The following is a 122,490-nucleotide window of genomic DNA, read 5'->3' as shown; positions in this document are numbered from 1 at the left end:
CATACTACTATCACACTACTATCATACTACTATCACTCTACTGGTATACTACTATCATACTACTATCATACTACTATCACTCTACTGGTATACTACTATCACACTACTATCATACTACTATCACACTACTATCATACTACTATCATACTACTATCATACTACTATCACTCTACTGGTATACTACTATCATACTACTATCATACTACTATCATACTACTTTCACACTACTATCATACTACTATCATACTACTATCATACTACTATCACACTACTATCATACTACTATCACACTACTATCATACTACTATCACTCTACTGGTATACTACTATCATACTACTATCATACTACTATCACTCTACTGGTATACTACTATCACACTACTATCATACTACTATCACTCTACTGGTATACTACTATCATACTACTATCATACTACTATATTCATTATGTAATTTAATGGCTTTGTACTAGTTTTGTACCACACAACTTAGTTGGTTACAGTCTTCTTGTACAGATCATTACTGCATACCAAGTAATACTAATGCAAGTGTAAACTTAAGTTTCTAACAATAGGCCTGAATGATTAAAAAATGTTACATACCCCCAGATACTTATGTTATAAAAGCTCCAATACCCAGACAATTGGATCTGTGCCTCAGTGCAACTTCAATCAGAGGATTGGTGGCTTGATCCCCAGCTCCGGCAAGACACTTAACCACAAATTGCTCCCACAGGCTGTGTCTTTGTTGTATGAATATTAGTTAGTCCTGATGGGCAGGTGGCACCTTGCATGGTAGCCCTGTCTATTGGTGGAGATAATATCACATAGTCTACAAATGTAAGTTTTAACAATTTTGCTCTTCATGCTCTGTTTTATTTGATATTGGACATACTGAAGAACCTTGGAAAGACTTACTTGGGTACATCTGAAGTCACTATACTCTACTGATGTCAGAGCATCAGCTAAGGGATGTGATCTATACAAACAGCGATCACTTCTTTGCAGGACTGTGTTTGCAGTTTAATAGTCAAATACTCTGCAGTTTTTCATCACTTTTCCTTTTTTTCCTTATAGATTTCCTACATATGATCGTAGTCAAAACCTTCTAATGAGGCTGGTTTTCCGTCTCTGCACACTGATCATGTACATGTATAATTATTGGGGGTGTGCCTATCCTTGTGGAGCTGCCATAAATTGAGCTCATGCACTGTATGTATGCATGTAGGCTATAGCTATGATAGCATGTCAAGTATTAACAGCCACGGCAAGGAGAGGTATCTTAGCTTGTAAAGCCCCATCAACTTACAGAAATTGATGAACTAAACGTGGCATGCGGAAGAGTACATGTATTCATCTTGAACAGGGCCATGCTCAGTACATCATATAAAGGGTGACGAGGTCTAGGTGTTTTTTATTGCAGCTACTGTGCCTAGTGCAGGAATATTTGTAGGCCTACTGTTTTCGACATAAAAAAGACATTTATTTCGACATTTATTTGTAACATTTTAAGCGTGTATTTAATACATATTTTGAACATTTAATTTAAAAGAATGGTTTAATTCATTTGTGTTTGGCATTTGGGCTGGTCAAGAGAATGTAGCGTGTCCTCAGTGTGTTTTTGTTTCTTTGTAAAACATAACTCTGGTACACACGCCAACATGGTAGGTGGTGGTAATGCACCTTAACGCTGGTTGCCACCCGCCATCGAACTGAAAAAGAAGAAGAAGAAGAAGAAGAAGAAGAAGAAGAAGATGCTGTCCCTGGGACGTCATCAGGCCGCGCCGTATCGTGGAAACGTGGGACGAAGAGGGCGCGAGTAAAGAGGATACGAGTGAAGAGTCCCCACGTGAATCGGTGTGAACATGGCGTCGATTCAAGAGCCAGAGGTCCAGCTCGCTCAGAGACTAGCTTCCAACGAGAAGCCCATCCGGACCAAGGCTGTGAAGAAGCTGAGGAAATACATTAATGTCAGGTCTCACATCGCGACAGGTAACGTAGACTGTCCGCGCTACGCAGCTAGTTAGCTCTGTCACAGCTGGCTAGCATCAGCTCAAACGCTAGTAATAACTTGAATTGGGTAGCACGTTAACGAAACATGTATTGTTAACAGCGACTGGTTGGTTCAAACCATAACTGGTTGAAAGGGAATTGGTCCCAGTCTGATGCACGTGTGGTGTTGATAGCGACACTTGGTGAACACGTGTAGCTGTGAGGTGAAAGGCAGTTTGTGTGTAACTAGTTAAGTTAACTAGCTAATGTAACAGTTGAACGTAATTTGCATTGTCGCCACAATCACCAGAACAGTAACCTTGTTACAGTATTTGTTGCAAAATATTATTTTATGGTTACATAAAAAGTTCTGCAGATCTGAAACGGAAGATTTTGTCCACTGTCAAAATACGTTGTAGTTGTCTAGTCCATAAAATGTCTTTAAAAAATGGCCGCTGCTGTATTTGATTGCAGTGTAGTCCTGGACTCAGGACATGTCTCACACAGTCTTGTGTCCTCTTGTGTAGGTGGATTCACAGGTGATGAGCTGCTCAAGCTGTGGAAGGGTCTGTTCTACTGTCTGTGGATGCAGGACAAACCACTGCTCCAGGTATGCTGTGCTACTGTCTGTGTGCATGGCTTGCACACTCGTATCATGGGAATGGGAGCTGCTGTGAATACACACGGTGCATTTCATCCCTTTTCAGGCACACAATTAGTCCACTGTGGCTCAGCGGTAGAGCACGGTCGTCCAATCGGAGGAACGCTGCTTCGATCCCCGGCGCCGCTTGTCCATGTCAAAGTGGGCAATACACTTAAGTTAGTTCGTCAGAGTCCTGGTGTGCAGGTGGCACCGTGCCATCAGTGTATGAAAGTAGTGTTAAAGCTCGTGGTGCAACGGATCATACAACTCACGGCTCGGATCAAAGATCGGATCAGCACAAAAGAAAAAAAGGGAGCAAATATAACTTTTACTAATTGAGGATCATGATGATCCATGTTATTGTTTGATTATTGCAGCTGGTCTACAAGGTCTCCAGACTCCCAAAAATCATTCAAAATGTTATCCTCTTACTTTGTAATAGTCATTTATTATATGTTTTTTTTCTTTAAATAAAAAAACTAAATTCAAATGATAAGGAAATAAAAGATCGTATTTTTATGGATTGAAACAAATCTTGTCATTGGTAGTTTTAATGATGTATTATAATCTGTCATACATCCCTCTCTGATATCTATTTATGTTCTATAAACAACTGAGATTACATTGACAGTGGTGCCCTCCCTCCCGGGCGGGTTAAGTCCCCGGGAACGAAAGGTTGGGCCGCTGGTTGCTGTAGAGCTCACGGACTGAGCCGCCAGCCTCTTTAAACGTGTAGAGAATGTGCCCGTGAGGTCCAGCCAGCCTCAGAAGGGTCAAATATCTTTGGTTCATTATGAAGCTGTCGAGCTGCTGCAGTCGAGGTAATTAATGGGAAACACTGACCTCAGAGTTGTAGTGACGGCATCTTGATGAAGAATGAAAACCTACTCTTGAGTCCAAATCAGAGATATTTAAAATTGTCTGTCATAAATCCAAAACTGATTATAACCGTGTTCAGTCAGTCGCCCCTCTGCTGCCTGATTCAATGTCTCTGTTCATGCAGTCTTCACGTTTCTTCTTTAGGAGGAGCTGTCCAACCAGATCTCTACCCTCATCCACAGCTTCCATGATATTGATGGACGTAAGTTGCCCACGTCTGATTTCATAATGTGGTAGGATTCGATATGAGGCACATAAGAAAAGCTCTGCAGCCTGTTGCACCAGCTGTACACGAGCTCTCTCTTCAGTCAGGGTGTAGGTTCCACGCTCAACGAGTTGAGTTGGTACTAGAGCTATGTCGATGTTTGGTTGCACCAAGGAGAGGAAGATCTTTCTTTGTGACTCTGGCATTAAGTCCACTCTTACCAAAATATTGTTGCCAAAGTAACGTTTTTACTTTCTGTGGCCAATCAATGAAAAGCACTCTTTATGCTGCAGTTTAGAGAAGAGGTTCTAGTCTAAAATAGTTATTGTTAATCACCAAACATCAACCAAAGGGAAGATGAAGTAGAGCAAAGCGTTATGATCAACAGGTTGTGCAAACACAGGGTATTATAACGGTAACGTTACACTATTAATGGCCAGATGACATTATTATGTTATAACAGAAATCATGATAATTTACACCGGCAAAATGATTAAAGTAGTATTTGTTAATAAGGAAGTTATCTAACCAGATGTTTGCTTGTGACTGTGGCACAGAGGATATACAGTACGTGTTATTTTACATGTTGTGCACTTTATTGTGCATGTTGACAGAGCGCTGAAATGATCCAGTAGCAAAGTCATAGTGCCAGATGCACGTTGTCTTACGCCTAGCCTGTATGTTGTTACACATATTCAAATGTTAGGAGCACTTAAACTCCCACTTTAGTTAGTAATTACGTTTAAACAAGGCTACTTCTGAGCTTCAACATAGCTGATGCAACCCGGTGCTGTACTTTCATGATGATGATGATGATGATGATGATGTGCCGTTTCCTGCAGAGCTGTTGTACCTGGAGAGCTTCCTGCAGACCTTCAGGAGAGAGTGGACTGGTATCGACAGGCTGCGCATGGATAAGTTCTTCCAGGTTAGTGTGGAGAGAATGCTGAATGAGTTTTAGCTGTTTAAAGTAACTGATGCAGTGAGATGCTTCGCTCTGGCATGAAGTCTTTTGGTTTCGAACTCGTCGATCAGTGAGCCATAAAGCTGATTATTAATCACTGTTATCAGTACTCGGTAGAGTTGCACCGATGACACTATTTTATTTCAAAACAAGTACTTACAATTGAGTACTTGCTAGGACCGATATGAGTACTTAAAAGAAGCATTACAATTCTAACAATAAGTATGAATTCCTCACGATACTGTTCCTTAGTCAGAATCATATTAAGTTCTATAGTTTGCTTTGCGTTGGTTATTGCTACAGGCCTTCTACACAGCACACGTATTGATGTTTCAGGTGTAAGAATGATTAATGGCTGAATTCCATTTAGCTGTTTCATTTTTCTTGGTGTTGTGCATGCAGGCTCACTGTCGCCCTCACGGGACACTAGAACAGTCATACTTTGTGTAGCATCAGAACTTGATCCGGTATCCACCGCTTTGCAGATAACAAGCCGGACCTGTCAAATCAATTCCTCCTCATAGGTCAGTGTGGATTTCACGTCCTGCCAAGGGCTGTTCACATCTGGTCTCTATCTGAGACTCCATATTGGAAAACCCAGAACCCAGATAAAAACTAATTTCAAAAAGATGAGAATAGTTATCTGGGGAAAAGGTAGCTGTGACTCTCACAGAGGGGGCGTGTCTGTGTGACTCACAGAGGGGGCGTGTCTGTGTGACTCACAGACACGCCAACATGGTAGGTGGTGGTGGTAATGCACCTTAACGCTGGTTGCCACCCGCCATCGAACTAAAAAAGAAGAAGAAGAAGAAGAAGATGCTGTCCCTGGGACGTCATCAGGCCGCGCCGTATCGTGGAAACGTGGGACGAAGAGGGCGCGAGTAAAGAGGATACGAGTGAAGAGTCCCCACGTGAATCGGTGTGAACATGGCGTCGATTCAAGAGCCAGAGGTCCAGCTCGCTCAGAGACTAGCTTCCAACGAGAAGCCCATCCGGACCAAGGCTGTGAAGAAGCTGAGGAAATACATTAATGTCAGGTCGAGGGGGCGAGTCTGTGTGACTCACAGAGGGGGCGTGTCTGTGTGACTCACAGAGGGGGCGTGTCTGTGTGACTCACAGAGGGGGCGAGTCTGTGTGACTCACAGAGGGGGCGTGTCTACAGCACCAGACTCTCAATCTCCACCTCCTCCGTGATGAAGTGAGCGGTCAGTCTTTTCCTCTTCATAGAGGAACGATCTTCATACTGAAGTGGTGCGTGAGGGGATTTCATAGCGTGGCTCAAGCACTTTAACCTTTTCAACCAGATTTTGAAATCCTTTGTTTTCCACACCGGAGTGTGGCCTCATGTCTGCAGCAATAAAGACCCCAATAGATGTTGTAATAGCTTTAGCCCGGTCTGATTCTGACGCTTTCTAAATGCCCCGATGATACCTTGTTGTTGATGTGGCGTGGCCCCCGTCGCTGACAGACCATTCACCATTCAGACATTCACCATCAAATGCTTTTAACCTGCTCCACGACTGCTTTACATCTGTTCACTGACGCTCTGCAAAGATATTTAAAGACGTATTACCTGAAAACATACGAGCGGCAGTAAAACTGTATTTTACACTATGATTAAGCTGGAAAGAAAAGGTGCAGTTAATCCGCGGCTCACGTGTGTTGAGTGATCGACCACCAGCAGCCAGGCTCATATCCTGCTGGTATCAACACCTGATAATAAGTAACCAGTAACGATCAACACATGCATTACAAGAGGAGGAGCAGAGTACACGTCCTCAGAACTAACCGGGCACGGCTGCACTTCAACACAGTTCCATAAAGACGCCAGCTGTGTAATCTTTAAGTTATGATAATTGAGAGATTTTGGATGTTTTACGTCTCAATAATCCAAATGATGACTATTTTCTCTTCTCTTTTGTTAACAGCTGGTTCGCTTCATGTTCGGACAAACCTTTGAGATGCTGAAGAGGAGAAACTGGGAGAGCAGGTAATGTACTCAAACTTAGTCTCCAAAACCTTCTAGTCTCCTTCACGTCGTCTCCTTTAGGAGTCAATAACTCTGTACCACGCCTCCTCAGTGCGATTACCAGGTTTCTGGAGCTGCTGACGGCACACGTCCTGCAGAGCGGCAGCGGGGCGCCCAGCGGGCTGCAGTTCCACATCCTGGACCTTTACATGACCGAGCTGGCAGCTGTGGGTTCAGCAGAGGTACAGCACCGCCGCTGTCTGTTGGGGTTTAAGTGTGTCATTGAGAGCTGATGTTCTACAAACACAAAGTACTATTTACAAATACGTACAACCATGTATGTGTCATTTTGGGTTCTCACAAATGCATGTTCCAATCTACACACTGATACCGAGCAGCATGTACACACGCAACACAGTCAAACCAAAGCACGCATTACAGTCTGACATTCTACACCGCTACGGCCTTCCCCTACTCACAGCGCTTCTGACAGAACAAGCTGAGCTGCCAAATCACAACACGGGCACACATTTGAGTTCCTGGAAGTAAAAAGCTCTCTCCGCCCGTTCTACTAATGCCTCACATGATCTACAGAAGTAAACATCACAAGAAGACGGGCTATTTCTACATGTTTGTTCTTAATATCTGTCATCGGAGCCACCGGATCGGATTCTGGTGGAATCCGATGAAATCATGCAGGTTCACCAGAAACTCCTTCAGCTCAGAATCCAGCTACAGCAGAGACCGGTCCACCGTGACAGACCCAGATCTGGCTACACTGCAGCCTTGGACCTGCAGTCGGAGCTCCGGAGGGAGGAGGAGAGCTCAGCTCCCAGCAGCAGCGCCTCCTCCTCCTCCTCCAGGAGCAGAGCTTCTCCTCTCTGGGAGCCGACACCGACACCACGCTGCTGGAGACCCAGGCCGTATTGCTGTGCCCGCTGGAGGGAAGGGAGGCACGGGAGAACCAGAACCAGGACTGAGCGGGGCCGACTGTCAGACCTGCTGCAGTAGAATGAGAGGTTTTCTAAAGGGACTCTGGTGCTCACAGACACTACCACTTTAGTCCACAGGGACCAATTCAACTTCAAATGAAAGTTCCTTGTAGTAACTTTAATGTTTTGAAAAAATCATGTGCTTAGCAACTCCTAGTAGATCTCTATACACGAGTAATTAGATCCATTGAAAGAGCACTGCAATGGCAAATGGACAACTTTAGGCCTCCAAGTGAATGTTTGAAATAACGTGAAGAACAGTGTAGAGAAGTAAATATAACATCCTATCAGATGAGTTCATGAAATAACAATATGCGTGGTTGCTTCTTAAATCTTCTGGAACACTTATCCATGTCCTCCACACCTCGAGACTTAACTACTGCAATATACGTACGGCACATCCCCCAGAACCATCAACGGACTACAAAGCATCCAGAACTCTGCCCGTCTGCTCTCCCACTCCACCAGAGACACTGAACCTCTCGCTGCTCCTCGGGGGCAGCCCACTGCTCCCTGAAGACTAGGGACGGGTCAAATGCACAGAACAAACTTCCCCACTGCGGGACTAATGAGGGATCGATTCATCTTTAAACTTAATCACCCCAGTCCTTCAGAACCTCCACTGGCTCCCATACAGCAAAGAATCCAGTTCAGGATTCTCCTGATCACATACAAAGCCCTCCACTACCCTAAACCCCTTCATACCTTTCTGACCTCCTGCATCGACACGCTCGCAACCTCAGATCCGCCGATGCCAACCTCCTTACCCCCCCTACTCTGTCCAAGCATCGGACCTGGGGGGGGCAGGGCCTTCTCCATCGCTGCCCCTCCCTCTGGAGCTCCCTCCCCCAACACCTCAGACATTCTCCTCACTCACCACTTTCAAAAGATCATCCAGTTAAGTTATGTAGTGTCTTTTTACTGTTCATTCGTTTATCTAATGCTTTGACTCTGTTTTTACCATGTGCCTTTTGAGAACCTTGGAGCGCGATACCAGATCCATGTTATGAATACAGCTGTTTGCTGTGTTGTTACCCTGGAGGGTTTCCAGGTCTGAGTGGTCTGATGAACGCTGTTTACATCCTTGTTAACAAGATGAGAATGGTTGCATTGTGATGCTGACATCCTTTATTGCATCATGACCTCTGCTGTATATGTACAGTAGATTCACGCTGCCTGCGTCCAGCCTCAGAGCCTCCAGCATGGCTGTGGATGCTGTTCTTAGCCACTGATGCTGCCTCTCTAGTTGTTGTGAGACTTCCACTCTTACAGTACGTTTAGTTTGATTCCAGCTCCTTGTTATGAGGAAATACAATAATGCCACAATGATCCTTGTTTCTTTTCTTTTCACAGCTCACTGCTGATCAGAACTTGATATTCATCGAGCCATTCTGCAAAACGGCAGCCAAAACCAAGGAGTAAGTCCACACCGGCTCACCTCTTCTGCTGCAGTTATTCTCATGCTCTCTTACACTTGAGCAATGTAATAACAGAAGTTAAGAATAGACGATGCCCTGCAGAACAGGATGTTAGGAGTCTGTATCCCAAGTCTTTATTTCATTGGAGATGGTCTTTCATGTTGTTTTCTGTATGTGATGATGGTGCAGCTGGAGTTCTCGTGGATATTGTGCGGCGCCTGTCAAATTTCAAAGTGGCTTTGCAGTTTCTGATCAGCCGTAGTAGAAAAGAACCATAGACACACGTACACTACGTCTATTAATGCACAGCAGGGCGCATGTTCTATTCTCTTAACATCTTAGTTCTGATGGTAAGTTATTTACCTCCGCCTTAATAAAGGTGTTGGACGACTGTGGAGGGCAGGGCCGTCCTTCAGTCGGAGGATCGGAGGTTCGATCCCCGGCTCCGCTAGTCGCACGTCGATGTGTCCTTGAGCAAGACACTTAACCCCAACGTTGCTCCTGTAGCTGAGCCTACGGTGTGATTTCTGAATTGTAATGTAAAACCAGTTGCCCATATACGATCCTATCACCAGTAAGCACAAGCTGAATACAGAGTCTCTGACATCTGACTGGAACATCAAAGCTTCAGTGGCAGGAGATTCCAAACTATTGAACGGTTGTTTATGTTGTTCATGTAATATAAATCTATCATTTCTTCTGTACTTCAAAGGTCCAAGTTGACTAACGCAGCTTGTTTTTATGTTAGGTCCGGTGCTAACCACTTCCATCCTCTTCTTTTCCTGTCTGTGTCGCCAGTCTGTCTCTTTTCAGTGCCATCTGCAACAGCATCCTCAGCACCATCATTGACCAGGCCCCTTTCGCTGTCGAAGATTTGATGAAGGAGCTGAAAGCAGCTGAGCACTCAGACTCCGACTCGGGACAAGCTTCTGAGGAGGACGACGACAACGAGGAACTAAATGAGAAGATCAGCAAACCGGTCGCCAAGAAACGGACATGGAAGCAGATCAACGGTACCTTCCCAAAAGAAACGCATAAAATACAGACTGCATGTTTTTTGCCCCAAAGTGCACAGGATTAGCTTAAAGTGGACATGTTTGTAAAGGGGGTGCTGGTGGTGGGCCGGAGCTGCTGCTAACTTGGGGGCTAATCACATCACTTTAATCATCAGCTGGCTGACAACAGCAGCAACAGGAACTTAGCCTGGGTGTCTTCAAGGGTCTTTGAGTTGTAGCATTTATTCACTGACTAATAGACTGTACACACGCTCTCTCGACTGGACACGTGCTAACATTACACTGAGTTTGTAATACACTGGTTTAAACCCAGACAGCTGACAACCTCTCAGCTAATCTAAATGATGTGGTGCAGACTTACTGGGGTCTGTTCTGCACAGACACTGCACTGTGATAAACTGTGGATTTAACCTGTCTGTGGATCAGGTTATCAGTGCAGCTGGGCGACTCATTAGGCTCAACAAACGAGAGGTTAATGCCATGCCGGCGTAGTGGTATCAAATGTAGTCCACAGATTTGTGGACTTTGTCAGAGGGGCATAAATGTGCTTCAATGGCTGCCGGCCCCGCTGTCTATCTTGTTCCTGCATCCTGTGCAGACCATACAAACAAGCCACAGCACGTTTCCCCCACAGCAGAGCGGTGATGAGGGAGCCTCAGTGCTGACACGGCGCGGTGGAGAGTCTGACTGTAGACGAATACACTGATACAATGTGTCATATGTAGTTATTCATCCATGCAATGTTCTCATTGCTATTGACAGAGACGGTAAACAGTGTGTGTCACTGGATATAGTAGCAGGTGCTGTTTTTAATGAGGTAAATTGTGCTGTTTTTATTTTTATTTCAGGCAATATACCAAGTGAAGATGAAGATGATAGTGATGATGCTGAGCTTCTTCAGGGGGTAGACTCAGACACAGAGGGGTCATGTGATGAAGACGTTGGACAAGTCCTACAGGTGAGGACTTTCTCTCTATTTCTATTCAATGTTGTTCTTTTGGGATTTATGTGTTGGTCACACATTTCACTACCTCACTGATGAGTCCTGAAGCCAGCAATGACTCAGCGTTTTAGTTCCACTCAAAGTCGATGGGTTTCAAGTTAGATGCCTGAATTAAGATCTGTGTTAAAACAAGCTTGAGAGATTTTAGCATTTTGTTCCACAGCATAAAATACTTTGGTAAATACCTAACTTGTGAATTCTAAAGATTGTATTGTACGTGTCTTAAACAGGCGGTGGCTAAAGGAGACTACGTGCTCACTTCTGTCTGTGTGTCATCCCTGCATCACTCGATGGTGCTGCATGTTATAGCCAGGCGGCAACCTCCGGCTCTGCCGAGTGAAGCCAATGCAAGTGTCTTAAAGCTGCATTCTCTCTAGTGACCACCAGGGGGCGACTCCTCTGGTTGTATAGAAGTCTATGAGAAAATGACTCTACTTCTCTCTTGATTTATTACCTCAGTAAACATTGTAAACATGAGTTTATGGTCTCAATCTCTAGTTTCAAGTCTTCTTCAATACAGCATGATGTTCATTTAGTACATTATGGTCCATTTAGAGTCAAACAGACCATAAAGCAGGGAAGGCACGGTAGCTTTATTTAAGTTTAGTTTCAGAACAATGGTCGTTGAGAAGTTGTGAGGATGGCACGCACCTTCCAGACTTGGTTTATGGACCCCATTTCAAAAACAGTGCTCTGCTTTTATTCTTCAACATGAATCCTAAGGCGAGCAGTCTGCAGCTCCTCCTGGGTCAGCTGTCTGTTAGACCGTAGGAACGGTGGTATTACAAGACTGACGTATTGCTGTATATGATAAGAAGTTTGTGTTACCAAAAACTCCTGACGTAACCGTCCCCATCCTGATTTAAAACAACAACAACAACGTTTAACTCGGTGGAGAAAGTCCGTTTTGTTGTAACCCAGTGGTCCATCGTTCATTCAGAATCTCGTGGCATTTGAACCTGCAGACATCGGTGCACTGTCCCATCAACAACAGTCGTAACTTCCCACCTTCTCTCGCTGTTTCTCCTTTATGATCTTGGTCCTCAAAGGGCATTAAATTCATCCCATATCTATCAGTGGACGGCAAGTTGGATTTGTTTACACAACTCTGAGTTTTTTCGATTGACTATAGTCAGTGTTTTCGATGTATCCAGAATAGACATTTTGTCCAGAAAAGCATTACTGCCTTTCCAGTTCCTCTTGATATATACTGCAAAGGTGTAATTTCCGTTCTCTTTAACAATGTGTGTGACATCATCCTTCACTGCAAGACGTGAGGAGACTTTGGGAGAGCCACATTGGTGAGGAATTGCTCGAGGATCCATGGAGAGCTGTGCTTGACTTGATGCATACCTCTTCCCCTGCTGCTAGGCACAGCTTGACACAACTCCAGATTGTTTTGGCCGAGGCAAGAGTGGTACAACGTAGACCTTCCATGCCCTCGCAGTGAGCGTCAACCAGCAGATCACTTGCATAAGATCTGGTCATGTCCCAAACTTGGCACATTTTAGTATCAATACTAAATGTTTCAAAGAGACATTCCCCCCCCCCCCAGTCCCATATGTGCCTAATTTAAATCTTGCCCCTGAAACTCGCTCCTGTAAAGATGAAGCTTCTGCAGTCGTAGCTTCCTCTTCTGGGAGGAACAGGGAGGAACAGGGCATCCTAACTTTACTAGAGGTTGGGTGCAGGGAGTTTGGGAAGGTACCTTAACAGCTGTAATCATTTGGATGATGCTGCTGTGCCGTGCTTGTATACATTTCTAATATATGCTGCAAAGAAATGTATGGCGGGTTTAATGGAAAATCAATTTTTTAAAAAGTCTAAACTTGAACGGCAGAACCCCCGTGTGAAGGATGCAAACAGCAGTTTTCAGCTTGTTCACATTAGCTGAGGGAAGAAAACCAATGTGAAAACTGGTATGTTTTTGAAAATGTCTTGTAGAAATGCAAAGTCTTCTATTTATTAAATGTGTAAAGAGATTAAAGGGAATTGCCTGAAAGGGTTGATTATTGGAAGTCATTCATTCTCCGGCTCTGACTTTCTGTTTTGTGGATCAGTCAAAGTTTATCATGCAAGCTTTCTTTCTGTTCAAGAAGAAATAATTTGAACAAATATTCATGAGTGTGACTTAGATGGTGGATGTTTAAAATGGTGATGAATTGGTTTTGATTTCTGAGTATTTGTGTGTTTTTCAGTTCAACTATGCCGCCCTGGCAGACAAGCTGTTTGAGTTAGCCAGTCGGAGCAGCACACCCAGCAGGAACAGACAGAGACTCTACAAGATCACCAGAGTGTGAGTAGATGCTGTGACACTACACTTCACCACATAAGGAACTGCAAACTCCGATTGCAGTTCTAAACCAGAGAGGTGAAGGAGAGCCAGCACAGAGGCTCCAGATTGAAAACTTTGTTCCACAACATTCTTGTCAAAGTGAGCGTTCATTCTAGGCCGACAGCTCATCAGTACCACAGACTCGAGGGATTGGTGGAAGTGCTTTAGCACCCCTGGCTCTGGCTATAAGCACCAGAGATCTGATGCTTTACAGCAAACACTTGGGACATAACGTTAGCACCATGGTCTGGTTGAATGAAATGGCGAACCGAAGGTGGTACAGAGTTTCACCAATCCCTTCACTACCATGTTAGCTTTGAGAGAAGGTGGTAGAATTACCTCAGGGTATCCAGTGGCTGCACACATAACGTCAGGAGATACTGGTAACCAGATTCTAACTTGGGCAACGGACCTACACAGTTGATGAGTCTCTCAAATGGCTCCCCCATTCCAGGTATGGCATGAAGCGGAGCTTGAGGCATCGCTTGGTTTGGTTTCCAACCAACTGTTGTGCATGGCAAGAGTGGCCATGTTTAGAAATATCACTTCTCCAACCAGGCCAGATGGAATGATTCAGTGTGCTGTAATAAGTTCTGGTTATCAGCTGAAGGAGCCCACATGAGCATCCCATCCTCCCAGTAGTACCGATCTCATCTTTAGGCAACACTGCTGCAATGCACTCAGCCAAGGAAGGGCTGACCATCTGAGCGGCTGTGAGTGGCTCCCTGCCACCCTTTAGCTGGCTACCAGAGTCAACCCGTTAGGTGACCAGACTGAACAATGTCACCTAAATGGACTCGGTTACAGGAGAGTTAGTGGACAGGTTACTCAGAAGACACAGATTATAATGTCCACGAGGTAGAGCCATAGACATGTCTGTTAGCTCTACGAAATGGCGAAAGTGTTTCCTGCTGATGTTGTTACTCGTGCCAGACAGCGCTGTGTAACCAGGATGATCCACTGATCAACCATGAATGATCTCTGCCTCAATCTGAACTCATCAATGTTTCCTTCTTCTTCTTCTCTCACCCTGGTGTGTTGAATGGCAGACTGCGTGATCTGAATGAAGGTAAGAGTTGATGATCACACTCGCTTTAATATTTATGAAAACTGAATTGTTCTTGATCGTTGACCTCGTCCTGTCTCCTCTCAGGCATCTTCCCTCAGGATGAGTATCCGGAGGAGGTCTCCACAGATGAGGATGACGACATGTTTGGCAGCAGGAAGAGGATCAAGAGAGGTCGCATGGAGGGGAACGATGAGAGGGTGCCAGGAGCCAAGAAAATGAAAGGTATCCCATGTTAGCACATTCACCTCCTGCCTCTGCAACATTTTAAATCTGCTGTTGAATTTATGGATCTATGGATTTATGGATTTATGGACGAGGGCAGTGAATCAAACGAGCAGTGGAACATGTTCTCTGTAGGGCTGTGCCACATCCAATCAATGTCAGCAAACATCCCAGAATGATTTAATGCAGAAACATTAAGACATCAAACACGTATTACTACTTTACAGTTAAATAGTTAACATTTATTCCAACATGAAAAAAAGCAGCAAATAACACTTTGACAAACTTTCTTATTGTTGTCACCCTCACAGGTAATTCAGTATAATATAATAATATATATATATCATATAATAATATTCAGTATAATAATATATATCATATAATAATAATAATATTATTATTCAGTATAAATATAACGTGTATGTGTTGAGATGCCCCTGTGGACCTTGTTATAGGAGGTAAAGATCAGGAGAAGTAAACATGAAGTGTAATTATGAATACTGATGTTAAATTAAGCTATGATGAGTTTTCACTGTTCATTTAACATCTCGTTCTTTCAAAGCAGTTTTCTGTCTGCAGTATGCAGCTGTTGTTTTGTGGTGTTTTGTGTTGTATTTGAATGTGAACAGTGTTGACGTTGCATAAATCTTGAGGATCCACTGAGCTCAATGATATTCATTTGTGATGCTGTTAGTTCACACAGTGAGACCATTTAAAGAAGAGATGAAACCTGTTGTGGCCTCGAGGATAAACACAGCCTGATGAAACCCAACGAGCACAAACTAGAGACCCTCGGAGCATTCGGGACATTCAGAACGATCAGGTGGTTTGCTTCAGTTGCAGCATTGAATAAGATGGGCCTGCATGTGTCTTATGTCTCAGCGGTCATTTTATGCCATTTAATGTCGGGCTCTTGATTCAGAGGAGACACCACCGGGTAGTGATGGCGAGATGAAGCTTCATGAAGCTTTCCATCTAACTGGTTCACTCATGGGCCGAAGCTTCACCTGCTCTACTGCGCCATCAAGTGGACAATACATGTAAAACAGGCAGAGTGATTATAATGACACCATGGCTTTGGTGTGTGACGCTTTGAATTGAATGAATGAATGATGTTTGATGCTCGAATAGTTTGCAAACAAACGCGCAATAAAGTCCCAAGTCCACAAGATGTGAGGAGGGATCCGTTGCGTTTCGCTGCCTCTTATATTTCCAATTGCACGCCAAACCCGTGAACCATTCCCTGAATCAGTCACGTGGTACGGACGAACGTCACCACATACGTCATCAACACAAGCCTCCATACGCGATTCACTAAAATCTCCCTGCATTACTCGACACGCGCTTCGAAGCCTCGACACGGAAGCACACATCACTACTACCGGGTCACTCATCACTTCAGGAGGGATGCTTGCCTCATTAAACTGACCAAATCTAATTATCACCACAGGTTAAATGACAACCATACCTGAACATAGCGCTGCCTGTGACTGTTGAATGTCCTACATCTTGTCCCGAGTCTGTTTATCATAACTGGAGAACTACATTTAGTCTCCTTGCAAAGCTCTTCATGTAATGACACATATTTGATCTGTGTCTCTGCTCCTTCAGGGGGAAAGGAGGCTTCCACACCCGACAAGCAAAGCAAGGACTCAGTGAAAGATGGCGGTGAACCAGCTGACCTAACTGCAAATGAAAACAACAAGAAGAAGAGGAAGAAGAAGAAGAAGAAGAAGAAAGCCCTGCAGGATGGAGGTGCAGACGGATCTGGACAGGAACAGACTGTGGCTCAAAGTACGACTAAAGAGACTGGAGGAGGTCTGGAGTGTTCACAGAAAGGAGATTTGGAAAAGGAAGCACAGACGCACAGCTCCCTCACATGTGTAAAAGTGACGGCGGCAAAGACTCCAGAGAGCCAGTCAGAAGCTCTGCTCCTCTCTGAAGTAAAGGAACGGCCTCCAATTCCTGTCACTGAAGAAAGCAGCCAAGCCACTGACTGCACCAGTGACAACATGCACCAATCTGTAGAGACCAGAACGAGGCAGACTTCTGAGGTGACGGAGGCAGCAGAGGAGCAGCAGGCTCCTGTTGGAACAGAGCCACATGCTGCAGTCTCAGGGAAGAAGAGGAAGAAGGGCCTGAAGGTGAAGGTACAGACGGAGGAGATTGTGGCCAAACTGCAGGTCAATGCAGAAGCAGAGATCATTCCAGTAAGTTTTGAGGAGTCGGCAGAAAAAAACACTGCAACCACATCTGAAAGTGATTGTCCAACACCTGCCAAGCAGCAGAAGAAGAAGAAGAAGAAGGGTCCAACAGCTGAGAAGAACCTCAAGGAGGTGCAGGTGAGTGGTGTGAGCACACCTTATGAGGAGTCAGAGGGAGGTGACCCAACCGCTGGACTTGAGAAGCCAACTGATTCCATCACCCCATGTGATAAGAAGAGGAAGAAAAAGAAGCTCAAGGCTGATGAAGGACCAAAGGTTGAGGAAGAGGGAAAACACACAAACGCTGAAGTCAGATCAGTTGTCGAGGAAGCGTCACAAGATGCCACCACAGCGCCACTTACGAAGAAGAAGAAGAAAGGCAAGCAAGAGGCTGCATCACTTGATGGAAACACTGAAATCCAACTGAAGAAGAGGAAAAAGAACCTGAAAGAGTGTCAGACTTCAGAGGAAGCAGCGGCCGTGGATGCTGAGAAGCTGCCGTTTAAGATCACCAAGACAGCACCAGCTAAGAGAAAGAAGCTGGCAGCAGCCCAAGTGGACGTAACGGATAAAAGCCAGCTGCAGGTGGTTTGCAACGTTGACGCAGAGCTCACATCGGGTGAAACTGAAGTGGTCTCTTCCGCCGGGAAACCGAGGAAGAAGAAGAGGAAGATCCCCGTGGTCTTTGAGTACGAGGCCGATGAGCTGGAGGCTGCAGAGATCAACGGGGCTCCAGAAGAAGATACCGTGACCCAGAAGTCCAAACCAGACAGTGTGAGTGTTTAATAAGGTTAAAGGGTTCAGGCTATCTGATAACACTGAGACATAACTCACCTGTAAATTAATTTTCCCTTTCAGGACGTTGGAGAGTCCTCCACTCCTCTTCGCACTAAAAAGTCCCAAAAGAAGGCAAAGACTTCCTCCGGCTCGGCGTCTGACTTCGTCACCTTTCAGAGCAACGCCACAGTCCCAACACCGCTCTTCTGCAGAACCAAGAGGAGCCCCAGCACCCCGCTGTCCAGCAAGAAGGTGAACGTAAAGAACAGTGAGAACTGAGCACCAAAGAAATGCTTTAACAAACCTGTCGGTCGTGTGAAAGTTAATCATCTGCAGGATTTATGGTGTTTGCTCATTAAAGATGGCAGATGCAGACCTCATGCCCTCAATGTTGTGTCAAAGTTTCCTTGTGGCATCAAATATTGATATTTTTCAAGGTACTCAAACTGAAAGTCAGAAGTTCCAGTATTGTGTCATCGATACTGAGGTCACAGATGGAGCTAAGCAACGGTAATGTCCGTAGACCGGACGACACGTCTCCACTTCCTCCCACACTACAGAAGGGACGCCAACGTAACCCTAGTGGCCCTCTGGTCATCTGGGACAGACGCTGCCCGTGGATCGTGGTATTTAGGTCAACCGCCCGAGCCCGGCCACAGCGCGTTAGCGTGAGCCACCTAGCTGCTGCACTAGCATGCTGCTACTTCTCTCAGAGCAGCTGTCAATCATGACATCACAACTCCTCTGTCAGCCTTGACCAACTAGTTAAACACACTCACTTGAACCAGACATGGCAAAGATACCATTTTGGAAAATTGTATTTGACGTGTACTTTCTAACATGGAGGGGGCGGGGCTTATGACCTATACAGCAGCTGGCCACCAGGGGGCCAATGAGGTGTCCTGTAGCTTTGTGTTAGTTTATACTAATGAAGTCTGATGTTTAAAAATAGCCCAACAGTAAAGCTTATTTTAAATTAGGATAAACTAAGTCATTCAAAAACACTGTAAAGGCAATAGTGCTGCTGAGCCACACACACACACACACACACACACAGTGTTGTGTTTCCATTGCTTTGGAGCAGTGGTTGTTAAAATTAGATTTATTATAATTATAATTGCACTACGTGTTGTAACACGTGATATTGGTGTTCAGGCGTGTTTTAATGGACAGAATTCATGTAGAAAGCGGTGCTGAAGCTGTGTGTGGTGATCGTGATCGTTTTAGTTCTAAACTGGCTTTAAACAGAAACGTGTTGGTGTGGATGGAACAAGAGACTGTTTGCCCAGCTGTGTGAGGATGGACACACACACACACACACACAGCTCTCACCCACTATAAAGGTTTCTGTGACGTCGATAGTGTGTTGGTAGATACATGTGTTGAGCATGATGGCAGACGGAGGAAGACCGTGTCAACATCCGCTCTGGGTGTTATTCCTTCATGTGTTTTGTGCGGTGAGTTAGTGTCTGGCTCAGAGGCTCAGTGGTAGAGGACTCGTCAGATCAGTCCATGTGTCCTTGGGGAGACAGAATACTGGGCCTTAGGTGTATGTATGGTTGGATAGTTCTGATGGGATGGGTGAATGATGACCTGTAGTGTTAAAGAGCTTTGAGTGGTCAGAAGACTAGAGAAGTATAAGTACAGTCCATGTACCATGTGATGGGACCATATCAGATGATGCTGTCAGCAGGTTTTCCTCGGCACATTTTCGAGGTATTGGAATGTAAATCTGCTCCTCGGTCCAGAGCTTTATCCAAACCTGAGTATGTTATCAGCTGAGTCTTTAGTTCAGCGGCCTGTTCATTGGAGCAAGTGTGGAATCTACAGAGAACTAAGAAGGTACGATGGTGTGATTAAAGGAAAGTCCACAGCAGATGTTCTACCCATAAGCTGATCAGATTTACTCTCCTTTCATCTCTATCTAGAATAAATGAAAACCATTATTATGTAACCGTGTGTGACTTCTTCTCTCTGTTTGTATTTCACAGAAGAGTCAAAGTCCCAAATCACTGTCCAAGAAGGTGACCTTCGGCCTCAAGAACAACAAGACGGCTGGTAAGAGATGGGACACTGATATTTATAACTGTTAACAAAGTTGTTTTCTATGTTAAAATGGGATCACTAGTCAGAACCTAACGGACGTATTTAGAGCAGAATCTCCAGTTCATTCTGCAAAATGTAGCAAATGTAAGAAATGGCTCTTTGGACAAAACAATGTTGCTAAATACAAATGTACAGAGTCCAAACTCACAAGACCAGAGCATAAAGAGTCAGAATCAAATAAGAAAAGGCTGTTTAGTTAGTTAGTTGAATTGAAAGCAGTGGTTTGTATAGAAATAATATACTTTTACTCCACTAGTTATCTGCCAGCTTTAGTTACTTTGCAGATTCAGATTTATAAGATAATGAACTTCTAGATGAATGTTATTATAGATGAACCTCCCAGCCGTATATAAAGTCACTACAGTGAGCTGCTGAACACCTTTGAAGTCCTTTGAAGTTCAGTTAATCTCTTCTTCTTGTTTTGGTGTAACAGCTTTTGTAACGACGTAACATTTACTTTCCCGTGTCCTGGTGCAGAGTTTCGGAAGACTGATCGCAGCCTACTTGTGAATCCAGACAGCGCGTTGCGAGTGCCCTTTGACCCCAAACAGAAACCCAAGTTTGGGGTCTTGAAGTCTCCGCCCACACCGCTCACCGCCAGAAAGACCCCCAAGACCCTCAAGGCCAACAGGACCAGCACCACTACTCCAAAGAGTACTCCTAAACGCCGACCGTCAGCAGCAGACTTCTTCTAGCGCTGACGGGCTGCAGAGAGACGCACACGGCCTTCTGGAGAGAGAGGCTGTGTGTTTGTACTTGCATCTGATATCAGTGTTACTTTCTGCCTCATTGAGCGGTTCAATGTTTTAAGTTACTATTACAGTTTGTCCAATGTAATCAACTTTTCAGTTAGTGTGTGATTGAGTTTGATACCGAACAAAATAAATTATATTTTAGGGGGAAAAAAATAAACAAAATGGTGAAACATCAATAGCTGTACTACATCGTCTCATTACTTCAGTCAAACTCAAGACCTTCTGATGCAAACAGGACGAATGTCAGAGTCAAAGTAAAGAGTGGTAAAGTGTACCTCTGTTTAGCTTGGATCATGTTCTCATTAAAGAAGTGTGGTCCAACACGACCAACGCATTTCAGACCTTCAGCCTTTCATGTGAATGAGGTCAGTCCGTCAACGCAGCGGGGTCCAACACATCCCTGTAGCCCTGTTTCTGCCACAGCTACAGGCTGCTGCAGAGGCATCTCAAGCAACGCATGCAAGACTCCAATCAATGTGGTGAACGTATCGTCCTGTGTGCAGTGAATCCAGAAGGTGCGTGCGTGCGCGCGTGCACACACACACACACACACACACACACACTTGTGTTCACGTCAGTCTGAAGACGCTGAACACATTCTTGCATTTCATGAAGCTGTGACAGCCTGCTGTCCTGCCTGTGGGATGCTGCTGAAGTCATCTTGTGGTAGAAGTATTGCAGGTACAATGCATGTCAGCTAAACAATGTGTGATTAAGTTAAAGGCATAGTTCTGGTCTTTGAAGTGGGGTAGTCACTGATCCATAGTCGGTGTATTACCGAGAATAGACGGCGGTCAGCCCCAGAGTCCCAGCACCCTAAACAAAGGTCCACATAACACGTCAATACCAGTTCAAGTATATTGTGGATATATCAATGTGTACCTTGCAGTGAGACCGCTGTTCACTCCGTTTCCGATGGCGAACTGAAGCAGTTATCTCTGCTCTCGCCAAAGCTACAGACACCATTGAAGAGTAACATCTGACCTCTCGGAACATCGCTTTGTTTGTGTTTGTGTGACTTTGGTGAATCTCAACCAACAAAATGTAGTAAAAGCATGACAAAATGATTCATAATTTAGTGATCCAATATTAAATACACCAAGTTTTACAGGAATATGGTAAAGAGCGGGGTTGTGATTAGCAGCAGTGGGGTTCTGTTGAGCGTGTTGCAGAGGGTCTGTGAGAGGAGATGATGGTCAAAGGAATGGCTATACTGGTCCTGGTAGGAGAGCTGAGGGGTGAGGAACTAGAGGACGGAGGTTGAGACTTAACAGTCTTTCGGCCCCACATGAACTAGAATTCTCTAAGGAGAGAGTGCAGTACATTCTGGAGTTTATCCAGGATGATGGGGACAGTGGCTCCTGGGATACAGTGAATGGGAACGTTTATGAACTATATGTTACGGCTATGGAATCTCCAATGATCGGCGTAATTGGGGGGAAGACGGGAAGAGGAGATGGTGCATGCAGACTGCTTGGACAGGATGGTGGATTTTGAGTAATCTACGTCTGCGCAGGCGAACAGGGGTAAGGAGACGAGGACGCCCCGGGAAGGCCTCCTGAGGATCTTATTATGACCACCTTCAGCATCGTATGGAGGACCTTCCTGGGATGGAGCCTTATCCAACAGGATTGTGTAGCCGTTGGAGAGAATTAAAGGAGATTCCGGAGAATCCCCAGCTGAAGCTCTCTTTTGGGCACAGCGCACCACCTCTGTCCAGGACGGCTAGGTCCATGGATTGCGTCTTTTGGTGTGCTGACTAGAGAAGTTTAACAGTTAGTTAGCACCTCTTTACTAGATGATCAACCTGTCTTCACTAACAGGCCAAGTACCACAGTCCTTCAGAGTAGCTGTAATTAAACCTCTTCTTAAGAAGCCCACTCTTGATCCAGAGGTGTTGGCCAACTATAGACCGATCTCTAACCTTCCCTTTCTCTCTAAGATCCTTGGCAAAGCAGTCGCAAATCAGTTGTGTGACTTTCTACATAACACTAGTTTATTTGAAGACTTTCAGTCGGGATTTATAAAGCATCACAGAGACAGCTCTGGTAAAAATAACTAATGACCTTCTAATTGCATCAGACAAAGGACTCGTCTCTGTTCTTGTCTTGTTAGACCTTAGTGCTGCGTTCAACTCCATTGACCATTACATCCTGTTACAGAGACTAGAACATTTGATTGGTATTAAAGGAACCGCTCCGAACTGGTTTAAATCCTATTTATCAGATCGATCTCAGTTTGTAAACGAAGCCTCGATGAAGACCAACATTAGTCATGGAGTTCCACAAGGTTCTGTGCTTGGACCAATCTTGTTCACCTTATATATGCTTCCTTTAGGCAATATTATCAGAAAACACTCTATAAACTTTCATGCAGATGATACTCAATTATATATATTGATCAAACCAGATGAAACCAACCAGCTCGCTAAACTGCAAGCATGTCTTAAGGACATAAAAACCTGGATGACCTACAACTTCCTGATGTGAAACTGAAGTTATAAAAATAACTGAAGTTATTCTACTCGGCCTAGAACACCTCCGACATGTTACTCCGTACCATGTACTCAGGAACTAAGTTGTACTTGTGAAGGTAGTTCTAATTCCTCATACTTTTTACCTCCTACTTGTGGAGATTGTTCGAGAAAAATCATTACTTTCATGTTGTTAAATTTGGATATGTACACACTACTTCTTGTTTATTTATTATTTCATGCGTTCCTAATCAGTTAAGAGGCTGGTGGTCAGCTGGTCCCCTCCAGCGCTGTGGTGGTCGCTCATCAAGACTGTTCAAAGCAGCACAACGCTTTAGCAGGAGAGGATGATGACAGCACGGTTGGTGTTATCCCCACACGTGAAAGGCCACTAACGTCAATGTGATGGCTTTGAAATAGTGTTAGCAGAAGCTAATATCTAATATATATATGTATATATATATATATATATGTATATATATATATATACATATATATGTATATATATATGTATATATATATATACATATATATATATATATACATATATATATATATATATACATATACATATATATATATATACATATATATACGTATATATATATACATATATATATATATATGTATATATATATATATACGTATATATATATATGTATATATACTGATACAAAACACTTGTAGAGCCAGGAGGAACACACAGAGAACACAACAGTATTCCTATATTTTTGTAGAATAGGTTTATTTATCTGAGCAATTTTATATATGCAATTATTTATATTTTATTTATTAACTATGCTCTTTGTTTTACATGAATACATGACTTGGCACAACTTGATCAACAGAGTCTTTTTATCCAGGCTGATCCGCTCCTCGGGGGGGAATTGGTGATCAGGCTTTCATTCTCTCTGCCAACGAGCTCTCCACTGGCTGCAGGACGAGTGGGAAGAAAACCGAGAGCTGGAAGCAGGTGGAGTTCAATGCAGATCAGATTTTATTTGTCTGGCTTCTTATGAATGGAAGTGTTTGTGTGTTTGTGGTGAGATATTGGAACGAACACAGACAGACACATATGCATGTCAGTGCAATGAATGAACCTTTAAATCTATTGGCCAAGAAGAATTTCAAACAAATCAGCAACGTGGAATTGCTGATATTTGAAGAAGGAGAGCACCAGGATGTGTGTTTGTTTCTCCGTGTGTGTGTGTTGTGTTTGTATCCTCATTATAGACCTTCCACACTACCCTCAGCTCTCAGTTTACTTTCAGGATCCACAATCGTCCTTCGGCAGGACATCGACTGTCTGTGTTGGTTGGGGAATCAAGGCTGACCCATCAGCGCTTCTCCTGCCGTCCATTTCTCCTGCAGAGAGAGAAAGACAGAGGTGACTCTCCACTTACCATCGGATGTGTTTTACACGACAACCTAAAAGGATCTGCATTTTATAGTAACGGGCCCCAGTGTACGCTACTATAACGGGCCCCAGTGTACGCTACTATAACGGGCCCCAGTGTACGCTACTATGACGGGCCCCAGTGTACGCTACTATGACGGGCCCCAGCGTACGCTACTATAACGGGCCCCAGTGTACGCTACTATGACGGGCCCCAGTGTACGCTACTATGACGGGCCCCAGTGTACGCTACTATGACAGGCCCCAGCGTACGCTACTATGACGGGCCCCAGTGTACGCTATTATGACGGGCCCCAGTGTACGCTACTATGACGGGCCCCAGTGTACGCTACTATGACGGGCCCCAGTGTACGCTACTATGACTGGCCCCAGCGTACGCTACTATGACGGGCCCCAGCGTACGCTACTATGACGGGCCCCAGTGTACGCTACTATGACGGGCCCCAGTGTACGCTACTATGACGGGCCCCAGTGTACGCTACTATGACGGGCCCCAGCGTACGCTACTATGACGGGCCCCAGCGTACGCTACTATGACGGGCCCCAGCGTACGCTACTATGACGGGCCCCAGCGTACGCTACTATGACGGGCCCCAGCGTACGCTACTATGACGGGCCCCAGCGTACGCTACTATGACGGGCCCCAGTGTACGCTATTATGACGGGCCCCAGTGTACGCTACTATGACGGGCCCCAGCGTACGCTACTATGACGGGCCCCAGTGTACGCTACTATGACGGGCCCCAGCGTACGCTACTATGACGGGCCCCAGCGTACGCTACTATGACGGGCCCCAGTGTACGCTACTATGACGGGCCCCAGCGTACGCTACTATGACGGGCCCCAGCGTACGCTACTATGACGGGCCCCAGTGTACGCTATTATGACGGGCCCCAGTGTACGCTACTATGACGGGCCCCAGCGTACGCTACTATGACGGGCCCCAGCGTACGCTACTATGACGGGCCCCAGCGTACGCTACTATGACGGGCCCCAGCGTACGCTACTATGACGGGCCCCAGTGTACGCTACTATGACGGGCCCCAGCGTACGCTACTATGACGGGCCCCAGCGTACGCTACTATGACGGGCCCCAGTGTACGCTATTATGACGGGCCCCAGTGTACGCTACTATGACGGGCCCCAGCGTACGCTACTATGACAGGGCCCAGCGTACGCTATTATGACGGGCCCCAGTGTACGCTACTATGACAGGGCCCAGCGTACGCTATTATGACGGGCCCCAGTGTACGCTACTATGACAGGGCCCAGCGTACGCTATTATGACGGGCCCCAGTGTACGCTACTATGACAGGGCCCAGCGTACGCTATTATGACGGGCCCCAGTGTACGCTACTATGACAGGGCCCAGTGTACGCTATTATGACGGGCCCCAGTGTACGCTACTATGACAGGGCCCAGCGTACGCTATTATGACGGGCCCCAGCGTACGCTATTATGACAGGGCCCAGCGTACGCTATTATGACGGGCCCCAGCGTACGCTATTATGACAGGGCCCAGCGTACGCTACTATGACGGGCCCCAGTGTACTCCGCTGCAAACTTGTGACAAAGTTATCAAGTGCACCCCCCGCTTTTTGTCAACATCGCTCTGGTGACACAGCGCCAACCTCGTAAAATGAAACCAGCAACATCTGCAGCAGACTCAGAGGGGCTCATTGATTTGGGCTCTTGAGTCATTTGTACCAAACCCACCTTTTGCCTGGTTACAGGCCGAGGTGCTTGTTTTCCCTGGCTGCACCTCCCCTCTTACTGCAGCCCGGATCTTCAGCACCACATACCTGCAGGCTAGAAAAAGAGCAATATCAGGTCAGGTCAGGTCAGCACTGACCTTCCTGTAGGGAAAAATATATATTTTTACGTTTCAGATTTTGTACATTATAGCTGTTGTCAGAAAAATAGCCCTGATCCCAAAATAACGATGTGTATGAGCTTTTTCAGGCTGAATTTATCGGTCATGAAGTAAAAGCTTTTGTAAATGAAATGCAAAACAAATAGCCGCGGTATAAATCAGCTCCATCTAATAATTAAAAAATGATCTTATTTCATTATGTTCCATCACGATGCATCTCTGCGAAATAATAACTAAGGTTCCCTTGAGAAAGGATCATCTCACTGACTCAACACTATTGTCAATGTATATATATATATATGTATATATATATATATATATTTTGTTTTGCACTTTATGTATTTATAAGCTCAGTGCTTCTTGATCTTATGTGCTCTCAGTATGGGGTTGTAAACAACCACATATTAAATTGTCCACACTGCAAAGAAGTAAAAGCGATGGTAGCTTGGCTGTCCCAAATTTTAAATTGTATTTGTGGTCGTGTGTGATGGCTTGAATCCAATGCTCAGGTCTCATGGAGAGCAATAACAGTGAACCTTGCCCACCCTCGTAGTTTACAGGACTTTATTATGTCCTTTTTACTGTTAACATGGCGGTTAGTAGAAAAGCACACTTAGCCTTCCTTGAAGTGGCTTTTCTGGTTAAACCCCTTCACACCTGAATGAACTGAATTTAAAGCTGCAGGACAATTCAGTTCAATACATGTTTCTAAAATGAATTACTTTATTTTAAGAGTCACATTGTTCAAAAGCTTTCTGTTGTGTATTTTTTTAATTCATCCCTTATTTTACTTGAAATGAGAGAACATGTATTTATTATTATATTATGTATTATTTATAATTCATCCAGTTCAATTTGAAATCTGAAAATACATATTGTTGAGATATTATTCAATTGAACTTTCTTGCGTTTGAATCAGTCACTCCACCTTACAAAGCGTTTAGTAAGTGTTGTGTGTGACCTCATCTAAAGTGAGGACTATCTATGCCTTATAAAGCGTTTATAAATGAAATTTTATATAAATATATATATAAAATCTAACATGTTATCATATAACAGCTAGTTAGTTTGTTCGTTTTGGAACTAAAAACTCCAAAACATGTTTAAAGTTGCATTGAAATACTGAGTTTTCTCAACTTTTATGTTTGCATTCACAAACACCAGCGGAGAGCAACAACAGCTTCACTGTATTTAAAATTGAAATTGTCTGAGCCTAAAGGCCTTCTGCAGCTTCTCTCATTGGTCGGTAACCCTGAGGCCTGCAGCTACCAGGAGAAGAGAGCCGCGTATGTACTTCTTGAAGAAAAACGCTGAGTCACTCTGACAGCCAACGAAAGCAAAGCTCTCTTTGCGTCTACTCTGTTTCTGCAAAGCTGGTTTCAATATCTCACAATGCAAAAGAACCCCCGAATTTAAAACAAAATAAAATGACTTTTTGGTTTTAAGGCTTGATCCGGGATAATAACTGTTGTGGCTCAGAGGCAGCCGGATACAACTCAACCGTGCAGTGAATTTTAACACGATTGATTCAAACATGCAACTTAGGATAAAACTTTCTATTTGAAAGAAGTAAGGACTCACCATTGATGATCAGTCACACCATTCCTCTCAGGGTGGTAGGCCTGTGGCAGAATCAAAGTGCTTCCTCAGTGCTGTATCAGGAGCAGAGCTCTTTGTGTCCGTCTGTGTTAGCGCTCAGCTGTCCTCTGCAACTGGATCTCTTCCTCAATAACAAGCTGAGCCCTCCTCTTACAGACCTGACACCCCCCTTGTGCTCTGAGGCGAAGAATTATCCTGCATAGAAGGAATTCACCAGGAGCCGTCCTCTCTGTTCCTATCTATTGGAATTTCTGCTATTCCTACACTCGAAAGTGAATATTTGTTGACTTATTCGTATCTAATTTCAGCCTTCCCTTGTGAGATTTATTACATAACAAAGTCTAATACAGGCAAGGTGGCTTTCATGTGCTCCATTATAAAAAGGGCCAACATGTTTGTCTTGAGAAGCACAATACATGTAATTCTTATCAGAGATTACTGAGTGAACATGTTCTGTTCCAAACAGGGCTTCATCCATAGTACAGCTACAGCATCTATACAGGGACTGGTTGTTTTAGCATTTTAAATCCAGTTAAGTAAATGTGTTGTAAAGTCTGCCTATACTGTAGTCTAATGTACATTCTATTAAATTACATTCATTATTTAGGCTATTTATTTTTTTATTTAATTTGGCTTTCTTACTTTGATCGCAGCCAATGTGTTTGAAAACGCACAACTTTTAGTTTGAAGGTGAGTTTACAGCTCTCAACTTTCTTGAATCAATTTTCATTGTTCAGCTAAGATAATGGAACAACTAACGTTTTGATGCACTGAATGGCATCGCACGTGTTCATTCAATGTGACAATAACAGGCAAAGCGCTAACCGTGTTTAGGCAGCTATCGAACCTGGATTAAAGCAGGACATTCTCTCCTCTTCTTGGATACCAGGACGGCAGTGAGGCCACGGTCTGTGTGTATTCTGTTGCACAGTGTAGTTGTTGTGTAATTGTGTGAGTGGTCTTATTAATGGTATCAGCCATAGTGATGTGTGGGCAAAGTGTGTGCCGCCTAGTTGACATGAAATCTTGTGTATTATATATCGAGTCTGTGTAAGATGGCGCCGTGCTAGCAGCTCCCTGTGTGTGTTTACATTTGTTGTCAGGCAATGGACTAACTGTTTTTACACCTCTTCCAGTGGCTTTTCTGTTACTTTTCTCCCTCTTTGTAACGGAGAGCCACGCACAATGGACTGGGGCCATTGCTACTCCCGTGATCAGCTGATCACGCTCAGTGAACCGCTGCTGCCCGGCGCGAGGCCTGAAATCCCGGAGGAACTGCGGAGAAGACGTCGGGGTTGCAGAGCTGGCGCTAAGCGGAGGGCGAAGAGGAGGAAATACAAACCTTCGGTACCCGCGATCTTAATGGGGAACGTGAGGTCTTTGGCAAATAAGACGGACGAGCTCGGCGTGCTGGTGAAGACCCAGAGGGAGTTCCGCGAGTGTAGCGTAATGTGTTTCACGGAGACATGGCTGCACTCGCATTTCCTGGACCACAGTGCGATCCTACCCGGCCTCAGGACTGTTCGGATGGACAGAGACGTTGTACAGAGCGGTAAGAAGAAAAGTGGTTTGCAATGTATGTGAACGAGAGGTGGTGCAATCCCGGCCATGTGTGTGTGAAGGAAGTCCTGTAGCGTCCTTATTTGCCAAAGGAGTTCTCATCCGCCATTGTTGTGGCTGTGTACGTTCCTCCATCAGCTGACGCGGAGGCAGCAGTGGACACCATCCACTCCACTGTGTCTGGACTGCAGAGTCAACATCCTGGTGCATTTTTGGCAATTACTGGAGACTTTAACAACACCACTCTGGATAAAGCACTGCCAACTTTTCACCAATATGTTGACTGCCCTACATGGAACAATAAAACTCTGGACCTTCTGTATGCTAATGCCAAGGATGCATACAGTATACTGGCCTTCCCCCCCTTGACGAGCTCAGGAGAGTACAGCGCGACCTGAAGGAAAAGCTCAGGGAGTGCAAGGACTCCTACAAGAGGCCAAACTCCAGCAGAACAATGTGAGGGAGGTGTGGACCGGGATGAAGCAGATAACTGGCTTCAAGATTGGAGGGAGACAACCAGGGGGCTCCCTGGAGAGGGCAAACGAGCTAAACATTTTCTTCAATAGGTTTAGTTCATAGCCCTCATCTGTCTCCTCCACACACCACACCTCACAAACACCTCACAACACTGACTTCCAGGACAACTTGGGGTCATGCCATCTGCAGAAGTTCTCTGATGACTCTGCAGTGGTCGGGTGTATAAGGGACGGACGGGAGGAGAAGTACAGGGCAGTAGTGGATGACTTTGTGGAGTGGGCCGGTATAAATCACCTGAACGTGGCCAAGACCAGAGAGATGGTGGTCGACTTCAGGAGGAAGACGACGGCTCCACAACCGCTGAGAGTTCTGGGAGAGGATGTGGACATGGTAGAGGAGTACAAGTACCTGGGTGTCTCCATCGACAGCAGACTGAACTGATAGACCAACATCAACGCTGTGTACAAGAAGGGGAGGAGTCGACTCTTCTTCTTGAGGAAACTTCGATCCTTCAACGTGTGCAGCAAGATGTTGGAGATGTTCTACCAGTCTGTTGTGGTCAGTGCACTGTGCTTCGCAGTAGTCTGCTGGGGGAGCAGCATTGGAGCCGGAGACACCAACAGACTTAACAAAATGGTTAAGAATAACCCGGACCACCCTCTCCACCACCTACTGCAGGGACAGCGGAGCACTTTCTCATTCAGCTCCGCTGTCACAAGGACAGATTCCTGCCTACTGCAATAATACTGTACAATAAATCACCTCTGGCCAAATCATTCACACAACTATAACTCCGCTACACTGTTGTTTGTCAGTTGTTTGGTTAATCTTTGCACTACTGGTTAGTTAGTTAGTTAATATTATTCTATTTCATTGTATATATTGTGCATTTTTATACTTAATTTTCATTTTAATTTTTTACTCTGTTACTTTTAATCTTTTACTTTGACTGCCTCCTTCGTGAATCTCCACTTTAACGTGGTGGAGGAGTTTGAGTGGCTCAGTGATCCTAGGAGCTATGTTGTCCAGGGCAGTAGCCCCTGGTAGGGTCTCCCAAGGCAAACAGGTCTCAGGGGAGAGCCCAGACTAAGAGCGGTTCAAAATAACCCTGATGAATTGCAGCCCACGGTCTTCAGTCACCTCGCCCGGACCAGGGAAACCGGGGCACCCTCCCGGAGCCAAGGGGGTGGGGCTCGTCGGCGAACGTCTGGTGGCCGGGCCTTCGCCCATGGGACCCGGTCGGGCTCAGCCCGAAGAAACATTATGGAGCAGCCACCCTGTGGACCCACCACCCACAGGGACAAGCATCGGGGTCGGGTGCAATGCAGACCGGGTGGCGGGCCGCCGGCAGCATAGACTAGCTCTAGGGACGTGGAACGTCACCTTGCTAGCGGGGAAAGAGCCGGAGCTGGTGCAGGAGGTGGAGCGATACCAGCTAGATATAGTTGGACTCACCTCCACACACAGCACTGCCTCTGGAACCAAGCTCCTGGAGAGGGGTTGGACTTTGTCCTTTTCTGGAGTTGCCCAGGGTGAGAGGCGCCGGGCGGGAGTGGGGATACTCACGAGCCCCCGGCTGAGCGCCGCTGTGTTGGAGTTCTCCCTGGAGAATGAGAGGGTCGCCTCCATGCGCCTACGGGTTGCGGGGAGCAAGGCTCTGACTGTGGTTTGTGCTTATGCACCAAACAGGAGTTCGGAGTATCCGGCCTTCTTGTCGCCTACCGACTCCATAGTTCTCGTGGGGGACTTCAACGCTCACGTGGGCAATGACGGAGAAACCTGGCAGGCGGTGATTGGGAGGAACGGCTTGCCCGATCTGAACCCGAGTGGTGTCTCGTTATTGGACTTCTGTGCTAGCCACGGTTTGGCCATAACGAACACCATGTTCGAACATACGGTGGCTCATAAGTGTACCAGAACACCTTAGGCTGGAGATCTATGATCGACTTTGTAATCGTATCATCTGATCTGCGGCCGTATGTCTTGGACACTCAGGTGAAGAGAGGAGCAGAGCTGTCAACTGATCACCACCTGGTGGTGAGTTGGATCAGATGGCGGGGGAGCCGGCTGGAAAGACCTGGCAAGCCCAAAAGTGTAGTGAGGGTGAACTGGGAACGGCCCCAGTTCACCGGGGGGGGGGGGGGTAGTAGAGAGTAGAGATATCTAGTCTTAATTAACAATCAAACTGCAGCGGTGACACGAGGAGAAAATGACTTTTGTTAAAGCTCATGTATAACTAGAAAATTCCTAAAGAAATTTTGACAGTGCGGCTTCTACTGCCCGAAGAAATCGCAATATATACACACGCCAATGTTACCGGTAGTGTCATTCAGGTTCAATTGAGATAGCGCTACTCTCTTTTCTGCATTTTAGATTCATACTCTTCAGTCCTCTAAAAATATCTAAGACCTGAATAACTGTATGATAGAGAGAGACACAGAGTGAGTGAGTGAGACAGGCAGACAGATGAATAGAAAACACTCGTATGAACAGAGAACACTAGAATGAATAGAAAACACTAGTATGACTAGAAAACACTAGAATGAATAGAGAACACTAGTATGAATAGAAAACACTAGTATGAATAGAAAACACTAGTATGACTAGAAAACACTAGTATGAATAGAGAACACTAGTATGAATAGAGAACACTAGAATGAATAGAGAACACTAGAATGAATAGAGAATACCAGTATGAATAGAGAACACCAGTATGAATAGAGAACACTAGAATGAATAGAAAACACTAGTATGAATAGAAAACACTAGTATGACTAGAAAACACTAGTATGAATAGAGAACACTAGTATGAATAGAAAACACTAGTATGAATAGAAAACACTAGTATGACTAGAAAACACTAGTATGAATAGAGAACACTAGTATGAATAGAGAACACTAGAATGAATAGAGAACACTAGAATGAATAGAGAATACCAGTATGAATAGAGAACACCAGTATGAATAGAGAACACTAGAATGAATAGAGAACACTAGTATAAATAGAGAACATCAGTATGAATAGAGAACACTAGTATGAATAGAGAACACTAGTATAAATAGAGAACACTAGTATGAATAGAGAACACTAGTATGAATAGAAAACACTAGTATGAATAGAAAACACTAGAATGAATAGAGAACACTAGAATGAATAGAGAATACCAGTATGAATAGAGAACACCAGTATGAATAGAGAACACTAGTATGAATAGAGAACACTAGTATGAATAGAAAACACTAGTATGAATAGAAAACACTAGTATGAATAGAAAACACTAGAATGAATAGAGAACACTAGAATGAATAGAGAACACCAGTATGAATAGAGAACACTAGAATGAATAGAGAACACTAGTATAAATAGAACACCCTACTATCCAAGTAGAGTCCATTTACCATCTTGATGTTAATGGTGGATTCAGGCGATCCTTTGACCATCATTCAACTGACTGTCATTTAACCAGTTGTGTTAAAACCAGTATTTCTACATGTTGCAGTTGTCATTGGTGCAGATCTTATCTATTTACCAATGGCAAATTGACTTCACAAATGGTAGATGGACTGTACTTGTAGTTCTTTTCTAGTGTTCCGACCACTCAAAGCTCTTTAACACTACATGTCATCATTCACCCATTCACACACTAATGACAGAACTATCATGCAAGGTGCTAACTGCTCATCAGGACTAACATTCACACATATAATAGTTTTGCTGTTATTGGTCCAGGTTTTGAGATATCTATCTCAGAAAGATCTGCATCAGTACAATGTGAGTTTACTCCTTTGTATCTTAGAAAGTGTCCTGAGTGGGACACTGCTCTGGGGACTTAGTAGCCCTAGTGGAGACAGTTGACAATGTGTTGTGTGGATGGTGAGGGGAAGTGACTCTGAAGACATGTTTTTAATGCTTTGAGAAACTCAAACTGAAGACTAAAAGTGAGAGACGTTATATGAACAGGGTTTCCAGAACCCAAACGCTCTGCTAGGCCAGAAATCTCAAGGGGTTAAATGAGAAAACATGTTGTGGTTTAGGTGACCTGACCGTCTACATAAAAGACACGAGTAGCAGACTGAGTGAGCCACCCTGCTAAGGAATGACACATGGTTGTTTATGAGCCCAAATCACAAAGCTTTCAGTTTCAAAAGTAATTTATTTTGAGTCAGTGTCAGACTGTCCAGAGCAAAGGCCTGCAACGTCCTACCAACTGATACACATGGTTCGAACTCACCGCTTCAGAAAGTTTAGGATGCTTACATAATGTTCTGTTAGCAATGTTGAGCTGGAGAGACACTGTGGTGTCAGACTTCCTGACTGGTTGGACATAGAACAGAAAATGCCAGAATAGGGTTCAGTATGATTGACTGGTTAGTGTTCAGCCTTTTCTGACTTATAGAAATAAAGTCCGTGCTAATGCCTCTGCTGCTTCTGTCCTTTTTGTTGATGTCAGAACTTATTTAAGATCGACTGAAGAGGAATCCTCCGTTCCCAGCAGTGTCACAGATGAAAGACTCAGTCTTCACTCTGAACTTGTGATCTTCTTCAGGATTCAGGTCAGAAGTTTATTGATTGATTCAGACATGTAAAGAAATATTCAGGAGTTACAGACAAACTCTTCCTCAAGATCACAGATTCAACAAATCGCTACTTCTGGCAGAGCTTTGTTCTATAGAACTTGGTTAATGCTATGAACAATATCATCTGGTTCATTAATGTCTGTAATGCTAACATGTTGTAAACAGTGATATGCTTCATAATAAGCTAAAGTACCACATGAAGACATTATGACTGTACACTGTGATCTTTGTAAGAAATCAGTAAAGTTCTCTGCTGTGGTGACCTTAACTACAACTAGTGTCACATAGACGTACATGTGGCACTGATCCTGATTGCAGTCTGCTTGTGGGTTTAACTGTTTATCATGGGCTGTCCGTCGGTCGACAAGGCAAAGTGCTCACTTCAGAAGTATCTCACAGACGGATGCTCATAGAAATGGTGCAGAAATGCAAATCTAGGTAGTTTGCTCATTTTGGCGTACACATTTCTGTGAATCTGAAAATCTTCCTCAACTTTGGTGTTTGTTACATTTTGCTTGTAATTTCCTATATTACACCCAATGAGAGAGAGAGCGGGGATAACACACCGTGTGGAGCTTATCTCCAGTGGGCTGGAGAGTGGTTCTCCCTTTTCTCTCCCTCATACCAGCAATGAAGTTTATGTCACCTAAATCCATCTCAGCAGAAGGTCTGGCTGCAGGGAGAAGCAGACCAGATATAAATATGTGGGCTCAGGACAGGTCTGATCCCACACAGCAGAGTACAAAGGCCACAGAGAGGCGGTGTAGAGCAGAAGCAGGTGGAGGGCAGCTGCTCTCATTTGCTGACCACCTTTGGGGAGAAGGAAGTGATGACAAGACAGTGCTCCTCTGTGGGGCTGCTGCTGCAGACGGGAAGATTCTCTCGAAATCGATCAAGCAAGAACTGGAGGACAAAAACAAAAGGCAACACTGTTCTTAGAAAGCTGGAACCTTGAAGATACTGTAGGCATTATGCACACTGTGAATAACTACATGTGACTTGTTATGAACACATCATCTGCACATAAAGTTGTTGGCAGGTTGGAGGTTGATCTCCTGTGTTTGCATCGACCAAATTAGTGCCATCTGACACAGTGTAAATATAATGAGACCGTGGGCCTAAAACAACGTTAATGTAGCTCTACATCTTATTTATCATTGTACAATTTATTTTGTTTATCATTTATTCAAGTCTAATAGTGGTCAATAAAGTCAAATCATATGGCATCAGTCCAGAAAGTCTGAGGTAAAATTATCACTTTCCTGTCCAGTCAGAGTTACAGGAACACTGGTTGAGCAACAACTCAGGCTTAGCCCGACGGACCAGGTTACTTTCCTAGCACAAGTTGCTATAGTAACTGAGCTTCAACTACATTGAGTTTGCTTTATGGAATGAACTGAACAACGGAGATAAGCCTGGTTTATCTGGTAAACTGGTTTGATGGAAGGGGCCGTGTGGTGAATGAGTTCATCGGCGCTCACGTCGTCTGGGATCTTGTACGGAGGACGCAGCAACTGTTTGATTGTCCCATACTGGAAGATGAGGAAGTACGCTCCCACAGGTATCAGAATGAACAGGACCACGACGACAGGCACCACAGCTGCTATGATCTCTGACTGTTTGGAGTCTTCTCCTGGGGAATGTACAGCACACACACACACACACACACACACACACACACACACACACTCCATTACACCTCGAATCATGTTCTGACTTCAGAGGCTTTGACTTAAAGCTAGCAATGTTTAAAATAGATTCCACAAACAATAAGACGAGACACTTTAAGAAGCTTGGACTTATAAAGGACCCAGCTGCTGGTTGTTCATGTTGTAGCACATTAAAGCTCATTAAATAATCTAAATCATCTTCGCTTCACAAATAAATTGTGATTATGCATTTAGCTATGTTGAGATCTTTTGGTTTTTGTCTCCTTCTGTATGAATGCATGTCCCATTAATGCACCTTACCAACTGTACTAAACGCTGCTACTCACTAGTCAGAGACGCATTTCAGCCCACAGAGTACACGACACTTTGAATGAATACACAACGAGCACCAACGTGTAGTCAGCTTCACCTTTGATTTAAGGCTGTGTGGTTACAACACATCCCAACAACACCTGCCAAACACCACAAGAAATCCCCAAGTCAAGTTGAATCATGCTTATCATTGTGTTCATGATACGAACAAAGCTGCTGCTTTAACGCTTTTTTACAGCCGACTGAGTTTGGAAGTCAGTGCTTCATGAAGTCAGAGCTTCATGAAGTCAGAGCTTCATGAAGTCAGAGCTTCATGGCAGACTTTGTGAAATGGACCCTGCTTGGGTCATGAGTGTTTACGGTGACGGTGTCTTAACCATGAAGCTGTTAGCTGTTAGGACAGCAAATCACAGTAGGAACTCTTTGTACATTCTGGACAAACCAAACAAGCAACACAGACGATTGGTTCTTTAACGTGTCGACAACATTTTTTTCTTCTTCACGTCTTACCGGCCTCAGGGATGAGCTCACACTGAGCACAGGCGCCCAGTCCGACGGGCGTACTGAAGTAAAGGTACTGCACCTCTGCACAGTACCGCTGTCCCACCTGCAGCGCAGGGATGGTCACCGAGGACACAGCATCTACGTACTCCTGTTGAAGAGTGGAACAACAACAACACACATTACAGATCTAAGCACGCTGTCACCCTTTCACTCGATGAATACTGCTTCACACTCGGGACGAGTAACAACGGGAGGATTGTGACCATTAGCTCATGAGAAGAGGAAAGTCAAACCCTTGGATCACTATGTGATGGAGAAGTGTCAGCAGACGGCAACATGTGGATTAGACTCGTCTCAACGGTTACGGTGGAGTGCTTACAGTACCTCATGGATCACAAAAGGCCCCACTAATTATTAGACATTAGTTTACAAGTGAATATTCCAGAGCTCTGAATTCTATAGAAACCTTCCTGCTTCTCAGGTCTGGTTGAGATCATGTTGAACTTGAGCGATGAAAATACTCTGGTCAATATCCAAATCCACAACATATAATACGATCATCTCAGAAGTAAGTATATATATATATATATATATAGTGTTCTCCAGGGCTGCATGGTGGCTCTGCTGTGGGTTAGATGGCACACTGTATACATGGAAAGGTTGCCAAAGCCAACATACATATTTTGGACTGAGGACGATAAACATACACGGCCAGAGTTTAGCTGACTCCGTAGGATAGGTAAGTGAGACTAGATTGTGATTTATTTGATCACATCTAACAGCTGGCTCTCTATTCTATGGTGAAAGCTTCTAATGTTCAAATATAAATGAAAGTTAATGTGAAGGAATCCTCTGGAGAGCCAGACAGTAGAACACAGGCCCTTGGGGAAGCATCCTGAATGTTCTTGTTCCAAACAGCCAAAGGGAAAAGTTGAAAGCAGACACGTCCTGAACAACTGGTTTCTACTTGCACTACGTACCAGCAGTGCATGCTGGGACACGATGAGGTGAAAATGATCCCAACTGTAGTACGTGTTGTAGCTCCACACTGAGCCACATTCAGTGGGAAAAGTCTATTTCTCTCCACATTTTAGCCTTCTGGATAAACAAAGCTGCCATTGTCAGTCAATGCAGCTGTTAACAAAGTGGAATGTTTTGGTGGTCAGACGACTTCACAGCTATGAAGTAGAGATTACTACTACTACCTACAGCGACATGGTTCCTCTCACCTGCCGGGGTTCTCCCTCCTTGCCATAATAGACCCGGTGTCGAGCGTTGTCTCCATGTTCCTGAGCCAGACTGTGGTTCCTGCTCAGAAGTACAGTCAGGGAGCCCGGCTTTGCACCTGCAGTCAGACTGAAGTCTGGAGTACACGAGTCACCTGGACGAGCACAACAGATATCATGAGTGTTGCCATAACCAGGACAGATCTACTGAAGGTGTGAGAGCCAATACAAACAACTCATCAATCTAGCACAGTGGTTTTATTAAGTTATGAAAGCTTACTATGAGTTTAAGCTTTTGACACCTCACACCATGCGGTTCACACCATGTAGTTAGGTAGGTTGACACCTTGACTTACACAACTTTAATGTCCCCAAACAGGAAGTTAGAAGTCCAGTTAACACAATATAGACAATTAAAAACAATTAAAACACAGAACAACAGAGACAGCATCTAAGGTCCATGATCTATAAGACATCACATGTGTTGCTCCAGAACCTATGTTGCACATAGCTTGTTAAGTTGATGAATGACTTGGTTGGTTCTGATCTTAGGATGTGTGTATGTGCGACCAGAGGGGGGGTCTGGAGATGGATCCAGACCGTCAGCTGGTCAGCTGCTTCACTTCAGACTGCTGCACCCACAAGCCTGAGCAACTTCTCCTAGTTTGTTCCTATAACTGATTTCGGAATCTCCATCCCAACCAGCAATATAACAGGATGCTCCTGATCAAATATGTATAAAATAGAGTAAGAATTTTACAATTCACGCTAAAAAAAGTTCTGTTTTTAAGAAAATACTTTTTTTTTAAATGGCGTTGGAACATAATCCCAGGAAAACTTGTTGTTGTTCTAAAATCCCAGGTCCCCCTCTCCTCTGGTCTCTGATGGAGTGGGTTGTGGCTTCCTGTAAGCAGCTGGACTCTCAGCATGTCTCCAGACCACGGGGACAATCTCAGGACCACATTTCACTCAAAATCCATCATCAGGCACAGGGAGGAGACTGTTGGTTCTAAACAACAATGACGGCTTCTGAAGAGGTTAGCGTAGCTGCTGCAATAGCATCTGTTCTATCACAACTGGAGAGTATTTCTTCATTGAAAGAAGGACACTGAAGGCTTCTGTGGAACAGATGGTTTCTCTCTTCTCCTGACTGACTTCAGGACGAGTTGGAGTGACGGATGGTTCATCCAATTCCTTTTCCAAACTGTTTATTGAAGCTTCTCAGATGGTTCTGTGTAACAACCCGTCTGCTGGGTCAGCTTAGGGTTGAAATCATGTCTGAAATCATTCATTTCCTGAATCCTGAATATTAGACCAGTCAGACCACTCACAACGGTGGTAATATGACAGTGCTAATGTGTGTTTTAGCTTCGTGCTACATTTAGGATATTATGAAAGGCAATCCCAGCATGCATTTAGAGCTCCTGGTAGGAAGAACACAGCAGCTACACTGCTGCGTACGGCCCTGGTGACATGGCAACTCGTGGGTTCTTACCGTGTTGGCTACAGGCTTTGACTGGTCTCGAGGTCAGACCCCGTCTCTCCGCTTGCACACGTAGCATAACGCAGCCGTGCTTGCCCTCCGCTTTGGTGGAAATAACAGAACAGGAATTCGAAGATATGTGGACACATGCTGGTACATCCATCCACACAGCGCTGTCAAAGCTGAGGACAAGGAACAGATTTACAATCAGTCCACAATCATGATGTCATGATGTCATGAGCCTTTATTTACAGCTTGTAACACATTTCAAACAAAAGAACTGAGTGTGATGCCAATATATACATATTCAATAATTGCCTGACATGTGTCCAGACAAGACAGGAACTGAAGAACTTCTCAGATTCTTCTCATGCAGGTTGCAGACTGACACACAAGCATCACACCTCACCTGCTGTACTGAACGGTGTAGGTGACGTTTCCGTCCTCGGGGGAAGGAGGCCATGTCAGCAGCCATTTGTCAACATGGACGTCCTGTGGCGGTGCTGGTGGCACCTCAGACAGTCCTGGGACAGACGGGACTGGATGTAGACAGAGTAGCCAAGTTATCCAAAGCGACTTACAATAAGTGTATTCAACATCGGTTTTCGAGAGAACAACTAGTCACCAGAAGTCACAAGTGCATCTCCTTTCCTCAAACAAGCATCTAAGAGCATAAACAGAGCCAACGTACAGTGCAGAAACAAACGAATGCAATAAGTGCCACAAACTAATATAAAAACAATAAGTGCAATAAGCTAGTATGAATACAATAGATGCTAAGTAAGTGCTAAGCGGAAGGGTAGGCCTTCTTGAAGAGGCGAGTCTTCAGCCTGATGAAAGATGGGCAGCGACTCTGCTGTCCTGACGTCAGTGGGGAGTTCATTCCACCACTGTGGGGCCAGGACAGAAAACAGCCGCGACCGGGTCGATCGGCCGCAGGACCTCTGAGCGACATTAGTGCACATTAGTACAGTATCACTCAAAGAGTTCACATTTGACTGAAATCTAGTGTGAGTCACTGTATTTCAATGTCACCACAATGTGTCCCTCTCTGAATACTGGTGGAAAGCATTAGTGCTCAACAGCTCGGGGGTCAAGGAAAGATGTGAAGGAGAGTTGGTGAGGAGTTAGGAAAAGACAACGTGGTGTTCAGAGAATCCGACTCTGCTTTCACTAAGATACGTCATTCTGATGTGACGGAGGTCTGCCATGGAGAAACTACAACGACGAATGACTACAAACAGAGCAACTACAACATGACCCCATGAACTCTATTCCTCTGTATGCATGCAGGCTTTCTAAAGAGCTCCTTCCTTCCTGCTGCTGTCACACTTAATCAACATGCTTCAGTAGAAACAATTCACTCATGTGTAACATCCATCAAACTGTTCAATATCAATATAATGTAGATGCAACGGTTCAGTTGTACTGTGCTTTTTAACAGTATAATACTCTATCATAGGCCTGGCTTGTTGCCGCCGCAAGGAATGATCTACTTTCCTTTCGTAAAGGAAGGTCCAGTGTTTCCTATGCTAAAGGAGCTAATAAAGGAAGCATTGAAGCACCTTTCCTTAGCATTTAGAGAATTCAAGCAGCTCTTCAGCAAGGCCGAGATCCTCCTTGTTGCGCTGGCACCGCAGTGGCAAGCGCCAGCCAGCCGCCAGCCAGCCGCCAGCCAGCCAGCCGCCAGCCAGCCAGCCGCCAGCCAGCCGCCAGCCGCCAGCCAGCCGCAGCAAGCGAGCGGCACTCGTTCAGCACCCGTCAAGAAGCTGCTGAGTGGGCGGAGCCACATTTCCTGAGAACACCCATTGTTGTTACGATTGGTCAGCTGCCATAAATCAGTTTTATCATCATAGTATGGATTTTAGTTGAGTCACCCGTTCTCTGTATACATCCTTAGAGTAACCACGTTCTACTTTTTTGTTTCTCATTAATTCTATTTAAGTACGTGCCACAGTCCTGACGCCTGACTGACGCTTGCCACTGACTAGCCAGTGGCACAAGGAGGACCTCGCTGTCTCTCCAGCTCTTATCATGGCGGCCACTGAGAGACTTCCGGTTCGTTTCAGTCAGAGACGAACCTTCCTCAGCAGAAAGGACTATGCGACCGCAGCCCTGCTCTGTTGAAGACTACTGCTGGAAACCATTAGCGACGTTACAGACAGCGAACGTTAGACTGCGTTAGCACAAGCGCGCACAGACACAAGAGATGGTGTTTCCTCACAACTAGAACAGAGAAGTATGTTAAAATCGAAACCTTAACTGTTACGCTCACGTATTAACGTATTAACGTTACCTTGGGCGGCGATAAGAATACACAGAACATTGAACAGCATCGTGACCGCGTCATTTCACAGAGTGCGACGAATCTCCAAACACACTTGTCTTCATAGCTGTCTTCATAAGTGTCTGGGACACTTCCTCAAAACCTGGGATCGACGATAGTCCGGGAAGTTACGAGCCTCCTTATTGTCGCATTCAGCTGCAGCAGCTGACTTCCGGGAACGCCGCTTAAAGGGAACGTCACCAATATTACGGAACTATAAGAAGAAGAAGAAGAAGGTTACTGTACATGTTACATCCATATACTGTGTGGTTACATCAATGAAACCTAATCAATTCAATTTAAATCAAATAATTTAGTACAGCCCAAAATCACAGATCTTTCCTCAGAGGGCTTTACAGTCTGTACACATGCGACATCCTCTGACCTTTGACCCTCACATCACAACAGGAAGAACTCCCCAGAAACCTTTAACGGGGAGAAAAGAGGGAGAGACCTGAGGGAGAGCAACAGAGGAGGATCCTCCATCAGGAAGGACAGAAGAGTGATAGACGTCAGTGTACAGAATATATGAATTACTGAGGCATCACTCATTTCATCACTTCAATGCTGCACTCGGCAAATGAAGAGCTTATGCTTTTTATTGCCAAAATTGTAGAATGATTGGACATGAAAAAAAGAGACGTTCAATAGTTTCTGGGGGTCAACATCAAATTCATCTTACTTTTATCATTTCTGCTGCTGGATAATATATATTCATGATTTTAAACTGTAATTGTATGGCTTTTGGAGAAATTGGCCATTTTCAATATTTTAAATATGTATTTGTGATTGTTAAGATGCACAAGAGCCCTTGTGCCGTGGAACCTGTGGTGGATACCAGCTCTGCTAAAAAGGAGGTTTTCCCCTAAAAAAGATAAAAATTGTCGATAAGAAACATATTGTGTGATAGACAGACTGACTTCATGTGTGTAGAGAGAGCAGCCGGCCTAGTGTGGCTATAGGGCCTGACATGAAGACAGGCTTTCTACAGTTTTTGAGTTAGTTAAAAAGATGGTTCAAATCCTCAGATTGCTGCATGGCGCTGTCATTTGTGGTAACATGGGTCATAACATTGTGGACATGGGGGTGTTTGCTAAGAAGACACAGAATCTGTTGTATGACATTTACAAGTTCAGCACCTCGTAACAAGAGGTTACTGCCGATTCTGCGTGATAGACATACGTTTTCTGAAAAGAGACACAGAGCTGTCGTGTTTTTCAAATGCAAGTTTCCAGTGCGGTGAGCACCACAAGCAGAATTCATCCATTCATCTCCACGCTGACCTGGACTAATATACGTATTGTATCTTCATGAGCTTCTGTACAGCTAGAAACCACTAGAGGGAAGTAAAGATGTGCATTCATTTAGGCGTGTTCCTGGCCACCTGAAACACTATTATAGAGCGTTCTTTCTTTCAGCTCCCTTTCTGGTCGTCTCAAACTCCTGAGAGAAATGTGTCTTTAGCTGCTGAAGCTCCTCTGTGTTCACCAGCTGGTCTCTGTCTGTCTGCTGAGCAGGGAGTGTACAGAGGGGTCTTATTCTCTTAGAACAGCAGCCAGGTTGATGGAGCACTGAGACTGAAACCTCATCACTCTCTTCAGGGTGTAAAATCAAAACGAGCTAAAACAATCAAAAGAACCTCTGTAGAATTTAGTGGAACTGCAGAGTTGGTGGTAATCATTTACAATATAAAGTCATTTGTTAATATACATATGATTATATTGACTCAACAATATCATCCTGCTGTCTTGACACAAAGATTCAACTTAATGTGGTAGGAACGGGAAACTACAGAAATCTGCCTAAATGCTGCATTATCTGCTGAACTATTATTATCGTATCAGTTGTACATGTCCATGATACCACCTCTATAAGTTATAATCATGTTCTATAACTAATACAAGCACTGACATGAATACCTTTCTATGAATGGTGATATTTAGTTCTTTGTCTAATTGTGCTACAATGACATGAGACATCTCAAGGGTCCAGCTGTGAAGGAGTTCAGAGCCGTGCTCGTGACATTATGGAGGTTTGCATCGAGTTGAGAAATCAAACTAGACTTGGTTTAGACCAAAGACTAACAGGTGAGACCAGTAGCTCAGACCAAGACAACATCTCAAGACCAGACTTCCATACTACAGCTCTACAACGTGTGTGTGTGTGTGTGTGTGTGTGTGTGAGAGAGAACTCGCATGCAGTAAAATCACTAATTTTCACACCAGTTTGGTCTTGGGGATGATTTATTTATTTTCATGATTGTCTATGAACATGGGTGCTGTAGATGCAATAGTTGGTGGATGCGACACGTACACTGACATCACCAGAACATCGATTATATACAGTTTCAAGTCACAACAGACAGCGATGGGCAGTATGGTGAGGTAATGCAGACTGGAGTCAAAGTAAGACTGGATCGAGCTTCAGGAGCTTCAGGTAGACCTGGAAGGTTTCCCCTCTTATTGACACCCGGCCTGCAGTTTGATTTCTTCCTGTTTTTCATTTCAACACTTGTTGCCTCAGAATGTCCTCTACACGTCCTCCTCACATTGCAGGTTGAAGAAAAAGGCCATTTGTTGAGAACAGCAGAGAAAAGTAATGAAAGTCGTTTAACAAACTGTACAAGTCACAGAACAGAGAACCCTCCATTCACTAAGTGTGTTCTAGCTTCTGACTGGCTTTACAAACTAAAGAAAACTGATCTACATGGAGGAAATGTGACGCCTGCACTGAATCAACCAGAACCATCAGGAGCAGCTCTGGGTTCAGTGTCTCGTTCAAGGACGACAGACAGACGGAGCCGGGGATCAAACCGCCAACATTGTGGTTGAAGGACGACCCGCTCCTTCTCCGCTGATGCATGAATGTGAGAGTGATAACTTAGAGGTGAACTCTCAACTAGCAATGTGTAGAAGCAAGTTCTGTTATTCAATTTAATTCATTTTTGTACAGCCCAAACTCACAAATCTTTCCTCAGAGGGCTTTACAATCTGTACACATGACATCCTCTGACCTTTGACCCTCACATCAGAACAGGAAGAACTCCCCAAAAAACCTTTAATGGGGAGAAAAGAGGGAGAGACCTGAGAGAGAGAGCAACAGAGGAGGATCCTCCATCAGGATGGACAGAAGAGTGATAGACGTCATGTGTACAGAATGAACAGAACAGAGTTACACATTCAATGCATATGACTGATGACAGACGGTTATAACCACGTTTCTCCCCCAAAACAAAGAAACAAACATGGAAGATGGAAATAATATAACTCCAATATCAAATATGAGGAAAATCTATTTGACACAAATTAAATGTCATAAAAAGCTAACATGGTACCAAGATTCTATAAGAATCATAAATGGCACAATAATAATGTATTGAGATGCTCGTGTTAAAATGAATACAAGTGTGCCTCAGACAGACCCACATCATAACTAAAGCTGTGCTTCATACGCCTCACTAATGCAGCTGTATGAGGGTTCAAATCAGAGCGAGTTTCTTTGCTGATTAGATGAGAAATAGAAAAAGGACAGAAATAAATTCTGTTCACTCAAACAACACTGAACTACGCAAGTCCTGACCAGGGTGGAAAGAAGGCCGAGCTGTTTGACATCAACAGTGGTCCTCGTTTAGGTCGAATAGCCTCATTCACACACGGATGATGTTTATCTAATGCTACCGGATTAGCACCTTTAAGCTGCTGATGTCAGCTCGTTCTACCAGCAGGACAGTAAGAGAGATAGAAAGCATGATTAATGCAGACTGCTATACAGAGCCTCTCACCCAGTCAGTCAGATAGAGCCAGCTGTCAAGTGCTCGCAGCATGAAGGGTTAGACAGCGGCTGGTGCAGACAAGGGGAAGGACATTTACAACACATCAGAATCAGCACGCAGCAGTACTTCCTGCTTGGTGCCAAACAGTAGGGCACATGAGGATCATCTGTAAAGAGACATGTCGCCAGTGAAGCAATAGGAAACATGGCGACATCACAGCAGATCTGTTTTGTTGTCTGTGCGTCCGTCACACATCTTGTGGTTTAGTGGTCCTTTATGCTTTCCACTCCATGTTTCACAGTGACGGCTGGAGAAAAGGCACGCTGCACATTATACCACAAACCTCTGTCTTCCTTAATATCATCCTCGCTTCATGCTCTTCTCTACAAACGTCTCTTTGCATGCTTGCCTTCAGACGCACATGTCTACAATGCCCTCGTCTGTGTTCACAAGTTGAGCCTTGAGCCCTGGAGCCATGTCCTTCATCTTCACCTGCTCCAAGTCAAAGGGGCCCTGCCCAGAGACTCGGGCCCTCGTGGAGGAGTGGCTGCTATTGGGCTGCATCAGGCTGGAGCTGCCCCCCGTGGAGTACACTCCTGAGTCTCCACTGCCACCGCTGTCCTGACGACTGTGTCTGCCACTGGAGAAAGTACATTTAGTCATTCACTCGCTGACAAAAACTGATTTATATTATGTGAACACTGTGAGGTGAACCAGAGTAACCGACCTGCTGTCAGGCTCCAGGCCTGATGGGGGCGCCAACAGGACCTCAGAGGGAGGGATGTGGATCTCCAGGACCGGGGGCTCCGGACAGACGGTCACCTTATCACACAACAGCTCCGAGTCTGAATCCGGGGTGAGGAGGCGAGGAATGTCAGACCTAGAGCAGTCCCACGGATACTGGAGGGAGGAGAAGAGAATGGTGCAATATCGAAACGTTAGCGAGATAAATTCAAAACATTCTAACGTTGAAATGCAAACAATGAATAGATAGATAGATGTTCTTACACCATCATCGTCCATCATCGTCATTCATATAATACAAAAAAACAAACTGGACTGGCCTGCTATCTGCACACATACCTGAAAGGGTGTCGGCAGCTGGACGGACGGGAACAACGTTGCCTTCAGAGTCTTGTAGCACCAAAAAGAGCCGTAGAGCGAGAGCAGCATGACCAGGAAGCACAATACCAGAGACACCAGGAAGTACCCGACGATCTGCCACCACGGGATGGCTCCTGTTAAAGGGACACGGGTACATAGATTATATCATATGTGATGGTTGCATCCGTCATCACCTACATACACTCACGGGGACATGAATGTATTCAAGGTTACGGTTGCCTCTGCAGTGTTCTTCGTTACCCGTCACATGCTATTTCAATCCCGAACCAGATATATTTGGAAGGACCAAACATAGTTCAGATTAGGTGAGTCAGCCCGCTCTGTGACGAGCCTCAACATGTTGAGCTGTTTAGACCAACAGTGGAGAGGAAGTGTCTCTGACAGACCTGCTCGTCAGCTGATGAGCCACACCTGAGCCGGGAGCGGTTCCAGCTAGAAAGCCTCCCCCTGATCACAGAGCGTCTTTTCTGTGGCTGACACGGCTGCTCTAGACATTTCCACACATCATGACATCACTGATCTCATTTGACACACATGTCCAGATAAATGTCCTCTACAGAATTGCCACTCTGACTTTCTAGGTGCGCCCACTACATTTACCGCCATTTAGAATTCTTTTGAAAAACATCTCCTAAACCATACCTCCGTTTGCTACCACATTTTACAAAGATCATTATTGGAATAACATAATAATAATAAAACCTATTTCCAAGACCTGCAACTGTGCTTCGCCACAGCTGACTTTACTACAACATGGCGGCGCTTGGAGGTAGGCATTATGGCAGGCTGCACAATCTCACCCTTGGCTTTTACAACGGCCATGGAAGTCATCATCAGAGCATCAAAATGGGTGGTGGGCGGTGAACGAACTACGGCCGGGCTCCGTCTACCACCCAGTCGTGTATATATGGACGATATGACAACACTGACCACTACTGCAGCGTGCACCAAGCAGCTACTGGAGAACATCAAGTGGGCCCGCATGAAAATCAATCCAACCAAGTCTCAAAGTATCTCTGTTGTAAAGGGAATGCTTAAAGACACCAGGTTCTGTATTGGTGATGACCCAATACCAACAGTACCTGAGCAGCAGTTTAGCTCAATCAGCTCACCGTGAGTTTAGCTCTCGAGTGGTGATATCGTGAGTCACCATGGCAACAGGTAAATAGGAAGAGCCTGCACGTAGAGAAATAAACGCAGACACGCAAACAAGAGCCTAAAAAAGAGTCAATAAGTTAACACGACTACGTGTTATTCATCATTCAGCAGACTATCTGACTGTGGATTAAACACTACATCTGAAACAGATCAGCTGTAATCTGACAAAACCACTGAAGATGAAACAGAGTTGAGTCAGGATTCACACTCAGTGACCCTTCGTTACACGCTTCGATACAGACTGAATCATTCAGACTGAATGAGGAACTAAAGCAGCGCGTCCGTCTCTGTAAGAGGGAGGAGCCAGAGAGGAGTCGGGTACCATGGTCAGTCCTCATCTCAGGCTTTCACTGCTCCTGCTTTCTGAAACAGAGCCCAGGAGCCCAGCAGCCAATGTGGTCATGAATCAATCACCGTTTGTCCAAACATTACCAAATGTTCTGCATATTTGAATTACGGTGTTGAAACATGTCACCAAAATGCCAAGACATATGACTGGCAGGACTTTGAGTGTGTTACTGACAGGCTGCATAGATTGTCGTGATGAAACAAGAGGATGATTGATTTCAGTCTTTCTTCAGTCAGAATTAAACCAGCAGAGGAGACTCCGCTCTGTGAAGCTGCTGACTGGCTTGGATTCCACCAGGTGAGCTGCTTCCTTCTAGTGAGCAGGAAAAGGGTCAGAACCCGGAATTGCCGCCTGCGGCTTTATTTGGTTTACCATTACCCAACACCTCTGGCTGTTTACATAATGACATCTTAAGAAAGCAGAATGTTTATAAAACAGACACTTGAACACATGTTGGAGAAACGAGCTGGAGTGATTCATAGTCAAACACAGCTGTGTGGACTATTCCTAGCAACGGGCAGTTACCTTCGGTCTGCATGCAGTGGGGTGCGGTGAAGCTGCTCTTCTTGTTGTAGAAGTCATAGCACGTCTGGACGCTCACACAGTACCAAGTCCAGGCCTTCAGGTCTGGCAAAGTCACTATGTTGGCACTGCTATTCAACGTCCGAGTTCTTAAGGCCTGAAGGACAGAGGGGAGAGGAGAGGACTTTAGGGAGGCTACTTCACTTCCTTTACTCGTGAACCAGCACACTACAGTCCAACCCAACGCTTGGATCGTGATGGATGTCTGTGAGGATGTGGTGGAAACCAAAGCACAGAGGTCATTCAACCACATTGTTATCATACATTACTCATGAACGTTTCATTCAAATGAACTACTGGTCAGTTCTACGCCATGATTACAAAACGTGTGCATTACATCACAACACTCACTTGTATGCATCAACTGTAACAGTCTGTATGTGAACCCCTACACAATACATTGCCATGCTCTAATGACTGTCCTGGGCTAACACAAAGCGATTCATGTCGACTCAGACGTCCATCAGTCACTTTAGAGCCGTGGTGCATTAGTGGGACCACACATGTCTGGGCGGATGGATCTGAATGTTTTTTACGTTGATGGTAGTTTGCTGAGATGAATTCTTTGTACTTTGAAGCACATTATCTACGGATCAGGAGGTATTTTAAAGACAATCAGAAATCTGTGCGCTATGCAGACACGGCGAGATGCACTGAGAGTACGTCAACAGGACTTTGGTCTTCTCCTTGATCCTCATTCATATATCTGTGCGTCTGTGAAGCCCCGCGCTAGCAGGGCTGCATCGGAGCAGAAATGCTCCTTTGCCAGGATGCTTCTCAGATCACGTGCACGTGTCTTTCATGAGTTGGGACTAAGTTGACGTGTGTACATACTGATGCACAGCTCGTGTATATAGGATAAAAAGTATAGAATCAAGACAATATGCCTAAATATAAAAGCAGCCAAATGTGCTCTTTCGTTGTTACATTGTTCTAAATTATAATATTAAGTTACTTCTATTGATGCATCATTTATGTGTCTGCAAAGGTAATGACAGCCAGCAAAGACAATGGACATCCAGAGGTGGCTCAAGTGTCTGCAGTCAAAGATGGCGTGTCACAGTTCTGGGACTCCCTGAGGGTCTGCCAGACCACGTCCCAAAGCTGAACGGAACGCTGGAGTGACGTAAGCGGGCCGGCGCCACAATTCAATTGAATTCACCATCGACTCGTGTGTTCTTACATTTTTTGTGTCGTCTCTTGTTGACACTGCCAACAGGTTTTCTAAATAATGTGCATGCATTGGCTCATGCGACCAATCATCATCATACACATAGAACTCATGGTTCCTCATGTGCTGGGAGAGAACCGGCTCACAAACGGGATAAAAAAAAAAAAGGATTCTAGGAACCACGATCGTTCAGAGTTTTTGTGGTGCGGGGGGGGGGGGGGGGGGGGGGTGAAAGAGAGAGAGCGAGAGATAAGAACTATGAAAAATGAATCCGGTCCTAAAACGCCGTCCGAAATCAACATATTCTTTCGTCATATTACACATAAAGCCGGTACAGCAGAAGGTAACCTACACAGAATACACAGTCATACGTCCTCGTACAGCTTAGACTAAAATCTGTCTACCGGGCACATTTTCAATTGACCTTTGACCTCCAACGCTGCAATAGGGCAACAATAGGAGAGCTTTTGGCTGGATGTTTTGATATAGTTAAACACATATTTAAAAAGTGTAATAAAAGCTACCTGTCATAAGGCTTATTACTGCAGCAGCCTGAAAAAGTCACGCCAGTTTCACAATGAATGTAAATAATTGCATCCTTCTCAGCGGGGGGGCGGGCTCTGTTCACAGACTGTAGTTTGGCTCAGAAAGAGGAAGTATCTATATCACCGGATTATACGCAGCGATGCATTAATGTGTTGAAAAGCTGTTTAGCATGGTAACGGTGGAGCTCTTTCTAATTACTTAATAATGGCTGCTTTTTTAATCTGTGGCCTTCATCCAAGTCTCCTGACACTCGTTGGCTCTGCATCAGCGCAGGTATTTTAGGATGCACTCTAGTAACCTGCGTCTTCCTCGTCAAACCAGTTTGAACAGATACTTACTGGCTGCTTTGTACAATAGCACCTGGCAGGAAACCATGGCACCATAAAATAACTCGTGCTCTCTCGTGTGAGATTCACCTTGTAGCACAGACAGGAAACGCCTCCGCTAGATGTACAGGCCACAAGTCAAAACTCAGACAACAACACTCTGCTGAACATGCAGAACAGACACACAGAACACAGCTGCTCTGCTCGGCTGATTGTGAGTGTACCACTTGACTCTGTGGCTGCTGCAGTCTCACAGGTTTACTAGGTGTCTTTAGGGACTGAAGACAAAATGGGAAGTGAGAAACGGTGGGGTATTTTGTCCCGATGCAACACGTCTGTGTGGATCAGTCGAGCTGCATGAGGGTATCAACTGATATTAAAGAGATCTGCAATACAAAAGGCTGCTCAAACCCACAAGTTGCAGTCTGAGGAACATTGTGATGTATATTCTTTATGGAGTATATTACTTGAAAGCCATAAGGTATGCATGGGCCTATGGTTTGTCAGATGCGTGTCCTACCTGTGAGCGCTCCCAGTAAAGGGTGTGGTAATACAGCTCGGGGTGTTTTTTCTTCATGGAGTCGTTGGTGCTGGTCAGAGGATCAGAGATGAAAACGTCCAGGTCACTTCCAGCAGGAGACAGATCCACTTTGGTTGGCGGACCCAAAGCAGCTAGCAGGAGCAGAGAGAGGAATGGATGGATTAGGGGCCTTTCAACAGTAATACAACAAGGTTTCCATGTACTAATAATCAATAAGAAGACATCTGAAGACCTCAACTGGGCACCGAGAGGTTGTGCGGCACATTCATTTGCTATTTTATACACTAAATGATTTATCAAAAAAGCAACTTACACACTGATTGATGAGCAAAACAACAGTTGGTTGCAGCCCTAATCAAACAGCTCCCAGTAATGTTACAGCCAGTGGACACTACTTTGAATTGTCCGATGTTGATAAATGTTTTTATTCGTGTTCCTGCTCAACACGACTGAGCTAGTCATCAGAGCCGTACTCCAGCATCTGTGTGAGAGCGCTCAAAGCAAAGGCTTGGGTTGAAATACTGCATGCGTCTTCCATGGCAGCGGTTCATACAATGTGTGGATCTCCTGCGAGTCTTCTGATGAGAACGTGAGAGAAAGATCGAGGCTTTAGCGCAGAATGTTTCTGTACGTTGAAATAATAACTTGAATGCAAACGTTATGAATGAAGCTTCGAGCTGTTTGGTATAGTCCTAATGACGTGTGGTTTTGGGTTGCCTTCTGCTATTGTGCGACCAAACTGTGTGCGGGCGTGTAATATTTGCATGTGCAGCGGGCCCGTGGTCATGATAGTCCGTATCAGCGGCCACCAGCCGGCTGTGACGGCGGGCGCCGGGGTTTGAGAAACGTTCTTATACATTATTACACAAACCAGTCCGACAGTTGCATCATTTCCTGAACTTAAAGTGAGCTCTGCTTCTGTCTGTGTAATATGTTGGTGCACAGGAAGCAGGTTCATTCATATGAGGCCGGTTGTTGGTATTTTGGTGGAGAATATTCAAAAGTTACACTGAGAATAGAAGTCTCATATCACACGTTTCAGACACGTCACTCAAGTGATTTTGTCCACAAGAACAAACTGAATAATAATAATAATAATAATAATGGAATATTACTGAAAACATTGAATGTGATTACAGCAGGAACATCAGTAAAGCAGTGTGCATTGCTCCACTAATGATTCTTGGGTATCAGGTCTCCACAGCTGCTTGATAATGTCGGCTAATAAACCCTCTCCTTCAGTTCAGCCGTCTGAAGACAGCAGGACTCATGACAAGTCTGCAGCCTCTGATTGGAGAAGTTCTGCTCTGGAGCTCAGTGCGATCGCTCACAGCCATCAACTGTGTTCATCCATAGGAGGATGATGTGTCCTCGGGAAAGACACTCAAATAGCTCCTGAAAGCTGTGCCTTCGGTGTATGTTTGATGTGGTTGTTACTTAGTTTACTTCCACACACACACACACACACACACACGCACGCACGCACGCACGGCGCTGCTGTGCAACATCCAGACAACAAGAGTTCCTGGAGAAGTGTTTCACCGTTTGTTAAAGCATTTTCTCAGGCTTCACTGTGATTGGCTCAGTTGTCTGACAGCCATGAGACCAGTGATGTAACCAGCTTAGAGTTTATTGATGAATCCCAACACTCTGATCCATATTCCACATTACCCAGCCCATCCATGTAGCTCCCCTGCAGCTACATGAAGCACGATAGCAGGCGAGTTTGGAGACATCCACACGGTCCGTTAGCCCAACACCTACTGCCTCATGCTGGTTGTTTGAGCGTGCACCACTGAAATGCCGTTACCTTGTATCTGACCTCAGTTTGTCAGTGTGTGGGTTGCTGCAAAGTGCAGATTAAGAAATGATTATATACATTTAGAATCTATGTTGGGATCTTTAGCAGTATGAGGTTTAACCTAGAGATGCACGGATTGATCAAAGCCAGACTGTGTTCTGATCGGCCCTGACGTTCAACAGTCCTTCAATCTCACATTTCTTTGTGAGTCACACTAACACACGTGTGCCGCAAGATCGTTTTATGTTGCCACATAGCAGCACAGACAGTTACTCCTGTAATTCCAAAATAACAACCTGAAAGCACCTGGACCAACTAACTTAATCAGACGTGTTCTACTGTAGTTCATCCCATCAGGCTGATCACAGTGACCACAGTGAGCGGCTCTTCTGCTCACAGCACGCAGATAAACAGACGTTATGAGGTTGACCTGACTTCATTATGTTGCGTTCAAGCTCTACTCAGTAAAAATGAGTATTGGGTGAAGGTAAATGAACCGCTATCATGATGTGTTCAAATGTAGTTTCTACTGAAACGTGAATAAATCCAGTAGTTTGAGATGATTTCACAGCAACATAAATAAACAGAGATGAATTATGAGCTGTTTAACTTCCTAACACGAGCTCTAAGCAGCTTAACATTCATTATTAAAACTACTAATGCCAAGATGATAACATTTGAATAAAAACACAATCACTTCTTGAAGTGTGTGTTTATATGAAAAGAACCACTAAAGATGCCAATAACTAAGTAAAAAGATAATTTAAATTTTTGACAGTTTACATTGAGACTGGTACGACTGACATTGTTCCTGAAGGTGGAGCCCTGCTGTAAACTCTGGCTCTCAGAAAGGTGGAAATGGCCGGTCAGACTTCTTTAAACATTGTGCATCTCTAGTTTAACTGTGATGTGATGTCACTGTGCTACTCGCATGCTCTTAACTGAGCTCTACACTGTGGTTGTGTTAGCTCAGAGCTGCATTACTCAAAGCACAACGCAGCGGTTACCTTTCCTAACATCGCTCCGTGTCCGAGTGTGGTCGCACACTCTTCTATGCAGTAAACTGTCAAAGCGTGTTTGAATTGTTTTGGATGGTTTGTGGCGCCCCGCCTGAGATCACACGGCTATGGGCTCGTGTGGAACAAGTCTATCCTGTTAAATAGCTGCCTGAACATCCAGAGGGACTAATCCTCGTCCCCCCTCCACTCGTCTTCTCCTTCTCCATCTTACCATCTTGATCTGGGCAGAATTCCTTCTGCCCCCAGTCGGAGACATGCCCGTTCACGTCGGCTTGTACACGAAGTACGTACATGCCCAGGAAGTACAGACTGAGCTCTGTAAGGTCACATGACCTACGCGACGTCTTCTCACAGGCGGTGCTCCACAGCGGAGTTTTCTTTTTAGACAGCTTGTACCTCCTGAGGGACCGAGAAACAACAACTGTAAGGTAATAATCATAGCAACTGAGAATATATAATGATAGTCTTGAACTAGACTCCCTCAATTAAAACAATACATAAAAGCAGAAGGATATATAAGTTAGTTTGGGATGCTACATCTGAGATGAGTAAAAGACATCTCATCTGTTCACCACTTTCAAAGTTTGAAATAAACTATGCCAATCAATAAAACATGTGCTCCATCATCCACACTGCAGCTTATACGTCATGTTGTTGTGCATGAGAAGCTGCTGGCTATGATCCACAGTTGGTCAGTAAAGGCTTGGAGTTGTTTCCTGGAGATGGTTTGGATTCCGTCTAGACCTCATCCCACCTCTCCTGGGGGACAGCTACCAAACACTACCAAAGATCAGAGGAGGTTTCACTTCCCACCAGACAGCGCTGGATCAAAAACAATCAAAACCAAGACTTTACAGGCTAGGAGGCTGATTGTAGAGAGAACTGTAAGATGGATAAATAATCAGAGTAACGTACGTGGGTTTATTGTGCTGAGAGCATCACAGTGATCACAGATATGTATGACACTCTCACATACTGACTTTTGCAGGCTGACAGATTTAAGTGTTATTATTTTAGCTAATTATTCCAAAGGTTATTACAATTCCTTTCGTGGGAAACATGATGTCTGTCCCAACTCTTATAGTAAGCTGTTGAGATAATATATAAAGTGGTGTAGTGGCCAACATGTGAGCCACATGGATACTGTTGAAACACCTCTCCAGGACATGAATACTGCAAAACGTCCCGTTTGTTTTGCAAGCTGTCATGTTGGTTCTACCAGCCTGAATGTGTATCCAGGATCAGTTAGACTACAGCTGTGCAGGTAAAGCACTTCAGAGCTTCTGCTAACAAACTTGCTGCTCTGCTTCACAATCGCCGGTTTCTCTTCCTCGTGAGTGATGTATGTTAGGAGCGTCGCCATCTCCACACTCTTCTTTAAAAAGAGATGCTACATGGTACTACGAGGACATTTTGGAATGTACCACTTTAAGTCCATATGGTCAAATGTAAATATGTATTCACCGGCCCACTGGGAACAACGGGTTAAACTACAAACAAAAAGAAGATCCACGAGAAGCCAAGAGGGTACTTTACAACAACAGCTGGAGTTTGAGATAACGAGGTACACCTGAATGCACCTTGAAGGCCCTGTCGGCCCACCTGCCGTACCCCACAAAGCCATGTAGTGATGCTGAGTGGAGGGTGTTTGTCGATGAAGCATTAGCTGTTCATGCATCTCATGGGGAAGGCCAAATGGACTTCAGGGAAATACGATGAAATTCCAGTTTTGTAGTTTCTCCGTCATCTCCGTCTCAAACGGTGCAGGTTGCCGGTAAGCTACGCAGCGTCTTCTTTCACGTTTTTTTTTTTTTTTTAGACTCTCCAGTAGGAGGGGGCGGGAAAGAATACACGGAAAACCGCTGATCATGCCTTAGACCTCAGCCGTTAAACTAGAAGGCTTATTTCAATGGCTCCACTATGTAGAATGGGGACAGCCCTAACGGATGCATGTCTGAGGGACACTTACGCCACGTATTGTGTGGTGAAGCTGACAGCGTGACTCTCTGATGAACTCTGGTCCCAATCCCAGCTCAGTGCGTAGTTGGTGTTCATGGTGATCATGGTCAGGTTCTCTGGTGGTTTCAGTTCTGCATCTACTGAAACAGACAAGAAGAGAAGCCACATGAGGACACAGTCTATGTTATTACAATACATCATATTCTAACAGTTATCAACAGTTATGTTGGCTGTAAATAACAATTTCTTGATCCAAATGTACTCAATTTATTGTCATATATGATGAAGAAAAGCATCAAATTCTCAGTATTTGTCCTGAGCAGCTGCTCACTGTAGTGTGTGAGAACAGTGCGTTTGTTGTGTTGTTGTTGTTGTTGGGTTGGTGCTCCAGTGGCCGTGGTAATGTTACTGAGCAGTGTGGCTCATTCATGTGCTCTGGGTTGTTTTTTTGGACAACAATGGAGCTTTGTGACACAGAAGAAGATTGACAACACGTATGTTTTTTGTTGTTATTTATCCCCCCCCCCCCCTTTGGTGCGAGGGAAACAAAGAATCTTTGTCATTAAGAAATAACTAAGCCGTCTTAGAAGCATTCGGCCCTTCATTCATATCTTGAATAACACATAATAAAATCATACAAATCTATGGAACAAGCTTTAATACAACCTTCTGTCACATGAAAAGACAACTTCAAAGCGTCTTCAGCCTGCTTTACAACCTCCTCAATGAGAGGAAGTACTTTACATATTACAGAACATAAATATAGTTTTTAGAAAGCCACTACAAAAGCAATAAAATACTAAGTCAAATATAAATAATAATTAATTAATATAAATAGGGCCGTCTTTCACTTTTGCGTTTTTCTCAACAACGTTCTTGCGTTTGCCATAAACTTACAGGAGGTAACTTGGCCAATATGAGAAAGCTTAAGAGGAAGTCAGTGGTAGCTCACGGCCGACAGACGCATGTGTTTCTGTTGCAGCTCAGCCCATCCCTCTCCTCATCTAAGACAGCTGAACAGCTGCTCACTGTCCGTGCTGCTGCATGGACCACATTGGTGTTTACGTGACATTTATGCCAGTGCAGGAAAACGTAAAGAGATTATTTATCCAACACAAACTGCACGGTGTTAGATAATCCCTGCAATGGTCGACACATAACTAGGGATGCCCCCCCGAGAGCTGCTTCTAAACAGGAACCGATACTAAATGAATGAAACTCGGAGTATTGAGGCGGTCCGGAGTTAACGGTTCTGCTATCGGTACTTTAGAAGTTCCAGAGTGAGATGTCCTCATCTCAAATGTCCTCTCTCTGTCTCTGTCTCTAGCTCAGTACAGCGTGAGACACACATCATGGCAGACAGAAGAAAGAAAGAACCATTAGGAGTATCGATAAGAGTACTAGTAGTGCTGGGCGGTGTGCCGGTTCAACCGGTGAGGGCCAATGACATGGCAGAAATGTTGAGTAACCGGGGTGGCCAGTGAGATTGAAGCGATGGCACTGACCTCCCCGGTTACTCCTTTATCCATTTGGTTCCAAGGGTCTCGATTCAATACAAAGGGGTGTTTCAGGATCTACTCCAGTTCATTGAGCACAATAAGGGCTATTTATGCATCACAATAAATGATGGCGTTAAAGCAGCCTACAATCAGTGTAAGATTACTGATCGTTGATATTTTATAAGGTTTTAAAAACTAATTTCAATAATGTAACACACAAAGGCAAGCGGTAACATTTATTCATGCATAACTTGCAAACATAAACACATTTTAATAAAATGTTGAGTATTTCTCAATTCTAACTGACTTCAAGAATAACAAGATCATGTTATCCAAAAAATAAAAATGCTGCCAGTTACATAAATAAATGTGGTTGGCTAGGTGCCTCATTGTTTCTTAAAATAAGACTTAAGATTTGGTGTGATTTTCAACAAACCATGACGCATTCTGTGTATGATGCCGTGAGCCAACAGGCCATGAGACACAGCACTGTGCAGTGTCTGTGTTTTGAGCTGAAAGTTTGTTTCTATTTATTCCCGTCACTCGCTTTGAAAGCGCCACAACGGACGAGGAATGGCTGGTCTGAAGTTCAGATGAGATACTCTTCATTTCACTCCAAAAACCTAAATAAGATGTCAGCTGGCCGGAGACCGCCTGGGAGCTTCCTGCTGGCTGTGGACTATATTATATAAGAAGTTACATATCCATGGCCTTGGATTTTACTGGGGGTTATTTTTCTTTGTTTTAAAAGAGAACCATTTTTAAAACAATAACTTTAAAAAAAGATACACATTTTGCTAACTGTGATGTGAATCCTTTGATGCTCACAATGTAGTGAGTGAACTCAAAAGCCAAAAGAAACAGATAAAGAAACGCATAAATATGTCAATAGGAAAACCAAAATGAGAACAAAACAGAGGGGAAATGTGCAACTTCTGCCTGAGACTTGAGAAAAGAAGAACCATGCTGGGAATCTCAGTCAACATAACACTGTGACCTCAACAAAGAGGAACAAACCAAAGACACAATCACTCAGAATAGTTGTGGCTCTTCTAGACACCTGCGATCAGTTTCACCGTCTGTTCTGAAGGACGGTCGTAAACTCAAGCAATAACACATGCGGATTGAAATGGGGAAAAACTGTAAAAAACATATTAATTAAAGCTGCGAGCAGCGATGAACGGGCCCTCGCATCCTCCCGCACGCTGGGGGTGCCGGCGGGACTCCGGCCTGCGCGGGTGAGAATTTCTGTGACAGTTGGACAGTGGCGGCCGCGAGCCCGACGTTTTTTCCCCGCGTGGACCGCCTGATGCTGGAATTGATGCTTTGCAAATAGTGCACCGCTCCGCTGTATCCGCTGTGTGGCGCTACAGAACACGCGCATACATGCATTATGTTGCTCTATATCAAGTGTAAACCACATTTTGTAAAAGTCATGTAAATCGGATGCAGTTTGTCAGAAAACGCTGATTTCCTTTCGCCAGCAGGTGGCGCTGTGAGTACCAGTGAGTATTAGCTTGTAGGCATTCTCAGGCCATGAGTTATGAAGCATGGGAAGTTTGGGACCGTTTGGAACAAGTCCGGCTGAGTTACATCAGCTTTTTCATGGGGAATCACGTAAAGTAGCTGCCCGCTACGGCTAAATGATTACATCAAACGTAAAGCTTTTGATAACTTTTAATCACAATGGTACAATCGTACTGACAAAATTTAAAGTGGATCTGATGAAGTCCCTAGGAGGAGTTCGTTAAAGTATAGCGACTAGAAATAGGCCAAAATCTATGGAAAAATGACACAAGAATCTAAATGGCCGACTTCCGGTAGGGTTTAGAGCATGGTCCCAAGAGACTTATTTTTAAGTCTCCATAGGATACATGTGCCTACCAAGTTTCATACATGTAGCGCTGGGGCTGCTCTTTTGAAATATTGTAGGGGGCGCTATAGAGGCAATTTAAAACGGCCAAGACAAAAAATGATATAAAATATTTCTTCCAATGACCTGTGACACATGTATAAAGTTCCATGAGTTTTTGAGCATCCAAAGCCACTAAACCATCAGCCTACTTTTTCATGGCGAATGATGCATCGCCACGGCAACAGCGTTAAACAAAAACGCACAATATTCATGATGATGTCTTAAGGCTATCCTTACCAAATTTGAGACTCATCAGGTCACCTTGCTAGGAGGAATAAATAAAAGTATAAAATGTGACATTTCCTTTTGCCAGTAGGCAGCGCAATGACAATGTCAACATTTTAGCATGGAAATGTGCTGAAGCTTGAAGTAGCATCATGCATAAGAAGTTTTGGATAACGTACCTTGGAGTTATAACAACTTCCTTTTTCATGCCGAACGGTGCAAAATGGCCACGTCAAGGTTCTTCAATGAAAACTCACGAATTTGATAACTTTTCATCACAAAGGTCTTAAGAGCATCCTGACCAAATTGAAAGTCGTTCGCATAAATTCTGTAGGAGGAGTTCGTTAAAGTACGAAGTCTGAAAAATGCAAAAAGTGACAAAAAAAAGCACAAAATCGGGGGTTTACTGTAGCGTTCGGAGTTCGTAAAAATGTGTTTTTCACAAAATTCAAAATGGCGGAAAATTTCGGCAGGCGGAGCTTAGGGGTCTGAGAGGCTTTTTTGTAGATCTAGCGGAATTGGACATGCGTGTTGAATTTCAAGTCAATCGGACATACTGGCCGAGGGGCGTCGCCGGTCCAACTTGTAGGGGGCGCTAGAGAGCCATTTTACACACAAATATGCAAATTATGTCAGATGGCTATTTTCACCAGACCTGACAAGTCTGCAAAATCTGGTGAGTTTTGGAGTATGCCAAATGCTCCAAAAATGTGCCCAAAGTGTAAAAATAAAAATCAGGAAAAAAATGAATAAAAACCCTTACAATGTCAATAGGGCCTTCGCTGGCCCGACGTCGTCTGTTGCTCGGGCCCTAAATAGATGAAAGATGTTTTGTTCCCCTGAATGACCAGAACAGGAAATAAAGGGAGTTTCTAGAGGAGGGTGGCTCCTCTTGGTGCTGCTTGTGTGTGTTTGTATGCAGGTATGGTTGTGCGTTTGTATGGTTGTGCGTGTGTGTCTCAGCGTGTCAGGTGTCCTGAGGACTACTGAGGATTTGAGCTGATGAGGTTACACAATATTTTCTTCATTGACTCAGTTCCTCACTTCTTTGTCTTGGCCACAGTGCAGTTTATACCAGACATGATTCATTCCACCCTAAATCAAACACTCATGGTTTCATCCTGACACATGGCTCACAAACTGTTCCTCAAGAACTGAAACCAAAAGGGAAAACACGGTCTGAACCAGGAATAAACAGACCAAAACGTGTTGAATGAATGCTGTAAAGGCAAAATGCCTCCAACAAAACAAAGCTAAAGTTAACAGTAATCCGGACTTTTAGGACTCCTTCACATCAAAGCCCAACCAATTCTGAATGGATGTCACGATGAGGTACTGAGCTTAAAACAAGTATATGTTGGGCTGGAAAGATTTATGAGAGATTCCTTCATTTATCAAGCTACCTGTTACCCGTCTGACACTTTAGGGAGGCAGCCATCCACGCCATTCATCTAGAAAAAGAAGCACCATCCTGTTGGTGTTCAGAGCTACAAGAAGACACAGCCAACATGAAATGACACCGAGCAGGGAGCAGATCATCAGAGTTTGTGATCGTTGGTAAACTCACAGAATTAAATAAGTACCTGCCAGGAATAGCTGGTGAAACCCAAGCTTGCCAATGAAACCTTTCACATTCTACAGTTTAACATACAATTAATTATAAATTTTTGTATGACTTCAAAATAAATAAATAAAATCCTGCAGTGCTTCTTGTGGTCAATAACTAACATAAAACACTTCAGTGGCCAAGATGAATATATGATTCACTCCATCTGAATTAAGTTTGGGAATATGTAATATTCTCCTACTGACGATATTGAAAAACAACAAGACACGAGATTATTGTCCAAAGAAAGCTGAAAAGATATAAAGACCTCTGACCTGGAGAAGCGTATGCTGCAGTATCCATGATGCACAGTCAGCGCTATCTTACACAACAGCATGCTGAGAGCAATAACTCTGCCTGTTAGTCTCCCAAACAGAATCAACCAAACCCAACACTGAAGGATACCCTGTTACGGTCATCTATGGCGGTTATTTGCATGAAAACACACAATTCAAATGTTTTTAAGGTTGTTCCTCCATGACTTATTTTTAACTTGCAGTTGTGAAAAACTGTGGTTTTAACTTCTTCATAAAAGCTGCATGTTATTCTGTCTCTTCAACATCGTTCATTTTAGAAGTCCTGGTGAAAAGCCAACTGTTCAAAACACACAAACACAGATCTCATCACTGAAAGTTAATCTTCACTCCGAGGACAGGAAGTGCTCGGCCACATATCCAAACTACAGAAAGGAGAACAAAACCTCGGGTGAGTTCCGACTCATCACAGGACGCTGAAAAGGGGAAATGGAACAAGTTCCAAAATAGGCTCAAACTATTCCTCTCGGCAATAGACTGAACAGCCTTTAACTTTAAAATAAATCAGACTTTATTAAACAAACGACGTACTCATTTACATCGAACACTTAAGGCCCCGATGTGTATTGTCTTAGCATGGCCCCCACAGCCTGCAGCCCTCCATGACTCTGGTAGAGACCCGTCAATCACACGGTCAGGCTGGGATGCAGGATCACACTGTGGAACGCCATAAAAACACGGGATGAATAGAAAAGCTGTTTAGCTTGAAGAATAGAGCTTGATATTAATGTATTTATGCAGCATCGTCGGTTGCTGAGTGAGTGAGGAGAGAGCTGCAGGGAGTGACGGAGCCAATTGTTTGTGTTGAAGCTTAGTTTATACTCGACTTAGGCTACATCATCACTAACACGTTTTACAACGGAGTTTTAAAACTAAACCGATCTCTGCTCAGACTTCATTACAGTGACGCGGGTCTTTCTCTGTCTCTCTCTCACACATCATAGTTACTTTAACATAAACACCTACACATTAAAGTTTACTAGATTATGAGTACCGTCGTACTGGAGAGCATTTCATGCTTTTGCTCCTTTATAGTTCATGTGTGTGGACTTCACAATAGTTATATAAAATAAGCATCAATTCCTTTTTAAATTAAAAAGTTTTGTGTCCGTCGCCCTCAAAGCCTCAAACCGTGACTTAGTTCAGACGTCCGCTCCGTAGGTCTGATAACACCGCTGGTCACGCTGCTCACTAATCGCTCCACTAACAGCTGCTTCCTCCGTAATAAAGCAGACTTTAACTGAACAACAGCTGCTGGTAAAGACAACAAGGTCAGCAGCACCTGTAATCAGATGTCCATGTTGAATTAACCTGGTAGTCGATCGGTAATCAATGCTGTTTATGATTTCAGGGAAAGGGTCACGTGATAGGGATGTGACCAATCAGGGAAGGACACGTCATGACTGCTAAGAACCAACCAAGTAGTGAACGTGGGTGTCTACGTCATCGTTTCTAAACTTATGCGTTTACGATCGTCCACACGAGTACACAACCCCGGCGTTTTCAAACGTATCCGTCATCGGGAGAGTTTTTTTTAAACGTATTCATTTTTGGTGTTCTAAAACTCCGGCGTAGTGTGGACGCTCGGCGTGGACGCTCGGTGTTTTCAAATGGATGTTTTAGAAATTGGAGGTCTTTAAAATCTACATTCGATTAAATATTTTGCAGCCAACTCAAATAGTTTACAGGGTATTCAACCTTTGTTTCTTTATAATGCATTTTATATTTGACATTTCTCTTTACAGAGCTTCTACAAAGGCCATAAAGTAGTCCATGAATATGAGTTTAGAGATTATTATAATTCTGTCTTTGCATTGTGGAGGTTAGAGACAAAAACAAACAGCACGCTGAGCATTAACTCCTCTGTGCGCTCTCAGCTCACGCTCATAGTTTACCATGCGTTGTGAGAGAGACTCTTTTCCTGTTTCATCACCATTCATAGAAATACAACCAGTGTTTTCATGATTAAATGATTTACTAGAGCAGTGCAAAAGTCCTCCAAAATGTAACTTAAGTAAAAGTACATAACTATTGGCATCAAACATTATATTTCAAGTACCAAATGTATACAGTCATGATGATGGATTTATGGAAGGTCTACATCACTGGATCATAACTATTGATGCAAGTGTTCATCACTTTATGCTGTAGCTGGTAACGGCAGAGCGCATTTCATCTACTTTATAAACTTAATAATTAGGCTGTATAATACATCATATCCATTTTGTTGATTTATATTTTTTATTAAGAATTGAAATCTGAAAAGTAGCCAAACTTGTAACTAACATTGTCAAATAAATGTAGAGAAGTTAAAAGTACAATATTTCCCTCTGAGATGTAGTGGACTACACGGATAAAGGTACAGGAAATGGAAATACTCACGTAAAGTACAAGTACCTCAAAATTGTACTTCAGTACAGTACTTTAAGAAATGTACTTAGTTAACTTCCACCTCTGCTAAAACAAGAGCACAACATAGTTTGCAGGACGCTCACGTTCTTCATGTAGGATCTTACATTGACTGTCAAAGTGCAGCATACTGATGATTTAACTTATCCTTAACACCTTCTCCAGGGGAGCAGGAGGACCCCCACGAGGCTGCGGGGTCCTCCCACCACAGTCAAACACTGAACTACATAAATGTAAGGTCCATTGATTGCTGTATGTCTTCGTGCCATATTAGGATTTTTTAACATATATTTGATGATTATCGGGGTACTATTCTTAATCGCAAGTATTTGGGCAAATTTGGGCACTGCTAAGATTATTATGATCACCTATAGTGCTAATTACTTTTATCAAAATGTTTGAAGTTTGACCTGCATATTCATCTCGTACATGACCCATATATGGTTATTCTGTGTGTTGAACTGTACTGCTTGGAGAACATGCTTTTCCTGCTCATATTGTCTAAACTATTAAATGGTAAGTCTTACCTCCGTTTGGACCTGATACACGACACACAGAATATCACTTCACAGAAGTACTTTCTGTTTCTCTGAGCACAGCACGATAACAATCTTCACCCTGGCACCGCCATGTTTGGTGCAGGTCAGGTTTGCTGTTAGCAGCCATTGTAGTTGGGTCTAGCTTAAAGGTGAGCAAACCTAACCACTTTATGAGCATGCACATTAGTGTCAACGTGGAGCGGTTGCGCATACATTACTGCGCGACTAGCTTGATCTCGACAGACACAGATAACAACAGGCTAACGCGCCACCAAGCTAACTGCATCAAGAGGGGCTTTCCTCGTTCATGTGATACACGTAGTGCTCTAACGTTACATAGTAAAGAAGCTAGACGTTAGCGTTAGGCCTGTAGCTTAGCTAGCTGGAACTAGTTACGGTTCATACCTTCTGTAGAGAAAGTCCTATCGAGCATTAGCTAGCTAACGCTATCACGACCACAGTCAATGGACACAGTCGTTAATGTAACGCGCTCGTTTGGAATAACGTTGAAAACCGCATTAATAGCGTTAACAACTTACCAGCGTTGGTTTGGAAGGACCAGAAGAGAAGGCAGACGTAAAAAGCAGCAGACATGGTTTATATTCATCGAGGTCCTGACAGTTCTTCACATGCACTCAATCATCATCGTCTCGGTCCACGTCTCCGCAGCTGGAGTAGAAGTCGTAAACAGTTTCCGGTTGGACTTTCAAAGTAATAGCTTCTTTTCTTCTTCTCTGAGGTGTTAGGGCAGCTGGTGTCCTAACGTTGCACTACACTACTGCCCCCTCCTGGATCGAGTATTCTTCTTCTGTTGAGTCTAATTTACAGAGTCCACCCCTATGGTCCACCCAAAGTGATCCAACTCATGACATAGAGACAGTAATACAGAGGGTAACATGCACAGAATACCACGAAGTCATATGTGTATATATCAAAGCTTACACTATGTCTATGTACCCGTCACATTTTCATGACACTGACTAGAACATCATTTGATGTTTGACCTCTAATGTTGACATAGGGCACATTCTGAATGGCTCTTTAAAAGCCCTGATAACTAACTTCATATTGATCTAATTTGCCAATTAATAGAATAATAACAATAACAAAATTCCGTATCAGAATAAACGTTTTTGCACTTTGTTCAGAATTTGCATTGGTTTCTGTTATTGGGGCACTTTGTAAATAGCTTTCTAAGCAGTAGAAACACATAAACATACAACATCTGAAATCCTAAGAAATGTATTCTGTATTCATTATTTTATATTTCCCACTCTGACCCCAGTGTCAATATGAACATGTCACAGCTAAGGAGGCCGCTCTTCTGTAGCGATGGGTAATTGTCCTGGTGAGATGTGGAAAGGATGTTCACTTCTTCATAAAAGCATGGCACTTAGTATACTCATTCAATGTGATGGCCCACACATTTGATGAAATGAAGCCATCACATAAACGTATTGTAGTAGCCATCGCAGCCATTTTACTTTCCACCATAACCAAATGATGTATTTAGCATCATATCTCCTGAACCAAACATGAGACAGGAAAGATGTCTCTCCCTATGTTTGGTGATCAATGATTACAATGATACAGCATCATGAACTGTCCAGGTGAATAGTTATTGGTGAATTCAGTGACATTGTGAGGGACAGTACCTGAGAATAGGCTAGACTTTATAATATCAGTGTGCATGCATGTTGTTAGAGGTATAAAAGCTTGATCTTTTGTTCCTGGAACCTGACAATATAGTGACTGCAGAGAGTCGAACAACATTCAATATGACTGTAACAGCTTAAAAAGGACGAGTCAAACACAAAGAATAGCTTCAAAGACACCTTTGTTTGATTGTTGTTGTCAGCATCTTCAATGCCTCCGGCAGCGTTTCTTGCAGTCACAGCTTTAGAGATCAAGGATGGACTTCCTGTGGAAGATTTGATCTCAATTGTCTTCAATATCTTGGGTCTATCCAACCCCAGTCTGTTGAAGATGGCATATTTGGAGCCACCTCAAGGGTTTGGAGCAGCAGCGTCCTCCCTGGTACACTGCTCCTTTGAGCATCTGAGCCAGTGCATCCTCAAGACAGATTTGATAGGATTGGAGAGAAAGTGCTCTACAATGGAAATGATGCACTCTATCGATACAGATTGTTGCTGATTGGATGCACTCTATGCTAAGGATCCTCGCTGATTGGATGCACTGTCTGTCTTTTTAACAGAATGCTGAATAGTTTATACTTTAGAGTAGCGACTGTAAAAACCTCAAATGTGTTAGATCTCATTAGAAATGATGAAGAAATGATGAAGGTCATAACGTGTGCAGTGAATCATAACATATGAACTAATTGCTCATGAATCATTTATTAATGATTGTTTATGATTACTTCATTATTTACTAAGGTTATATAGACTAGATGACTTGCAAGAAATATGTGATATGTTAACAGAGCAATTATTCATAATTAAAAAATAATAGTATGTTTTGTCGATGATTAGTTCATTATTAACTAGAGGTTATAAATGGCTTATATCTATATATACAGACATACTGTTGGGGCCTATTTTGCAGAGACATCTGCAGCCTGATCTGAGTCTCTGATAAGAGAAAGCTCTCTGCCATTCGAAGGGATTCAATTCGCATGTAAGGAGGCACGCAACGTTGTGTTGAAAAGAGAATCCAGGCTAACGTTTTACATTCGCTGAACGAATCTACTGGACTGTTTGTTTGTTTTTGTTTCGCTTCCTGGAAGAGGACGTGAAGAGGATGTGACGTAGCTACGTTTAGATTACATCACACGTTGTCTGAGCTGTTGTCTCGCCTCTCCCCCCCACACACACAGACGCACACACACACACACACACACACACTCCCCTCTTACCACAGTTTGTTGGTTTTAGATAGCGTGCTCATAAATGTATAGTAGTTGTTAGTTTAGATATTAGTGGACTAGATCATTATTAGAACTTAATAAATGCTGTTATACTTTAAAGAGCAGCTGTCTGTGATTACTGTGTGCATGTGTATTGTGATAACAGCTGATATGTGGTCTGTGCTCGTACTCACACCTTCACTGTTCACTCTGAATGTATGATAGTACTCAGACTGTTGACATTGTGAGTGAACACTAATTATGAGACTTAGTTTATAGTTTGGTTATTGGTCCCTGTTCTCAGGGTGGTGCCCCGTTATTATTAATAATCGTTAATAATCTTACTGACATTAATAATTCTATTGATGTCAATAATTTAGTTTTATATATGCTGATAACTCAAACACACCTTTTCCTTCCCAACACTACATACATATACAGTACATACACATATACACATATATGGGATATAGATTCAGTTTTGTATATATTCCTGATTCCCAACATCTTAAAGCTGCTAACTCTCCTCAGCTCATCCCAGAGACAACGACAAACACACTTTCACTTCTAGCTTCACTTCACTATTACCACTGAATTTATTTTCATTAGGTAAACCTTCATATAGCAACAAGGACATTTAAATTAAAACTGTATGCTTTAAAAAAATGTGATGACCATTGAATGGCAGATGATGCAGTTGTTGTCAGTACACCTCCACACAGCACCATGGCAGTGTAAACACTTTAGTGAGGGCAGCTCCAATGTGTTACGGTCCTTCTGTGCAGTACAGTGTGTGGCAACGCCACAGTCAACATCACAACATCACACTTGGATAAGGTGTCAACCCTACACCTACACCTCTCTGTGGCTGACACCTCATCCCTTCACAGTGACTCCTGCTCCAGGAACATACGGCCCTGCTGCAGAATGTGTTGCATTAAAGCTCTGAAGTAAAGCAACAACCGATGATTACACTGTTTCTCAGTGTCTTTAACATTCCCCCTGCTGATAATCTCTTAGCAGTCTCAACTGACTCCAGCCTGTCGATTGGCTCTTGATCACTGCTTCTGTGCTGTTCAGTCTTTCCCTCGATCTCTATGTGGTGTCAGGCTGTTTGCTGCAGCTGCTCCCTGCTGCCTCCAGCGGTTGCCCTTCCTCTAGAGTCCTGCCATCTGCGATGATGCTGACCTGGTTGTAGATCTCGTCAGGGGGATGGGAGTTACGCATGGCTAGGTACATGGAGGAGTTGGGGGGCGCCAGCAGGTACTGAGGGGCAGAAAGGAAAGGACTCAGGTTTGTGTTAAATACCTGGCTAAGAAAGACAAAAGAAGGTAAAACACTACAAGAAACATGAATAACTGCATGAACACTAACATGCATACAGTGGAAATCGGTATGGCAATGTTGTGGACATCACATACGAGGTGGTCATGTTCTTTGCTTGCCACACACACCAAGACTACAAACCACCTTGTACACACACAATGCCATGCAGACACACACACACATACACACCTCCTTGAAGTGCTGAGGCAGTGCATCCTTTGGACAGAGAAAGTGGGAAATATGTTTCCGATACACGACTGTAACCACCACCAGAGCCACGGATATCGCCACGATGCCAAACGTCACCCCAGCTGCCACCCACGGAGCCTCTTCTTCTGCAACAATCAGAACAAGAACAGCAGAAGTCATTTCTATCGTTCACTTTGAATCAGTCACTGCAAAGCTCAACACGCGACAGCTGCTGAATGTTCTGTCCACTTACACTCAGATTATCTACAGTGAAGTTGCTTACTTTAAAAAAATAAACAAATGTATTATAATATTTAGGCATATGCTACCAGCACCCAGGTGTCAGAAGCCAACAATACTATTAGCAGCTGGGAACAATATTTCACCGTGGTGTGTAGAGCAGGACTGAGCACACATTACATACTGTATGTGTAGATGCAGTTTACAGTGGGCTTTGCATCTTTGTCCTAAACCTTATTTAAGTATTTTTTTTTACCCTACCAAACTACACCTGGAGATTGAAAACAATAATAAAAAAAACATAGAATAATGAGTGGATAAAGTGTACGACAGACTTCTCATGAAGAGCCCAGAGGTTGAACCATTGGTCCATAATAAACTCTTCCTCATACCTTCACAGCCAACCAGCTGCTGTGTGCATATTCTCACCCGGGTGCAACTTTATTTACCACCGTCAATAAAACTAAAGAAACAGTTTAGTTAAAAAAAAAAAAAAGAGCGCAATAAAGTTAAAAAGACTAAACAATTTCGAAAAATTAGAAGCTTCACCCAGATAGGATTTATTGCACTGCTGTTTGTAATGGGAAAATATGTTTTAGTATCATGGAAAGTTTTAAAAGATGTACCACTGAAAGAGAAAGTGAGGAACACAGACACTGACAAAACACAGCAGTCTCCTGCAGAAGTAGTTCATCAATGAACCTGGTATCCTGTTTGTCTTTTAGCTGATCACATGCTCCCACACAAGAACGGGAAGAGAAGACACACTGTCTTCTTTGTCTGTATGGCAAGTTTGAGACAGACCTTGAAACCGTAACTGACTCTCAGTTGAACGCACCTGGCAGACTCCAGATAATGAGCAGATCAAGACAGCCTTTGTAAAAAGACCTGTACTCCCCTAAGGACGTCTTATCTAAAGGCGTGAACCTCTGTATGCATAAAATGATGTGGTGTCTGATACTTAGTCGAAGCTTTGCCACAGTACTCCACTCAATACGTAGCTGTTGTGTTTTCTTCCCTCTTGCATCAGAATAAACAGACAAAGACAAACTTGAATCTTGTTGAGACTTTGTTATTGATTTGTGAACAAAAACTCTCTTCTCCATATTAACCTAGAAATATTCCACCACATGTTGTATTTGGTTTAGAGCCCTCATATGACCTGCTGCATCATACATAAATACAATCATACAGTACAATCATGTTACTGCAGCAGGTCTGGTTCTCCTGTGCCTCTCTTTCCTCCAGAGGTGGTGGACTGGTCTCTGCTGGAGGATCTGGGTCCGTCCACGGTGGACCGGTCTCTGCTCGAGGATCTGGGTCCGTCCACGGTGGACCGGTCTCTGCTCGAGGATCTGGGTCCGTCCACGGTGGACCGGTCTCTGCTCGAGGATCTGGGTCCGTCCACGGTGGACCGGTCTCTGCTCGAGGATCTGGGTCCGTCCACGGTGGACCGGTCTCTGCTCGAGGATCTGGGTCCGTCCACGGTGGACCGGTCTCTGCTCGAGGATCTGGGTCCGTCCACGGTGGACCGGTCTCTGCTCGAGGATCTGGGTCCGTCCACGGTGGACCGGTCTCTGCTCGAGGATCTGGGTCCGTCCACGGTGGACCGGTCTCTGCTCGAGGATCTGGGTCCGTCCACGGTGGACCGGTCTCTGCTCGAGGATCTGGGTCCGTCCACGGTGGACCGGTCTCTGCTCGAGGATCTGGGTCCGTCCACGGTGGACCGGTCTCTGCTCGAGGATCTGGGTCCGTCCACGGTGGACCGGTCTCTGCGCGAGGATCTGGGTCCGTCCACGGTGGACCGGTCTCTGCTCGAGGATCTGGGTCCGTCCACGGTGGACCGGTCTCTGCTCGAGGATCTGGGTCCGTCCACGGTGGACCGGTCTCTGCTCGAGGATCTGGGTCCGTCCACGGTGGACCGGTCTCTGCTCGAGGATCTGGGTCCGTCCACGGTGGACCGGTCTCTGCGCGAGGATCTGGGTCCGTCCACGGTGGACCGGTCTCTGCTCGAGGATCTGGGTCCGTCCACGGTGGACCGGTCTCTGCTCGAGGATCTGGGTCCGTCCACGGTGGACCGGTCTCTGCTCGAGGATCTGGGTCCGTCCACGGTGGACCGGTCTCTGCTCGAGGATCTGGGTCCGTCCACGGTGGACCGGTCTCTGCGCGAGGATCTGGGTCCGTCCACGGTGGACCGGTCTCTGCTCGAGGATCTGGGTCCGTCCACGGTGGACCGGTCTCTGCTCGAGGATCTGAGTCCGTCCACGGTGGACCGGTCTCTGCTCGAGGATCTGGGTCCGTCCACGGTGGACCGGTCTCTGCTCGAGGATCTGGGTCCGTCCACGGTGGACCGGTCTCTGCTCGAGGATCTGGGTCCGTCCACGGTGGACCGGTCTCTGCGCGAGGATCTGGGTCCGTCCACGGTGAACCGGTCTCTACTCGAGGATCTGGGTCCGTCCACGGTGGACCGGTCTCTGCTCGAGGATCTGGGTCCGTCCACGGTGGACCGGTCTCTGCTCGAGGATCTGGGTCCGTCCACGGTGGACCGGTCTCTGCTCGAGGATCTGGGTCCGTCCACGGTGGACCGGTCTCTGCTGGAGTCTGAGCTGAAGGAGGTTCTAGTGAACCTGCATGAGTTCATCTGGTTTCACCAGAATCCGACCCGGTGGCTCCGCTGACGAGCATTAAGAAGAACTCTATAGAAACAGACCATCTTCTCTCTGATGGTCTCTTTAGTTCTGTAGGTCATATCGAGGCATCAGGATTACATTGAACCTGTTTCATAACCAGTTCAAAGTTCCTCACAGTAACTCATTTTCACGATGCTTTTGTCCAAAGTGACCTACAGTGAGTGCATTCAATCATGCAGGTACACCAACTTCATCAAATATGCTGAGCTGCTTCAAGTATTGCATTTAGAATCTACATTGCAGTTGCTTACTTTGCTGTTTTTATTTAGACGTATGCTACCAGCACCTAGCTGTCACACAACACAGAACACAGCCCAGCAGAGGAAAGACAGTCAGCAAAGTAAATCTAGTCAGCCTAATCCTAGCTGTTGGAGCTATTTATTTGATATTGTATTTTGTTATTTCATTTATAAGTAGTATTGTTTAATTATTGTAGATGTTTTATAAATTAAGATTATTTTTCTCTTTAATAGTAATTTGTTTAGTTATATTGTTTTTTGGGTAATTACTGTGGGCACCTGTTGCTATATATATGAGTAGAAGGATAGGACCAGCATGCACCGGGGTGGGCGTATAGTTTTTACCAGCATATCACATCACAGGAGAGACAGCGCGACAGGAGTTTTGTTAGTTCGTTTGTTTGTTCGTTTGTTTGCTTTATTCAATAAACACGAAAATCGGAATCCTGCATGGACAATCCACTCTCTTCTGGCTGCGTAAGAATACCGACCACGGTGCATCAGTGGCGTTTGATTATTGTTTGTTTAAGTTGGATTAAGTCGACTGCTGTACCACCAGCTCCTACCTCTCCCTGCTGTACCCACCAGCTCCTACCTCTCCCTGCTGTACCCACCAGCTCCACCTCTCCCTGCTGTACCCACCAGCTCCACCTCTCCCTGCTGTACCCACCAGCTCCTACCTCTCCCTGCTGTACCCACCAGCTCCACCTCTCCCTGCTGTACCACCAGCTCCTACCTCTCCCTGCTGTACCCACCAGCTCCTACCTCTCCCTGCTGTACCACCAGCTCCTACCTCTCCCTGCTGTACCACCAGCTCCACCTCTCCCTGCTGTACCCACCAGCTCCTACCTCTCCCTGCTGTACCCACCAGCTCCACCTCTCCCTGCTGTACCACCAGCTCCTACCTCTCCCTGCTATACCCACCAGCTCCTACCTCTCCCTGCTGTACCACCAGCTCCTACCTCTCCCTGCTGTACCCACCAGCTCCTACCTCTCCCTGCTGTACCACCAGCTCCTACCTCTCCCTGCTGTACCCACCAGCTCCACCTCTCCCTGCTGTACCACCAGCTCCTACCTCTCCCTGCTGTACCCACCAGCTCCTACCTCTCCCTGCTGTACCCACCAGCTCCTACCTCTCCCTGCTGTACCCACCAGCTCCTACCTCTCCCTGCTGTACCACCAGCTCCACCTCTCCCTGCTGTACCCACCAGCTCCTACCTCTCCCTGCTGTACCCACCAGCTCCACCTCTCCCTGCTGTACCACCAGCTCCTACCTCTCCCTGCTATACCCACCAGCTCCTACCTCTCCCTGCTGTACCACCAGCTCCTACCTCTCCCTGCTGTACCCACCAGCTCCTACCTCTCCCTGCTGTACCACCAGCTCCTACCTCTCCCTGCTGTACCCACCAGCTCCACCTCTCCCTGCTGTACCACCAGCTCCTACCTCTCCCTGCTATACCCACCAGCTCCTACCTCTCCCTGCTGTACCACCAGCTCCTACCTCTCCCTGCTGTACCCACCAGCTCCTACCTCTCCCTGCTGTACCACCAGCTCCTACCTCTCCCTGCTATACCCACCAGCTCCTACCTCTCCCTGCTGTACCACCAGCTCCTACCTCTCCCTGCTGTACCCACCAGCTCCTACCTCTCCCTGCTGTACCCACCAGCTCCACCTCTCCCTGCTGTACCCACCAGCTCCACCTCTCCCTGCTGTACCCACCAGCTCCACCTCTCCCTGCTGTACCCACCAGCTCCTACCTCTCCCTGCTGTACCCACCAGCTCCTACCTCTCCCTGCTATACCCACCAGCTCCACCTCTCCCTGCTATACCCACCAGCTCCTACCTCTCCCTGCTGTACCCACCAGCTCCTACCTCTCCCTGCTGTACCCACCAGCTCCTACCTCTCCCTGCTGTACCCACCAGCTCCTACCTCTCCCTGCTGTACCCACCAGCTCCTACCTCTCCCTGCTGTACCCACCAGCTCCACCTCTCCCTGCTGTACCCACCAGCTCCACCTCTCCCTGCTGTACCCACCAGCTCCTGTACATGCAGTGCACTACTTCATGCCTTGGCTAACTCTGGAGCAACCACACATACATATTGCAAGTTAAGCAGTGCTGATGACCAAGAGATAAAAAGCTGACTTGATCTCTTTGCTTTTTAACTCTTTCTTTCATTTTCACCTACGGCGAGCCACTGAGGTCATCGCTACAGAGAACATGCTCAGTATTAGTTCCTACTTACTGTCTTAGAGTAAAGTCTGATGTTCAGCAGGTATAATGTTTACCATGGTCATCATCTTAGCTTCGCATGTTAGCACGCTAACGTGTATTAATTAACGCCAAAGACAAAGTGAGGCTGATGGGAATGTCATGAGCTTTGCAGGTATTAAGTCATAAACAAATACAACATTTGACCTGATGATGGGGCTTTTTGTCTGGGAAGCGTTCATATTTGTCCAAAGTGGGCTACCGATCCATCCAGTAGATCTATTCTCCAGTCCTGCCTCTAGCACAGCTTGAAACCTGTTCACATCAGTTTCTTATTGTAATCAAATCATTTTCAGTGGTGGTGTCAGTCACAGGTGGATTAAAGGATGTATGGCAGGCCGCCCAATGTGCTCTGACAAATAAATCAATTGACAGAACTCTAGCAAGAGACACTTACCGCTTGTGGTGCTCTCACAGACGGCTGCGCTGGGCTTGCTGGGGTTCCACTCTGTGATGATTTGGACTTGGACGCAGTACTTGGTCCAGGGGTCCAGGTCATTCAGAACCACTCGGTTCTGCTGTATGTTGCTGTTGCTTCTGGCCTGTAGGAAGAACAGAAGTGGTCAGTTGTGTGGTCTGGGCTGCACAGCTACAGGACACCACAGAGAGAGAAACATCTGGTCACAGTCATCAGGCTGCCATCTCATCCTCCGATGATTAGCATCTGACTGGCTTGTGGTTTTGACTCCAAGAAATAAAAAATGAATTTAACAAAATTAAATCACAGTACGGTGACATGCAGGACATGGCCAACATGAATATGAACTGAAGCAAGGACAATATTGTCACAGTATCATTCTATGGCAACGTCAACATGATTGTTCTGCAGCGACTGGTTTAAAAAGCGTGTTTATGTCCAGATGTCATCAAAAACATTACACAAAGCACAAGAATACATCAAATAATGAACCTTTAAATGCTCATGTACAGCACAAATAAGACACACTTTAGTGCAGATAATCTTGTTCCCCAGGATGAATTCTAATAACTTTGATTATTATTATTAACGTTTCCCTTCTTCTTGAACCCTTTCTATTCATCCACACGCGTTAGCTACTAACTGGCAAGTGTCAGCATGACATCATGCTGAACTGGGATGGTGATCATAGCTGCTAAACACGAGTACACGATTACATTATGTCTAAATGGTTACTCCACTTTAATAAAACTTCTTAAAATGTATTCACAGAACCTTTATTTTACCAGGATATATATATACAAGCACAACCAACAGACTTCAAACTAACAGCATAAACAGTTAGAAACAACATCAGAAATGTCTCATAAAAGAGACAAGCAGCTAATTGAATCAACCAACGATTGAGTCATGCTCAGTAACAGGACAGACAGGCCTAATAGTTCTTAATCCTGTTCTTAAGATCATGAGTGCTTATAAAAAAATGAAATTTAAAGTGACTCTGTAGTTCACAGAATTTAAAAATACTTAAAAGAGACAGTAATGGTACATGGACTGTACTTGTGTTTCTATTTTCTCGTCTTCTGACACTCAAAGCTCTTTAACACTACATGTCATCATTCACCCATTCACACTGATGACAGGGCTACCATGCAAGGTGCCACCTGCCCACCAGGACTCTCTAACATTCACACCGCAGGCACAGCTTGTGTCTTGCCCAAGGACACATGGACATGGACTAGTGGAGCCGGGGATCGAACCACCGACCCTCTGATTGAAACAACGGCTCTGCTCTACCACTGAGGCAGAGTTGCTCATAGAAAAGAGGAATGATAGATAGATTTTGTCATTTTTCAAATTGTAACTCCTGGTGCAAAATATTAAACTGCGGGTGCAATGTCTGCTTTTGCATGCATTATGGGAAACATGACAGCTCTAGCAGATGAGATTGGACCCCCGGCACTGGGCTCGTCACTGGCTGAATCTGAGGGGCTACACAGCCACTAAGTGAAGGTGAGGGCCCTCTCTGGTGGTGAATGCCATCAGAAGCTCTACCACGAAGTCAACACACTTACAAAACCCAAACACGCAAAAGTCATATGGGACTCCAAAGTCAAACATAGGGGAATATTTGGGGGCATCTATATATTAGAAGCCTTCTCCCGAAATGTGACAAAATCAAAGCCCTATTGTTGGATTCAAATCTGGACTTTTATTCCTCAGTAAAAGTTGGTTTCATAGCAAGGTTGTAACTACCAGTATGACGTGCCCAGGTATAGATGTTTTAGAAGAGATAGAGACACCAGAAGAGCACGTGGAGTGGTTGTTTGTATAAGGTGCTTTAAGTGTTTGAGTTTGATTAGGACGTCTCAAAAGAATGTTTAGAAGTTAATGTATATCTATCTATCTCCAGAAATGCACTTCAGTATCTTTAGTCTTATACAACCCAAGAAATGAACAAAGAAACGCTTTGAAAAGAAGTAACTAAAGAACGACGGGCCGCAAAATCGATACATTATATCACTATGATATCTGATGCAAAAGTAAACAATTCGTTAGTAGTAGGAGTACATTTAAAAACGGTACGTGAACTCAAGATCAGAACCATAATTATCTCGGACATAATCATTTAATGATTATTTAATTGTGTATGTGGGGGTATATGTATGCTGTGTATGTGTCTGTATGTCTATATATGAGTATGTCTGCAAGTTGTACTGCTGTTCCCAATAACACTACAAATATGACACACATATACCGCCCAGCACTAGCGCTGTGTATTCCAGCATTTGTCTCGTTATCTGATCTTATTACTTATGTTCATAAGAGATCAAGAATACAATGGCAGCAAGCATAGATGACTGCAGTCAAGCCATCACTCGCTCATCTCCACGGTCAACACAGCTAACGGACGCTAAATACAGTGCCTTGCATAAGTATTCACCCCCTTGGATGTTTTCCCCTTTTGTTGCTTTTATACATGAAATCATGGTCAGTATAATTTGGCTTTTTTGTCAAGAATTTGCAAAAGAAGCTTCTTTCGTGTCAAAGTGAAAACAGATTTTTACAAACTAATGTCTTGGAGAAAACACCCCCCCCCTCCCTTGATGCTCTGAGCCTTTAAGATGAGCTCAAACTGCACACAGGTCACCTCTCCAACACAGGCCCTCTGTGTGATGACTGAGTCTTCTCTGCGCAGAGAATAAATACTTAAAGGACAAACGTCTTTCCTCAATGTCTCTTCTTTCAGTATTCAGTATTATAGGACTCACTCGGTACTATTGAAGAGGTTTTTGAGGTTTTTTTCCACCTCACTACGCGTTTACAAAGGGTATGTACAAGAACATTGTGTGGTCACAGATGTCCTCATGAATACTGGGATTTTATATTTAATTGTTTTACAACCCAAATATGATTAAAGATATTTCCCTTACAATTTAGTGGCATTTGTTTTAGGGACATGGGTAACATCTTCATCAACAATCACAACATCCCTCGCTGAATACAGAACAATATGACTGCATGAATTATCAAAAACAGACTTCCCGTTCCTTACGCAGTCAATAAAAAAACGGCCCTTTCATTGTTATTCTGAGAATAACGGCAGAAATAAATGGACACCCAACATCTTTGACAAAATGTACCCCAAACTAGCCCTACCCAGACCTTCAGCTCGTCTTTATTTCACTAAATATTCTGCTTCAACCAACATTTGTTGGCGTTTAGCCCTTCAAACACAACCTTTCCACTGCGCTCAGAAAAGACTACGGCAGTGTAGGAGCAATCTATCTGCAAAATAAATGACATTTATAGAACCACAATAACACAGGAAATAGATATTGAGTACAGCTCCAGGTACTGCTGCTGCTCCAAGGTGGAATCACTAATGTGCCGGATGATGGCATTCATGTTAGCATCACTGTACTATGATGTTGTTCGCTTTTCTGCTTTACATACTAAATAATTTCAACATGTATAATTAGAACATCTAATCGAGTTCATACTTGGATTGAGGAAGAGGAGTTGAGGGGTCAGAAAATCTAAATGATCAGTTGTGAAAAGGAGCTGAAAGTGACTATTGTAAGAGTCTGATCACACCGAGACACGTCGCTAACAAACGGCAACCTCTGAGGCTGGACCAGGAAGCCAACGAGGGGGGGCAAGAACTGTATTTCCTCAAATAACCACTTGAGGCTGGTTCCAACAGATCCCCTTGTTAAAGTGACCAACATGGAGCAGAACCGAGGCGTAGCTGCTCTGAGTGACAGGTGTGTGTCAGCTTGCAGTGGTCTCTATTTTCCTCTCACTCAAAGATAGTCGACATGAAAGTACTGCGACATGAGATGTGAATTCAGCCTTCTCTCTCACATACTCCAGAGCTCGTCACAGTAGCACAGTATATAACGCACACACACACACACACACACACACACACACACACACACACACACACACACACACACACACACACACACACACACACACACACACACACACACACACACACACACACACACACACACACACACACACACACACACACACACACACACACACACACACACACACACACACACACACACACACACACACAGTATATTGCATTTACTTGAGTTTTTCTAACACTGGCTGGCTGTCAGATGACTGTATCTACCCAACACAAACAGTTTGGTTGCAATGAATGACTCTAACAGCACTTAAATGAATCCCACCTTCTCCCTCTGGCCATGCTGCCAGTAGGTGATGTTGTAGGTGGCCGAGTGGTAAACTTCCCTGAGTGCAGAGATCATGAACACCGGATCTTTGATGCTGACTTCGATAGCAGCTCCATTGGAGGAGAGAGAGACATCGGGAGAGCCGATGATGGCTGAGGGAGAAAGAGAGCAGAGCTGACAAAGTGCCGGTGTGTTTGAATAAAACACTTCTGCTTCTCCTCAGTAAAGACATCCATGTTGTTGACTTCATTAGACAATAATACAGCGATATTAAAGTCATTCTTTAGTAATCCCTCGTCACAAATGTGCTTTCAGCTCTACTTCTGTCAATTGTTTGAGTTCATCATTATAATTCACTCTTCACTTAGTTCCACCACAGAGACTCAGACTGCCCAGTCATAGCATAGCATCGGCTAGCTCTGGCTCTGCTCCATTGACTCTCATTGACTCTCATTGGTATCAGATTCTCTTCATGTTCAGGCTGGTTTGGGAGCAAGTCAACTCATAATAGTGACACTAGATCCCCGGTGAGGTTGGCAGGAGGAAGACATTTCCAAATGGTTACTTTCTAAATAGAACCTGTGCAGCTAACATTAGCATGATACATTATCACATAATACCGTCACCACGTCTATGCTACGCTAGCCACTGAAGGTAGACTGATTGTATACACATGCTACTGTTGGGGTCTGACCATGTGCTTGTGGTCACCATGTGCCGCTGAACAAAGGGCCCAAGGACTCCCTGTGGTGCACCTCTGGCTGTTTATGAAACTACTAATCTCTCTGTCTTACCTGCAGAAGGAAGGAAACGCATTCTCCAGAGAAAGAGACAAATTCTCTTTCCAATCAAGCGGTTATAAGGAAGCAGAATACCCTGATTTTATGAGAGGTTTATTCACACAGCTCGAGTCTAACCAAGAAACTCAAAGGAGCACGTCGACCATGAAAGAGCTCACAGTGAGGGCTCACTTGGTGTCTGGGCATAATTAGGTCACAGTGTGTTTATTACCTTGTTTGTTTTGTTCTAAGTTACTGTATCGTTATAACTGTGACTTTATCATTTAAAAGACCAGAACCGCCGGTTTCTGTGTGATAAATTAACAGTTTCTGTATTCCACGGCTGCGGTGAGGATCTGCCCTGCTTACACACACACACACACACACACACACACACACACACACACACACACACACACACACACACACACACACACACACACACACACACACACACACACACACACACACACACACACACAGGATCTGGTCTGCGCTGCCTCTGTCAGGTTTGAAAGGAGTGATAAAGTTTGCCGTCTTGGTTCGGACTATGGAGCCTCCATGTCGTCGATTTACTCAAAACCCTCGGCTCCACTTTTTGAAGACGTCCGTTCCGCACAACACGATTGGTTGATCGGGATGTGAAAGCTCCAAAAAGTCACCATTGTTCTCTTTCACGTGTAATATTGGCATACTATGTGTAAGTACACAGTTTTATCGCACAAAACAAACGCCACCAGTGTGTAAAGACCTTTTAAGGAGGAATCATTGAAGTGCTAAAAAGCCATCCTAAAATTATTTCTTACAAGATGTGTTTTTGAGAGCAGATTATCTGTAAATGCTAAATAAACATCACTGTGCAGTGTTTTAGAGTGACGAGCCTGAACACAGAGTTTCTACTCACTATCTTTGTCCAAAGTAATCTGGTTACTTTCCGTCCAGGCGGAGCTCTCTGTGCCAGACTGTGCCCGCACTCTGCCCATGTACTTTCCGTACTGAAATATGGAGATGTTGAGGTGGCTCAGGTCACATTCCAGGTTGGAGATGTTCAAACAGCCCACTTTGTTGAAGGAGACGGCGACTGAGGATCTGTGGACAAGATACAGTGCTGGTGTCATGGACCTGCCTGCGTTGATTTTCATTCTAAAATGTGTGTTTGTGAAGACAGCATAGAAAAAGACAGCAGTGACCAGACATTCAGCACAGGACTTAAGAGGTTGAGAAGTCCTTTATGTGAGCGCCCGACAGACACGAGATGAACATTAATAATAATAATAAAAACAAAACATGAGCGGCCCGACAAGCCTACTGAGCTGGACCACTCGTTACAGTTTGTCATGTTCTGTCATTACGCAGGGTTCTGTCATTACGCAGGGTTCTGTCATTACGCAGGGTTCTGTCATTACGCAGGGCTCTGTCATTACGCAGGGTTCTGTCATTACGCAGGGCTCTGTCATTACGCAGGGTTCTGTCATTACGCAGGGTTCTGTCATTACGCAGGGCTCTGTCATTACGCAGGGTTCTGTCATTACGCAGGGCTCTGTCATTACGCAGGGTTCTGTCATTACGCAGGGTTCTGTCATTACGCAGGGTTCTGTCATTACGCAGGGCTCTGTCATTACGCAGGGTTCTGTCATTACGCAGGGTTCTGTCATTACGCAGGGCTCTGTCATTACGCAGGGTTCTGTCATTACGCAGGGTTCTGTCATTACGCAGGGTTCTGTCATTACGCAGGGCTCTGTCATTACGCAGGGCTCTGTCATTACGCAGGGTTCTGTCATTACGCAGGGTTCTGTCATTACGCAGGGTTCTGTCATTACGCAGGGTTCTGTCATTACGCAGGGCTCTGTCATTACGCAGGGCTCTGTCATTACGCAGGGCTCTGTCATTACGCAGGGTTCTGTCATTACGCAGGGTTCTGTCATTACGCAGGGCTCTGTCATTACGCAGGGCTCTGTCATTACGCAGGGCTCTGTCATTACGCAGGGTTCTGTCATTACGCAGGGCTCTGTCATTACGCAGGGCTCTGTCATTACGCAGGGTTCTGTCATTACGCAGGGTTCTGTCATTACGCAGGGCTCTGTCATTACGCAGGGCTCTGTCATTACGCAGGGCTCTGTCATTACGCAGGGCTCTGTCATTACGCAGGGTTCTGTCATTACGCAGGGCTCTGTCATTACGCAGGGTTCTGTCATTACGCAGGGCTCTGTCATTACGCAGGGCTCTGTCATTACGCAGGGCTCTGTCATTACGCAGGGCTCTGTCATTACGCAGGGTTCTGTCATTACGCAGGGCTCTGTCATTACGCAGGGTTCTGTCATTACGCAGGGCTCTGTCATTACGCAGGGTTCTGTCATTACGCAGGGTTCTGTCATTACGCAGGGCTCTGTCATTACGCAGGGTTCTGTCATTACGCAGGGTTCTGTCATTACGCAGGGCTCTGTCATTACGCAGGGTTCTGTCATTACGCAGGGTTCTGTCATTACGCAGGGTTCTGTCATTACGCAGGGTTCTGTCATTACGCAGGGCTCTGTCATTACGCAGGGTTCTGTCATTACGCAGGGCTCTGTCATTACGCAGGGCTCTGTCATTACGCAGGGTTCTGTCATTACGCAGGGTTCTGTCATTACGCAGGGTTCTGTCATTACGCAGGGTTCTGTCATTACGCAGGGCTCTGTCATTACGCAGGGTTCTGTCATTACGCAGGGTTCTGTCATTACGCAGGGCTCTGTCATTACGCAGGGCTCTGTCATTACGCAGGGCTCTGTCATTACGCAGGGCTCTGTCATTACGCAGGGTTCTGTCATTACGTAGGGTTCTGTCATTACGTAGGGTTCTGTCATTACGTAGGGTTCTGTCATTACGCAGGGTTCACAGACACATTCAGTTGGAGCCCATTTGTAACACAACATACACGTGACAAACAGAACAGAAACAGTAGTACATGTACAGTACATTATTGCAGTGCATTTATAGGGCCTGAGCAGCAACAACGTAGAGCCGCACAGACCTTACTGTAATCGCTTATTATGTCACGCATGTAATCACATTTTTGAGGACCTTCTCATACTAACAAATTTAGCAAATTTGGCAGGCTCATCAGGACTAGTGAAACATGTAAGATTGTATGGGTCCCATGCTCGGCTATGACTCTGAGGCTATTCTGCCTCTGCTCGGCCCCCGTAGTCCTGTGTTCATCACACACCAGTGAGATGCTTCGTTATGTTGCACATAAAGCCAGCTCACATCGCCACTTTTGGTCCCGGAGCTCTGTGGTGTGGCGGGCCAGTTATGATAAACATGATATTTTCTGGCGGGCCGTTGTACCGAGGGCCGGATACATGCTGACAATTTAATAACAAGTCTCTCAATGTGTTGATCCTTATAGGCTTTTCATCTGGGTTATTTTGTCCAGGGCCCAGTTCAGAGTCTACATTTTTCCTTTTCAAATATTTCACCATCGCTGTTCGTCTCGTCACCGCAACTTCTCCCGCACGTCATTTCATTCTACTGTCCTACATGAACAGGTCATTACTGCGCTACCTACTGCCACCCACTGGCATGGAAGAGTATTTATTACTTAGCCAGACACTATATTGCAGCTCAGACGCTCAACAATGGCAAAGTATTTGCAACAACTAAATCATATTTTTTTTGGACTCATTAAGTGAAATTAGACATTTTCCCACGGCACACCTGACGATCTCTCACGGCACACTGGTGTGCCGCGGCACCGCGGTTGAAAATTGTTATGGAAAATTTCAATGATCAATCGGGAGAAGAGTTAGAGTTTTCCAATCTATGTCAATGAACAGAGTCTTGAGAGAATCAACGTTCTTCGTTTTTTTATATTTGCAAATAGGAGAGCGTCTCCACCGACACGTATCTCAGTGTACAGTAGGGAGGCTGTCCACTAAGTCACAGAAAAACACATCTTTTATACTTGCAAAACCCCCCTTCACCTAGGTAAATCATCCAATGGAAAACAGGTATTTAGACACGCTCAAAGGTCTAGGGTCAGCCAGGACATGACAACAAGACACGTATTGTATTGATCCGCTCAAAGGTCTGGTGTAATTGTCAGAGAGTGTTCAAAACATATTTTAAAACTCAACATGATAAAAAACATATTTTCCCATTCCAAAATCACTGGACTAGAGGAGCCGCGGCCGCCAACAGGAAACTCAACATTCCAGAAAATACAACATTTCACAAACTTTAGCATTCAGAAAACAACACACAGGTTGGAAGATGATAAACTGGGGGTGCTGCCACCAAATATGCATATCTGAACACCTTAAATCTGGAGTTTTAGGAAACATATAATATCGGTGATGTCTACATTCTGCGCTGTAAAGCGGGACCTACCACAAGACCAGTGGGAAGAAATGGGATAATGCAATGAAAACACATCCATTTGCTGTGCACACTTAAATGCAATATAATGTACAGGCTATGTAATACTTGTATATTACACTTGTTGTATTGCAGAATAAATGTGTTTTTTTCCAGAAATGTTGCATTTTGTTAAACATCATTGTGTTTTGGCCCCTGAGGGCCACTAACTTGGATGCTACCTCAGTACTTATGCTACTGAAAAACTATAAGATACAGAAAACAGCAACTCTGGTACAATGCTGGCATGATGTCAAATAAAGACCTAATTAACCATTACATCAATAAAGACCTAATTAACCATTACATCAATAAAGACCTAATTAACCATTACATCAATAAAGACCTAATTAACCATTACATCAATAAAGACCTTATTAACCATTACATCAATAAAGACCTTATTAACCATTACATCAATAAAGACCTAATTAACCATTACATCAATAAAGACCTAATTAACCATTACATCAATAAAGACCTAATTAACCATTACATCAATAAAGACCTTATTAACCATTACATCAATAAAGACCTTATTAACCATTACATCAATAAAGACCTTATTAACCATTACATCAATAAAGACCTTATTAACCATTACATCAATAAAGACCTTATTAACCATTACATCAATAAAGACCTAATTAACCATTACATCAATAAAGACCTTATTAACCATTACATCAATAAAGACCTTATTAACCATTACATCAATAAAGACCTTATTAACCATTACATCAATAAAGACCTTATTAACCATTACATCAATAAAGACCTTATTAACCATTACATCAATAAAGACCTTATTAACCATTACATCAATAAAGACCTTATTAACCATTACATCAATAAAGACCTTATTAACCATTACATCAATAAAGACCTTATTAACCATTACATCAATAAAGACCTTATTAACCATTACATCAATAAAGACCTTATTAACCATTACATCAATAAAGACCTTATTAACCATTACATCAATAAAGACCTTATTAACCATTACATCAATAAAGACCTTATTAACCATTACATCAATAAAGACCTTATTAACCATTACATCAATAAAGACCTAATTAACCATTACATCAATAAAGACCTTATTAACCATTACATCAATAAAGACCTTATTAACCATTACATCAATAAAGACCTTATTAACCATTACATCAATAAAGACCTTATTAACCATTACATCAATAAAGACCTAATTAACCATTACATCAATAAAGACCTAATTAACCATTACATCAATAAAGACCTAATTAACCATTACATCAATAAAGACCTAATTAACCATTACATCAATAAAGACCTAATTAACCATTACATCAATAAAGACCTAATTAACCATTACATCAATAAAGACCTAATTAACCATTACATCAATAAAGACCTAATTAACCATTACATCAATAAAGACCTAATTAACCATTACATCAATAAAGACCTAATTAACCATTACATCAATAAAGACCTAATTAACCATTACATCAATAAAGACCTAATTAACCATTACATCAATAAAGACCTTATTAACCATTACATCAATAAAGACCTTATTAACCATTACATCAATAAAGACCTAATTAACCATTACATCAATAAAGACCTAATTAACCATTACATCAATAAAGACCTTATTAACCATTACATCAATAAAGACCTTATTAACCATTACATCAATAAAGACCTAATTAACCATTACATCAATAAAGACCTAATTAACCATTACATCAATAAAGACCTAATTAACCATTACATCAATAAAGACCTAATTAACCATTACATCAATAAAGACCTAATTAACCATTACATCAATAAAGACCTAATTAACCATTACATCAATAAAGACCTAATTAACCATTACATCAATAAAGACCTAATTAACCATTACATCAATAAAGACCTAATTAACCATTACATCAATAAAGACCTAATTAACCATTACATCAATAAAGACCTTATTAACCATTACATCAATAAAGACCTTATTAACCATTACATCAATAAAGACCTTATTAACCATTACATCAATAAAGACCTAATTAACCATTACATCAATAAAGACCTTATTAACCATTACATCAATAAAGACCTTATTAACCATTACATCAATAAAGACCTTATTAACCATTACATCAATAAAGACCTTATTAACCATTACATCAATAAAGACCTTATTAACCATTACATCAATAAAGACCTTATTAACCATTACATCAATAAAGACCTTATTAACCATTACATCAATAAAGACCTTATTAACCATTACATCAATAAAGACCTTATTAACCATTACATCAATAAAGACCTTATTAACCATTACATCAATAAAGACCTTATTAACCATTACATCAATAAAGACCTAATTAACCATTACATCAATAAAGACCTTATTAACCATTACATCAATAAAGACCTTATTAACCATTACATCAATAAAGACCTTATTAACCATTACATCAATAAAGACCTTATTAACCATTACATCAATAAAGACCTTATTAACCATTACATCAATAAAGACCTTATTAACCATTACATCAATAAAGACCTTATTAACCATTACATCAATAAAGACCTTATTAACCATTACATCAATAAAGACCTTATTAACCATTACATCAATAAAGACCTTATTAACCATTACATCAATAAAGACCTTATTAACCATTACATCAATAAAGACCTTATTAACCATTACATCAATAAAGACCTTATTAACCATTACATCAATAAAGACCTAATTAACCATTACATCAATAAAGACCTTATTAACCATTACATCAATAAAGACCTTATTAACCATTACATCAATAAAGACCTTATTAACCATTACATCAATAAAGACCTTATTAACCATTACATCAATAAAGACCTTATTAACCATTACATCAATAAAGACCTTATTAACCATTACATCAATAAAGACCTAATTAACCATTACATCAATAAAGACCTAATTAACCATTACATCAATAAAGACCTTATTAACCATTACATCAATAAAGACCTAATTAACCATTACATCAATAAAGACCTAATTAACCATTACATCAATAAAGACCTAATTAACCATTACATCAATAAAGACCTAATTAACCATTACATCAATAAAGACCTTATTAACCATTACATCAATAAAGACCTAATTAACCATTACATCAATAAAGACCTAATTAACCATTACATCAATAAAGACCTAATTAACCATTACATCAATAAAGACCTAATTAACCATTACATCAATAAAGACCTTATTAACCATTACATCAATAAAGACCTTATTAACCATTACATCAATAAAGACCTTATTAACCATTACATCAATGCATATCATCACCTGACTATGACGGGGAGGATATGTGACGGCTATGACTACCATGTGAGCAAACAGTTGCCCATCTAAACATCCAGCAGACATGGAGCAACATTAGCATTCATTGGGAGTCGTGTTTGTGTCCGTACTCTACGACAAGCTGCAAATCACACATGTTCAACAAACGATCACATTATTAACTTGATATTAGCAAACAACTGCCTGTTGAAACATCCAGCTGTCACTTAGAAACGTTCATTTGGAGTCATATGTGTGTTCACATGAACACTCTAAAGCCTCAGTCTCCTTGTAGCTGTTCATGGTCTCCAGCAGCTCCTGAGGGGAACGTGTCTCTTTAGCTGCTGAAGGCTCCTCCATGTTCACCAGCTAGTCTCCACCTGTGTCTGTCTGCTGTTTGGTGACTTCTTTGAGCTTTTTGGTGAAAACAGCCATCTGCTCTGGCTGGAGAAGAGGTTGATGAGAATGTGGTTCTCACTTTCTCTCTATTTAGATCTGTTTGACTCTCCACCACCAAGGAGAACCAGAGAGCAGCGGGGTCAGGTTTCTCTGTGAGTTCCACACCTTACACATTATCCGGATTAATTTGTTGTTAGTGCAACTTTGAGCTTCTAGGCCAATCACTGTTAATTGGAAAATACAAATACAATTCTGAGACAAAAAAATCACATTTGATAGAAACAGCAGATTTGTAATTTAACACCAACTGTACGTTCAAATGAACAAGTGCAATGTGAGTACCACTGACTCACTGATGTCAGCCAGGCTGCACTGCACAAGTTATCCCTCAACGGTAAATGGTGGACAAATCAAATAAATGAAGAACACTGAGCTCATAGTTCCCAGATCTGGTTTACAGTGTAATCTGTGTTTGCTCATTGGACATGGCACATACTTCTGTACAACAGCACTCATGTTACTGTTGATAAGAGGGAAGTTCTGTGTTCAGTGGTAGAGGGGAAGGGCTGCTGATTTGCCTAGTGAGTTTGTCAGTTAGTAAAATGATGCTCCTGGTAAAATGGCAAATGATCTTGCATTTGAAAATAGTCTTCCAACCACTTCAAGTGCTGCCCACTACATGTCATCATTCACCCATTCACACACTGATGGCAGAGGCCACCATGCAAGCTGCTACCTGCCCATCAGGAGCAACTTTGGGTTAAATGCCCAAGAACAATTCGACATGGACTGGGCGACACGGGGATTGAGCCCCCAATCTTCTGTAAAACGACGCGCTCTACGTCTGAGCCGCCCCAAAAATCTAAAAGTCTGTCTGTTAAAGCCGAAGCCTCAATCAGAACACACTGCAAACAATGAACCAATCCAGCAACCGCTTGAACCACACGAGCCACTCTACAAACACAACCACTCTGTCAATTGTTTTTAATGATTAAGATGAATTTGCAATCAATCAGCATGTGAGATCCGGTCTGATCACAGCATGAATGGTGGAGCAGATAGAATCTATTCATATGTTAAATAGCATTTACCTGGACTACAGCTACTGTGTGTTAGTCCTGAGCAACTGGGACCTAAAACGTGGTATTGCTTATAGTTGTGTAGATCCATACTGTACACTGTTCACTGTTACCTCCTGCTGTATGCAGCTCTTAGTAGTTCAAATGTAAAAAGTAAAATGGGTTCAGACTGGACAAAGCAAACCATCTGAATATAAAAAGCACAATAGACTCACTTGTACTCAGTTGTGTAGACGATGCTGCTGGCTGGACCTTCAGGTGAATCCCACATCAGCACCAGGTTCATGTTATAGGAGGTCAAGCGGACATGTGTGGGTGCACTGAGGACTCCTGATACCACTGCACAGTCCAAACAGAATCAGGTACAGAGTTAGTATAATCACTCCACTCAAGTACAGCATCATCAGAGCAGCTGTACTGTTTGAACTGACTGCAGCCATGCAGATTAAGAGCAGGTGTTTTGTCTGTGATCATCACGGTCATGTGTCCCTCTCATCTTCACTACATCACTAGAAACACATGCTGTGATGTAGCGTCTCTTCTCCAGACACACACACCTTGTTGTCTGAGCTAAGTGATGAATACAGAACATGCTTCATAATACTCTACTCATATAACTCCGTATTAAACAGCTCCGTGATGTCTGACGTGGTCCACCTGGCTGGTCGTCCGTCTAACAGTGAGTTAGTTACAGTAATGTCTCGCTCTCCGTTCAGTGATCATTCATGTGATGTTACCTGTGGGTCCGAGTGCGCTTGAAAGCGTCAGGATGAAGGCACACATGGCGGCTGACATGTTTGTCGGTGGATGAAGCGTTCCCGCGGAGCAGCGTGAGAGAGTCGCTGTCTTTAATGAAACCATTTCCTGGAGCGTTCACTGACAGCAGCAGGGGGAATTCCGCGGAAACGAAACTCCTTCCTTCTGAGAAACGGCAGCTTTACAGGAATCAGCCTATCGGTGCCCGCTGACACACAACCGCTGTGTGGGCGTGTCTAGTAGTGTGTGCTGTGTCTCTATCACGCACTGTGTGGGCGTGTCTAGTGTGTGCTGTGTCTCTATCACGCTGGCTCTGTTGAGGCCGACACTAGTGCACACAATGTTCACAAACAACCAAACCCAGCCTGGAAGGCTCTGCATTGTAGAAGCTTCTCATATCATATTTTAACCCATAACAACACAAACCCTTTATTTCTGAAAGGAGAATGATAGGGTATATAAAAGAGACTAAATGGACCACATGGAACACATTTCTGAAATAGTATGTTATATATGTCACATTGAGCGTTTACGTATAAATGTTTTCCTCATTTGAAAACCAATCAACTTGGCCTATTTTTTGCTTGGTAACAAAGATATGCCTTTTTATTTGCATTTCACATATCAAAATTATACATTTTAAAATAATATAATATATAAAACCAGAAAATCGTTTTCAGACAAACATGTCTTCTCCTTGGATGATCTTCAGTGCACCCTGAACACTGACGACACCACTGTGGTGGGACTCATCTCCAACAACGACGACACGCACTACAGACAGGAGGTCCAACATCTGGCTGAGTGGTGCTCAGACAACAACCTGGTCCTGAACACCACCAAGACCAAAGAAGTCATAGTGGACTTCAGGAGATCCAGGAAGACCACACCCTCTCCACTCTACATTAGTGGGGAGGAGGTGGAGAGGGTGGACAGCATCAAATTCCTGGGGCTCCACATTACTGAAGAGAGGTCTTCAGTAATGTGGAGCCCCAGGAATTTGGGGCCTTGGTGCCTGAACACATCCCACCTGGTGAAGAAAGCCCAGCAGAGGCTCTTCTTCCTGAGGAAGCTCAAACAAGCTGGCCTGCCCCCTGCACTTCTGGTTAACTTCTACAGAAGCGTGATTGAAAGCATCCTGTGTCAGTGCTTTACTGTGTGGTACACAAAGAGGGACCTGGCCCGGGTGTTTAGAACAGCACAGAGGATTGTGGGAGTTACCCTCCCTGACCTGGACACTGTGTATGCTGGCCTCCTCCAGAAGAAGGCAACATCTGCACATCACACACCCGGGTCACTCTCTGTTTGTTCCACTACCAGCAGGAAGGAGATACAGGACCATCAAAACCCGGACTAACAGGCTGAGGAACAGCTTTTTCCACAGAGCGGTTTCCTCCATCAACCCCCCCCCCCCCCATCACCACCCCTCCCAGCTCACGCCGGACAATGCTGCGGAAAAACAATAATAGGCAATAAAACGATGCTTGAACAAAGCACTTTTTTCACTTTAAAGCCATTGATGCCTGTGTTTCTTCTTGTATATATTAATTGAATGTCTTGTTTTAAATCAGTAATGTCTTATCTTAATGTTTTTATACAGTTTTTACCTTGTTGCTGCTGTACTGACTGATGAGTCGCCAAGTAAATTTTGTTGTATGTTTTTCGATGACAATAAACATATAAGGATAAGGATAACAGACCCTAATGGACATTCCATTCCAGGGGCGTTTAGGATACATAGAAAATGATTGTGAAGAATCACGAACAGTAATCAGTGAACGTAGACAGGCAGTGTCCTAATATATATAAATGCATGGTATTATTTATTGAAAAATGTATTATTCGGTAAGATTATATAAAAATGTCGCCCTCTGTATTACTACCGGCCCTTCAGGTAGCTCTCACTACCAAACAGGTTGGTGACCGCTGGTCTTTAAGAAGACGCGTGTCACCTCGAGCGGGTCAGATTAGATCCTGGATCTGATGTAAAATGGGGTCCTATGAGCGAGGCTCTGCTGTCCTGTTGCTGGCCTGCCATTCTCCATCCCTCCACCAGAGGCCCTCAGACTATTGTAATTTTAATATTATTAGTATATTACGGCCCATCTCCTCTGATTCCTTGCAAGACCGACAATGTTCCTCTGTGCCTTGCTTCTCAGCTATCTGAAGCTGCCTGAAGTTGACCTGACATCTAGAAGCTCTCATGATGTGTCTGCATTTGGATCCTGTCTCTTGCACCCTCGCACTCACCCGCCTGACACATTAAATGAAGAATGAACAATATTTTCCACACTGTCACACAAATATTCTGTCCGTCTGTTTGAATACTTTACTGAAATATGTATTTACATACAGAGCATGTGACTTGGCTAAAATACACATTTTAATAAGCAGTGTGTGTTTAACTTGTTATGTTAATCTATTATAAAGTCAGATGGGGAAATGCCCCCATTAATAACGTTGTCTGTTAAGAGATAAAATACTAGGTGTTGATTTTAATATGTAGTATGATCATATATATATATATAGACCAGCAGGTTCGGGGTTAACGTGTTGCTAAAGTATATGTTGCTGATTAGTTAAAGGAGGTTATCTTTGAGTAAACTTCTAGCTTTCTAACGGATTTGAGGTATTTATAGTTTGTAGAATATACATAAGGAATCCTGTCTAATCACTGTCTGTGTTTTATACATTTAATACTCTTATAGTTATAACGTGATCATTTCCAATTCATACTGAGTGAAATCAGATATGTTCAGAAGGCCAAGTCCTTTAGGTGTTAGGACACTTAAATGAAGTTTAGCTTAAAAGGCTCTAACAAAACTAATTCATAGTGTTTACATATTTCCCCATTTCTACATTTTAAAGAAAAATCTATGAATAAGTTATGAGTTATTATTTTTCAAACGATCAATTTTTATGTTAATGCTAAATGTAATATTAACAAACAAGTGAAAGCAAACACAATGCACTCTCCGCAAAAGAGTAGATGTTGTGTTGTTATGAAATATGATAGAACCTCTATATATATATTGAAGGGCCGTCCTTCAATCAGAGGGTTGGCGGTTCGAGCCCCGCCTCCACTAGTTGCATGTTGATGTGTCCTTGAGCAAGACACTAATCCCGTAGCTGTGCCTACGGTGTATGGGTAGAATCTGAATTATAAGTGGCTTTGGATAGAAGCGTCTGCTGAATGACTGTAATGTACTGATAGGGAAGAAGCATCCTTTCTCTTGCCGCAGTATTATAATATGTCTTGTAAGCCCGTGAGGGCTGGGCACCATTCACTGACAAGTCTAACAAATATCATTTACTTATTTATTTTAATGTCATTGGTTTTGATTCAACTTTATTGTCACTGAGACAATGAAGTCAGAATCTAACCAGAAGTGCAACAAACAGTAACGCCGAACAGAAATGAATAATAGGAATACATATAGAATGTAGAATAAACAGTAGCTATGTATAAAATAAATAGCTTGAATTGTTTTTCCCCAAGGAGAATAATAAAGTCATTCTTCTTCTTCTTGTTAATAATAATATAGGATAAGCAGGTGGGCTACATAATGGATGGATGGCTGGATTTTCAATATTTAAAACAATTTATTAATCATTTATAAGTATTATTTTTTTATTATTATTGAAGTGTGATGATAATAATAATCACTAGTTGTTTTCCCCCATATTGTTTTTAGCAGCTTCTTCATCAAACCAGGAGGTGCGGCCACCGGAGCCACCGCCCACCGGGCCGTCCCGGCCAATGAGAGGCGGTCTGAGCGGCGACCTCTACTAGGAGCAGAGCCGCACTTCTCCAGCGTCTCCTGCCGTCAATGAAAGCAGCTTCTCCTCCCCCAGACGCCGATGAGTGAGGCCGAGCCGATCCGCCAATGGGACGATAATCCTGAGAGGCAACAAGCGATGTTTCCACGCTGACGGGACTATTCTTCACCGCCTCGGGACCCTGAGCGAGTTTGACAGCTGGAACACTTCTGTTCAAGTAAGGACTACTTTGATTAGAGCTGCAGCCTGAACACCGTCACAGATGAAGGAGCCTCTCAGGGGACCCTCCTCTAACGGTACCACTTCGGACAAACATTGATCCGAAAGTGGGCTCAGAAACCCAGAGGTGTTCCTGACATTCCTCTAGAACAGCCACCACTCTGCACGAGTCACTTTGACCTCCTCACGTGCTCATCACCTCACATCGAGCTCCAAACAATGAAGCATGATTCCGTGGCAAATATAAAATCGAGCATTCAGCCTCTTCTTCTTTTCTTCTCTCACATTTTATTACAAAAAATAAATGAAAAAAATTGAATCTGAGAGAATTTAAAGGCTGATTTTATTCAAACCCCATCAGATATAATCAGATCTATTTCCGTTTTATCAAGGCCTCATGACAAAGAGGAGGGCTTCTGTTGTAATAGAATAGCTCATGAACTTTATCACATACCTCTCAGTGTGTCTGCATTTAGTTCATGATTTTCAGATCTAAGAGGAGAATCCATAGTGTTCATGTAGTTCCAGCGCTGATCTTCACAATATAAACCCCACACGGGAGGCAGAGCGGCGGGTCCGCCACCGCATCTCGTGAAGACGTGATGTTTGTGGGATTGGGTGCTGCCAGAGAAGCAGGGCAACACCCCCACATCACGGAGGCTTTGTTACACAGGCTCAGGGCTCCTAAAAGGGTTTGCGTAAATGTGATGGTGTGTGTGTGTGTGTGTGTGTGTGAGAGAGAGTGTGTGACGACACATTTGTGTCCTGCTGCTCTGCATGAAACTCTTGTCCATCTGCCGTCACCGGCGCTCACCACAGGACTGTCTGCGCCTCCAACACTGCTGCATTAAAATGTGTCTGAGTCCATTCTGGACCTAGAGGAGGCCTGCACCATATGAGGAACATCTGACATGATAACGTGGTTCAACATTGCGATGACAATATGACTTGCAAAAATAGATAATTATATACATATTAATGAAATCATTATCAATTAATGATAGATATTATGTCAATAATCCTAGAGCAGCAGCATTAATACAGTTCAGAAGGTTGTTTCCTTCCGTGTGACACTGTGTGTTGAACTGAGGGACTCTTCTTATCAGGAGATCTTTCCATGTCTGGTTACATGATTACTAGAAGGTCTTTGTTTGTTTCGGTAGGCTCTAAAATAACAAAATGTTTATATTGCTGAAGTGAAGTCAAACTAGTACTGCGTTAACCGTAAAACCTGTAACACTTTGTATCATTTTAAAGCTTTCATTTTCCAATCATTGTACTGGCGTGAGTGTTTCTAACTCAGGTATTGTCTCATGTGAGGCAGTTGTGTTTGTTTGTATGAAAGCTCTTCATAAAAGAATGATTGGAATAATTCCCAGAGATTATTGGTTCTTTTCCTTGAAATGCCCAGAGCTGCATTCTTAATCCTTCAGCTTGTGTTGTTGATCAGATAATCATCAAATCAAATCTACTGAGTTTGACTAAAATTACTAAATGATTGTTTTCACTAGATTGACTGAAATATTTCATCTAATCTGATGAAAAAGGACATTTGACACAGGACTACATGTAAAACATTTAAAAATGAAGGACTAAAGTAATGACTAACAGTAGATTAATATGTAATAACGTTTCGTTGACGTTTCGTTGGCGTTTTGAGTTGTTGTGGACTAAAATGTGATTGAATGTATGAAGGATAAAATGACTAAATAGTGACTGAAACTAATAAGCAGGTCAGTTTAAAGAGTGAGTCTAAAATGCACACTGGTGATGTCACAGTCCATCTGACGTGAAACCCTCATGACTGACTGATGGTCTCTGGTCTTCATCTGTAGTTTCTCTTCCTCTTTTTTTAGAACAAGTCGGGAAGCCACCAACAGAGAGGTTTTGTGTTGAGTCCTTTTACAGACCCATGTTTAGAAGGAGCCTCCAGAAGCCGGCCAGCTTCCTTTCCTCTGCTCTCCCAGATCTCTGCCAAAGCCTTGTCATCACTGCTTATGTGATCACATTGCAGTTTGAGGCTTTTGGACGTATATTTAAACTAAAGTCCTTTCACCTATTGCGGAGGCATGTCACTTGCTATCTACCTACATCCGGTCCCTTCTAGATGGTGCTTCTGTATGTAGATTGTTTTTGTGTGGAAGCAGTGATGGATAGCAGTGATGGATAGGGCCAGACTGCCACTGGCCCTGCTGTGTGATGGATGGTGTCTGGAGCTCCTAAAGTGACGGGGCTGAAAAATGGGCTGTGGCCTGTGAGGGAAACTATTCACCCTCATTAGCAGCAGACACTTTCCATTATGGCTGTGTAATGGAGGGGATACCCACAGCTGTGGGAGGGGATGCTCCCAGGTGTGGTGAGCACAAAAGCAGAGCAGGAGCACATGGGGGGATGGAGGCTGTTATGATGCTAGTGTGATATTCCAAGTCAACGCTTGTGTCATTACCATAGATTCACTCTGACACCCCCTCGTCAGCACCTGTTCTCCCTGTGTCTCTGTTGGAGGAGGATTTGAGTTTCCTCAGAACCCTGAGTACCACATCAGAAAATATGAGGCTCTCCACTAGAGATGCAGGGATCCTAACCGGTCACACACAGCAGCACAGATAGTGATGACACACACACACACACAAATCTTCAATTTTTACTGACTTCAAAGGCCCACTGCTCTGTTTCTGTATGACCTACAGGTTTTCTGACACTTTTCCAAGGAACCTTAGGGGGTGTGTAATTCCACTAACGGATCACCCAATGCTGCTGCAACGTATGTGATTCCACTAACACAGGGGTCGGCAAGCTTTACTGTCCAAAGAGACATTTTGTAATGTCCCCACGTTGCTTGAATGAGGCCGGAGTGATCCTGCTTACGGACTTCATGAGCTGCGCTGATGTGGAAAACTTCTGAGCATGTCATGAATGAACGTGCCTTTTGGCATAAAGTAGTCCCTTTGATTGATTGACAATTAAACCATAAAACACAATAAAACCTCTCAGTGTACTCAAGTTAAAAGTCCCAAACAGCTGTACTTGTAGTTCCGTAACATAAGTGCCTCAGGATGGAGACGGCTACATTAAGGTACGGATGAGAACCTTACACGTTTTTACAATGGAAATTTCTTCAAGTTTCACCTCAGCGAGCCTGTAACACTGCAAACGCTGGATATTCTAATACCCGTAGGAACCAGAGGGATTAAATACATCCTGACTGCGTGTGTCTCTATCCCTGCTTCAAACGAGCCTCATAGTAGAGGAGGTAGTAGAGGTAGGTTTATTGAGGCCCGCTGCTATTACAGAACTTACGGTAATAGTTCTCCCGTTGAACAGAACACCAAGAGAATGAAACAATGTTACGGTTTGGACAACAGCTAAAACTACTGACAGCAGTCTGACCACATTCATCAGGTTGACCGTCCGGACGGACACCCTCCTGCATTAGATATGCCCCCCCCCACATGCCCTATATAGATGTGTGTGTGAGCGCTTGGTGTCCTGCCCTCTACACAGCGGAGAGTAGACCTCTGGACCCGCTGGCTGGCTGCACCACAATATTGTGGAATCTCTTATTTATTTGATATACTTTCATTTAGCATAAGCCTTCGTCACATGCTTATAAGATATTAAACTGTCACATTCTTATTTTTTCTTCGGGTTGCTTGATATTTTTTTCACCATACATGTTGAGCAAAGCGTGGACACAGCAAGCTGCGATGTGCGCGGAACAAACACATCCTGTGTGAAGAGAGCTTAAAGTGAACAAGACCATCAGAGAAGATGTCTGCTGCCATATATGTGTTCTTAATATCTGTCATCAGTGCCGGCGGATCGGATTCTGGTGAAATCAGATGAAGTCATGCAGGTTCAGGGAGGAGGAGAGCTCAGCTCCCGGCAGGAGCAGCAGCAGCGTCTCCCCCTCCTCCTCCTCCTCTGGTCCCAGCTTGGAACCAACACCGACACCACGCTGCTGGAGACCCAGGCCGTATTGCTGTGCCCGCTGGAGGGAAGGGAGGCACGGGAGAACCAGAACCAGGACTGAGCGGGGCAGACTGTCAGACCTGCTGCAGTAGAATGAGAGGTTTTCTGAAGGGACTCTGGTGCTCAGAGACACTACCACTTTAGTCCACAGGGACCGCCAAAGTCAACACAAAATGAAAGTTCGTTATAGTAATTTAGAGGGGCAGTTACCGACCGAGTGAGACTCAGTGAGACCGTGACCGAGGAGACGGAGGGCTGTTGACAGTATTTCATTATGTAAATGACATCGTTACTGCTGCGCTGCTGCTGCTATGTATTCTAGTGTATCTGTGAATCCTCACGGCCGTAGTACCTTTGCACACTGTCTTGCTGGCCTACAGTGTGTGTGGAGCTAAGACAGTGTACATACTCCTACAGGCGTGGGTATATTGTGTGTATAATGCAGTTTTCAGATGTACATAATGCTGGTGTTTGCACCTTTATAGTACACACACTACATGTTTGCACGCTAGAAGTGTTCATGCTGGTCATTAAAGTTTTGTTTTACGTTTTATATTGTGTACCACTTTAGATGTGTGGTTCCTGCACGTTTGTCTATTATCAGGATTCCTTCATGGTATCAATATCTGTATGATGTCATCACTCATAGACCCTGCTCTACCACTGATCAATGGTTCTCCACAGAGGAAGACCAAGAAGAGGAGGTGCTTGTGGGGGAGGTGGTCCCTGAACACGAGTCCCCTCCTCATTCTTCATTACCGTAGATCAGTGACTCCCATCATGCAGCACCACGGTCTCACTGCAGTATTCATACGTTCACAGCAGTCAGACTTGACAGTCAGATTGCATTCACAATGATTCACGATCAGTGTATCCATCCTGGATATATTTCAAGATGGAAGTGTGATAGGTGAACATGGTGTTATTTAGGTGTCGTCGCGTTACGTGTCTGACTCGAGAGGAGATTTCACCGCACACTCCAGCAACATGTCTCAATGCAGGAGTCAGGACACCATCGATACAGTAGCTCTTTCTATTCGTATGGTGATGAAACTGTGACTTTAACAACCGCAGTTACTCCCGACATCCCTAATTGGAATATTAATAGTTTCTATAAGAAAAGAACCTCTGACTTCTCACTTCTGAAGGCAAACGTGTCCCCTTGATTGTACACTGACGTTGGTGTTGTTGGCCCAGCGTATGTATGTCCGTGCCATGTGTGAGAGCAGCACACATTATTCTGTAAAAGGTTCCAGGACTAAATGTAATGTCCCCACACTGCGGGACATGTGCTCCCCTATGTCATCAAGTCTGGATCCTGCCGTCAACCTTCTGTTGCCTTCCTGTCCTCACATGTTAAATGCTTCCTCTGCACAGCCTCTTGATGCACTCAGTAACGGTCTCTCAATATTCCTTTAATGTCAACATTCCCATTTATCGTGAGTTTTATTGCTGGAGGTTGGATTAATCTCATTGTGCAAATGTTTGAGATGTTGTTGACGGAGAGACGTGGATACAAATAGAAGAAGAATCTTTTAGAGGGTCAACAAAACAAATACATTTCTCTGAAGTGTAGATGAGATCTGATTGTAATTCATCAATTCATACATTTTCTTTATGCTTTCTCGTTGTTGGTAATTACGCTGAATATCTGCAAGATGTGCATGAATCCTGACACGGTTTACACGTCAGTGAGCTCTTCTGTTAGCATTCAGCGGAGCGTTTCAGCCGCCTGCCTGTCAGGAGGCAGAGGATGAAGGAGGATTCTGCTTTGATGATCTCCTTTGAACTTGAGCACTTCTACTCCATGAATCCTTTACTAACAGTAGCTGTAGCAGCAGGCACTGATGCAACACTCACATCTCTCTATGAATGAAGCACAAATAAGCCATTAATCCACTAATAATCATAATTCCTTACAGTAATAATGCAGTTGTGTTTTCCTGACCCATTGATCTTCCTCACAATTGAAAAAGAATAAATGTCATAATTCACCTGAATGCTTCCATTTCTCTCCCTGGATGTGAATCCATCAGGTTGATGCTGGTTGTATTTCTCACAAAGCGACTGCTTGGTTGACTTTGAAGTTGGGATTGCACGCGACCTGCAGCTTCATGCAGCGTGTCTGATGATGCTTCTTCTGTTCTACTCGGGTAGCTGGAGAACGTGGACGTAAAGCTCTCCTGTTTCCAGAGAGGAATGAGTTCTGGGGTTAAGATTCACAGCTGACAGCAGAGGTGTCTCTAGTCTGCAGGTGTCCAGTGAGCTCACTGGACACCTGCAGACTAGAGACACCTCTGTGTTCACTGTGTCTAGTGAGCTCACTAGACACAGTGAACACAGCTCGATAAAACCCACAGAGCTCCTCTGGACAATGTTATGAACCAGACATGACGGCGTTTAGTTTCCCGGGATATCTGTGACTTCCACAACACGTACTTGAACGGCTTTCAGGGCGATAAGCCACGCCCCCTCTCCGGCGCGTCCAGCGCGATTCACGCGAATGAACACAACTAGTCCCCGCGAGACCGGCGGCGCGAATGTATGGGGTCAGATCAGTCTCAATAATTGCAAATGCACGCAGAACGATTCACAAATACATTCCAATGCACACATAAATAAATTATGATTTATATAAATGTAAAAAAAAAAATCACAAATATATTTCTGCATTTGTATGTATTTCTGTGTGGATCTTTCTATTTGTTTGTGGATCGCTACACATTTATTTGTGGGTTTTCTGAGACTCCCCTGAGGTAGCTGGGTTTGCAAATGCGTTTTTTTCAACATTCTCATTTTCTACCAATCACATGAGCGCAGCTCCCCCCTCCCCTCCCAACGAGGCTGCTAGCGTTAGAGTTGCGCAATTTGCGGAGGTGTGAACACGGCATAACTCCAAAATAAAATACATTTTACATGAACTTAAGATGCTACAAAATCAAGATGAGCACTATATTTATGTGGGTTACAGGTTGGCTATAAATCTAATATTCTCTCTCTTCTCTCTTCTGGTCTCCACCAACTCCTGAGGGAAATATCTGTCTGTTTAGCAGCTAATGCTCCACTATGTCCACCAGCTAGTCTCTGACTGAGCATGTCTGCTGCTGGCCAGGTAATGTTCAGAGGGTTCATCAGAGCTTCTTCACTGGAAACAGCTTCCTGCTGCTGCTGGAAAGGTTCACGGGATTTGGAATGGTTCAGTCACTGATCTGTTTTGTCACCTCAATCCCAGACACAGAAATGGGACAGAGCACCAGTCAACCACCTACATCCCAGTTGGCTCTCTCAGACTATTTAACTGAGTCTCAGTGTTCATTGCCATCCAGTTGTGCAGGACCACGTCCAGCCCTGCAGCTGTCACAGAGCTGTATTATCCCCTCACGCATCTCTGTGTAACTCAACCTAACCAGAGCAGGAAGAACACATGTCCCACACAACCTTCATAGGGATTTGGTTGACATCCTCTGCTTCTCATGCAGGCTCTCAGACCCCAGTGTGAGAGCTGGTGTGTGCTGACAGCAGCCCACAGGTGTTCTGGAGGAATGTGTAAAGTGCACATAGATCACACAGTGAGGAGAGGAGCAGCGACGGAAGGACAGACATGCTTTTATTTGCTGCTCCTTCGTCACTCTCACAAACCCACTGACACTAACCTGCTGCCCTGTTACAAGAGCAAGAGGTGTTACATAGAGCAGACTAGCTTTTCATCTGACATAACACAAAACACAATATTACATTACAAAGATAACCCTCCGTATCATCTAAAGACAGTCCTACAGGATATCATCTACTCTAAAGGATGACAGTCCCACAGGGCATGTTCTCCCCTTGTTCTTGTTCTTGGTGTTGGAAGATTTACTTGTTGCCAGAGTGATTTAATAGATACACCCACACGTAGTCTGTTGAGGGACAACAACTCTATATGCTTTCTAACACAGGGGACGCGATTGGCTCTTAGTGCACTCCAGCCATTACAGTCATTTAGCAGACGCTTTTATCCAAAGCGACTTACAATTCAGAGTCTATCACATTTCTACACCGTAAGCTCAGCTACTGGAGCAATTTTTGGGGTTAAGTGTCTTGCTCAAGGACGCATCGACATGCGACTAGCGGAGCCGGAGTTCGAACCACCGACCTTCTGATTGAAAGATGGCCCTGCTATCCACTTAGCCACAATCGCCCCATATATCTGATTCACCTTTTTCACATATTTTTGTGTTTGTATCTTTTTTAAACACACAGATACAAAGTAACCAGAGTTTATTAAAATCTAAACCCGAGAAGGCGTTTTCAAAAATATCCGTTTCAGTGACCTAAAACTCTGTCTGTGTGTGGAAGAGACGTCAAAACATATCGGTGTTAAAATATATATGTGCACTTGTAGACACCATGAACAGACATGCAAAAATAAAAGAAGCTTTGCAGCATTTGAATGTTGATGTCAAATTCAAATGTTATAAATAAAGTTTCAAACTACAACACAGCAGCTCAATCCTTGAAGTCACATTACTGTCCTCATCTCTCAAGTACAATGTTGGGATCTGACCACCGTGTTACATTACAGACGCTCTTATCCAAAGCGACTTACATTTCTATCTATAGATATCTATACATCGTATGCACAGCTACTTGTTCAAGGACACATTGACATGGACTAGTGGAGCCGGAACCGGGGATCGAACCGCCGATCCTCTGATTGAAGGACGGCCCTGCTCTCCACTTGCACGGTCAACCACGTGCTTTGAGACAAAGGAGTCAGGCCTTCCTGTTTGCAGAGCAACCTGGAGCCTGATTTGTGTTAGTGATAAGAGCAAGTATATGTCATCAAAGTAACCAACACTTTTTACTGTGTCGTCATGTTTAAATCATGAATAAAGGCTTTGTTTCGGGTTGCTTACAGAATTGCTTGGCGTGGTATCACAATGGAGACAACGTCCATGTAGCAAACTGAGCTGAGGATTAAAAGTGAGAGAGTTTACGTGGAGCACTTCAAAAGAAAGTGACTGGATTAGGCTGATCGGTACTGAATGTGCAGTGTTGTGGAGGAGCAGCACTGCTTGGGAACAACAGGAGGGGATGAGTGCTGTACTTCCATACATTGTCCTGTACTGTTCTGCCACTTCTAGTTCAATGACGAGGCTGGGCCCTCTGGCTGCGGTTGTCAGACTTACTTTATCTCCTCAGCACTGAATCGTTCTGAGAGCGTGCTTCCTGTGGGGATCTCTGGGGCTTTTCATTGCAGCCTAAATGTTGGCCAAATATTCTGAAATGAGCTGTGTGTATTACAGTGGTTGTAATCTTTGTTTAATCTCTCATTCACTCTCCCAATTCCTTGTTGACACTCCACTACTGCAGGCAGATACACCACGCTGAAGTGAGCCTGTCATTGTTCACAACTGGAAAAGGCTCGCTGTGATATCTTAGGCCTCTTCTCATCGCTCCAAATCTGTTCAGACCAGTTCTCAGAGACACACATTTCTTTTCACAGGTTGTTGCTTAACTTAGTATATCTAGTTGCCAGGTCTGCAGATCACTTTCCCCAGCTGGCAACTGTTCAGACAGGGAGCAGAACTTTTCACTTTTAGTTCGTAGAATTGTGGATTTGACTTTGGAATTTTTGAGTGTGTCGAGATGAAGAGCGGTACTTTTAGGAAGAAAAGAAGTTGTTTCACCAACTTGTAATATGCAAACTGTGAAAGGTCCAGGCTGGTTTGGATGTTGGTTTTGATGTGCTGGAGAAGCAGTTTCTCAAAGCACTTCATCAGAATGGGGGTGAGTGCTACAGGGGATAGTCGCTAGGAACAGGAACGATGGTGTCTGTCTTGAAGCAGGTGGAAGTCTCTCCTGTGACAGTGCTGTGTTGAAGATATGAGTGAATATCAGCTGGCTGGGCGGTACATGTTCTCAGTCCACTACCAGGATGCCATCAGGCCCAGCAGCTTCACATCCTCTGTGGATCCTCACAGCGTCCGGTCCTCTGGAGGGGGGGCAGACGTGACGGCTGACTCTTGGTGGAGGAGGTCAAAGTGAGCAGTTGATATGTATTCCTGTGCCCCCGGTGTTGGAGAGGAAACATTTTAGACCTCAGATTTGATAAAGATCTCAGGGAGGAAACTCAATGCAGTCCAGCATGAGCAGAGCGCCCTGCTGCTCTGTGAGCATGTTACAAGAGGCTGTAACTCTGCAGCCTGTGGGTTTGTTGCACTTATTGTGACTCACCGCTTTTCACCACAACCATATTTTGGCATCAACTTTCATGACCTTATGTAAGCTCTGACCCACAGTGTGTTGCATCAATATGGGGCAGATAATGCCCGAAGGGAGTAAAGACAATCAAGCACAGGTTAGCGGTGCACAGGGTGCCGCTACCCCTCTTTCCTGCTCTGTAGTTTGTAGTCACAGCTGCATCAGGGCCTCGTTGCCTCCTGAAAAGATGCTGCAAAAATATGTCAGTAGTAAACGGTACTAATAGTAAACCAAAGTCAACTTTCATAAAGCGAGTCTGTGTAATTTTTGAAAGGAGAAATAACACATTCTTGCTTTTACAAATGATAACTTGAATTCATGAGCAATAAAGTAACCCATGCTCAGTTACACTCGGAGGTTCTGAACAGGAATCTCAACAATATTCCACATCAGTGTTGGGTACACTACTGCATACGTGAAAACAAGTTGTATACAGCCTTTTGTGTCTCCACAGGGAACCGTGTGAAATCAGATCAATGAAAGCATCGTTTGGGGCTGAAGACTACAAGAGTTAACCAATCAGTAACTTCTGTAGTTTAAAGGCCAGCCAAAGGAACTTAAAGCTTATCCAAAGTTAAAATCCTGGTTCCATGCCTGCTGAAGGAATATTTTATAGCATCACATCCATTCAGGGATGGATGGTAGATGAATGAACTACAGGACAATTTTGATATAGATCCTTCTCGGGCTCAATGCTAGTGTTGCACTACATTTTAATATTAATCATCATCCCATATCTGCCACTTGTGGCCACAACTTTCTGATTAAGTAACTTGCTGGGTTTCTGCCCAACAGCGACGATGTGGAGCTGCATCTCCTGGTGAAATTTGCAAAACCCACTTTTTATACTAGTTGTTTTTTTTGACAAAACTGGTGTCACAACATTCTTCAGACCGTCATTGCCAATAATCATGATGTACATCTTTCTTCTTTTATGGTACAGCATCATTCTTTGGAAAGATATTGTAGGCACATTAAGTATGAGGTGGAGATTTAACACGCATTTGGTTTTGCGTATCTGCTTTAGTTTATTAATTGTTTGGTCTATAGCACATTTTCTTTAATCCACTCATTAAAGCTCAGACTCAGTGGGTGCAGTGGGTGGAGCTTGATGAATTCACACCCTGCTGCGACATAAGATCAACCCAACCACACGGATCCTGAGTGACTTGAGGCTAGTTGCTGCAGACCACCTACTTCTTTATAACTCAGGCCGCCCCAGTGGAGAAGCCGGGTCCCCCAGCTAACCCCAGTAGAACGTAACTGATCTGAGGAGAGCCAAGGTCTAACCCTGCAAAACACAAGCCATAGACGAGCTGTACACCACATTAACCGGGTCATTAAGGAGCACGGGGGCATTTCGATGTATCAAGCACAGAGCGGGGATCAGGTGCAAAACAACTGACACACACCCACCCTTTTCACCAGTCCTGTGCTGTTCCAGTGAGCACAGACCCTGAAAAGCAGCCGACGTATCAACAACAAACCTGTATGAAGGGACAAGGCATTGACCACAATGCCGCCCTACATACTGTATGTCCTCAGCACATAAGCCGCCGACACTACAGAGTGGGAGGGTCTCTTCCTGCCTGCCTATAGGCTTTGGAGATGCACTCAGGAAACCATCCAGGCGTGTCTTGGACAGGGCTTTACCGGCCACACAATCAGCTGTTCTTTGTTTGATAGAACATCCCAACACATAAACTGGGCAAAGCGGATGTAACTGTGCCTCTCTGTCCCGTGCATGGGGTGGAGTTTAACAAGCAACTAAGGTAAACTGACAGGGCAGTTAGTTTACATACTCCCTGAGCTGAGGTCAGTAGCAGTAAAGCTGTTTTGAATGAAGATTCAACATGTTTATTGTAAGTACAATCATGTCAAATGCTTTTGCTGGGAGGCTCCTTAAAGGTGCCCACATGTCATGAAACCGACAGTCATTTTGGGTTATTTTGTGTGCAAAAGAACACTTCTACGCACACATTAGTGAATGAGGCCCAGCGAGAAGGGTTTCAGCTGAGCTCCTGTCTCTTGATGTGCTAATGATGTAATGTGCATTTACACTGCCAGGTTAGGATGCCTTACATTCTGTTTCTGTGGTTTTAAAATACCCAGCACTACTGAGCATTGTGCTCTGATGTTTACCTCTCCATGGTTGAGTAGCAGGGCCTTTTCAAGTTAGCTGAAACTGTTCTAAGCCAAATATGACCCAGGCAGCTTCAGAGATAAATGTATGTCTGACTGTGTGTGTAGGACTCTTTGTGAGCTGTTCAATGAGTCGGCTCATTGATAATGAGCCCGTCCAGATTTGTGCAGGGCCTTCAATGCATCTGGCTGTGGTGGAGAACGGGGCACAAAGGACCAGAGTCAAGTGCATGTGACAAATGTTCAGTTGGCTCCATTTTCCCTTCTGTGTCAGAGCAGTGTGTTGTCTATGGGACAAGCTCTCCTGTGTATCCTGGCTGTTGAATGAGCCAATGTTCACAGTGGGCCCAGTCTGGCCTGACTTTACCTGCAGGGTAATGGATGAAACTGGTCCCAGTTCAGTCGGCTCCTGTTCTATCCTGGAGTTTCTATTCTCTGGTGTAAACAAGGAAGAAGCCATCTCCGGCCTGGAACGTCTTCCTTCTTTGATTAATCGTCATATTATTATTTCACCATATAATAAAAGCTTACACTGAGAAAAACAATGAGCAGTAACACAGCTGTGTGCTTGCTAAAGTCATTAACTGTCCCAATTTCAAACTACATCCCAATTCAAAGCACTTTTTGAGTCACACTGCAGAAGTGACTAAATAAAATGTCAGTACTAAATCCTTCTGATTGATGAGTGAGCTGTTGAGAGACAGAATAACATGCAAAAGGAACATTAATGTGTTACATGTAGTAGCAATTAAAACACAACATGAGTACAGTGAAAGAGCTTCAGGAAAATCTTAAATAAAATGTTTTCTTTCTCTCAAAGATTTCTGTAAAGCTAAGCTTGTGCTGAAGTTGGAAGTTGCAGTTTGATTAAGATCACCACCTTGGCAAAAAGAGCAAGTGCATTGGGGGCCTCAGAATTCCAATGGTTCCCAAAAACACAAAAATGTGAAACACTCGTAAATATTTTGCATCAAAACTATTCACACTGGCAGCAAAGAAAATTGGCGACAGTTGCATCACTTCAATAACAGGTTGGAAACGATTCACTCCGGCACGCTACCGACTCAGACTACCAGAGCTGCGTCTGTCTGAGGTCAATCGTATAGCCTAAGCTGCTACTGGCTTTATGTTTATGTTTATGTATACGTCTATGTCTTCTATTGTGAAATGTAAGAACAGAAGAAGTGGATCTGGTCTGCCTGCCTTTGTCAAGGCTAAAAAGAGAAATGAAGTTTGCCGCCTTGGTTCAGATCACAAAGTCACCTCCCCATTAGAATGAATTAACATTCATACCATCATCATGGGGCGACTGTGGCTCAGTGGTAGAGCAGGGTCCTTCTTCAATCAGAGGATCGGCGGTTCGATCTCCGGCTCCTCTATTGGATGTGTCCTTGGGCGAGCTCCCGCAGCTGTTCCAACGGTGTGAATGAGTATGTTAGAGAGTCCTGATGGGCAGGTGGCACCTTGCATGGTAGCCCTGTCATCAGTGTATGAATGATGACATGTAGTGTTAAAGAGCTTTGAGTGGTCAGAAGACTAGAAAAGAGAAATACAAGTTCAGTCCATTTACCATTTTATTTTTCACTTGCAATCGTCACTAAAATGTCTTTTAAAAGCTCACTAATGCGCAGCAGTTTTCATTATTCAAACTGCAAAATGTTTATTCACAAAAGAACATGTTCTGCCATACATGACACAGCCAGTCAGAGCTGCAGCCTGTCTTCACGTCTGTTTGTGGACCTACATGTTCCCCCTTTGGACAAATGTATTGCACTTCCTTTCGTGAGAACCTGGATAAAAGGAAGAGTTTGTAACATTTAGGGAGATGTGTTGGCAGAAATGGAATATAGTTGTCCTAACTATGTTTTTATTAGTGTTTAATGACCTGAAACTAAGAATCGCTGTGTTTTCGTCAGAAATGAGCCATTTATATCTAGATAGGGAGCAGGGCCCTTTCAAACAGAGTCCACAATGTTGAATGGTAATGTTATAGACTCATACCTGTAATAGGGAATGATTCACTCACACACACACACACACACACACACACACACACACACACACACACACACGTCTTCTCTTCAGAGCCGTTTGTATTGAATGAAGAGAGTTCAATGGAGTTTCACCAATCAGACTTTTCAAGGATTAACTCATCGACCTCAGCAGGAATCAGCAGGAATGAATGAGCAAGACATTGCTGGACAAATGATTAGATAAAGATCTCAATGGAAGCTAAATGACCCATCTGATTAAAAAACCGTATTGTTCAGTATCAGTGATATAGTGTTCTATCTCTTCTATCTAACACACAAGCATGGACACGTGAACAAAAGGGAAAGCTAATTCAATCAGCTCTGTCTGCAGTGTCTTTTCCACCGCTGTGTTCACACATATTCAACATTTGAATTATTAGTTCTATACTGTTGAAGAACTCGTTACCTATGGTTAAACATAATGTGTAGGCTTTATCTGTGATAACATGTGACACAACACCAGTCATTGATCCTCTGGGCAGTGCCATGAGCAACAATAGCCTGATGGCTGAATCCAGAGACAAAAGAGTCACAGAGCAAAAGCACCACAGCAGTGACCAGACACACCACAGCATGTTGTGTGATTACGCAATGATTGACTGAATCAAAGAGTGTATAAACTACAGCCGTGCACTATGCAGTCATGGCCTAACCATCCTCGTTGTTATGTTTTACTTCACAGGTATTCGGTTGACTTTCAACAATCAGAAAGCTGCATGTGTAAACCCATAGCAACCAGCAATGGAGGTCTGGCCTGCAGTGGCCTGGGTCCTCCTGCTGACTGTCATCCCAGACCCTGTGAACACAGCCCACAACAGAGACTTCACTCAACAAGATATCATACACCTCCACCCCTCAAGTAAGGGTCTACTTTCAAACACTTTTCTTCTGTTGTTCTACCACACTGCCGTTAGTCCTCCAGACACATAGCAGATCAAAACATGTACAGAGCAAGTGCTACTACTACTATTACTACTATTACTATTACTATTACTATTACTACTACTATTACTACTACTACTATTACTACTACTACTACTATTACTACTACTATTACTACTACTACTACTACTACTACTACTGCTACTATTACTACTACTACTATTACTACTACTACTATTACTACTACTATTATTACTACTACTATTACTACTACTACTACTACTATGATTACTACTATTACTACTATTACTACTACTATTACTACTACTACTATTACTACTACTATTACTACTACTACTATTACTACTACTATTACTACTACTATTACTACTACTACTACTATTACTACTACTACTATTACTACTACTATTACTACTACTACTATTACTACTACTACTACTACTATGATTACTACTATTACTATTACTACTACTACTACTATTACTATTACTACTACTACTACTACTACAATTACTACTACTATTACTGCTACTATTACTATTACTACTACTACTACTATTACTACTACTATTACTACTACTACTATTACTACTACTATTACTATTACTACTATTACTACATAAGGATGAGCAAGAAGAGCATCCAACTGCACTCAACACTTCATATATTGTTGTCTGTTTGACCATCTGTCCACAATAGGCCTCCATGTTTTATATCCCAAAACTGTGCTATTTAAAAGTAGCTCAGAGTGGATTCATCCGAACACATTGATTTGTGTTTCAGTGTGAAAAGAAAAATGTCACTTTTGAAAACAAGGATTTATGCATGTTCAGTAATGCGAGGAAGATAAGCTTTTGTCCTCTGTCTAATATAGCCACACACACGATGCAGCCGTTTGTGTTCATGTTGATTTTGTGAGACAGCGTCAGTTAGTTACTGCTGGCTAACAGGTGATCTTCAGGAAGTCAGTGGTGGAGCATGACTCAGTACAGTTTTCAGGCACTTGTACTGTACCAAGGCCGCTTGAGTAAGAACCAAAATACTTCCTCCCCTTAAAGCCTCCTGTGTGTTATTTTGGAACCCATACAGAGCACACGGTGCACAGGTGGGAGGTTAGGTTAAATGCATTAGCTGCTGTGTCACATCCACAACTAAACAATATGACCACGTAGTTGTCACATTGTTGTCACAGGTAGACCAGCTGGATCAGCTGGATCAGCTGTTAGTCGGCTTTAACAGCTGGAGAGACTTTAGATAAGTTAGTGTCTGTTCACATGATCACTGTACTTAATAACAGTAACTAATAACACTAATAACTAATAAAGACACACAGTAATCACCACTGTAGAGGTGTTTCTCTCTGTAGTCTGTTAACAAACTGTGTCCTGTGTTCTGTTTATAAGCACAGGATCCATTTCTACCGGCGGAATGCGATCGTCTTATTTATGAATTATTTGCGTCTGTACGTTTTGAAATTCAGATTGTGACGTCGATATTAATTAACCCAGAATATGATTATTGTTTCTCTTAAATGATAAAACTCATCAAACACTCAGGAATGAACAGCCTCATGTGACTGAATGAAATGATGATAAATTATATAAAAAGTGTTTCATCTCTCCAGCTCTCTCTCTCTGTATATACTGTATATATATATATGTATATATATATATATATATATATATATATATGCATATATATATGCATATATATATATATATATAAACTATTATGGCACATCTCCTTTCCTTCTTGTTTCGGTACATTCATGACATCGAGCTCTGAAGCCTCATCAACAGCACAAAGTGAAGACCATCTTTCAGTCATTACCTGATCAGTTGAGGAGGTTTCTGGCTCTTAAAACCTGCAGCTATTAGACGGTTAAGTTTCTGATCTGATGCTCCACACCATGTCTTTGATGAATTCCATTTCTTAAGAAAGAAAGTTTAGTGCTGAATGTTGATTGGCTGTTGTTCATTGGATGTGATGGTTGTGTTTCTCCCCAGCCACTCCATTTCCTGGTGGATTCAAGTGCTTCACCTGTGAAGATGCACGAGACAACTTTGAGTGCAATCGCTGGGCACCAGACGTGTACTGCCCTCGTGGTAAGAGTCACCTGGCAACATTTACGCAGTAATGTTTGCACCACATTTTTCATCTTAAAGTTAGACTATGTGACTTTTAAGGGAAGAAAAAACATTATTTTTCTGTAAAATTGAAAGTTGAATTCATAAGCAGTCAAACTCTTACCTTGCACTGCAGCTGGATTCTCAGCCTGTCTCAAGACCAATCTCAGAACATGTGACTCGGCGCTCCATTAGCATTGACCACGGCTTCTAGGCTCTCTGAAGCTACAGGAGACTCGCTGCACTTTCTGACCCTTAGTTGTCCATCGCTTGTTTCTAGGCAGATTACATACTTTTACAGGACTATGGTGTGGAGAATCTCAGGACCACATTTCACTCAAAATCCATCGTCAGGCTTCAAATGATGTCTTTGTGTCCTATTATGGAGCCAAGTCACAGACCAATCAGAGTCCTGTGAGGAGCCACAGGCAGCTCGGGGCGGGGCTTAGGTGTGTGTGACCACACAGGGAGGAGACTGTTGGTTCTAAACAACAATGACGGCTTCTGAAGAGGTTAGCGTAGCTGCTGCAATAGCATCCGTTCTATCACAACTGGAGAGTATTTCTTCATTGAAAGAAGGACACTGAAGGCTTCTGTGGAACAGATGGTTTCTCTCTTCTCCTGACTGACTTCAGGAAGAGTTGGAGTGACGGATGGTTCATCCAATTCCTTTTCCAAACAGTATTGACAGATGGTTCCAGATGGTTCCACATGGTTCCAGTTTTGTCAGTGGTATGACCAGTGTACCTTTAGATGTTTAATGTTAGTAAACTATTGCTGTAACTGAGTCTGTAGCTGAACCACACTGTTAAAGTACGTAGCCTGGCTCTGAAAGTGTATTGTGGAGTTTAAAGACAGCTTGAGTGTTTCTCAGGGTGTATCTTGGGTCTAATACATGTGTTGAATGCATTTCCTTCATTTGCAAAACCTTTTTGTTCTCAATAGTTTTAGAACTGCATTGTTTGATTGATAGGTGGTATCTTCCTTTCTCCCTGCTCATGAAAACATGGCTCAACCGATGGTCACAAACTTCACACCTTTAATGTATTTAATGTATTTAATGTCAAAGCATTGAGACATATATGTCCTAAAACCTGAAAGTTTGTCTTCAGATGGATTAAACACAGCACAGATTAACAAGAACCTGAAAGAAGGCTTCAGTGGGAGAATAAACACAGACTTTTATTAACCAAAACATAATCATTTGAAACAAAAATAAAGCAAGATTTTAATAATGAACCCAACATCTGATTACTGTAGTACAAATCAAAAGGGATGGGATGTATTTTGTGTTTGAGTTTGACATCAATGAAATGTGAAATCACTACAAGCTGCAACTAAACATTTATGTAAAGCAGTGATTCTCAACTGGTGGGTCGCGACCCAAAAGTGGGTCGCGGACCCGTTTTCAGTGGGTCACTGTGCTCACAGTGCTCACAGTGATCACAGTGAGCGGCTCTTCTGCTCACAGCACGCAGATAAACAGACGTTATGAGGTTGACCTGACTTCATTATGTTGCGTTCAAGCTCTACTCAGTAAAAATGAGTATTGGGTGAAGGTAAATGAACCGCTATCATGATGTGTTCAAATGTAGTTTCTACTGAAACGTGAATAAATCCAGTAGTTTGAGATGATTTCACAGCAACATAAATAAACATTAGAGATGAATTATGAGCTGTTTAACTTCCTAACATGAGCTCTAAGCAGCTTAACATTCATTATTAAAACTACTAATGCCAAGATGATAACATTTGAATAAAAACACAATCACTTAATTCCTAATCAGTTGAATTGTGTGTTTGCTGCACTACAGATGACAATACCAAAGTAATGAGATAACGTTAGATGTTTACACTGATTCATAATGATTGGAATGATGGCATGCAGTTACCACACCAGTGCTCCCCTTCAAAAGCATTCATGTTGACATTTTAGGAGAAACAAATATACCGTGAAATATACCGGTACCGTCCGTGCTTCACAATGATACCTTGATATACGTTTCAGAGCGTCCCGCCCAGCTCCGCCCTCATATGTTTGTGCTTCATTTTTTAATATGTTTTCCAGAAGCCAGATACTGCTACACCCGGCACACGATAGACGGAGAGGGAGACAGTGTGTCAGTGACCAAACGCTGTGTGGCCCTGGAGGACTGTCTCTCCACAGGATGCACTGACATGGGTCATGAAGGAAACAAGGTGGGGAGTGTTGGGAATTCAGTTACTTATTACTTATTGCCATGTTTTAATATCTGCCCCCAACAAAATAAAATGGAGGCAAATGGAGTAGAGGTTGTGGTGTTCACAGCACTGGTCATAAATGAAATGTGACATCTGTATGTTTATGTGAAGTCAGTCAAACTAAGTGTTCAAAGAGTAACTGGAGACGGTTCATGTACGGCAGTAGTCTGAAGGTTTCTGGTGCTTTGCCTATGAAGAGGAGAACGATCTAGTCTCCTCTCAGGCGTTCTTTCTCTGCTGTGTATGATTGTATGTGATGATATAAATAACGTTTTGAGCATCTGCTCCAAACAGCAGCCGATAAGCCTCCATGCTGTGGTAGCACAGTACCTGTGCTGTGGGGCTCAGCAGTGTTCATGATGTGTATCTTCCCGTCAAGGTGTGCACAGCCTGCTGTGAGGGAAACATCTGTAACTTACCGATGCCCTGGAACCAAACAGACACCATCTTCACCACCACCTCACCGCTCAGCAGCACTGTGGGGCGTTCCCAAAGCCACACACTGACTCTCTCACTCTTCATGGCTTCCTTCACCATCTCGACTGGGGTTTGAAAAGTGAAGACAGTCAAGTCCAGTGAGGTAAAGTGGAGGGTGGTCAGTGGTCAGTGGACCGGTTGGATTCTAATCTGACAGAAGGTTTCTTTTCCTGTGAGGTCCAAACACACGGAAGTGGAACAACCCCTCAACTGAGTGCATTATCATGTACATTAAATACATATCTACAGAGTGAGTGTGTATTGACTTTAGAAGCGTGTTTGTTTTCACTGTTTACATTGTGGAACAAAACCTTTCTTTTCATAAAAACTCAATGAAAAGCTGAATAGAGGTTTTATTAAAGAATGATTGTTCTCCTGTGAGACACGACAGACTCCCACTGTGAGGAACTCTGTAAGCATAGACATGAGTCCTGTAATCTCATTAGAACTGCATTCATTCATGTTTCTATTCCAGCATCAGATCACATACCATCACATACCTTCGTCTCTACAGAACCTGTTTGCCTCTTCTAGCTCATAGTTTTGGTTCGACGGCACATTTTGCATCGTTCAATCTCTTATCATCTCATCAGCGTCATGTCTCACAGCTTTAGCAGGCTGATCATGCTGCTCTGCGTCTTCTGGACAATGATGTATCAGTGTTTTGGGTTCTTCTAAAGGTCAAGAAGAACAGAAGAGAACAGGAGAACATTGCAACTTAAGAGACGGTTTTGTTTTGTCTAAATCTTTAGGATTTGATGTTGCATGTGTAAGTCAGTAATCCATCGTGTGTCATTGATGTACATCTACATAGTATTTATTTTATATCAACTGTCAGCTAAAGGTTACAGAGTTTGATGTGAGACCTCGTGGTTCAGAGCTGAAGTCAAAGAGTTAACTGACCGTCATGAGAACAATCCATCAATATCATGACTAATAAGCATAAATCTCATATCAGTTTCTAGGAGATTTTGAATTAGCTCGGTGTTCTTACAGTTCCAAGGGTTTCTTCTCTTTTTCTGAGTACTTTGAATGCATTTCAGCTGGAATGAACTCTGCCATATCATGTGGTGGAAAACACTGGGTTAAGGTTCATAAACCAGAGGGTAGGAATGCCCTCTCCATGTCAGGGATTAGTTCCCACTGGGAGGAAGCAGCTGTTATTGGAGCGATTAGTGAGCGTCATTGCGGGGTTATCAACGCTACGGAGCGGCCGTCTGAAGTCACGGTTAGCGGCTTTGAGGAGGACGGACACAAAATGGAGGACTTTCCTTTTCTTATTAATGTTTATTTTGTTCTGCACAACTATTGTGAAGTCCACACACATAAACTATAAAGGAACAAAACATGAATTGCTCTCCAGTACGACAGAGATTTCAGCCTCCAGCAGAGCTACGAGTGAGAACAGACAACGGAACCGAGAGGAAACGAGTGAGAGACGTGTGTTGACCACATTTATGGATCATAATCTAGTAAACCTTTATGTGTCAGTGTTGATTTATGTGTGTGAGAGAGAGAGAGAGAGAGACCTGCAGCGCTGTAATTAAGTGTGGACGGACCCTAACTCCGTTTTAAAACATAAACGTATTCGTGTGGATGTAGCCTCATGGAGCCGCAACAGAGGGGCTGGAGAGCTGCATGCGGCTCCGGAGCCGCGGGTTGCCGACCCCTGACCTAGTCCCAGGGCATCTCATCCATCACGCTGACAGAATGCTGCAGTGTGTTTTTGCCGGATTATTTAGGCCGGTGGGCCGAGACACAGGAGGTTGCCCACTTCCCCTCTCTCTCTCTCTCTCTCTCTCTCTCTCTCTCTCTCTCTCTCTCGCTCTCTTTTTCTTATCTGTCTTCCTTCAGCAGGGTTCCAGAGCAACACTGCTTCTAGTTCTGATTTACAGACACATAACAGTTCAAGGCTAAGACGTGCTTCATATTATTGTATCAGCTATATTTGACTAATTCATCCTTCTGTATTTACTCAAAATATGTTTCACAAGTTGCCTTCACTGACATCTGGCAATCTTTTGTACAAAGGATGTGAAAAACAGTTGCATGCCAGTTTTGTCCCAACTTGTATGTAAATATACATGTACATATATGTATGCATGTGTAGACGTGTCACTTTTCATGTGACAGGTGAAGTTCATGTCATGTTGTTGTACTTGTGATTTTCCGCTGATGGTTGACTTTCCATGCTTCAGACTGAGCATGGAGCCAATAAAGCAGCCAGTAGTTTCTGACTGCAGCCCTCTGAGTGATTCCTCTGCAGTGTTTGCCTTCACTATCGGTACAGGCAGCCGTGCTCTCAGATAAGAGTTTCCTGCTGACCTCTGTCTCTTCTTAAAGGGGAAATGGATGGTAGTCACTATGCAGTTAACACCCATCCCTTCTGTTGTGTTTGAGCTGAATGACGGGGCTTTATTAGAAACCAGACCAAGCTCAGGCCACACCAGCAAACCTGTCTCTCTAGTCACCAATCACAGCATGTCTTATTTATGTTCACTTATTACACCCCGTCTCTACCTGCTATGAACCTGTTAGCCTTTGCACCACACCTGCTAGTAGTAATGGTGTTGAGCTGAAGGTTCTCAGGTACAACTTACAGGAGCGTTCAACCACATCTTGTGGCCTTCCTCAGTGGATGGAGTCGCTCAGTTTTCATGGATATGGATTAGTCACATGACCTACCTAAAGAATTTGTGGTAGTGGGGTAAGTACAGATATGTATGTCGTGCACGAAACTTTCACCAGTATGAGGAGAAGGGATGACGTATGTTCATGTGGGCGACAGGAGAATAGAGACCAGCATTAAGTCCTATAGAGGTCACATGATACGGCCGGAAGCTTCGGGCAGAGACAGGGTAATAAGGACAGGGACAGAGTGTCCTTTACCCTTCAAGCCGTCCTAACCTTCTGATGGGCTACAGGTCTGTAGCCGACTCACTGCTACCCACGGGTTCTCTTCAACACGCACACAGTCGTCAGCAGTTAATGTTGCACAAACGTATTTTATCACGCACAAACTATTCACACTGCCGTTCGCCCTCTCACGCTACCCGGCTCCTCGGAGCGCACGCAGTCCAGCGTCCACAAATAAGTCCAACTTTCACGGGCCGGTGCTCGTGTCTCTCTGTCCTCTCTGTGTGTGTCACCAGAGCTTCAAAGGATGAGGGCAAATACAGCCAATTAACCCTGGCCCTGTTCCCCTGAACCACTGTCACACATCTCTCCCCTGCAGCTGAGCACAGACCATGCCCACTACCACAAGGTCCTTTATAGGTAAAACATGCAGATGCAAATACAACATGCTCTCTCAGCCGGTTCCCAGTAGAACGAGTGCATCAATAGAACAACTGTTTGACCTGCCCTGACTTCATTGTGTCCCTCTCACACAAAACCTACACTTGAAATACTCGGCACACAAACATTGTGTCAAATCGTCCAACTGAAGAAGGACGAGGTTTACAGAACACAGACAAACGCACAAACACGCACACCTTTCTGACTGTGTCGGACCATTTCTGTGACATTTCCACCCACTTCACTGGTGATTGGCCAGCTGTGTGAATGTGAGAGAGGAACCAGCGTTTGAACTTCTCTCTCAGCTCTCTTTTTCATTCCTTACGCCACCATTTCTGTGGTGAAACTCTATACATCGTTATTGAGAGACGGTCTGAAAATGTGCACTGTCAAATCCATATCTAAATGTGTCCCCCTCTATGACGGCTATCTTTTCACTGTCTGCTACAGAGACGTCTGTAGTGGTGGGACAACACGACGTACAAAGTATAATCTAGCTCGTAGTCTGTGACTGAACGAGGGGCCCAGTTGCCACAGATCCTCACAGAGTGGGTGAGAGTGACGGCTCAGACATGATCTCTCAGCCTCCAGACTGTCCAGTCCCAGTCTGAACACACACTTGGCCTTCTTGACTTAGCTTGTTGATTCTGCTGGTGTCACCAGCCTTTATGCGTCCTCCCCAGCACTCCACAGCCAGAGAAGGAGCGCTGGCAACTACAGACCTCTGAAAATCAGCTGGTTGCACAAGTTGGAGGAACAAGACGACACCGGTGTTGTTTGACCAGTTTATTGTTGATGTGGACTCCAAAAGTCCACAACTTCTACTTTCTCAATCAGGATGGTGACAGGGGCCGGAGGCTATCTGCTGCCAAGTTTAAACAAGATTAAACTTGTCACAGCTATATATCATACAATGCACTACAGAGCAATACAATAGAACACAATACAATACAAAACAATTGAACTTAATTCTTCTCTTTCCTTATCTCAAGAAAAGATAGCAGAAGAAGAAGGCGTTGCATTGTTTGACATTCTCCATCTCTAACATCACTCAGTAACTCATTTCCTTCTCAGACTGAAGAGTGAGAAGCTGCTGGAGGTATCAGGGAACATGTGACTCTTTGTGTCCCAGTTGGGCTCTGTGGACTAAATGAAGTGGACTTTGCTGAACAGACACATTTGGATTCACAGTGTGTTGGTGTGAGCTGATGTTAGTCTGGAAACAACCTCAGTAACAGAAAGAAAAACCTCTCAACTTCTCTTCTGCCTTCTCCACTTTCGCAGCTTTCTCAGGCTTTCTACCTTCAAGTCTAATTTCTAATCCTTTTTCCAAGAAGGGATTAGTTTCCCCCATGACCTTAGGACCTGTGATGGTGTTCATTTAATGTTGACCTGCTTGCTGATCCATGTAGCAGTGCTCTGTAAGTGAGGGTGAGTATTTTAAAGTGGATCCTAAATGCTATAGGGAGCCAGTGGAGAGATCTGAGTACGGGGGTGATGTGAGACCGTCGATTTGTCCTGGTGAGTAATCTGGCGGCAGCGTTTTGGATGACCTGTAAACGGTTAAGAGCAGACACACTGAGTGATGAGTAAAGTGTGTTACAGTAGTCGATGCGTGAAGAGATAAATGTGTGTATGATCATCTCTAGTTCAGCTGTTGATACTACAGATCTCAGTTTACTGATATTTCTTACGTGGAAGAAACAGGATCTAGACAGATGCTTAACATGGCGCTCAAACGACACTGATTGGTCAAATATTACCCCTAGATTACGCAGGTTGCAATGAGCAGCAGAGGAGATTGGACAAATACTCTGCTTGATCGTAGGGGCAACTTCATCTGGTGCAATAACCAGAACCTCCGTCTTGGTGTCGTTGAGTTGTAAGCAGGTTTCTCCCGTCCAGTCTCTGATGGCATTGACACAGTCCAGGAGCCTAGTTACTGTGGAAACCTCACTGGGTTTGAATGAAAGATATAAATGATAGGACACATTGTAACTTTTTATAATCCGTCCCAAAGGCAACAAATATAGGGAGAATAACAGAGGCCCCAGAACCGAGCCCTGCGGTACACCACAAGACAGTAGAGAGGTAACAGAGACAGAATCACCCACAGAGAACTTCTGTCAGTGAGGTAAGAAGTAAACCAGTCTAGCGCTATGCCAGATATGCCAACCCAGTCACGTAGCCTCTTAATCAAGATGTTATGGTCTACAGTGTCGAATGCAGAACTGAGGTCCAGAAGTACGAACACAGAGCAGTCACCTGCATCAGAGGACATGAGAATATCATTTGAAACCCTCAGGAGAACATATATATAGCAGGTATAGGATGGGGACGGAGTATTGCTGGGTTGCGTTGTAACACAGGGGGTTCCTCCAACTTTCTTGTTTGTATCTGGGTGCTCTGTAGGTCCTGGGACTAGCAGTTGTGTGGGCGAGGCTGTTGTTGTTGCGATCAAGAGCAACATCCTTCAATGTTTTAGCGAATGATCTGATCCTACATCATAGCTCTCTGCCAAAGTGAGCTCTTTGAACTCAGTGAAATCCAGCTCCAGGAGGGACAGGCTCTATCTTATCTGTTGGAGGAGCTTGGGGGGTGTTGGAGGGACGGGGCCAGATGGACTGGTTGTTGGCTTCAGGTCTGGCTCCATGATTTCTAGGTCCACTGTGTTATCCTCCTCTCCCTGATCTGATGTTGTGTTGCTGCTCATACTGGGTCGGTCTCTCTCAGACTTTATCTTGGGGAAGAGTTCCTCAAAAGAGTTGAGGCTGGCCTCATTTCCCTGGATAGCACTGTACCTTTTTTAGTATATGAGGTAACAGTGAGCAGAGGGTTGTCTGTGTGGAGGCGTTTGTCCTGACACACAGTTAAGCGGCCACCTCGATCAATGCCTTCTTTGGTAATGTGTGTGTAGTTCTTGCAGATGACCTGCTTCCATTTGCTGATGTTGTCCGTATGAAAGAGGACATTGTTTTTGATTTTTTTGCAGTTGTATATTATGTTGTCAGCAAAACGTTCTGGACAAGTATTGGACAAGAGCGTTGCCTCTTTGTAGTTCTTCTTGGCTCCAGCACTGCTACAGTTAGCAGGGTATTCTACCGCTCTGCTGTATCTGTTTGGTTCCGTCTCCATGTTTACACACTTTGTCAGGAAGAGTTTCCAAGAGAGTTCTCTCTCTCTCTCTCTCTCTATCTCTCTCTTGGATCTAGAGCAGAAGAATTCCAATAAAGCGTGATCTCCATTGGACAGCTGAAACAGTGATACAATTAAGCGTTTGCACCTGGAGAACCATGAACTGCTTAGTGCTAAAGGCTGATTTTATGAAGCACGCACACACACACACACACACACACACACACACACACACACACTCCCCTTGTCCCACTGGAATGTCATTTGAAAGGGATTAGAGGTGGGTCAGAGGCACAGGCCAGGTGAGATTACACAGGCCTGTGATTGTGAGCAAGGAACCTCCGTACATAAAGTACTGTGTGTACAGGTGTTTGTGTTAATGTATGAATGTACAGTGTGTGACACATGTGGTGCACTGTTTTATCTGATCCAATAGTGTTTCTACAGGCATACATATAGAGGGCTGACACACCATCTATTAAAGTTGTGTGTTACTAGCTAGACATGTAGTCAGTCAGGTTGCACTCGTAATGCTTAAAAAACATCTCTAGAAAGGTGCATTTAGTAGAGATCTCCACCAGGTGTGTCTGCAATGACCACTGCTGTAATATTTGACTGGATAAACACAAACAACAATTGGCTGCCCCTCAGTGTAGACTGGGTTTGTATGAGAAGCTTGGTTTGTCCTCCTCATACAACCGCAGAATGGAACACTGGTGCATGTTTCTGTATGAACTGCTTCCTTTTCTATTTTCTCTCCTGTCTCCTGCAACAGTAGCTGCAGCCTCCGTACATCCACTCATGTACGTCTGAAGGTGCTTTTAAAGTTGTTGCATCCTCATCTTGTTGTGAGCTACCGATACCATTCATACTGGATCACCAACACGAAGGGTTCAAATACAGGATTAAGGGTCATTTGAGCAAGGAATGAACTTGTCTACCCACTGAATGCAAATTCTTTGATTGACGTAATCTATTGTTTTGTTTTAAGTCTGTCATCTCTTTAGTGTCAAATCCTATGTTTTTAAAGTTGTTTTTATTTTTTATTTTTTCAGGTCCGTTATCTGTGTTTTAATGTGGTTAAACTTTAATGCTGCCATCTTGACCAGGACCCGCTTGTTGAAAGATTCAAAATCTCAATGGGACCAAAATAAAGGTTCAATTAAAACATACCAGTGAAACAGACAGACAGACAGACGTCCCCCCCCCCCCCCCCACTGTGTCTCTGGCTCAGCTGTGTCGTTCCGTTAGCTGTAAGCTGAGGCGATGCTTTGGGCCGGGCTGAGTGAGTGAGGAGTCATCAGGGAGCCGTCAATAACTGACCTTAACAATCAGGCAATAAAATGTGTTTTGAGAACGTGTGAGTCACCGCAACCATGAGAGGTCCTTGAGCATGGAGCATTAAATGAGCACCCAGAATATTATGCAGTTTGGTGCAGCAGAATGTGAGATTTGCCGTGGACAGCGGAGATTCAAACGCACCCACACGACCAATCCCACGATCCCCTGGCAGAGATGATAGCAACACAATGCACACGATGCATAAGGAGATCCTCTGAGACACGTATACAAGTGCAATAAGTCCCAGCATGCCTTCCTTCCCACGCCTGGCCCCAGACTGCAGCCTGTTTGTGCTTTTGTCAGCCCATGAACATGCAGCGTGGCTCATTACAAACCTCAAGGCTGATCCCAATCCTAATTGAATGGAATTCCTGGTGTGAAGGCCTAACAGGATTACTAGATAGAGCAGGGCACCCTGCACGGTCAGCCAGGGGATTACACCTTCACACACACACACTTCATACCTTCACACA

The 122,490-nt window shown here is 43.9% G+C and overlaps 5 protein-coding genes and 2 long non-coding RNA genes across 10 annotated transcripts; 2 read left to right on the top strand and 5 right to left on the bottom strand.

Moving 5' to 3' along the window:
- The first annotated feature begins 1,715 nt into the window (after positions 1-1,715).
- rrp1 (ribosomal RNA processing 1) lies at positions 1,716-20,724 on the top strand. Of its 2 annotated transcripts, XM_076081020.1 has the most exons (16): positions 1,716-1,991; positions 2,519-2,601; positions 3,658-3,715; positions 4,561-4,646; positions 6,611-6,672; positions 6,764-6,893; positions 8,997-9,061; positions 9,860-10,074; positions 10,926-11,035; positions 13,279-13,376; positions 14,465-14,484; positions 14,569-14,706; positions 16,318-17,684; positions 17,769-17,939; positions 19,679-19,745; positions 20,271-20,724. In XM_076081020.1, the coding sequence occupies exons 1-16, from the start codon at positions 1,865-1,867 to the stop codon at positions 20,486-20,488; spliced, it is 3,015 nt and encodes a 1,004-aa protein (XP_075937135.1). In that variant the 5' UTR covers positions 1,716-1,864; the 3' UTR covers positions 20,489-20,724. The 2 variants fall into 2 exon arrangements, with proteins under 2 accessions (XP_075937135.1, XP_075937137.1); XM_076081022.1 differs by lacking the exons at positions 1,716-1,991; positions 2,519-2,601; positions 3,658-3,715; ... (1 more) ...; positions 6,611-6,672; positions 6,764-6,893 and adding an exon at positions 6,921-8,894.
- A 3,023-nt stretch (positions 20,725-23,747) lies between these two features.
- LOC142937912 (uncharacterized) lies at positions 23,748-28,090 on the bottom strand. The gene is made up of 3 exons (XR_012949465.1): positions 27,893-28,090; positions 26,155-26,247; positions 23,748-24,386 (listed from the first exon to the last, which is right to left on the bottom strand). It is a non-coding gene; the product is annotated as an uncharacterized LOC142937912 (long non-coding RNA).
- Positions 28,091-34,081: 5,991 nt separating this feature from the next.
- Positions 34,082-42,208, bottom strand: ifngr2 (interferon gamma receptor 2). 2 transcript variants are annotated; one of them, XR_012949466.1, is made up of 8 exons: positions 42,017-42,208; positions 40,130-40,259; positions 39,733-39,902; positions 38,241-38,392; positions 37,018-37,159; positions 36,007-36,158; positions 35,092-35,428; positions 34,082-34,488 (listed from the first exon to the last, which is right to left on the bottom strand). XR_012949466.1 is itself a non-coding variant. In XM_076081047.1 (7 exons), exons 1-7 carry the CDS (start codon positions 42,054-42,056, stop codon positions 35,321-35,323), a joined length of 894 nt encoding a protein of 297 aa, XP_075937162.1. In that variant the 5' UTR covers positions 42,057-42,208; the 3' UTR covers positions 34,082-35,320. The 2 variants fall into 2 exon arrangements, 1 of the variants encoding a protein (XP_075937162.1); XM_076081047.1 differs by having other exon boundaries at positions 34,082-35,428.
- A 2,063-nt stretch (positions 42,209-44,271) lies between these two features.
- On the bottom strand, positions 44,272-65,602 carry LOC142937921 (interferon alpha/beta receptor 1b-like). Of its 2 annotated transcripts, none has more exons than XM_076081043.1 (8): positions 65,442-65,602; positions 56,406-56,535; positions 54,648-54,835; positions 51,596-51,747; positions 48,976-49,129; positions 46,902-47,056; positions 46,546-46,718; positions 44,272-46,458 (listed from the first exon to the last, which is right to left on the bottom strand). In XM_076081043.1, the coding sequence occupies exons 1-8, from the start codon at positions 65,494-65,496 to the stop codon at positions 46,230-46,232; spliced, it is 1,236 nt and encodes a 411-aa protein (XP_075937158.1). In that variant the 5' UTR covers positions 65,497-65,602; the 3' UTR covers positions 44,272-46,229. The 2 variants fall into 2 exon arrangements, with proteins under 2 accessions (XP_075937158.1, XP_075937159.1); XM_076081044.1 differs by having other exon boundaries at positions 56,406-56,532; positions 65,442-65,601.
- Positions 65,603-68,333: 2,731 nt separating this feature from the next.
- Positions 68,334-90,246, bottom strand: LOC142937922 (interleukin-10 receptor subunit beta-like). The gene is made up of 7 exons (XM_076081045.1): positions 90,087-90,246; positions 89,565-89,688; positions 81,038-81,222; positions 79,352-79,506; positions 75,120-75,264; positions 69,284-69,429; positions 68,334-69,034 (listed from the first exon to the last, which is right to left on the bottom strand). Exons 1-7 carry the CDS (start codon positions 90,208-90,210, stop codon positions 68,864-68,866), a joined length of 1,050 nt encoding a protein of 349 aa, XP_075937160.1. The 5' UTR covers positions 90,211-90,246; the 3' UTR covers positions 68,334-68,863.
- LOC142937924 (uncharacterized) lies at positions 83,962-85,099 on the bottom strand. Its single transcript, XR_012949467.1, has 2 exons — positions 85,037-85,099; positions 83,962-84,982 (listed from the first exon to the last, which is right to left on the bottom strand). It is a non-coding gene; the product is annotated as an uncharacterized LOC142937924 (long non-coding RNA).
- Positions 90,247-109,238: 18,992 nt separating the features above from the next.
- On the top strand, positions 109,239-114,320 carry LOC142937916 (ly6/PLAUR domain-containing protein 6-like). Its single transcript, XM_076081039.1, has 4 exons — positions 109,239-109,356; positions 111,407-111,505; positions 113,595-113,725; positions 114,147-114,320. Exons 1-4 carry the CDS (start codon positions 109,239-109,241, stop codon positions 114,318-114,320), a joined length of 522 nt encoding a protein of 173 aa, XP_075937154.1.
- Positions 114,321-122,490: the final 8,170 nt, after the last annotated feature.

This window comes from Anarhichas minor, unplaced genomic scaffold (genome assembly GCF_050575085.1).
Source record: "Anarhichas minor isolate MPS153535 unplaced genomic scaffold, ASM5057508v1 ptg000078l, whole genome shotgun sequence".
In the NCBI taxonomy this organism is placed as follows: domain Eukaryota; kingdom Metazoa; phylum Chordata; class Actinopteri; order Perciformes; family Anarhichadidae; genus Anarhichas; species Anarhichas minor.
Note: the sequence above shows the minus strand (reverse complement) of the source record. Positions and strands in the feature narration are given on the sequence as shown.

What these genes read in the sequence shown, in the direction of transcription:
- ifngr2 (XM_076081047.1), bottom strand. Translation starts at nt 42,056, where the DNA reads ATGCTGTTCAATGTTCTGTGTATTCTTATCGCCGCCCAAG. An exon ending in TATTCTTATCGCCGCCCAAG is followed by an intron (nt 40,260 to 42,016) that starts GTAACGTTAATA and finishes GTCTACATCCAG; the next exon opens with TCCCGTCTGTCCCAGGACTG. An exon ending in TACACCGTTCAGTACAGCAG is followed by an intron (nt 39,903 to 40,129) that starts GTGAGGTGTGAT and finishes CCTTGTCCTCAG; the next exon opens with CTTTGACAGCGCTGTGTGGA.
- LOC142937922 (XM_076081045.1), bottom strand. Translation starts at nt 90,210, where the DNA reads ATGGTTTCATTAAAGACAGCGACTCTCTCACGCTGCTCCGCGGGAACG. An exon ending in GTCTACACAACTGAGTACAA is followed by an intron (nt 81,223 to 89,564) that starts GTGAGTCTATTG and finishes TCTTGTCCACAG; the next exon opens with ATCCTCAGTCGCCGTCTCCT. An exon ending in GATTACTTTGGACAAAGATA is followed by an intron (nt 79,507 to 81,037) that starts GTGAGTAGAAAC and finishes TTTCTCCCTCAG; the next exon opens with CCATCATCGGCTCTCCCGAT.
- rrp1 (XM_076081020.1), top strand. Translation starts at nt 1,865, where the DNA reads ATGGCGTCGATTCAAGAGCCAGAGGTCCAGCTCGCTCAGAGACTAGCT. An exon ending in AGAAGTCCAAACCAGACAGT is followed by an intron (nt 17,685 to 17,768) that starts GTGAGTGTTTAA and finishes TTTCCCTTTCAG; the next exon opens with GACGTTGGAGAGTCCTCCAC. An exon ending in CCCCGCTGTCCAGCAAGAAG is followed by an intron (nt 17,940 to 19,678) that starts GTGAACGTAAAG and finishes TGTATTTCACAG; the next exon opens with AAGAGTCAAAGTCCCAAATC.
- LOC142937921 (XM_076081043.1), bottom strand. Translation starts at nt 65,496, where the DNA reads ATGTCTGCTGCTTTTTACGTCTGCCTTCTCTTCTGGTCCTTCCAAACC. An exon ending in TTCACCACACAATACGTGGC is followed by an intron (nt 54,836 to 56,405) that starts GTAAGTGTCCCT and finishes TCGGTCCCTCAG; the next exon opens with GAGGTACAAGCTGTCTAAAA. An exon ending in CCACTGCATGCAGACCGAAG is followed by an intron (nt 47,057 to 48,975) that starts GTAACTGCCCGT and finishes TCCCTTTAACAG; the next exon opens with GAGCCATCCCGTGGTGGCAG.
- LOC142937916 (XM_076081039.1), top strand. Translation starts at nt 109,239, where the DNA reads ATGGAGGTCTGGCCTGCAGTGGCCTGGGTCCTCCTGCTGACTGTCATC. An exon ending in AGACGTGTACTGCCCTCGTG is followed by an intron (nt 111,506 to 113,594) that starts GTAAGAGTCACC and finishes TATGTTTTCCAG; the next exon opens with AAGCCAGATACTGCTACACC. An exon ending in TGGGTCATGAAGGAAACAAG is followed by an intron (nt 113,726 to 114,146) that starts GTGGGGAGTGTT and finishes CTTCCCGTCAAG; the next exon opens with GTGTGCACAGCCTGCTGTGA.